This window comes from Notolepis coatsorum (assembly GCF_963971535.1).
Source record: "Notolepis coatsorum genome assembly, chromosome: 1".
Taxonomy (NCBI): domain Eukaryota; kingdom Metazoa; phylum Chordata; class Actinopteri; order Aulopiformes; family Paralepididae; genus Notolepis; species Notolepis coatsorum.
Window position 1 is genome coordinate 13497710 of NC_140165.1, and position 144179 is coordinate 13641888.

A 144179-nucleotide genomic window follows, 5' to 3' on the forward strand; every position below is an offset into this window, starting at 1 on the left:
TATGGTGAACACCCACACAATAATACGGCTTAACAAAGAAAGTCATATTTAGAAGTATTTATTAGCAGAGCAGCAATAGTAGATTACAATATTGAGAATTATGAATTGCGCTTATATGGCGAAGAACACTTAAGTAGGTCAAGAGCGTAAGTCCATGAGCATATTATGATGGGTATAATTAATACCACCTGTAGCATAAGAATTATATAAGGCACACTCGTAGTCAGCTGGAGATACTAAGGGGGTTCCCTCCGGTTGTAAGCCAGCAGGGGAGAGGAATTGTCGGGAGCAAAAGTCTGGATCAACGAGGAATAAAGAGACTCCAGATACAGGAGACGGTGCAATAATCCTTTGGTCTGTAGACAAAGCAACAGCTATACTCCGGTATGTATGGCAGCATGGATGAAAGCTAGCCAGCATCTGTGGGTCCTAGAGGCGGGCTCGGCGGTGCTCCTCACAGGGTAGATCCCACACAGCAGTGGGGTAGACGGTTCTCTGCTCCAGCAGCCACAGTACCAAAGCAATATAATCCAGCCGGAAAAGGCTCTGCATTCGTCGGTGTAGGTTCTCCGGTGTACATATCCACACGGTTCTCGTCTAGGACTCCTCGGATGGCGGCACAAGGTTAGGCCGCCCAGCCTGGATAAGTGCACTAGCTCGGTACGACGAACCGGTGGTAATGCTGGTCACTGTAGAACGGTAGCCGCACGATACACTATACATAATAGACTATTACTTTACAATAGAATAAGTCGAACTCGACGATACAGCGTTAAACTCTGACACTTTAGCTATCAATTCGCACGCGGTTCTCAAGGCTCTATTTAGGGGCAAAAAGGGCCCACTTCACAGCACGTTGTATCGTGGTGAAGGCTTCAACGTTTTGGGTAACTCACTTTTAGGCTAAGTGCTGCTGTATCCACCTGCGACGTATTTATACGTAAAGTGAATAATCTAGTGCCAACCTCAGTTGACAGGACCACGGACAGACGGCGGTGAATAACTAACCCATGTGTTTTTCTTTTCCTTTAGGGATTTATGTGTTTTTCCCGTTGTTATTCTGTAAGATGCTGTAGGAGCCAAAGCTATATATTTAGGTTATTGTATTATATGAATGTTTAATATTGATTGGATTTAGATAAAGTCATTGAACCGTCGTATTTGTCATAATAGTACATTCTAGAACATAGAACATTCTAGAACATTTGTGGTGATGTCATAGCCGAACATTCTAGAGCATTATAGAAAATTTCTGGTGATGTCATAGCCAAACATTTTAGAACATAGAACATTCTAGAACATTGGTGATGTCACAGTATGACGTCATGATAGAACGTCACCGTATGGTATGATGTCATAACCGAACATTCTGTGTGTGTAGCCAAGGACTGAACAGGACTGAACGGATGGACTCAACAACCAAAACTGAAGCCTGCATTTCTCAACCAAGGTGCCAAGCCTTCCGGTTTGCTGTGGAAAGAGCCAGCAAGTGGATTTACGGCTTTCCAGTGTGGAGGAATTTTCATGTGTCCAGTCGGCGGTGATTTTGGAGACTGGGAAAATACAGTTTTCTTACCTTGTAGTAGTGACGTCAATATTTAGGAAAATAGATTTAGGACCACTTCTGTAAAGAAAGACTTCGCTGTGGAAGAGAAATAAACCATTTGGATATCTTTGTTTTACACTGGAGCGGCTGTGGACATTATTGTTCTTTATCAACGAACGTACAACTCACAAGTCAGCAATTTTAACCAGTAGAGTGGAACGTCAACCCTCATAGATGCCTTGCATGTCCAGTACACTTATAAGTCCAACCTTGGGCTAGTCATATCACATATCACAACCTACAGTAGACTATAAACCGTTCTGGAATTCTTTATTTCTATGTTATGAAATATGGGTGACTGAGATATATTTGATCAAATGAAGGTCCACAGTCTAATTTGAATGAACTGTAGGTGCTTGACATGACAAAGGTTGAGAACCAAAGTCAGGAACTGAAGTCTTTCCAAAATGAAATGTTCATGTGAAAGCAATTAGCCTCTGACTGTTTACATTCTACAACAGTTTTACCCATGACTTTCTTTCCTCAAATTGCAAAACACAGATCTAATTTAATTATGTAAAACTATAGGGGCAAATTAGGGGGGTATAGGCGTACTTATTTTATTGTAAGTATGTTCTGGTTCCACATTAAATTAGGTGTCATGTATCATGTTCACTTGAATATTGAAGTCATATTCAGTTTGCCTTTTCTCTGATCTATTAGTTGCATCAATTACACTGCTGACAAATATTGAACCTATGTTAAAAAAATAATACAATCCGAACTATCCCATTAGGTTCTCCCCAGAGTCCAGGACATGAGTAAACAGATGGATATAGCAAGCTAGCATAAGGACACATAGTATAACTGTAGATTGTATAGTATAGCATTGTATAGTAGTGTACATAAGACCCAGTGCCTCATCCGTAGCTAACAGTGTATTGCACTATCGCAGGACCTTAGCATGTCTTACCATGCTTTTTGTAAACTTTATGGACATATACCTGTTATGTCTTATTCTTATTACTTGTATTATTGCACAAATGTCTTATTCTCATCCTATTCTTATTACTGTATTATTGCACAATCGCTGCAGTCATGACTCCCCCGCATTTCACTGTATGCTTGTATGCCGTGACAAATAAAACTCTTGACTTGACTTGAGTCTGCAGTGCACCTCCAACACCATCACCCTGAGCATCCGGTCCCCCCAGGGCTGTGTTCTGAGCCCCCTGCTGTACTCACTATACACACATGACTGTGTGGCCAAGTTCAGCTCCAACTCCATAGTGAAGTTTGCGGACGACACAGTGGTGGTGGGGCTGATCTCGGACAACGATGAGAAGGCCTACCGGGAGGAGGTTGAGGTACTGGAACGCTGGTGCCAGGACAACAGCCTGCTCCTGAACATTGGTAAAACCAAGGCGCTGATCGTGGATTTTAGGAGAAGACAGCAGGAGACACACACACCACTGAGGATAAACGGGGCTACCGTGGACAGGGTGAGCAGCTTCAAGTACTTGGGGGTCCACATCTCAGAGGATCTGACATGGACAACACACATAGACTCAGTCGTAAAAAAGGCGAAGCAGCGCCTCTACCACCTGAGACAGTTAAGGAAGTTCAGAGTATCTGGGAAGATACTCCAGTCCTTCTACTCCGGAGCTGTAGAAAGCATCTTGACTGGAAACATCACTGCCTGGTATGGAAACAGCACGGCACAGGACAAGAAGGCCCTACAGAGAGTGCTCAGCCGAGCGTACCACGGGTATTGCACTACCACCCCTGCAGGTCCTATACAACAAGAGGTGCAAATACAGAGCCTGCAGAATAATGAAAGACCCTCACCACCCCAACAACAGCCTGTTCAAGCTGCTGCGGTCAGGCAAACGCCTGCGAACACCAGCAACTATGACAGAGAGACTTCGGCTCAGCTTCTTCCCCCAGGCCATCAGAGCCTTGGACACTGAACTCTCCACACACAAGAGCACACAGACAACACACACACTGTACACGCTCACACACTAGCAGCCACTTTAACATGAGCACACACACACTCATGCTGCACACGCTCACACTTATGGTCACTTTACAAAAGGAAAGGTCACTTTAAGAATAGTATAGTATAACTTGAGATTGTATAATATAGCATTGTATAGCAGTGTACATAAAGACCCAGTGCCTCATCCGTAGCTAACAGTGTATTGCACTACCACAGGACCTAGCATGTCCTACCATGCTCTGTAAATAACTCATGTACATATACCGATATACCCTACTTTCATTACTTGTATTATTGCACAATGTCGTTCTATTGTATTCTTATTATATTATTATTGTATTATGCACAATCGTTGCGGGCAAGACCCCCCGCATTTCATTGTATACTTGTATGCCGTGACAAGTAAAACTCTTGACATGACTTTCCCGGTTTCCAAAATAATCCTTTTTTACATGTATTTGGCATTTTTTGTAATTTAATTAATTTGCTGTAATTTGTATGTGTTACTACCCATAGTTTGTCAGTTAAAATTAATCATCACTTGACCGCATTTATAATTTTATATTATATCGTTAAACCTGTCACTGCTGTCACTGCTTTGACTTACAATAAATATATATATATATATACACAGACATTCATATACACGTATACACGTGTGTACATACCTGCATATAATCCTTTTTTACATGTATTTGGCATAATTTTTTGTAATTTAATTAATTTGCTGTAATTTGTATGTCTTACTACCCATATTGTTTTTTTTCAGTTAAAATTAATCATCACTTGACCGCATTTATAATTTTATATTATATCGTTAAGCCTTCAAAACAGGCACAAAAACACTGCAGACAGACAACACATTAAACATTACTTCTAAACAGCACTGTACAGTACAAGTGTACCCATAAGTGAACACGGGCAAATGTTATGCATTACGTGTCTATCGTCTTACACTTATGTCCGAGGTAGCGAGACGACAACGTACGTTTAGACAAACGGAAATATTGCATTTTCAAGAAGAGGTGGGTGGCTCTGAAAAGAGCCTTTGTGGGGTTTGTCGAAGAGGCTAAATAATTTACTTCTTGGCAGCCTTCTCGGTCTTCTTGGGCAAAAGGACAGCCTGGATGTTGGGCAGCACACCACCCTGGGCGATGGTCACTCCTCCCAACAGTTTGTTGAGCTCCTCGTCGTTACGCACGGCCAGTTGCAGATGACGGGGGATGATACGACTCTTCTTGTTGTCACGGGCAGCGTTTCCAGCCAACTCCAAGATCTCAGCTGTCAGATATTCCAGCACAGCGGCCAGATAAACCGGAGCACCGGCTCCAACACGATGAGCATAGTTGCCTTTACGCAGCAGTCTGTGGACACGACCCACGGGGAACTGAAGCCCGGCGCGAGAGGAGCGAGTCTTGGCCTTAGCTCTGGCCTTTCCTCCAGTCTTGCCTCTTCCAGACATGTTTATTATTCTCTTACGTTAAACGAGTTAGAAAATGAATGCAGTGAGTTGGAGTAATGTGGAAACAGAAGCGCACTGCTGCCTCTTTATAGGCCAGATTATGCAAATACCGCTGCCTGGCTTCTTGTATACGATTGGTTGAGAGGCTTTGTCGCACATTTCCCGCGCACAGGAAACTATTTGCGCGCAAAGCCATAATATCCCAATTATTATTTTAGCAAAACTCCATAGCCACACTTGATATTAAGCCAACCAATAATCGACATGAAACTGCATTTTTCCAAGACAATGATTTTGTGCACCTTAAATTTAGCTCTCTGGGTGACATCTGTCACTGCTGTCACTGCTTTGACTTACAATAAATATATATATACACATATGGTTAAAAATAAATACAATCCGAACTATCATGTTTGCTCCTTGTCTGGAGTCCATTTGGGTTAAGCCTGCATGCTTTCCCCATTTCCAAAATGGTTTCGTCAGTGTGGTCCGGTACTGTCCATGGTGCTGAAATAGGTTAGCGTCATTTAGATTTCCAGTGCCTACAAGTAGCGAATCCACGCTTCCAAACAAAAAAAAATTATTGGCGGTCAGTCTTTCTCCTGTATACATAGCATATTACTATTGCATTTAACTGTTATATTTGCACTATAGTTTGATGCCTTCTTTACATTGTATGATGTAAATAGGTTTGAATCTAATATATTACTTAAAAAGTGTTGTACGAATAATCTTGAGGCATATCAATTTAATTGTAGTTGTTCACATGTTCAGGAAGCCCCGCCGTGAGATGAGACTAGTGTACTTGTCACTGAAACGTCTTTCACGTTTTCACTATTAAAATCACCATCAGTTATTAAGTTTTACATATATGTACACACTGTAGTTACATGGCAATTCCAATGCAGGAATTACCTAGCAACGTCAGGAACCGTAGGCATTGCATCAGTGACTGGATTACATTAAATGCTAAAACAACAAATTCGGTGCTATGCCTGGCTGAGACAACTCAGTTTAATACTTTTCACAAATATACGTATGTAGACAGTGTACTCATTCAGTGATAAGGTGGGTGGCTCTGAAAAGAGCCTTTGGGTTTTAGTTAGTTATGGTTGAATAGAAGTCTAGCCGCCGAAGCCGTACAGAGTGCGTCCCTGTCTCTTCAGAGCATAGACCACATCCATGGCGGTCACGGTCTTTCTCTTGGCGTGTTCGGTGTAGGTGACGGCATCACGGATCACATTCTCCAGGAAGACCTTGAGAACACCACGAGTCTCCTCGTAGATTAGACCGGAGATACGCTTCACTCCGCCACGACGAGCCAGACGACGGATAGCGGGTTTGGTGATTCCCTGGATGTTATCACGAAGCACTTTGCGGTGACGCTTAGCGCCTCCTTTACCAAGTCCCTTACCTCCCTTTCCTCTTCCACTCATTGTAACGTGTGTAAGAAAACAAACGAATGTAGCAACTGGCCAACCGCCTGCTTCTTTGAACCCTGTCTGAGGACGTGGTTGAGACCAAGAAGCGCGCAGGGACAAATGTGGAGGGAGGGTTTGATTGATTGATTGAAAAGTTTATTAACGGATTGCAGAATGGGTACAGTACAGTACAGCTCAATACATACAATTGTTAAGGGCATGCAGACCAGAGAAAGACTTTCGTCTTGTTTACATCAGGGTCCCCCATTTTCAATTCATCATAACATATGACATACACGACATACAGATAGACAGTACTGCTACATCTATACATTTATGACATACCAGATTTGCAAATACAGTACTGTTTGTGATACAAAAAGAGTCCAGAAAAGAGAGTATATACATTTGACATAGAAACTGTACATTGGAGGAGGTTGGGTAGATGGGGTTGGGTGGGTGGGGGACACTGTACAACTGTACAAGCAAAACTGTACATTGGAATATTGACAACCATACTTGGTCATTTATTGCACATTGGAGGGGGTTGGGTTAGGACATTTACAGGGGCCAGTTTCGAATTGCAGTCTCCCGTAGGTGTTCTTTGAGAGTGGTTTTGAAAGTGGGTAGTGATTCACATTCCTTTACAGCTTTGGGTAGGGCGTTCCACATTGATGTGACATAATTGCGAAACGTGTTTAGTCCCTTGTTTGAGCCGAATCTGGGTTTAACATGATTTGTGGAGCTCCCTCTGGTGTTGTGATCGTGGTATTCACTGACCTTTGGGAAGTATTTTGACATGTACATGGGTACCTTGGTCGTGTAGTGTATCTTGTAGGTTTACATCTGAAAATGTTTTGAGGAAGTGTTGTTTTCCCAATACAATACATCATGAGACCCAGGGGATAAAGTGTTGTCACTTGTATTATTTTTTTAAAACATTTAACATATACAATATATTTATATATATACATTTTTTTTTTTACTTAACTCTATTCATATTTTACTAAATGTGCACTGTAGTGCACAACCGGACTTCATTGGTCGTAAAACAATAAGAATCATAGGAATATTTTGGAATTATGAAAATTGCATCCACATTCACATTGTCTTTTCACTGGCCAAAAGTGCGTGTGACAACGAAGAAAAGAAAACTTCTAATTTGATTATTCTGAATTGTTCCTGTAGCAGGCAGGCCCCTTTTCTGAAGTAGACCAGTGTTCCTCTGGGAACCGTGTCAGTCAAGTACATGACTGAATTACCACCTATTCCCATCTGTTCATCTGTGTCATTCTTCCATGTTTGCTCTGATTAAAAACCTCAGATCCCTACATTTGGTTTTGGCCCATGAAGCCGTCTTTATCAACTTCATGTGGCTCAGTGCATTGCTATACTGAGATATATTGTTTGTATATATGATATAAAATAAATGCATGCTTGTGCGTTGCTACACTGAGATAGTCTCATGTATCTGCCATGACCGACTACCTTGTTGTTGTTGTCCTTACAGTATGCTATGCTGTAATTTGTCCAGAACAAAGCTTCTTTGTGGGTAGTGTACTAATATTTCATAACTGTCCTTTCAGAAAGCACTGAGCACACTACAGGTAATAGTTCAGACCTCCTTCTTGAGTGTTATAGGGAGAAAAATGTCTAAATAAGATGAAGAGGGTGGGGTATGCTATTGACCTAAATAATACATCTGTATTTTAGATTTGTCACTGGAAGAAGACATATCATCCCCTGTCATCTGCAGCTGGCTGTGCGTAATGAAGAGGAACTAAACTAACTCCGGCGTGTTGCCCAAGAAGACTAATGACTATGCGCAACATTGACAAGACAAATGAACCAAACCGGTCTGAATACATGCAATTGTGCTTATGTACCTTTCCATAAATGGGAAGAATGAATACTTAAGTATTTATGTTGACGAGGAAATGTGTTGTTTTGTAATCCATTGTAACTAATGCATCGTTCTGCCGTGGTTTGATTTGATAAGTCAGCTAGACTGAAAGTTTAGCAATATATTGTAACTATAACTATTATAATTATATACAATAATTGTGATTCAAATCATCCCACCCTCCGGCTCATTGAAACAGTACCATAGCAGTCATTACGCGGTAACAAATGCACCATGATGGCAGCAATTTATGCATTTCCACATGTATGGATGTGATATGCATTATGCAGTGTGATCTATATTTTAATTAATCATTAATTAGCTTATGCTTATATACAAATTGGCTTGGAAGGAGTGAGACTCGTTCCCCGTCTGGTTCAAATAACTACAGATTGAAACAATTAAATACATGTTTTGTATAATTAGAATGTAGATTACATTAGAATGCATTGTTCCTTCATGGGAAATGGTGGTTGGCTCTTAAAAGAGCCTTTTGATGTGAAATGATGTTCTGCTTGGACGCTTACTTCTTCTTGGGAGCTGCTTTCTTCGCTGCTTTGGGCTTGGCAGCCTTCTTCGCTGGAGCCTTCTTGGGAGCAACGGGCTTTTTCGCCTTCTTTGGGCTCTTGGCTACTACCTTCTTGGGGCTCTTGGCTACTACCTTCTTGGGGCTCTTGGCTACTACCTTCTTGGGGCTCTTGGCTGCGACCTTCTTGGGGCTCTTGGCTGCGACCTTCTTGGGGCTCTTGGCTGCGACCTTCTTGGGGCTCTTGGCTGCGACCTTCTTGGGGCTCTTGGCTGCGACTTTCTTGGGAGACTTCTTGGCTGCAACAGCCTTCTTAGCTGCAACAGGCTTCTTAGGCTTTTTAGCGGTGACTGGTTTCTTGGCCGCTGGCTTCTTGGCTTTAACCTCAGCCTTCTTGTTGAGCTTGAAAGAGCCGGAGGCTCCGGTACCCTTGACCTGGACCAGGGTTCCCTTCGTCACCAGACTCTTGATGGCAGTCTTCACACGAGCCTTGTTCTTATCCACGTCGTAGCCACCGGCAGCCAGAGCCTTCTTTACGGCAGCAAGAGATACGCCGCTCCTCTCTTTAGAAGCGGACACTGCCTCGACGACCAAGTCACTGACGCTGGGACCTGCTTTCTTGGGTCTGGGAGCTGCCTTCTTCTTGGCAGCCTTAGCCGGAGCGGCCGGAGCTGGAGCTGGGGCGACTTCTGCCATTATTCTCTCGTTCTCTGCTGCGAAACAAAAGCTGAAGTAACTAGGAGTGTCAACAGACTGATAGTGTAGCCGAGGCAGGGGGCTGGTCTTAAACACTGCATGAGAGCCATGTAGACTCAACCAGCCCGGTCCTCCTCTGTACTGTCAAAATGCTCTGTCGCTTGTGTTTTCTCTTCGCATAAAATTGTTAAAATACACAACTATGAATATTGCAGAAATCTAACGCCAAGTGGCCCAGCTAGTAGACACATGTCCCGTCAGAATCAAACTATTTGTAGAAACGTGGTTAATTTGTGGACGCTCCAAAACAATAATGTGTGCCGTCACCACTGTTGTGCAGCTACTTTTTTCTTGTATTTATCTCTTACAATTCTTTAGAGTAAATTAGAATCCGACAAAATCTCGTTTTCCAGCGAGCCGAGCTACCTGACAAGGGACTGAAAGAAAGATGAGTCCTCTGGGGTGACGCGTTTAGTTTTAAATGGGTGACTTTTCAGTGTTGGTAAACACAGTCTTTTGTTGGTGGTGGCCTGTAGTGTGGGTGACCTCGACTTCGTTTGAGTAAGTGGAAGATTTAATGTGGCCTATATATGGATTAAAAAAACTGAAATTAGTCCTACCTTTATGAGTATGTACCGTATACAAGAAACATAGCTACATTTAGCTTTTTGTTTACAATACAGGCTTTAAAAGACAACTGAAACAACATCTAACAGCCCTACGCCTGCACATTATGTACATGTAGACACACACACATACCCATAGTTACTTTTATTTTACTTTATTGTATTTTTAGTGACAGGAATATTAGTAGCCTATACAAATAGGTGGTACGAGTATATGGTTTCTCACTGCTTGTGAATTGAGTGCATATTTAATATATAGTGTTATGTAATGTATATTGTACTATGTATGATTCCATTATGTTTAGGAATGCGGTATCATGTAATATGTTTGATAGAAAGTATATTGTCACTTTCTGATTTTTAATTCCACTTGGTTGCTTGTCTGAACATGTCTTATCTGTAACATGTTTATATGTTATGTGTGGACCCCAGGAAGAGTAGCTGATGGGTCAAACGAACTATCAAAACGTACACGGACCCTGATGTTTTGCATCAGCTAATGGGGATCATAATAAAATCATACTGTAAGAAAGAAGTACACAAACAGTCCATGCAAGGCCTCTATTGTTAGTGTCTATTGGTGTAGTACATGTTGATACATTCTGAAGAAATGGTTCAAGGAATGAAACATACTATGTTTCTACTACCTGTACCATAGTGGGGCATTGGTTTACTTTATACACATGGCCCATGGTGAGACCCAGTCCTGTGTAAATGTTGGTGTCTGTTTAGTAACCCAAACAAGAGGAAACCATCGGCTCAACTCAGCATCATCAGAAAACATCTCTTACAAAAATGTATCCTGGCATTCCTATGATAAAAAATTATGCCATGTACCATTGATATCATGTTTTTTTAAGGGCACCCCGTGAAACACAAAAGAAACAATTGAGCTGCTGATCAGTTTGATCAAAAGTGTCCTTATTGGTAAATACTGCTCAGAAATCTGTGATTTTATGTTGTATGACAGAAACACATCTAGAGAAATTGTGACTAGATTTGAAGCATTAACATTACGAGTGGAAAGAGTGGAGAGAGCATGGTGTGCATTTGTTGAAGTCCAAACCATAGGGGATGCCTGATGTAACATTTCAGCCAGATGTGGACGCTGCGTATCCTGCTAAACATGGAGGGAGAGGGGACCGGAGGTGATCAGTATTGCTGAAGTCATATTTTAGACTTCCGATTGCTGGAGTTTGATGTCAACAATGTTATAAAAGCTTATTGTTGTTGTAATAATGTATTGTATGCATTTAAGAGGTTTTGTTCTTCATCAACCATAAAGTTCTCTCCACGTTTGATACATTGGCCATTCAGACTGTAATTGTGATGGGGAATATGCTTATATTTTTTTTTATCTTAACCGATTAAGCCAACGATGACCTGTGTTAATTAAGCAATATCACAGCTATGGGGAGTATTTCGGCCCTGCGTCTTACTGACAGCCCTGTGATATAATAACAGCATGTCACGAAGTGAGCTATTGCTTTTATAAAACGGTTACCAAGTAGCCTAATTTTTACACTTACATTTAATTTGTTTTTATTAATACATAATAATGTTCAAAATATAATTTACTTTGATTTACATTCATCTGTATGCTGCCATTTATTGTGCACCAACTGGCACAGGCAGAGATGGTATAAACAGCAGACTTATTTCTTGAAGAGGTGGCAAGATGGTACAAGGCAGAGCAGATTGCTTTGAGCTACCCCGTTTTATAATTATTGGCCATGGCCACCAGTAGAGGGCAGAAGAGTTTCAGCCATGAGTTTGTTCTGCTTTACACAGGGCTTTCATCGAATTACGTTTCAAAACTCTGTTGTACTCCAAGATGTTAAACTATTTTATATTTTAGAAGTCGAGGGATGATAATTATCAAAACACTGCAGACAGACAACACATTAAACATTACTTACCCATAAGTGAACACGGGCATGTTATGCATTACGTGTATCGCCTTACGTTGTTGTCTCGCTACCTCGGACATAAGTGTAAGTTACACAACCAAATTGTATTTTGACAAACGGAAAGATTGCATTTTCAAGAAGAGGTGGGTGGCTCTGAAAAGAGCCTTTGTGGGGTTTGTCGAAGAGGCTAAATAATTTACTTCTTGGCAGGCTTGGCAGCCTTCTCGGTCTTCTTGGGCAGAAGGACAGCCTGGATGTTGGGCAGCACACCACCCTGAGCGATGGTCACTCCTCCCAGCAGTCTGTTGAGCTCCTCGTCGTTACGCACGGCCAGCTGCAGATGACGGGGGATGATACGACTCTTCTTGTTGTCACGGGCAGCGTTTCCAGCCAACTCCAGGATCTCAGCGGTCAGATATTCCAGCACAGCGGCCAGATAAACCGGAGCACCGGCTCCAACACGATGAGCATAGTTGCCTTTACGCAGCAGTCTGTGGACACGACCCACGGGGAACTGAAGCCCGGCGCGAGAGGAGCGAGTCTTGGACTTAACTCTGGCCTTTCCTCCGGTCTTTCCTCTTCCAGACATGTTTATAATTCTCTTTAGCTAAACGAATTAGAAAATGAATGCAGAGAGTTGGAGAGTCGCCTTTTATCTTTGGGCTTGTGTTTTCTCACCCAATCAGGAAAGACGTTTTCTTGGCGGTTTTTCGAAAAGACGAGTCCTCCAATCCTCGTGTGAGATGTAGGCGGAATAACGAGATCCCAGAGTGGAGACCAATCAGAAACGACTGCCCCTCCACGTTAGTAATATAAGGCCAGAGTTTCAGCACAGCAGCGTAGTATTCTTGTTCGATTGAAGAAGAAAAGATTGTTTCTCATAATGGCAAGAACTAAGCAGACCGCTCGTAAGTCCACCGGTGGAAAAGCTCCAAGGAAGCAGCTCGCCACCAAGGCTGCCCGTAAGAGCGCACCGGCTACCGGCGGCGTGAAGAAGCCACATCGTTACAGGCCCGGTACCGTGGCGCTGAGAGAGATCCGTCGTTACCAGAAGTCCACCGAGTTGCTGATCCGCAAGTTGCCTTTCCAGCGCCTCGTCAGAGAAATCGCCCAGGACTTCAAGACCGATCTGCGCTTCCAGAGCTCGGCTGTCATGGCTCTGCAGGAGGCCAGTGAGGCTTATCTGGTCGGTCTGTTTGAGGACACCAACCTGTGCGCGATCCACGCCAAGAGGGTGACCATCATGCCCAAAGACATCCAGCTGGCCCGCCGCATCCGTGGAGAGCGCGCTTAGATCGGCTTTTGTTTTCCTACATTCATTAACCCAAAGGCTCTTTTAAGAGCCACCACCGTAATCATGAAAAGTACATTCCATTAACTCATTTTATACTAAAATCATCACTTTATTCTGATATTTAGACTAGCATATCTTGTTGGCTACAGTAGGGCTAAAGCAGAACAGACTGCAAATAGCTATATAATATTTATTGATCACCTTGGGGACATTCGTTATCATAGCAGGAGGGGAGGTACAGGTAGTATAACATGTTACAGACTTATATTAGAGTGGAGAAGTAAACATTTAATAAAAAGGCAGTGTAAACAATATACAATATAATTAACTCTGGATATGGATAACAAGGTTGTCCTCGTAGGTTCGTCTGGGAACATGGGGCCTCATTTTGAGAAGCATCTTCGTAATGTGTGAACATAGGCCCTAAATTTTGTGTGAAAAGAAAATCTGGGGCTGTGCGACCATAGGGCTGACCCCCATGATTCAACACATTACATTGACCTCGATAGGGAAATTCAAAGTTTTACAGTCGAGACTCGAGTAAAGTAGTTTGAATATGGTCATCTTGTGTTAATTACAGCTCAATGAAATAAGGTAGCAGTCCATAAGGTGACATATTGCTATATTTTCATTTATATTTCATGGTGCTGTAATTAACACGGATTTTCTCTCAAGGGCAGATATACTGGGAGGAATTAGCTCGGGAGTCAATACATTTCCATCTGTATGAGGTGCTTAATTTATGTCATATCAACTTTGCTATTTTGCCCTTATTTTATTTTAGGAGCAACAATGTAACCGCACAGGTTCATACACTGAGACAATAGGACATTCTTTATTGGTAGTTTAAAATTCAAGATGACAAACTGATTTTCAACTCAATGTTGCAGCAATCAACAACAGCTAAAAAGTAACCCATGACCATACACCCATAATTATACATGTTCCAATCATACATATAACTCAGAGTTAAGGGCCAATAGCCTTTTTCTGCCCCTTCTCTCATTGAGGGCAGGTAGTGAGAGGAATCAGCTCAGCGACCACAGATTTCCATCTGGTTTCATGCTGAACTAGTTTGAGGGGCTTCATTCATAATGTCATTAAAATTAACAGACTCAAACGTTGACACATCACTCGGGAGAAAAGATCAATCATGCCGTCCTTGTACATTTATTTCCAAGTATTTAACATTCATTCAGTTGCTATTTTACAGATATTTGTTGTTTTTGGAGCATCAATGTAGTTCCAGTTGGTTGTGTAGAGGCTGTGGCAGGTTTCCGTGCTAGTATAATACTCTGAAGTGGAGCCAGGCAAGGAAAATACATTATTCAGAGCACAATTTTACAATGATTCCTCTGCATCACGACTTTAAACAACTTTATTGATTAGTCATTTAAAAATGTATTATAGAAAGGAAAAAGGGAGATTGGGAGGGTTGAATAAATAAATCATGAAGTTCTTGTTTCGTTCTTGTATGACATAAACGTCCTGATGTAACAGTACTGTATATCTGTATGTTGTGTATGTCATGAATGTTATGATGAATTGACCCTGATGTAAACAAGAAGAAAGTCTTTCTCTGGTCTGCATCCCCTTAACAATTGTGTGTATTGAGCCATTCTGTATTGTACCCATTCTGCAATCTGTATCTAAATCTAAAGTATTCAATCAATCGTTTCCATATTTGTTAAACAGAGATTGGTGTGTTGCATCAGTGAGGATTATCATCTGATTTGAATGCAAATCTACTTCCCAGGACAACCATTCTCTGACTGGTGAACATTATTGTATATTTATATAGCCTATACCTGTCTTTTTTTATAGCTAGATTCTGTATTATTTGGAGTTTTTTTTAGGTGTGAATTTGCCACATTGCTCCAGGTGGGGGTAGAATAATCAGAGTGGTTTTAAGTAGCTTTCATATTCTAATCACTGTTCCTCCTTCTGCAGAACACTTTCAGTTGGTTTAGCCTCCTTATTGCCTTGTTCCAGACAGGTTATGTGGGCTAGACATGTTGTGTAGATGTTGGGGGCCAAGAAGACAAACTTGCAGAGGAACCCTATTTCCCTATTGGCCAAACCTCAAACCCTCCCCCCACACTTTGTCTTGGCGCTCGTTGGCCTCAACAACGTCCTCAGAGAGGCTTGAAATACGCAAGGGTTTGGCCAACTGAGACGTTCGATCATCATCTATTATTCGTGAAAATGAGTGGCAGAGGTAAAGGAGGAAAGGGACTGGGAAAAGGAGGCGCTAAGCGTCACCGCAAAGTGCTCCGTGATAACATCCAGGGAATCACCAAACCCGCCATCCGCCGTCTGGCTCGCCGTGGTGGAGTGAAGCGCATCTCCGGTCTGATCTACGAGGAGACCCGCGGTGTGTTGAAGGTCTTCCTGGAGAACGTGATCCGTGATGCCGTCACCTACACCGAGCACGCCAAGAGGAAGACTGTGACTGCCATGGATGTGGTCTATGCTCTGAAGAGACAGGGACGCACTCTGTACGGCTTCGGCGGCTAAACTTCTATTCAACCAACTATCCAAAACCCAAAGGCTCTTTTCAGAGCCGCCCACTTAGTCACCGAATGAGTAAATTATACGTTGTTGAAGTTAACTTACATTAATTTATTGTAATATGTAACTAATTCCAAAATTAAGTCAATTGTGTCCCAACGCTTCGTAAAAGTCAACACAGTCTTAATACGCATTTGGAACAGACTGAAATAACATGCCTTACAGTCTTAAATTACTACACGACACAAAGTAGGCACATTGATTGTTTAGCCAAATTGGGATTTTCTTTCAATGGCACAAAGTTAAGTAGTTCTAATCCAAGTGGTACTTGTAAACAAAGCTTCCATTCCACTAAAATTAAGACTGGTTATTATTATCTAGTTCCTTCCGTAATCTAATGGCTTTAGCTAAAATATCATTTGAGTTATTAGCTCTTAGTCTTGGTGTGCTCCATAATATTAACATAATTTTGGTGTAAGTGACTCGACATACATGCCAACATGCGTTTTTAAATAGTTTGGGTGCATTTAAATAAAATTGACAATATAATGTTCATTTTATTAAACTAATCTTTAATCCACATAGTTTACCCAAAGATGCCAGCCTATGAATCTAAGGACAACTGCTGGTTCTCAGTTTCTAGACATTTGGTACTAATGCATGCATTTCTGATGATACTTATTTTGTGCTCCTACTACTTCAATATAGATACTGATGATGTATTACTTTAGTGTATTTGTACCTGTATCACTACATATTAATACTATAACTCTTTACATCTGATTAGCACTATTATTCAGTAGTAGTACTTATTTATATTATACCCAGTTTAATCACTTGTATATTACTATTGCACTTTACTGTTACATTTGCACTCTGGCTGTATGCCTAACTTATTTGTATTGTACTGTACTTGTTGTATGACAATACATTTGAATCTAATCTATTACATCAAGTATTAAAAACCCATGGCATTGAAGAGTATTGTACTGTATGACCCGATATAAAAAATAATGAATTCTCCACGGGAATCAGTCCAGAAGATACTACTATGCATATATTCCCAGGCCATATTAATTATGGAGACACTTCAACACAATGTACTGATTTATTGTGCACATCATTTTCACACAAATACACAAACTGCCGTTTTTCACACATTAATTTAGTTATTGATCGGAAATGTGTTTTAATTTGGCCACCAGTGATGTCATCCTTGTGAATCCTTGTGTTAATTATAGCACAATTAATGCAATTAAGTAACCTGTCATTTCACTGAGCTGTAATTAACACAACACAAGCATTACATGTTCCCGATGACATCACTAGTGGCCATATTCAAACTAATTTACTCTAACTGTCAAACTAAATTAATGTGTGATCAACTGTTTAGGGTTTTTCGAAGTGTGAGATAATGTGCAAAATAAATAAATCAGCATTGTAAAGCTCCCCTTTAAGGTTATTTCCTTGTTTCTACAAAAACTACAGCTAGTTTCAATATAAATCCTCTATCTAGAAAAGCAGATTTTAACAGGAAGCATCACTGCATTATTTTGAATGACTGATTTAGTCCATAACTCCATTGCTGTCTTGTCGTTCTGTTAGAATTCCATAGCATAGTTTGGGGCAATAACAATGGAGACAGTGAGTCATTCTTATACATGAGGTAATTCATATTGGGCTAACTTCTAGTCAGTTAAATTAATAGTTAAAATAGTGCTATATACCTGATTGCCTATATCCTCTATCTATGATATGTTATCCATATACTGTTCAAACTATGTAGCCTACTGCACTGTAATCACTACCTAGTTCAAACTATATTCTACCCATACCTCTGTATGATAGCATGTGCAATAATGCTGCATATACTGTGTGTGTGTATATATATATACAGATATATATATATCTGTACTATATACCTTACTAGTTGTAACTGAGGGGTACAATTCCCTGACTGTATTGTTAGATATGATATTTAATACCACTACCTCTTGTACTTTAACTTCTGGCCATCCAGTACATGATATAAGTATGATGAACACTTTCCCACCTGATGAAACGAATCCACACAAATGTACCAAATCGAATATTTTATATAGCAAAAGGTATATACAACGTTCACTTAATTACATTTATGATTTGAAATATGAAACATGCACTTTTATGGCAAATGAGTATTCGTAGGTAAATCAACATTGAATGTCCAATCTCTGGTTACGCAGGGAGTAAGTATACAACCTGGAATATTTAGGAAACGATAGCGATGGTACTTAAATGATTATAGCTGGATACACTAAGGGGGGGGGGGTGTCCCGCTGGTTGTAAGACAGTAGGAGGGGGGGGTTAGAGAAGCCGCTGGCGGTATCCCATCTGGCCGACGGTGTCTTGGGAGAATCCAAAGTCTTGGACACGGTGCCCACAGAACCTCAGTCCGCAGACGAATACAGCTGGACCCTCTGTGGACGGTGGCTGCCGGTCCACGACGGAGAGACGTGAGGCGACCTCACTGGTGTAGAGCGCCGTCTCACCTGGAGTCCTCTCCGGGGGGTAGTTCCAACACGCCGCAGTGTTGGCCTTTATCCATGGAATAATCAAAGCACCCAAAGCATAATCCAAGCCGTGGAAGGCTCGCCGTCGTCCGGGTAGAGTAATCCAATATACAGGTCCAGTCGCTCTTGGCCCGGAGCTCCTCGGATGCAAGCACCACTAGGGGTCTGCTCAGCCTGGTTAAGCGTCCAGATAACGTCAGGAACGATGGGGGTACTGATAACTTTAGAACTCTAACCGAACGATGCACCATACATAACTAGACTATTATTAGCTTAATAGAATACGTCCAACTCGACGGTATAGTGCCAAACTATGACTATTCAACTATTAATCTACACGATATCTCAATGCCTATTCTGGGCCAAGTAGGCCTTACTACACCACACGTGCGTCGTGGGGAGGCTTTGCGTCTGTCACTCTGTTGGAGGGTAAAGAACTGGACTAAAAGAAAGTTCTACTTTACTTGCGCCATATATATATGCGCTATGAACAAATAGTACCATTTGTATTTCGCCCGACATATTCCTGCGCGGAACCGGGGCTTGCCACGACATGTTAGGCGGCACGATTGAACTTGGACCTAGGGGTATGGCAACCTGGCGCCAGGTTCTTGTCCAATGGTAGAATGAAACTATTATGGGCTGTTTAGTAGACTAAAGGGATATTCAATGCATATTGTACAAGGAATATACAGGGGATATCAAACGATATACAAATACAATTAAATATATATATATAAATAAATATATATATTCGGTTTAATCTGATCCTTCACAACACTAGTTATACCACTAGCCAGTATGACTTAAATAGTGTCTCTTTATACCTGTAACACTACATACATCTGATCAGCATTATTACTCACTAGTACTCATTTGTACTCCAGTTTAATCACTTTGTACATTCCTATTGCACTTTACTGTTACATTTGTACTCTGGTTAGATGCCAATTTATTTTCTTTGTACTGTACATCTGCTGTATAACAACAATGAATGAACAATAATTTAATCTAATCTGATGTAAAGTATAAATTAAAACCCTAATTTGGCTGGCGGACCAGGGCAACACTCTCAATGACTAATGTCAACAGGGTCTAAGGAGTCAAACAAGGTCGTTATTTTGAAGCTAAACTTTTCTCCATATAATTATTATTTATGGGACAATAACATAACTTCAGAATGAGACTATTCAGTAGTAGGAGGTGATTTGACAGTCATACTATTACTTAAGTCAGTTGCTCCCAGGTCGAAACTAAAACAGAATATTATAGTTGTGGAGAGGGCAGTACATTTAACTCGTCATTATATATAGGGATGGTTATATTTTTCCTCAATAGGTTGACTCCTAGTCAAGAGTGAGCCCCAACATTTTCGTGTAAAATAAGATTAGATAAAATATTCCCTTATTGATCCCCTTGGGGAAATTCAGGCATCATAGCAGCATGGGGAGGGTATAGGTGCAGTTAGCAGAATACATGTACAGGTCACAGAATTATAGTACAGTGGAGAAGTAAAAATTAATAATTTGATTGATTGAAAATGTTATTAACAGATTGCAGAATGGGCACAATACAGTACGGCTCAATACACACAATTGTTAAAGGATAACTCCACTATTTTGGGAAATTAGCTTATTTAACATCTTCCCTGGAGTTAGGCAAGAAGATGCATACCTTTTTTGTCTCTGTGCGTGCATTTTAGCTTTGGGAATAGATGCTCTGTTAGCATAGCTTAGCTTCATCACTGGAAGTGAGGCAGGACAGTAGCCTTACAGTGCCTTACAGTGTATTGCAAGGTCTGACATTGACCAAACTTGATATGCATGACCTTGGTGGGCTCTAGGTCAACTCCTGAAAAGGGGGTCAATGTCAGACCTTGCAATCAAAAGTTAGGGGCGCACTGAAATTATGGCAAGGGTTATTAGCCCCCTAACTTTTGATTGCAAAGTCTGACATTGACCCCCTTTTCAGGAGTTGACCTAGAGCCCACCAAGGTCATGCATATCAAGTTTGGTCAAATGTCAGACCTTGCAATACACTGTAAGGCACTGTAAGGCTACTGTCCTGCCTCACTTCCAGTGATGAAGCTAAGCTATGCTAACGGAGCATCTATTCCCAAAGCTAAAATGCACGCACAGAGACAAAAAAGGTATGCATCTTTTTGTCTAACTCCAGGGAAGATGTTAAATAAGCTAATTTCCCAAAATAGTGGAGTTATCCTTTAAGGGGATGCAGAGCAGAGAAAGACTTTTGTCTTGTTTACAACAGGGTCCCCCATTTTCAATTCATGATAAGAGATACGCGAATAAAAAGGCAGTTTAAACAATATAATTAACTCTGGACAGGCATGAGCGTATCGGCAACAAGGTGCAAAATGGGGTAATATTTGCCCTACAATAAATATAGTTACAATATATAATCTAATAATCCAATATAATATCTATGTTCTGAAGGTCCAGATTAACACTGAAAGTCTGCGTTTATTATTTTGTATAACTTATATATTGTTTATATATATAAGATATATATTTTCACGTCATCTGTTTGCCTAACAGGATTCATCATTCGCTTATTTGTATATGTCCCATTCTTAACGCCGTAGGCGCCAGTGCGCGCGCCCCTCTAGACATGTTTCAGAACATGTTCAGACATGCCCGGACAAGTGAGAGAGCGTATTGATCTATATGGGTGAACAGGGCCCTATTCCCCGTACCTGGTTCAACTAAGTCGATCAAGAGTCCCATTATCCAGATTCAGTTAACCCGATGTTTGAAGCCGGGATTTTCCTGTTCCTCGAAGGTGGATTCAGTCTCGTTAACTCGAACCAGACTTGAGACCCAGGATAAGTGCGCGCGGCCGCTTCAGTTGAAAAGCCAGCACTTATCGATAGCAGAGATCCTGATTTTCTAACGGCATTGATTGATTAATTGATTTAAAACTTTATTATCAGATTGCAGTACGGCTCAATCGCCTCGCCGACAAGTTAAATGCGTTATCTATAGGCTAATTTTAAGTCCCTCATTACCTCAATCAATCAGATTATATTTCTTTAAACTTGCCTGCTGGCAGTAGGTTTATGGATTGAATAATCAAATGAGATCTTGCTAGCGAAAATAATTAGTTAAACTGTTATACAGAATAACGATACGGCTCTCTTACCCATTGATTGATGTATGGTGGATCTTTTACTTATCTGCACTGTGGTGTAACGGTTTCTTCTTTTGACTTTCACGCAGACGACCGGGGTTCGAATCCTAGTCTTTTCCTTCTTTTTGCAATGTAGGAATAATTCAATTTGGTGCACGTTGAGAGCTATATAAAGAATGACATCCTCAATGCATGTAGATTTATAATATTTTAACTTAAAACTAGGCTACTTTTGCATATAATCATTAATATTATATTCCAAAAAATTATATTGGAAACGCGGGGTCTCGAACTCGGGTCACCCGGTTGCCAGGATTGAGCACTACCGCTGCGCCACTGTGCCAGATGGGATAGATTCATTGTTTATACATTAATGAACGAGAGACCCGTGTTTAGAATATTTTTTCTTTTGAATGAAGTTTTATCTCTTTATTCTCAAATGCATTAATGTGACGTCAACGGCTAATTCAATTTCTCAAATCCGTCAAACAGCGCATCTCATCAGACATTTTAATCCCAGTTACAATATCACACAAAATCCACAATCCATGCATAGACACTTCAATTTTATGCTTGAATGAAACAAAATCCAGGCGCTCCTCTCCTTCCTCGCTCCTCATCCACAGCGGAGAATATGAAAGGAATCAGAGCCAAACGAGCGATAGGTTTCAATCATTAAGGATATCCCCGCGGGATTCACATTTGCAATGCTGCGCGTTGTTAAAATAACCACATAATGTGTACATCGCACCTAGCGAGCGCCACGGTATATATAACGTGCATTATTTAGGACAAAGTGAATTTAGTATCAGCATTTTGGGTCTATTTTACATTTCAAAAGCCCCCTCTGGAAGAATGGAGCACAAAAACGTAATTCAGAATGGTATAATGCAGATCCTGGACTGTGAGAATCATTTCAGGAAACAAGCTGTCACTTCTTTGCGGGGGCGTGGCCATGGTTCATCCGGCTAACTGAACTTAACCCTGCTCCCGACCAGGCTCAAACTTTTTGATCTGTTGTCATGGTGATTTAGACAATCGAGCGTCGGGGAATGGGAAGGTCCGGCTTAAGTCAGGCTTGACCGAAAATTATCCGGCTAACTCAGTTATCCAGGTACGGGGAACGGGGCCCTGGCTCAGTCCACAGTTAACCAGCTACAGAGTGAGAGAGAAGTAACGTTTGGCGCAGTTGTAAACAGGACGGCCAGGCAACGTATCGTTATTAGAGAGCCGCACGGCTAATTAGATACAACCATAATATTGTCGAGCCCTTATTGGCACAGTATAGTGACTTGTGTAAGCGAAGTAACGTGGAGAGACTTATAGTTGAACCCAGCAACGTTCTGGACATAACTACTCATTGAAGACCTCCTGCGGGTTAGCTTTAAGTACAAACGGAGCTAACTAGCTATCATCCATGCCAACGGGCTTTTGGACTAATAGCTATTAATCCTGCCATCGGGCGCTAGGAATACAAGGACCGGTCCGTACGAGACCCTTTCCTCCCCAGCGACGACCGGATTATCCTAAGTGTGTCTGCAGCCCTCTGGAAGTAGGAACTCCAGAGGACCACCGTCTCCAGCCACCATCTTGCTTTTCCTTGTGCCGCTTCGCTCCGTCTCACTTCATTCAGAGCTCCACCGGTCGGGTACCCGTAGTATAGGAACTATCGTTACCTCTGACGTTGTTGCACTGACATTCTATTATTAAAAGAGAGCTGTGTTATATAATATGTATGTTTACGATTAACATTAAAATGCTTGCTCAACTTGTATCCCTGTCCCCGCGCCGTTAATAGAGTGTCCGCCATTTTGTGTACTTATACTGTCTGGCCATTAACATTCTTTAGCAGTGGTTTAATCTAAACATCTAAATACAGTCAGGGTTGTGTAGCCCCTTAGCTACAATCTAAAAATTCTAAATATATGATCTGATTAAGTATACAGTATAAACATAAGGTATGCATAAGGTAAGTATATATTGTCATTTTAGGTGGGAGTCAGCTACTATAGGTTCCTATGTATATGTAGGAGTAGACATTACAGTAGGATGCAGCCAAGAGTTATTGCCTTCTCGGTAATAGTGGTGGCTCTGAAAAGAGCCTTTGTGAGATGTAGGCGGAGTAACCAACCCAGAGTGGAGACCAATCAGTAACGCGTCGGTAATATAAGGCCAGAGTTTCGGCACAGCAGCGTATTAGTCTTGTTGGGGTGAAGAAGAAAAGATAGTTCATCATAATGGCTAGAACTAAGCATACCGCTCGTAAATACCGGTGGCAAAGCCCCAAGGAAGCAGCTCGCCACGAAGGCTGCCCGTAAGAGCGCACCGGCTACCGGCGGTGTGAAGAAGCCACATCGTTACAGGCCCGGTACCGTATCGCTGAGAGAGATCCGTCGTTACCAGAAGTCCACCGAGTTGCTCATCCGCAAGTTGCCTTTCCAGCACCTGGTCAGAGAAATCGCCCAGGACTTCATGACCGACCTGCGCTTCCAGAGCTCTGCTGTCATGGCTCTTCAGGAGGCCAGTGAGGCTTACCTGGTCGGTCTGTTTGAGGACACCAACATGTGCGCCATCCACGCCAAGAGGGTGACCATCATGCCCAAAGACATCCAGCTGGCCTGCCGCATCCGTGGAGAGCGCGCTTAGATCAACCTGTTGACTAGTTGTTCCCCTAAAGCAGGGGTGCCCAACCTTTTTTGAACCAAGATCTACTTTTTAATTTGCCACCTAGCCGAGAGCTACCAGCCCAAATTTGTCCTACTCTCGGCTAAGATAAGATAAGATATTCCTTTATTGATCCCCTTGGGGAAATTCAGGCATAATAGCAGCATGGGGGAAGGGGGTACAGGTAGTAAAAACAACACAAGCAGTGTAAACAAATAGGTCAATATAATTGACTATCTAACTAACTGAAAAATATATTCACAGTGTCATAAGGTGCATAAGGCTAGTATTAGTAGTAATAGTATTACCCATTCAATATGCACATGACAGAAAATATTATATGGCATATAATATTTTCTGTCATGTGCATATTGAATGGGTAATACTATTACTACTAATACTAGCCTTATGCACCTTATGACACTGTGAATACTGTGAATATATTTTTCAGTTAGTTAGATTCTAACTAACTGAAAAATATATTCACAGTGTCATAAGGTGCATAAGGCTAGTATTAGTAGTAATAGTATTACCCATTCAATATGCACATGACAGAAAATATTATATGGCATATAATATTTTCTGTCATGTGCATATTGAATGGGTATATAATATAATATGCTATTTTATATATCATTGTAACAGTGTAGTGTAGGAATTACAAGAATGACAAGACTGTAACTGTAACTTCTCACGTTTATTTCACACTCTGCATACACACTGACAAACAACACACACACTCAGTTCAATGGGCATGAGAAAACATGTGTTTACATTGCCAAAGCAAAAGTGGAACAATACAATCAAAAAAATATATATGTACAATTAAAAGGGAATAGGAATGATGTGTAAACAGAGCTGTCACATTGCAAAATGGAATACAATCAAAAAACAATTCCACAAAAAGGTCTGTCATCAGTCACTGATAGTTCTCCTTTATCCCTTTTTTTTTTTTTTATGTCTCTACCTTAGTGAGAACGCTGGCACTGGGAAGAGGTAGCTAGTTTTTCAAAGTCTGGGTTGTAGGAGCTGGTTGCAAGCCTCAGGCAGTCCACAAGATGGTCATCTGTCAATGTGGTTCTGTACTTGGACTTGATGATCTCTTTATGTGAGAGAAAGCAGACTCACACAGGTAGGTTGATCCAAAAAATGCTGTTAAGTTCATGGCACATCTCCTGAGGTTGGGGTACTTCTCGTACTTCTCTGCCTTCATCCCTTGTGTTGCCCTGGCTTTAATCTCAATGTCAGTTTGAAGTGTGAGGATCTCGTTCTCCACAGCATGGCTGTTCAGATTAAACAGTGTGGCCACTTTGGATGTGATGTCATCCACATCTACAGTTCCAAATGGAAAACACATGTAGCTTGCAACAGGTTCAAGTATTGAAAAGTCTGTGAAGCGCTTATCAAACTCTGACAAGATGCTTTGAACTTGCTCCTCATAATGTGTGCAATCAAACTGTGCGGTGTCCTCATCCTGACGTTGAAGTTCTGCTTGCATGTGAGGAAAGTTGCGCGCAGTGTTTCTTGTGCATCGTTGTATAATGCCGCTCCAAATTACCCTTTTTCGGCACAGCCACGGTTTGTTTGCAAATCAGACAGACTGATTTTGCGTTGAAATAAACAAAAAAGTAAGCCTCTTCCCACTCTTCATGGAAATTATATGTTTTTGGTCTTTTGGCTGCTCCGGTTCTGCTTGCGGCGCTGACGCTGGTGCTATCCGGCAGCTCGTCGGAGGCGGCGTTGGAGCAGGTGCTTGAGGAGGATAGCATACTTGTACGTTTCATCGGGGACATCGGACATCATAGTCTCTAAGCACATTTGTAGTTCTGTGTACTGTGCTCTGTCCTCGTGTGTGAAATCCGGGAACGTCGGTGTGCCAAGGTACGATGCCATGGATGGCTGGCACATTGGTGAGCGTTGGGGGAGAGGCCTCCTAGGCGAGTCTCCCATTACGTGTCATTGTGGGCTGGTACCTGGTGGGTACCAAGGCCCGGGTACCCAGGTGCTGTTCCTCGGGGCTGGTCGTGCGTCAAACTCACCCTTGAGTTGAGTCGGGGGTCTGTAACGCAGGGCCTCGGGGGTAAAGTCTGGGCTGTACTGGACCTCCTGGTCCTGTGGAGTACGATGCTGCTGGTGGGCTTGACTTTCCTCCTCTTCCTCTTCTTCTTCCTCTGCTAGGTCTTCTAGATCTTGCAATCGTCTATTCAGTCTCTCGGCGGCGTAGGCCGGTTCTTCCCTGTTGCTGGGTCTCGCATGGACCGGTTGGGGAGGGGGTTCGGAGACGTGTATAGGCTCTTTCTGTTGGCCGGGCTCCGGGTCGCTTGATCGGGTAGGGGACGGTGCCCTAGACCCTTGTCTTGACGAGGCCCTGGAGCTCCGTGCGGAGGGAGGGGGAGTCGCCCTGGCAATCAGTTGCTCCATTATCTGCGCTTGTAATCGGTCGCGCTCGGCTTCGCGCTTGATGTGAGCGAGGTCGCGCTCTGCTTCGCGCTGGGCTTGGGCTGCGTCGCGCTGTGCATTGGCGGCTTCGCGCTGTGCATCGGCGGCGGCGCGCTGGGCATCGGCGCGGTCTCTTTCAATATTCTCTTCCGTCTGGAGGCGTCTGGTCTCCAGGCGTATGCGGTCGTCTTCACTCCTTTGCTGCGCCTGGAAGCGCTCTCGCTGGGTCGCAGAGTGTTCGCGTTCACTAAGGGCTTGCGCTTGGAGTTGCGCGTGGAAGCGTTCTCTTTGGTCTGCAGATTGTTCGCGCTCACTCAGTTGTTGAGCCTGCAGGCGGTCTCTTTCCATGGTAGAGTGTTCGCGCTCACTCAGTTGTTGAGCCTGCAGGCGGTCTCTTTCCATGGTAGAGTGTTCGCGCTCACTTTGGTGTTGCGCTCGGAGGCGCTCTTGTTCCATGGAAGAATGTTCGCGCTCGCTAAGCGTCTGTGCTTGGAGTCGATCGCGTTCAGTGGAGGCTGCCAGGGTGGCGATAAATGCCTGCGCCAGCATCTTGTCCGCCTCGCTGGGGGAAGACACTGATGGAGGTGATCGGCTTCTGGCAGTGCTCGTTGGAGATCCGTTCTCCTGTCACGCTCCGAGGAGGTCCATCTCCTGGGTGCGCGTCTCTTCTGGTAGTGGGTTGGGTTCCGTCCCGGGAGTGCTTTCTTTATCCTGGAGCTCTCCGGGGGCTGTCCCATTGACGTTGTCGGGGGGTAAAGTCATGTCATGTCCCTCCTGGTCCCCCCCGTGAGCTTGGTCAGTTACGTTAGAACCCACTAGGGTCTCTACTGGCAGGGTCGCCTGGTCGGTAGGGTTTGACATACTTTTACTATCCGCTTTTTCCACGTTTAACGTCTGTATAAAGCTAGGTAGTAGACTGGCAGCGTAGTCCTCTAGGTAAGGAGGTGGCTGCCGTCTGCGCTGCGGGCGTTCTAGCTTAGGAGAACCGTTTGTGGAGTGTTCATCGCTGGCCATGTCAATATTAATATTATATTAATATTACGCTAATTACCCTCCGGCTCGAAGGACCAATTGTAACTGAGGGGTACAATTCCCTGACTGTATTGAATAAGTATGGTATCATTAAACCACTACTGAGTTATGTACATTACTACTGGCCATACAGTACACATGTATATGTGATGAACACCCACACAATAACACGGCTTAACAAAGAAAGTCCTGTTTGGAATATTTATTAGAAGAGCATCAATATTATCTTACAGTATTGAGAATTAGAGTCGCGCTTGTAAGGCGAAGAATGTGCATGAATAGGTCAAGAGCGTAAGTCCATGAGCATATTACGAAGGGGATAATTAATACCACCTGTAGCATAAGAATTATATAAGGTACACTCGTAGGTCAGCTGGAGATACTACGGGGGTTCCCTCCGGTTGTAAGCCAGCAGGGGAGAGGATTTGTCGGTAGCAAAAGTCTGGATCAACGAGGAATAAAGAGACTCCAGGTACAGGAGACGGTGCAATAATCCCTTGGTCCGTAGACAAAGCAACAGCTATTCTCCGGTATGCACTGCAGCATGGATGAAAGCTAGCCAGCCTCTGAGTCCTAGAGGCGGGCTCGACGGGGCTCCTCACAGGGTAAATCCCACACGGTAGTGGGGGTAGACGATTCTCTGCTCCAGCAGCCACAGGACCAAAGCAATATAATCCAGCCGAAAAGGGCTCTGCATTCGTCGGTGTAGGTTATCCAGTGTACATATCCACACGGTTCTCGTCTAGGGCTCCTCGGATGGCGGCACAAGGTTAGGCCGCCCAGCCTGGATAAGCACACTAGCTCGGTACGATGAAGCGTTGGTAATGCTGGTCACTGTAGAACGGTAGCCGCACGATACACTATACATAATAGACTATTACTTAATAATAGAATAGGTCGAACTCGACGATACAGCGTTAAACTCTGACACTTCAGCTATCAATTCGCACGCGGTCTCAAGGCTCTATTTCGGGGCAAAACGGGCCCACTTCACAGCACGTTGTATCGTGGTGAAGGCTTCCGCTTTTAGTTACTAAGTGCATCTGTATCCACCTGCAATGTATTTATACGTAAGGTGAATAATCTAGTACCAGCCTTATTTCTGTCTCGTATTACTGCGCAAACCTGGGCATGTTGAGACATGTCTTAGCGGTGACTTTGAACTAGACATTGGGGGTATGGCCGTGGCGCCTAGGGGGTCGCTGTCCAATAGGAGAACGAATATTATGGTCTGGCCTGTACTAGGTAAAGGGATATTCCGTGTATATGTACAAAGAATATACAAGGGATATCAGACGATATACAAATACTATACAATATATCTCAAGTAATAAATATATATATTCGGTTTAATCTGACCCTTTGTAACAAATACTGTCCATGGTGCTGGAATAATGCCCTTTAGATTTCCAGTGTCTACAAGTAGCGAATCCATGTGTTTTTCTTTTCCTTTAGGGATTTATGTTTTTTTCCCGTTGTTATTCTGTAAGATGCTGTAGGAGCTAAAGCTATATATTTAGGTTATTGTATTATATGAATGTTTATGTGAGGTTTTTGTCCGTTGCTCACCTACTCGCTCTGTTCCTTTAAGCCTACTCACTCTGTTCCTTTAGTTTTCTGTTAATCAATTGCATTCCCCTATTCACACGCTTCTTCCCGTAGACGCCGTTTGATTGGTGCTTCCCCAACCACACGCTTGTCAATCTCATCCCGCAGCTGTCACAGCTTGTCAATTAAGCATTCCTTTGATTATATATACCCCGTTTCCCCATTCAAGTTTTGTTGGATCGTTTTGATATTTCATCAGCATTCGCCGTTCCTTCCTTGCCTGCTGTTTTTCCCTGTGCTTTGCCTCCCAGGATATTCAAGAAGTATTCCGCTTGGACAACCCGTTCCCCGTGGCGACGCGCTCGCCCTGTTTGATCCTGCTCTCTTTACGCACAGCGCCTGGGTGAGTTTTGCAAGACTGTCTTTGACCCTATTCGTTTTTCGTGTGTTTTAGACACTGAAGAGATCCAGCTTTTTGTCAGACTGTCACTCACCCAGTGTCAGCTTTTTGGATTGTTCATTGGGATAATATTTGCTTGAACATCGCTCACTGTGTGTATTCACACCGAAGATATTATCACTTGGATTATTATTGGGACTTCGCTCACTGTGTGTATTCACACCGAAGATACTGTCACTTGGATTATTATTGGGACTTCACTCACAGTGTTTATTTGCACCGAAGATTCTTTCACGTGGATTTGTGTTGGGACATTACTCACAGTGTGTATTTACACCGAAGATTCAGTCACTTGGATTACTCTGTTTTGGGACAAGTCACTTCTCCTGTCACCTGCTCTGTTCCCAACTGTACTCTGAGCTAACCCGCTTGTAGCGGCAACATGCCAGAATGCCGCTTCTTGGTGTAGACGGGGAGTGAATCCATACGCGCTCAACGTCCAAAGAAATAGTTTTCCACACATTAAGCTCCGTTATCAGACACCGATGTGGTGACCCGATTTAATTAGAATAAGTAGGTTACATGGGAGGGTTGATCACAGTGATCCTAAAACGTCATATAACCTGGTCTAATTGCTTAAAGTGTAATCTAAACAGTTTCCGAAAGCGTCCTGAAGCGGTAAGAAAATCATATGGTTTCCCCATCGGCTACCGCCCAACAGCTGATTCCTATCACCTATCTAATGATCTCCGCTGCGCTGTGCCCGATCACCCGACAGGTGCAGGTGATCCACTCACAGCGCCACAGAGTCCACCCAACAGGCTACACAGAATCATAACCTTCCCCTCAATCCTTACATTCCCATAAATTGTAACCTTCTATTGATAAAAATAATGATAATGATAATAATAATACTAATAATAATAATAATAATAATAAATAACAAAAAACACTCATTCGGCCTTTACACCGGCCCCTAATTGTGCCTACACAATTACAAAATATGGTCGGGCGAGTGTTCATTACAGCTGGCAATCCTCCTTTGACTCCAGTAGTAGGCAAAGCTTCGTGATTGGCCTCTGTAGCACATTGGTCTTGGTCTTCACCCTGACACTTCGTCGCAGGCCGCGTGAATATTAAAGGCAACCAACTTGTGTTCAGCTTTTCGTTCAGCGTTTCTCTGATTGGCCACACGGCCAATCAATCAATCCACTAGAACGCGGCCTTGCGGCAAGAGAGACAAGAGAGACAAGAGAGTCGCGGCAGAGAGCCGCGCATGCGCATGAGGCTCCCCCAGGTCCTTGTGTTTGAGACAGCCATATTAGACACATAGCCATAATTTAAGATAATAGTTTCCACAGCTCCAGTTAACCTAATTTATACCGTAATGCATCATTAAAAAATATACCGTTAACTGGAATATGTTGTTTCTTTACACATATGTTGGATTATGTAATTGGGTTGTCATGACAAAACAATAAAAATCGCTACTTTACATCAGGGTGAACGCTGAACCGAGTCAAGCCGCGGGCGGCGCACTGAAGCCGGTGAATGAACAACCGCATTGCCCCGCTGGCTCTAGTTAACCTAATTTATACCGTAATGAATCATTAAAAAATATTCCGTTAACTGGAATATGTTGTTTCTTTACACATATGTTGGATTATGTAATTGGGTTGTCATGACAAAACAATAAAAATCGCTACTTTACATCAGGGTGAACGCTGAACCGAGTCAAGCCGCGGGCGGCGCACTGAAGCCGGTGAATGAACAACCGCATTGCCCCGCTGGCTCTAGTTAACCTAATTTATACCGTAATGAATCATTAAAAAATATTCCGTTAACTGGAATATGTTGTTTCTTTACACATATGTTGGATTATGTAATTGGGTTGTCATGACAAAACAATAAAAATCGCTACTTTACATCAGGGTGAACGCTGAACCGAGTCAAGCCGCGGGCGGCGCACTGAAGCCGGTGAATGAACAACCGCATTGCCCCGCTGGCTCTAGTTAACCTAATTTATACCGTAATGAATCATTAAAAAATATTCCGTTAACTGGAATATGTTGTTTCTTTACACATATGTTGGATTATGTAATTGGGTTGTCATGACAAAACAATAAAAATCGCTACTTTACATCAGGGTGAACGCTGAACCGAGTCAAGCCGCGGGCGGCGCACTGAAGCCGGTGAATGAACAACCGCATTGCCCCGCTGGCTCTAGTTAACCTAATTTATACCGTAATGAATCATTAAAAAATATTCCGTTAACTGGAATATGTTGTTTCTTTACACATATGTTGGATTATGTAATTGGGTTGTCATGACAAAACAATAAAAATCGCTACTTTACATCAGGGTGAACGCTGAACCGAGTCAAGCCGCGGGCGGCGCACTGAAGCCGGTGAATGAACAACCGCATTGCCCCGCTGGCTCTAGTTAACCTAATTTATACCGTAATGAATCATTAAAAAATATTCCGTTAACTGGAATATGTTGTTTCTTTACACATATGTTGGATTATGTAATTGGGTTGTCATGACAAAACAATAAAAATCGCTACTTTACATCAGGGTGAACGTTGTTACACTGCCACCACCCACTTCAATGACAGAGCTCTCATATTTGCGAATACATAAACTATATCTTAAATTATGGCTATGTGTCTAGTCTAGTCTAGTATATATATAGTCGTAACAGTGTTTATTATTGCGAGTCCTAACAGTGTTTATTATTTCATAACTGTATGGGCTTTGTTTATACATGTACAGTGACGAGTGAATCTACCGTTGGTTGTTAAAAACGCGAAACATAATAATCAGTCAGCAGCGCTCCACGCTCCACTGCTACCACAGCCCAACACAAGTGCGTTGGAACAGCAGCCCAACACTACAGAAGTTGGTTGCCCGCGCTGCCGCGCTGCCGCGCTTGCTCTTTGGATTTCATTTGGGACGTGGGACGGCTGCGCTTGCCTGCGCGTGGGGGCGGGGGGGCGCGGCCAATCAGAGAAAAGCCGAACACAAGTTGGTTGCCTTTAATATTCACGCTACCAGGCCCTTGTTATCCGGAAAGGTTTCCAGGATCCGTCCAAGCGGCCAGGAATTCCTGGGCGCCGTGTCGTCCACTATGACCACCAAGTCACCAGGGGCGAAGTTCTCTTTCTGGGTCTGCCACTTACATCTTTCCTGCATCATGGGCAAGCACTCCCTCACCCAGCGTTTCCAGAAGATGTCGGCCAGGTATTGTGCCTGTTTCCACCTTCTGCGGGAGTACATATCCTCCTTCTCAAATACACCTGGAGGCATAACAGGTTGTCCCTTCAAGAGGAGTAGGTGGTTTGGTGTAAGGGGTTCTAAATATTTGGGGTCGTTGGACACCGTGGTAAGTGGGCGATCGTTCATAATGGCTTCCACCTCACACAGTGCTGTGAGGAGAGTCTCATCATCCACCTTTTGTTCCTTCAGGACCGACTGGAGGATCCTTTTTGTCGACTTGATCAACCTCTCCCATACCCCACCGAAGTGGGCCGCAGAGGGGGGATTGAAAATCCACTTTACTCCAGAGTCCGCCATTATGGTGCTAATTTTAGTTTGGTCCAGCTGCTTGAGGGCCTGGTTTAGCTCTCTCTGGGCACCAACGAAATTGGTCCCTTGATCCGTCCTTATGGAGCGTACTGGACCCCGTCTGCAAATTAATCTTCTGATGGCGTTTATACAGGATGCAGTGTCGAGGAAGTGTGCTACGTCAAGATGAACGGCCCGTGTCACTAGGCAAGTAAAAATGACACCCCATCTCTTGACGGTACTCCGTGCTCTCTTTACCTCTATGGGGCCGAAATAATCAATACCCACATGAGTAAAAGGTGGGAGGTCCGGCGTTATCCGATCCACGGGTAGGTCTGACATTTTCTGTACACCAGGCTTGGCTAGTACACGTCTACAGACTACACACTCCCTAATGACCTTCCTGGTCATGGAATTAGCGCAGGGTAGCCAGTATCGCTCCCTTAGCCTGGAAAGGGTGTGTCCTCTCCCAGAGTGTTGCAGTTGTTCATGGATCTGCCTCACAATCAAGCCTGATATGCGAGTGTGTTTGGGCAGGATCAGTGGGTGTTTCTCTTCCACTGGCATGGCCATTTTGTTCAGCCTACCTCCCACTCTCAGCAATCCATCATCCAGGAGAGGATCCAGTCTTAAAATGGAGCTGGATAGCTTCACAGATTTTCCCTTCCTGAGGGATGTTATCTCGTCCTTGAAGTGCTGCTCTTGAGAGTAGCGTATGAGCGCATGCCTGGCCTTAGTCAGTTCCTCTACTGACAGGCTAGTTTGCACTATGGAGTCGGTGGAGGCTTGATCCATGCTAGGGCCTGGCTCCTTCTTTTGGAGCCTGGCTCGAAGTAGTCGTTTTAGTCTTAGGAACCACGCAGCTGCTCTTGTCAACCTATTCCAGGTTGAGTAGTGCCCAATCAGCTGACTTGTCGGGTTCGCCTCTTCTACCGTAACACTACTTACAAAGACCTCTTTCTTGACTTCTGGGTCATCTTGGTGCACCGAACCATATAATTCCTCTGGTCTATTCGGCCAGTGCTCCTCTCCCTTCTGTAGGAATTCTGGGCCACTGAACCATTGCTTTGACCTGAGCATCCTGTCAGCATCCAAACCTCTTGATGCCTCATCTGCAGGGTTCTCCTTCGAGCTCACGTACCTCCATTGAGATGCCGTGGTGAGGTCCTGAATAATGGCGAGGCGATTGGCCACAAATGTCCGAAATCGTCTTTTCTCATTGTAGACATATTTTAGGACTGTCTGGCTGTCTGTCCATAGTACCGACTCTTTCAGTGTCAGGTGTAGCTCTTTTCTGAGCATTCTGTCCATACGGGAAGCCAGAGTAGCTGCGGCAAGTTCCATCCGAGGGATTGTTACTTGTTTCAGAGGGGCTACCCTTGCTTTTCCCATCACAAATGCCGTGTGTATCTTGCCCTGGTCATTTGTGTACCTTGCGTAACTCACTGTGCCGTATCCTGATTCGCTCGCATCGCAGAAGTGGTGGAGTTGAACAGCTTCCAGTTTCCCAAAACCGGCGGGTTTCATGCACCTGTTTATCCTGAGCTCTGACAGCTTGTCCAGGTCTGAAAACCACTCTTTCCATCGTTTTGCCAGTGGCTCCGGGATATCTGTATCCCATCCGCACTTGTTCCTGCAGAGCTCTTGAAGAATCATTTTTGCCGTGAGCACATAAGGAGCTAGGAAACCAAGTGGGTCATACATGGAACATACAATGGAAAGAATGCCTCTCCTGGTTAGGGGTCGATTCCTGATAGTAACTCGGAAATTGAATGTGTCACTTTCAAGGTTCCATTGGATGCCTAGAGCCCGTTCAGTGAGTGGTTTCTCCCAATCAAGATCCAACTCAACGTTCTGCTTGGCCTTGTCCTCTTCAGGGAGGCTAGCCAGCACCTCTTTACTGTTGCTCACCCATTTGGTGAGTCTGAATCCACCTCTTGCACATGCTTCTCTGAGTCCTTCTGTCAACTTGACGGCTTGGCTCACTGTCTCCACCGACTTCAGGCAGTCATCAACGTAAAAGTTAGACCTGATGGTATCGGTGACTTCTTGGCCGTAATGATCACTGTTATCCTCCGCTGTCTGTCTCAGAGCAAAGTTGGAACAACTAGGTGAAGATACGGCACCGAACAGGTGTACCTTCATCCTGTACTCTTCCAGCGGCCGGGTGATATCGCCATCTGGCCACCATAAGAATCGGAGAAAGTCAATGTGATCTGGATGGACTCTGACCTGATGGAACATTCCTTGTATGTCTGCCATGAAGGCTACTTGGTCTTGACGGAATCTTAACAACACTCCTATTAGTGTGTTTGTCAGGTCTGGACCCTGAAGCAGTTCATCATTGAGTGATGTGCCTTGGAATGATGATGTGCAATCAAACACCACTCGTAATTTCTTCTTTCTTTTGTGATACACCCCGTGATGGGGTATGTACCAGACATGGCCATCTTTTTTGCTTAGCTCTTGAAGAGGTACCTTCTCTGCGTAGTCCTGGCTGATTACCTCTTCCATGAAGCTTTTGTACTCTGCATGGTACTCCTCATTCTTCCTGAGCTTCTTTTGCAGGCCTATGGCTCGTTGTGTCGCCACCTGTCTGTTGTTGGGCATCATCACATCTCCCTTTCGAAAGGGGAGTGGCAAGTGATAATGACCATCTTTTAAGGTTATTGAACTGGTGGCGATTTTTATGAACTTTTTGTCCTCTACCGATGGCTCATTCTGCTCATCATGGTGCTTTTCAGAAAAGTCCTGATTGTATTGTTCCACAAGCAGGTCCTCCAGTTTCGCGATTGATATTCTATTTGCTGTGGCTTTGGGTCTTCCCATCTCATCCACCGCGTTGATGTTAAGTGGACCACAAACCGCCCATCCCAAGAGTGTCCTCACCGCATATGGCCCGTCGTCCTGACTGTTTATGACCTGCCAAGGTTCCATGGCTCTTGGGGTATTGACTCCAATCAGAAGTTCCACCTCTGCATCAATCTGAGTGGTGTGAACATCTTTCAGGTAGGGCCATCTTTTCAATTCCTCTTGAGTAAGGATGTTTTCCTTTGACACAGGGATGGCTGGTTGCGTGTAAATTGTAGGCAGTGCAAGAAATGTGTCGTCATCGATGTTGCCTACCTCCAGGCCTGATATCTCATATGCCGGGACTGGTTTCTCTTGTGCCATGGTTGTAAGGAGAATTGAGGTTTTCCGGCCCTTAGCATTCAGCTTCCTCATGAGGCTCTCTGTGCAAAAGGATGCCGAGCTGCCATGGTCCAGGAAGGCATATGTAGTTATATACCTACTTCCGTCAGCTTGTTTCACCTTAACTGGCACGATGGCTAAGGCACAGTCCTTACCGGCCCCATTATCTTCACCCAGCCTCACCAGAGCACTACCCACAGTTTTCTTGGTCACGGTTGGTGTCCTCACCTGTTGAGGTGTTTTCACCTTCCATGTCGTAGACCTGACTGTTCCCTTTTGATGGCCTGGTCCTTCTTGGTCATTTGTCTCTATGTGTAGCAGAGTCAGGTGTTCTTTCTGGCAATGCTGACACCTCATCCGCTGGCCACAGTGCCTACTGAGATGTCCCTTGGTGAGACAACCAAAACAAAGTCCTTTCACCTTTAAGAACTCTATTTTGTCTAGATGTTTCTGAGCTCTTATCCTCCTGCAGGCTTCAAGTGAGTGATCGCCTGCACAGTACAAGCAAGGAGTTCTAAAAGCCACAGAGCCATCTGCCTTGCATCCTACATTACCGACGGTTGACGGTATGTTTGTGGCCGGTGTCACTGTCGTGGCAAAGCTGCTTCTCTCCTTTCTCTCTTTAACCGGTGCGGCTGATGCTCCTGCTCGTGCTTGCCATCCAGAGGCTGCCGTCTTGAGGTACCTTGGGGCAGCTCTGTCAGTACCATAGTCTTGAATATCACCGAACAATGGGTCGGAGGCCATTTTGGCTTGTTTTTCCAGGTAAGCCACAAGGTCCTTGAATTTGGCTCTTTGCCCAGTGCGCTCCTGGATGTCGTAGGCTGTTGACCTCCACCTTTCTCTGATCCTAAAGGGTATCTTGGATAAGATCAGTCGTAGGTTAGATGGATTGTCCAGCTCATCCATATAGTGGAGCTCCTGCATTGCATTACTGCATCCTCTCAGGTAGAGGGCGTAGGCGCGCAAAGCCTGACTATCCTCCGGTTTGATGCTGGACCAGTCCAAGGCCTTCTTTATATAAGCATTAGTTATCCTTATTTCATCACCGAAATTCTCTTTAAGTAGTCTTTTGGCTTCCACATATCCATCCTGTGGATGCATGTGTAGGCAGCTCCTCACAAGATCTTTAGGTTGCCCTGTGGTGTATTGTTCTAAAAAGTAGAGTCTATCTTGCTCGCTGGTGGTTCTATTTTCTATGCCATACTCGAAGGCTCGCATGAATGACCTAAAGTTCATAGGATCTCCGTTAAACATGGGAATCTCCCTGGTTGGGAGTAGCGCCAGATTCTGCTGTGAGACAAGTATATCTGCAATGTCGTTCTGCCTTGCCATGACATTTGATAGAACCTGGTCTGTTTGGGTTTGACCCTGTTGTCCTGCAGTAGCTCCAGATGGTTGTAGCTGAAGCTGCACAGGGTTCTGATGCTGATATGGAGCATGTGGTTGTTGCCAAGGTTGTGGCTGAGGTAGCACATATGGTGGTGGTCGATACTGTACAGGTGGTAGTGGCTGTATATATGGCTGTTTGGGTCTCACTACTTGTGGAGGCCTCTGTTGTTGTTGTTGTTGTTGTTGTTGTTGTTGTTGTTGTTGTTGCTGTTGATGCTGTTGATGCTGTTGTGGTTGTTGCTGTTGTTGATGCTGTTGTGGTTGTTGCTGTTGTTGTTGTTGTTGTTGTTGTTGTTGCTGTTGTTGTTGTTGCTGTTGTTGTTGTTGTGGTTGCTGCTGTTGTTGTTGCTGTTGTTGTTGCTGATGTTGTTGTTGTTGTTGTTGTTGTTGCTGCTGTTGCTGCTGTTGTTGTTGTTGTTGCTGATGTTGTTGTTGTTGTTGTGGTTGCTGTTGTTGCTGCTGCTGTTGTTGATGCTGTTGTTGTTGCTGATGTTGTTGTTGTTGTTGTGGTTGCTGTTGTTGCTGCTGCTGTTGTTGATGCTGTTGTGGTTGTTGTTGTTGTTGTTTTTGTTGTTGTGGTTGCTGTTGTTGCTGCTGCTGTTGTTGATGCTGTTGTGGTTGTTGTTGTTGTTGTTGTTGTTGTTGCTGCTGTCGTTGTTGTTGCTGATGTTGTTGTTGTTGTTGTTGTTGTGGTGTGTGCGCCCATGCATACTGGTCCAAGAGCTGTCTTTGCACAGGGGTTTTTGGAACAGCATTTATGGATGCATATTCTACCGTGGATTGCAATATCGGTAGTCCTTCTGAGGTGTCTAGAGCATGTGCTTGGTCAACATAATCATTCATACCATCTCTAGGTTGCATCTTGTACACATATCCGTCCTCTTGAGAGGGTGGCTGGTTAATTTGTGATGGATACCTTGTGGTTCTAGATGAGTTGGTTTGTGATAATGTCTCATACTCATCCAGTATCTTGAGTTTGGCCGCTGATACAGCCATGTCTGTGTCAAAGTCGAGTTTATCCTTCTCAGCCTTTAATTTAGCCTTGGCTTTAGCCTCCTGCAGACTTAATTCAGCTATGGCTTTAGCTTTATTTAGATTTGTTTCAACCTCTAATTCAGCCTCCTTTAGGCTAGCCTGCAGACTTAATTCAGCTATGGCTTTAGCTTTATTTAGATTTGTTTCAACCTCTAATTCAGCCTCCTTTAGGCTTATGGCTTGTCTGGCTGAAAGTGCAGCGGCCTTTGCCAGAATGGTGGCCCTCTCGTTTTCAGCCCTTCGACGGGCGGCAGATAACCTGGATGATTGGCTTTTACTTGATGATTTTGATGATTTGGATGATCTTGATGGGGCCCTGGAAACGCTATCCTCTGGGCCTATTGTAGCCTGAAGGTCCCTTTCCAGCTCATCTTGAGTCTCTACTGGAGACTCTTGGATCCCAGACCCAGTTGGACTTTGGGCTGGAGTTTGCCTTTCCTTATTCCCTTCCATCAACCATTTTTCCATCACATTAATAAATGCATTGAATTCATCTATTCTTGGTTTATACCGTTGTGTTTCATCCTCATCGCTTTCCTGTAAATACGGCTGTACAGACTCAATTGCTGACTTAAAAGCACTGAGTGTCTTATTGAACAGTGCCATGTCCGTTCTTACTCCTTGTTCATCATTTGATTTCATCATCAGAATAATCTCATTTTTCTTGCGGGTGCATGCTGCAAGCCTGGCTTTACGTGATGCCATTAGTTGTTTCAGCTCAATATCCGCTTGTGTCAAATCCATATTCTCTGTTTCAATATCCGACATCTTGTCTATATTTATCCACCAGTTCTTAAGACAGTTTTATAATTTGGCTTATATTCCACAGCGCCGTTTGCGCGCGCCACGTACATGGTAGTGTCTATTCCATTCATACATTCTACTCACGCACGTTCCCTTTGATGTCCTCGAGCCGGGAGGGAAGATCCTCCCCTCTTGGTGGTGATGCTTTCGTTGATCGATCCTGTAGCTGATCACAGGCAGCGATGTCCTCGGGCTGTGATCATTCACTGTGCTGATGTGGATCGATTCCTTCCTGCTGATCGCTGATCTTTGATTGTCTCTCACAACAATGCTGGCCCCTTGTTGTCAGTCCTCTTGCGAGTCCTCCTCTGGTGTTGTGCTTATTGACGCGCGCCTCTGCCTTGGGTCGCGTCAATATCTGCGCGAGTCCTCTTTCACTTTATTGAAGCTGGTTGGGGTTCAATAAACGCGATTTTCTTACTTAATGTAGCGGCAACATGCCAGAATGCCGCTTCTTGGTGTAGACGGGGAGTGAATCCATACGCGCTCAACGTCCAAAGAAATAGTTTTCCACACATTAAGCTCCGTTATCAGACACCGATGTGGTGACCCGATTTAATTAGAATAAGTAGGTTACATGGGAGGGTTGATCACAGTGATCCTAAAACGTCATATAACCTGGTCTAATTGCTTAAAGTGTAATCTAAACAGTTTCCGAAAGCGTCCTGAAGCGGTAAGAAAATCATATGGTTTCCCCATCGGCTACCGCCCAACAGCTGATTCCTATCACCTATCTAATGATCTCCGCTGCGCTGTGCCCGATCACCCGACAGGTGCAGGTGATCCACTCACAGCGCCACAGAGTCCACCCAACAGGCTACACAGAATCATAACCTTCCCCTCAATCCTTACATTCCCATAAATTGTAACCTTCTATTGATAAAAATAATGATAATGATAATAATAATACTAATAATAATAATAATAATAATAATAATAAATAACAAAAAACACTCATTCGGCCTTTACACCGCTCCCTCTCTCCCTCTCGGTCCCGTTTACCACCTCGGAGAGCTGCCGAGAGAAATCTGCAGAGCGGCTCTGACGTCACCGTCTGCTTCCCCAGACGAACCATCCCGGGAGAAGCTGCAGAGCAGCAACATTCATCTATGCTTGTATCCCAGTCTTTGTTTGTTCTCTACCAAGTTTATGCTGCTAGTTTAGTTTCAGTTTAGTTTCTTTAATAGTTGTCATACAGAAGTACAGACTACTTTTGTACAAAATGCTTCTTACTGTTGCGCTCCAGAGACTGTGCAAGACAAGACAAGTATGAAACAAAAACATAGTAAAATTAGAAGTAAAAAAAAAGAGGTCACAGTGTTCAGTTTAGACATATGTACAATGTTCGATGCAGAATAGACGTAGTTACCATACAATATACAATACTGTGCAGTGTACTAATATACAATACTATATAGTGCAAGGCAGAAATGGAGAAATGGGACGAGGTGCAATTTAGGTACAATTCACAGTAGGTGTACGAGTTGTAGTGCAAATCCTTTATCAATAAATATAAAGTGTAAGTGTGTTTGTGTGATCTAAAGTGTGGAGAGTGGGTGCTGGCTGCAGTGTGTTGCTTGTTTGAGTGAGTGTGTGCGTGTGGGTGTGTGTGCTGTGTGCATTTGATGGTTGTTGCATAGTGACCACCGTTCGTCCAGCGATTATTGTTCGTTTAGCAGCCTGATGGCCTGGGGATAGAAGCCTCTTCTGAGTCTTTCTGTGCTCGCCTTAAGACTCCGGTATCGCTTGCCTGACGGCAGCAGTTCAAAGAGGCAGTTGTTCGGGTGGCTCAAGTCCCTAATAATTCCCTTAGCCTTCCCCCTGCACCGCCTGTTGTAAATGTTCTGGAGGGTGGGAAGCCCCCCTCCAATTGTGCGTTCGGCTGAACGTGTCACCCTTTGTAGTCTGCTACGGTCTTGTGCAGTGCTATTCCCAAACCAGGAGGTGATGTTGCCGGTCAGGATGCTCTCTATTGTACATGAGTAGAAGTTCCTAAGGATCTTCTGACTGACTTGGAACTTCCTTAGGCGCCTGAGGAAGTAGAGGCGTTGTCGTGCCTTCTTCACAACACTGTCAATGTGTGTGGTCCATGTCAAGTCCTCGGATATGTGGGCTCCGAGGTACTTGAAACTGTTCACTCTCTCAACCGGTGCCCCGTCGATGCTGAGGGGCCTGTAGTCCTTGACCCCCGACCTCCTGAAGTCCACAATCATCTCTTTTGTTTTGCTGACGTTCAGGGAGAGGCAGTTCTCCTGACACCACTGTGACAGGTTCTCTACCTCTTCCAGGTAGGCCCTTTCGTCGTTGGCAGAGATCAGGCCCACCACTACTGTGTCATCAGCCAATTTGATGATGGTGTTGTTGTTCCGCTGTGCTACGCAGTCATGTGTGTACAGGGAGTAGAGGAGGGGGCTCAGAACACAGCCCTGGGAGGCCCCTATGTTGAGCGTGATGGATGAGGAGGTGCAGTTGCCGGCTCTTACCACCTGGGGTCTGCCCGTCAGGAAGTCCAAGACCCACTGGCACCCACTGCTATTTAGTGAAATAAAACAAGCCCTTGTTTTTGGCAACTCTGAAACAACTCTCTTTGTGTCGTAGCGTTTGGGGTCGGTGTCAAACCATAACAGTTTAATATTGATTGGATTTAGATAAAGTCATTGAACCGTCGTATTTGTCATAATAGAACATTCTAGAACATTTGTGGTGATGTCATAGCCGAACATTCTAGAGCATTATAGAACATTTCTGGTGATGTCATAGCCAAACATTCTAGAACATAGAACATTCTAGAACATTGGTGATGTCACAGTATGACGTCATGATAGAACGTCACCGTATGGTATGATGTCATAACCGAACATTCTGTGTGTGTAGCCAAGGACTGAACAGGACTGAACGGATGGACTCAACAACCAAAACTGAAGCCTGCATTTCTCAACCAAGGTGCCAAGCCTTCCGGTTTGCTGTGGAAAGAGCCAGCAAGTGGATTTACGGCTTTCCAGTGTGGAGGAATTTTCATGTGTCCAGTCGGCGGTGATTTTGGAGACTGGGAAAAACAGTTTTCTTACCTTGTAGTAGTGACGTCAATATTTAGGAAAATAGATTTAGGACCACTTCTGTAAAGAAAGACTTCACTGTGGAAGAGAAATAAACCATTTTGATATCTTTGTTTTACACTGGAGCGGCTGTGGACATTATTGTTCTTTATCAACGAACGTACAACTCACGAGTCAGCAATTTTAACCAGTAGAGTGGAACGTCTGCCCTCATAGATGCCTTGCATGTCCAGTACACTTATAAGTCCAACCTTGGGCTAGTCATATCACATATCACAACCTACAGTAGACTATAAACCGTTCTGGAATTCTTTATTTCTATGTTATGAAATATGCAGGGTGACTGAGATATATTTGATCAAATGAAGGTCCATAGTCTAATTTGAATGAACTGTAGGTGCTTGACATGACAAAGGTTGAGAACCAAAGTCAGGAACTGAAGTCTTTCCAAAATGAAATGTTCATGTGAAAGCAATTAGCCTCTGACTGTTTACATTCTACAACAGTTTTACCCATGACTTTATTTCCTCAAATAGCAAAACACAGATCTAATTTAATTATGTAAAACTATAGGGGCAAATTAGGGGGGTATAGGCGTACTTATTTTATTGTAAGTATGTTCTGGTTCCACATTAAATTAGGTGTCATGTATCATGTTCACTTGAATATTGAAGTCATATTCAGTTTGCCTTTTCTCTGATCTATTAGTTGCATCAATTACACTGCTGACAAATATTGAACCTATGTTAAAAAAAAAAATACAATCCGAACTATCCCATTAGGTTCTCCCCAGAGTCCAGGACATGAGTAAACAGATGGATATAGCAAGCTAGCATAAGGCCACATAGTATAACTGTAGATTGTATAGTATAGCATTGTATAGTAGTGTACATAAGACCCAGTGCCTCATCCGTAGCTAACAGTGTATTGCACTATCGCAGGACCTTAGCATGTCTTACCATGCTTTTTGTAAACTTTATGGACATATACCTGTTATGTCTTATTCTTATTACTTGTAGTATTGCACAAATGTCTTATTCTCATCCTATTCTTATTACTGTATTATTGCACAATCGCTGCAGTCATGACCCAGGCCGTTATTGAAAATAAGAACTTGTTCTTAATTAACCTGCCTATTAAAATAAAGGTTTGATGACCCCCCCCCCCCCCCCCCCCCCCCAGCTTGTATGCCGTGACAAATAAAACTCTTGACTTGACTTGAGTCTGCACCTCCAACACCATCACCCTGAGCATCCGGTCCCCCCAGGGCTGTGTTCTGAGCCCCCTGCTGTACTCACTATACACACATGACTGTGTGGCCAAGTTCAGCTCCAACTCCATAGTGAAGTTTGCGGACGACACAGTGGTGGTGGGGCTGATCTCGGACAACGATGAGAAGGCCTACCGGGAGGAGGTTGAGGTACTGGAACGCTGGTGCCAGGACAACAGCCTGCTCCTGAACATTGGTAAAACCAAGGAGCTGATCGTGGATTTTAGGAGAAGACAGCAGGGGACACACACACCACTGAGGATAAACGGGGCTACCGTGGACAGGGTGAGCAGCTTCAAGTACCTGGGGGTCCACATCTCAGAGGATCTGACATGGACAACACACATAGACTCAGTCGTAAAAAAGGCGAAGCAGCGCCTCTACCACCTGAGACAGTTAAGGAAGTTCAGAGTATCTGGGAAGATACTCCAGTCCTTCTACTCCGGAGCTGTAGAAAGCATCTTGACTGGAAACATCACTGCCTGGTATGGAAACAGCACAGCACAGGACAAGAAGGCCCTACAGAGAGTGGTGCGCTCAGCCGAGCGTACCACGGGTATTGCACTACCACCCCTGCAGGTCCTATACAACAAGAGGTGCAAATACAGAGCCTGCAGAATAATGAAAGACCCTCACCACCCCAACAACAGCCTGTTCAAGCTGCTGCGGTCAGGCAAACGCCTGCGAACACCAGCAACTATGACAGAGAGACTTCGGCTCAGCTTCTTCCCCCAGGCCATCAGAGCCTTGAACACTGAACTCTCCACACACAAGAGCACACACACTGTACACGCTCACACACTAGCAGCCACTTTAACATGAGCACACACACACTCATGCTGCACACGCTCACACTTATGGTCACTTTAAAAAAGGAAAGGTCACTTTAAGAATAGTATAGTATAACTTGAGATTGTATAATATAGCATTGTATAGCAGTGTACATAAAGACCCAGTGCCTCATCCGTAGCTAACAGTGTATTGCACTACCACAGGACCTAGCATGTCCTACCATGCTCTGTAAATAACTCATGTACATATACCGATATGCCCTACTTTGATTACTTGTATTATTGCACAATGTTGTTCTATTGGATTCTTATTATATTATTATTGTATTATGCACAATCGTTGCGGGCAAGACCCCCCGCATTTCATTGTATACTTGTATGCCGTGACAAATAAAACTCTTGACTTGACTTTCCCGGTTTCCAAAATTATTTGTCAGTGTGGTCCGGTACTGTCTATGGTGCTGAGCGCTAGTGTGCGGTGCCTACAAGTAGTTCAAGTTTCAAGTTTGCTTTTATTTGTCTTGTATAAAGTACATGTACATTACAGTAAAATGCTTGGTTCTGTATGAGCCCATGGGAATGTGCTCCATACAGTAAAATAAAAAATCTACTATATCTATTATCTACCATCAACAAGATTAGATGCACTTTTTAGAAAATAAAAGGTTTACAGAAAATATTGGTTTGTGGTCCCAAATTAAACATGCAATAACTATTCATTTTAAATGTGCCAGAGTCTGACTGACATCATATATCAGGTTCGACATAATTATGTATTTATTGTGTACGATGGACACTTTTTGATTGATTGTATGGTTGTTACTGTTAACTCTCCAAGAGTGTGTGTAGCCAGAAGTTATAGATGCTATTAAATAGTGCAGTTAAAGGCCCATAGCAAACAGCTGCTGGAGCCAACTAGAGGCTCTCAACCCTAAACCCAGAGCCGTATAATTAAGAGTTCCGCCACTCCGACCCACCTTCGTTGTTATTGTGGAATGCGGAAGTAAAGCACCTCAGGGGTGGTCCGTAGTTCAAGTCTCAGCTCAACGTCATGCATTTTCATTGTTGCCGAGCGGCACTCGCTGGTAAGTTTACTTTACTTTTACTACTTTGTACATTTTAACGCATTAGCAGACCACTCATGGATTTAGTCAATATTGGTATTTTATGTAGCAAGCTTTAGTTAATGTTGATCGTAAGTTAATAGCTTGTTAGATTCTAAATGCAGTTAAGAACGTTACCATACTGACGTGACGTTGGCCTAACGTTATATTTACCAAATTATTTGCAGTTATTATATTGGTGTTCATTAGTTTATCATTGTTTATTAGATTTATTGTTAAAGTGAGCAACACGAGATAGACTGGTCTTCATATAAGGTACAGTAAGGTTATAATATAGACAATAACACATGACACTAGATAGACTGGTCTTCATATAAGGTACAGTAAGGTTATACTATATAGACAATAACACATGACACTAGATAGACTGGTCTTCATATAAGGTACAGTAAGGTTATAATATATAGACAATAACACATGACACTAGATAGACTGGTCTTCATATAAGGTACAGTAAGGTTATAATATATAGACAATAACACATGACACTAGATAGACTGGTCTTCATATAAGGTACAGTAAGGTTACATAATATAATATATAGACAATAACACAGTGGATACAGACCTGTCTGGCTCTCCTCTCGTGGTCTTGACTCTAATGAGAGACGTGTCCCAGTCATTTGGAGTTGTGAGGTTGATTATTATTAGTAGTAATGTAGTTTGTATATTATTAGTAGATATGTAGGTTGTATATTATTAGTAGAAATGTACAGTCTCCTCCCCACCGTATGTATATTTCTCTCCCACCCACCCCCTCCTAATGTACAGTCCCCTCCCCATCATATGTATATACTCTGTCAGGATCTATGGGTAACAGTACTGTATATTTGAATACCGTTTATGTCACAAATGTATCAGTACTAAATACCTGTATGTCCCTATGCCATAAATGTCATGTATGTTGTGTATGTCATAAATGTCAATATGAATTGAAAATGGGGGACCCTGATGTAAGGTACATTTTATTTATATAGTGCTTTTCCAGATTAAAATCACAAAGTGCTTTACAGGCAGTAAAAGGTTAATCAGAATAGAATAACCACACATGTTACATCACATACAAGATTGTAGAATACTTCAAAAAATAAATGAAGTAAAATACAATCACACATACACACGTTATACCACATACATGATCAATTAAAAGCCTCACTGTATAAAAAGGTTTTTAGACCTTGTTTAAAAGACTGCACACTAACAGTAGACCTGATTTCATAAGGTAGCTGATTCCATAGCTTGGGTGCTACGAAGCCCGGCGACGAGCTCTCCTTGGTCGGAGGAGCGGAGAGCCCTATTAGGGCAGTAAGGGGTTATAAGCTCAGCAATGTAGCTTGGGGCTTCACCCTTTAAAGCCTTGTAGGTGGTGAGCTCAATTTTAAAAATAAAAATGTAAACAAGACAAACGTCTTTCTCTGGTCTGCATCCCCTTAACAATTGTGTGTATTGAGCCGTACTGTATTGTACCCATTCTGCAACCTGTTAAATAAAGTTTTCATTAATTCCAGGAGCCATGCTGTTGTCTGGTAAGATGGAGGTCGTTGTTCCTGCTCCACCATGAATTTCAGGCCAGCACTTGTTGCAAAGAACCCGGACACATTGAACCTGTTGTGGAATATTTTAAATTAGTCAAACAGTGAAACTGTAGAAATTCAGATGAGTCAAATTGTATCAAAAATAGAATAGTTTATTATCTGTTTTTATGGCCATAGAAAGATTATGCACAAGATGTGTGTTGTTGTAGAGTGCATGAGCAACTCCATAACTCTATCTCCCTGTTTTGTTTTCTAGGATAAATTACCACTATAATGACGTGCATGTGTCCAGTCTGAGGTGAGCAGCAGTCGTGACAGAAAGGCCCTAGCACTACAAACAACAGGATTGGAAGACTGGACCTCTACATGGACATATTATAGGCCTATAATAATAAAAAATGTGTGGAATGCAATTGCTTGCCTTGTATTTTTTCTACTGTTGACCAAACTTCTTTCTTGGCTTAATTGAGTAGTATCAATGGTTACAGTATGAAATGTAAATGCTAAGAAATGCAGAGTAAACAGCTTGATATGATATTCACTGCATTTTCACATGTGCATGTATGAATGTCTTATATAGCATTAGGATGTGTAGAAGCACAAGTCTCTCTGCCACTCCCCTGAAATGCTATTATATATATTGAATATAAATAGCCCACATATAATGTGGGCTGATTAATACAATGATGCTTGATTGTGTAACAACTGGTGATATGGCTAATGTAAAATAAGTCAGCTAGCACAGCTAGCATTTAACGTTCGAAATTGCCATCATCGCCTAGTGATATAATGTAAATATTAAAGTAGCAGATATGTAAATGATATATCGCAACAGTGATCAATGCACATTGTATTAATAAGTACCAAAAATTGCTGTAACAGTAGTAGCAGAGCCATATAATTAGTTCTGCACCGTTGAAATCAAGTTGACAGGAAGTCAAATTGGAACTACCGGTAGCTACGTGATATCCTGTCGGCGAGATCAAAGCGTGTCGTAACTCTTATTAAAGGGCTCTGCCTAAACCCTATAACCATGTTCCGTTTCCTGTGTCTGTGCACCAGGATCTAACCCTAACACTCAACCCTTGGACCTTTAACCTAACCAAAAACCTCAATTTCACTTCCAAAATCAGTTAAGCCTAACTTCAAACTTCTCCAATTTGAAAATATATTGGAGGCTCTTGTTCCACCTACTAGAGCACTTACTCCATCTGGTGGCGAAACCCAATATGCAGCAAAACAGAATACATAAGGAATGCGTTTATTTATTTGTCACCTGAACTGGGATAGAGTGGGTTGCTCTGATGATTATATGCCGATTGCTGACACTTAGAATTTAGAATTACACCCCCACCCCATTCGTGAATGACAGGAACCAGGAAAAACAAATGCATAAAGGGATATGAGTTTAGTCATTAGTGACCAGAGCATGGTTGATCATTGGGATAACTCTCTCAAAACAAAGTGGGTGGCTCTGAAAAGAGCCTTTGGGTGAATACGGGTTAGATGGACAGGGAAGTTTACTTGGAGCTGGTGTACTTGGTCACAGCCTTGGTTCCCTCGGACACTGCGTGCTTGGCCAGCTCACCGGGGAGCAGCAGGCGGACGGCGGTCTGGATCTCCCTGGAAGTGATGGTCCTACGCTTGTTGTAGAGAGCCAGTTTAGAGGCTTCACCGGCGATGCGCTCAAAGATGTCGTTAACGAAGGAGTTCATGATCCCCATGGCCTTGGAAGAAACGCCGGTGTCAGGATGGACCTGCTTCAGGACCTTGTAAATATAAATGGCATAACTCTCCTTCCTGGACTTTCTGCGCTTCTTGCCCCCCTTGGCGGTTGTCTTGGTGACGGCTTTCTTGGAGCCCTTCTTGGGCGCTGGCTTGGCTGGCTCAGGCATGATCAATCGGGACTAAACAGCAATGAATGTGGAAACAGAAGCGCACTGCTGCCTCTTTATAGGCCACAATTATGCAAATACAGCTGCCTGGCTTCTTGTATACGATTGGTTGAGAGGCTTTGTCGCAAATTTCCCGCTCACAGGAAACTATTTGCGCGCAAAGCCATGATAACCCAATTATTATTTTAGCAAAACTCCATAGCCACACTTGATATTAAGCCAAACAATAATAGACATGAAACTGCATTTTTCCAAGACAATGATTTTGTGCACATTAAATTTAGCTCTCTGGGTGACATCTGTCACTGCTGTCACTGCTTTGACTTACAATATATATATATATATATATATATATATATATATATATATATATATACAGACACACACATTCATACATATACACGTCTGTACATACCTGCATATACTCCTTTTTACATGTATTTGGCATACATTTTTGTAATTTGATTAATTTGATGTAATCTATATATAACCCTTACTATTTATATCGCTGTCCAGTATGACTTACTACCCATATCGTTTTTTTTCAGTCAAAATTAATCATCACTTGACCGCATTTATAATTTTATATTATATAGTTAAGCCTTCAAAAACAGGCACAAAAACACTGCAGACAAACACATTAAACATTACTTCTAAACAGCACTGTACAAGTGTAACCATTAGTGGACACGGTCAAATGTTATGCATTACGTGTTTATAGTCTTACATTTATGTCCGAGGTAGCGAGACAACAACGTAAGTTACACAACCAAATTGTATTTGGACAAACGGAAATATTGCATCTTCAAGAAGAGGTGGGTGGCTCTGAAAAGAGCCTTTGTGGAGTTTGTCGAAGAGGCTAAATAATTTACTTCTTGGCAGCCTTCTCGGTCTTCTTGGGCAGAAGGACAGCCTGGATGTTGGGAAACCAAAGTATTCATGAATTCAAGGCATCACAGTATTGTTGATTATGCAAGTTATACTTTTCTCATTTAGCCAGTAGAGGGCAGAAGAGTTTCAGCCATGAGTTTGTTCTGCTTTACACAGGGCTTTCATCGAATTACGTTCCAAAACTGTTGTACTCCAAGATGTTAAACTATTTTATATTTTAGAAGTCGAGGGATGATAATTATCAAAACACTGCAGACAGACAACACATTAAACATTACTTACCCATAAGTGAACACGGGCATGTTATGCATTACGTGTATCGCCTTACGTTGTTGTCTCGCTACCTCGGACATAAGTGTAAGTTACACAACCAAATTGTATTTTGACAAACGGAAAGATTGCATTTTCAAGAAGAGGTGGGTGGCTCTGAAAAGAGCCTTTGTGGGGTTTGTCGAAGAGGCTAAATAATTTACTTCTTGGCAGGCTTGGCAGCCTTCTCGGTCTTCTTGGGCAGAAGGACAGCCTGGATGTTGGGCAGCACACCACCCTGAGCGATGGTCACTCCTCCCAGCAGTCTGTTGAGCTCCTCGTCGTTACGCACGGCCAGCTGCAGATGACGGGGGATGATACGACTCTTCTTGTTGTCACGGGCAGCGTTTCCAGCCAACTCCAGGATCTCAGCGGTCAGATATTCCAGCACAGCCGCCAGATAAACCGGGGCACCGGCTCCAACACGATGCGCATAGTTGCCTTTACGCAGCAGTCTGTGGACACGACCCACGGGGAACTGAAGCCCGGCGCGAGAGGAGCGCGTCTTGGACTTAGCCTTCACCTTTCCTCCTGTCTTACCTCTTGCAGACATGATTCAGTTTATTCTAGAGATGAACACAGAATAATGTGGTAAACACACCGAAGAGCCGTCTTTATATCCTCACTAAGGTTCGTGCTTATTGGTCAAATATGGCTCCGTGCATCATCACCCAATCAGAGAAGGACTGACAGAGATAATAGGGTTTGGTTTACATAGTTGGCGAACTTTTCATACGATCTCTCCACCAATCATACACGCAAATGTAGGCGGTGAAGGAAATTATAATAACAACGTGGATATTGTTATATCAGCGTATAAGGCGCGCCCCACAGAGCCGACAATATAGAACCATGTCACTATACTATACTATGAATAATAACCTCATAGACAAGCTTATTGGAATGTCTTATAACATCTAACATAATACCAGGCCTGTTATGATGCCTTTATAGCAGGAGGAGAGATGTTTTTCGACCTATTCTCATTATTGGATCAGCACTCTGCCTGTTGGACAAACCGTCATAATTGTGGGCTGACATAACATGTTGTATTAAACAAATAAAAAGTGACGAAATGCAGATACTTTCTATATACCAAATTTCAAAATCACATTATATTGTCAATTTTATTTGCTATAAATGCACCCAAACTATTTAAAAATGCATGTATGTCGAGTCAAGGGGGCACTTAGTGTCACGATAAAAGAGTATGCAGATTACATGTCTCGCATTAAACACAACACCAGAATTATGTTAATATTATGGAGCACACCAAGAGCTAATAACTCAAAATGATTTTTAGCAAAAGCAATTAGATTACGGAAGGAACTAGATAATAACCCAACGCCAAGTCGTCATTTGAGTGGAATGGATGCTTTGTTTAAAAGTACCACTTGCATTAGAACTAGTCTTACTTTGTGCCATTGAAAGAAAATCCCAATTTGGCTAAACAAATCAACGTTCCTAGTTTGTGTAGTAATTTAAGACGGTAAGGCATGTTATTTCAGTCTGTTCAAAATGTTATCAAGACTGGATTGACGTTTACATATTACAATAAATGTAATGTAATTAACTTTAACAACGTATAATTGACTCATTCGGTGACTAAGTGGGCGGCTCTGAAAAGAGCCTTTGGGTGTTAGGATAGTTAGTTGAATAGAAGTCTAGCCGCCGAAGCCGTACAGAGTGCGTCCCTGTCTCTTCAGAGCATAGACCACATCCATTGCGGTCAGTCTTCCTCTTGGCGTGCTCGGTGTAGGTGACGGCATCACGGATCACGTTCTCCAGGAAGACCTTCAACACACCGCGGGTCTCCTCGTAGATCAGACCAGAGATACGCTTCACTCCACCACGGCGAGCCAGACGGCGGATGGCGGGTTTGGTGATTCCCTGGATGTTATCACGGAGCACTTTGCGGTGACGCTTAGCGCCTCCTTTTCCCAGTCCCTTTCCTCCATTTCCGCGACCAGACATGTTCACGAATAGATGATGGTCCAATGTCTCAGTTGGAGTAGGGGGTATCTGCAGAGCCGCAGAGCCAGGCTGGACGGGTATAAGTGGTCTGGACAAGTATAAGTGGTCTGGACAAGTAGTTGCGAATGGGGGGGGGGGGGGGGCGGGGTTCGTCTCGTTTACATAGGACATTATACATAGACAGTAATGTTACATCTAGACATGTAATAATAGAGTAAACTTGTACCCATACAGTGTTACATCTAGACATACCAGATCTAGTAATAATAGAGTAAACTTAACTTTCGTCTCAGTAACAATGTTCATAAAGTGTTGAGTGCTACAGTGTAGGTTAGTTTATTAGGACAATTCCACCATTGTGGGGCAAGGACTAAGAATAGGCGACTTCTCTTTGATGACCCTTCCGGAGCTTGGATAGGAGTAGGAATAAACTGTACATATACAGCACTGTTTGAACCTGGCACACATACTTCACATGTCATTTTTCTTTTTGTTATTCCACCATTGTGGGGCAAGGACTAAGAATAGGCGACTTCTCTTTGATGACCCGACTTCTCTTTGATGACCCTCCCGGAGCTTGGATAGGAGTAGGAATAAACTGTACATATACAGCACTGTTTGAACCTGGCACACAACATACTTCACATGTAATTTTTCTTTTTGTGGAGACGAAGATGATGAGTACCGGTCTTCTCCTCAGACATATAAAATCAGTTTTTCAATACAAGTACGACTCAAGACACAGAACATTGTCCTAATAAACTAACCTACACTGTAGCACTCAACACTTTATGAACATTGTTACTGAGACGAAAGTTAAGTTTACTCTATTATTACTAGATCTGGTATGTCTAGATGTAACACTGTATGGGTACAAGTTTACTCTATTATTACATGTCTAGATGTAACATTACTGTCTATGTATAATGTCCTATGTAAACGAGACGAACCCCGCCCCCCATTCGCAACTACTTGTCCAGACCACTTATACTTGTCCAGACCACTTATACCCGTCCAGCCTGGCTCTGCGGCTCTGCAGATACCCCCTATTGCTCAGTTGGCCAAATCCATGCGTATTTCAAGCGTCTCTGAGGACGTTGTTGAGGCCAACGAGCGCCGAGACAAAGTGTGGGGGGAGGGTTTGAGGTTTGGCCAATAGGGTTCCTCTGCAAGTTTGTCTTCATGGCCCCAACATTTACACAACATGTCTAGCCCGCGTCTATATTAATCCCAGCCGAACCTGTCTGGAACAAGGCAATAAGGCGGCTAAACCACCTGAAAGTGTTCTGCAGAAGGAGGCACAGTGATTCGAATATGAAAGCTGTTTTTTTTTTATATTTTTTTATTTATTAATGTATTTATTTGTACGCCCCTTCCCCAAGCATAGCTGTCTCTTAATGACACGGTACATATAGGATGTTAATTGAGAACTAGTTGTAAAATATATCTGCATATCTGTACTGTCTTGATTTTGTGCTGAATAGAAAAAATATATGAACGGGAAAAAGGATGCAATCCTAACTGCATGCATTTACATGCTTTTAACTTCTTTCATGCAACAGTTGAGTGTCCTTTTGTATGGCAGTGAATGCTGGACCTTGAAGCCCACCCTGCAGAAGTCCTTGGATGGGTGCTACACCAGAATGATGCGTGTGGTGCTCAACATCAACAGGGATGAGCATGTCACTAATGCAAACTTGTATGGGGGGGTGCTAAGGGTGAGCGAGAAAGTGGCAGTCAGGAGAATGAGGCTGGCAGGTCACTGCCAGAGACATCATGAGATGCCAACCAGCAAACTTGTGCTGTGGGAACCAACACACGGGCATCGATCACTAGGACGTCCCACATTAACCTACATGGACATACTCAGGAGAGATGTGGGAACAGAAAGCACCGGCGAGCTAGCCAGATGCATGGAAGATCGGGATGACTGGAAGCACCGATGGAGGGCCCGTCCGAGGACGACCTAGATAGATAAGAAGGGTCAGTGATGGAAAATGAAAAGTTAGATTTATAATGCAATGATGGTGATACAACCAAAGCTCTGGTATAAGAAAATGTTGACATGTAGTATATTCTGGTTTACCTGTTTGTTTATTTATTTATTTTATTATTGATTTTTGTGTGTCCCCCACGGCCCTTCCCCAAGCATAGCTGTCTCTTAATGATACGGTACAGACATGATGTTAATTGAGAATGTGATGTAAAGTATATCTGCATATCTGTACTGTTTTGATTTTGTGCTGAATAAAAAAAAATATGATAACAGAATATGAAAGCTACTTAAAACCACTGACTATTCTACCCCCACCTGGAGCAATGTGGCAAATTCACACGTAAAAAGAAATCCAAATAATACAGAATCTAGCTATAAAAAAAGACAGGCTATATAAATATACAATAATGTTCACCAGTCAACTGGGCTGAGAACAGTCAAAGAAAGAATGGTTGTCCTGGGAAGGAGATTTGCATTAAAAATCAGTTGATAATCCTCACTGATGCAACACACCAATCTCTGTTTAACAAATATGGAAACGATTACTTTAGATTTAGATACAGATTGCAGAATGGGTACAATACAGTATGGCTCAAAACACACAATTGTTAAGGGGATGCAGACCAGAGAAAGACTTTCTTCTTGTTTACATCAGGGTCCCCCATTTTCAATTCATAGTGACATTTATGACATACACGACATACAGATATACAGTACTGTTACATCCAGACATTTATGACATACAAGAACAAGAACAAAACAAGAACTTCATGATTTATTTATTCAACTCTCCCAATCTCCCTTTTTCCTTTATATCTTTAATTTTAAAATGACTAATCAATAAAGTTGTTTAAAGTCGTGATGAAGAGGAATCATCATCACAGAGTTACACAGCTCATTGTAAAATTGTGCTCTGAATAATGTATTTCCCTTGCCTGGCTCCACTTCAGAGTATTATACTAACACGGAAACCTGCCACAGCCTCTACACAACCAACTGGAACTACATTGATGCTCCAAAAATAATAAATATCTGTAAAATAGCAACTGAATGAATGTTAAATACTTGGAAATAAATGTACAAGGCCGGCATGATTGATATTTTCTCCTGAGTGATGTGTCAACGTTTGAGTCTGTTAATGACATTATGAATGAAGCCACTCAAACTAGTTCAGCATGAAACCAGATGGAAATCTGTGGTCACTGAGCTGATTCCTCTCACTACCTGCCCTCAATGAGAGAAGGGGCAGAAAAAGGCTTAACTCTGAGTTATATGTATGATTGGAACATGTATAATTATGGGTGTATGGTCATGGGTTACTTTTGAGCTGTTGTTGATTGTTGCAACATTGAGTTGAAAACCAGTTTGTCATCTTGAATTTTAAACTACCAATAAATGATGTCCTATTGTCTCAGTGTATGAACCTGTGCGGTTACATTGTTGCTCCTAAAATAAAATAAGGGCAAAATAGCAAAGTTGATATGACATAAATTAAGCACCTCATACAGATGGAAATGTATTGACTCCCGAGCTAATTCCTCCCAGTATATCTGCCCTTGAGAGAAAATCCGTGTTAATTACAGCACCATGAAATATAAATGAAAATATAGCAATATGTCACCTTATGGACTGCTACCTTATTTCATTGAGCTGTAATTAACACAAGATGACCATATTCAAACTACTTTACTCGAGTCTCGACTGTAAAACTTTGAATTTCCCTATCGAGGTCAATGTAATGTGTTGAATCATGGGGGTCAGCCCTATGGTCGCACAGCCCCAGATTTTCTTTTCACACAAAATTTAGGGCCTATGTTCACACATTACGAAGATGCTTCTCAAAATGAGGCCCCATGTTCCCAGACGAACCTACGAGGACAACCTTGTTATCCATATCCAGAGTTAATTATATTGTATATTGTTTACACTGCCTTTTTATTAAATGTTTACTTCTGCACTCTAATATAATTCTGTAACATGTATATATTATACTACCTGTACCTCCCCTCCTGCTATGATAACGAATGTCCCCAAGGTGATCAATAAATATTATATAGCTATTTGCAGTCTGTTCTGCTTTAGCCCTACTGTAGCCAACAAGATATGCTAGTCTAAATATCAGAATAAAGTGATGATTTTAGTATAAAATGAGTTAATGGAATGTACTTTTCATGATTACGGTGGTGGCTCTTAAAAGAGCCTTTGGGTTATGAATGTAGGAAAACAAAGCAGATTTAAGCGCGCTCTCCACGGATGCGGCGGGCCAGCTGGATGTCTTTGGGCATGATGGTCACCCTCTTGGCGTGGATGGCGCACAGGTTGGTGTCCTCAAACAGACCGACCAGATAATCCTCACTGGCCTCCTGAAGAGCCATGACGGCAGAGCTCTGGAAGCGTAGGTCGGTCTTGAAGTCCTGGGCGATTTCTCTGACCAGGCGCTGGAAAGGCAACTTGCGGATGAGCAACTCGGTGGACTTCTGGTAACGACGGATCTCTCTCAGCGCCACGGTACCGGGCCTGTAACGATGGACGTCATCTGCAGCTGGCCGTGCGTAACGACGAGGAGCTCAACAGACTGCTGGGAGGAGTGACCATCGCTCAGGGTGGTGTGCTGCCCAACATCCAGGCTGTGCTTCTGCCCAAGAAGACTGAGAAGGCTGCTAAGCCTGCCAAGAAGTAAATTATTTAGCCTCTTCGACAAACCCCACAAAGGCTCTTTTCAGAGCCACCCACCTCTTCTTGAAAATGCAATATTTCCGTTTGTCAAAATAAAATTTGCTTGTGTAACTTACTTTTATAACGGGTGCATAAGTGTAAATAATAATAATAATAAGGCGATAAACACGTAATGCATAACATTTGACAGTGTCCACTAATGGGTACACTTGTACAGTGCTGTTTAGAAGTAATGTGTTGTCTGTCTGCAGTGTTTTTGTCCCTGTTTTGTAGGCTTAACGATATAATATAAAATTATAAATGGTTTGATTGATTGAAAACTTTAACAGATTGCAGATTGGGTACAGTACAGCTCAATACATACAATTGTTAATAAGGGGTTGCAGACCAGAGAGACTTTCGTCTTGTTTACATCAGGGTCCCCCATTTTCTATTCATCATAGACATACATGACATACAGATAGACAGTACTGCTACATCTATACATTTATGACACATTCTCAGTCCTTGCCCCACAATGGTGGAATGAACTACCCACCCCAGTTAGGACAGCCGAAACACGCCCAATCTTTCGCCGTCGACTAAAGACACACTTCTTCAACCATTATCTGAATTTAAAAAATAAAAATAAAAATGTCCTAATAAACTATAACCTACACTGTAGCAATCAACACTTTGATGAACATTGTTGCTCAGCTAATAGAGTTGTGCCCTTCCTGATGACTTGTCGTACAGAACTTGTAAGTCGCTTTGGATAAAAGCGTCTGCTAAATGACTAAATGTAACTATATGTGTCAAGTGAAAATCATAGGTACAGGCGGAAGAAGTAATAATAGCAATAGTAATGAACATATAACATAGTAATAATAGTGATAATAGTAGTGGAATGGCAGCATTCAATCAGTGTATATGTATATAAGTACACACATGAGAAAGAGGGGGGCGCACCTGCACACGTCAGCTAAATGACTAAATGTAAATGTAAATATATATGTCAAGTGAAAGTCATAGGTACAGGCGGAAGAAGTAATAATAGCAATAGTAATGAACATATAACATAGTAATAATAGTGATAATAGTAGTGGAATGGCAGCATTCAATCAGTGTATATGTATATAAGTACACACATGAGAAAGAGGGGGGCGCACCTGCACACGTCAGCTAAATGACTAAATGTAAATGTAAATACCAGATTTGCAAATACAGTACTGTTTTTGATACGAAAAGAGTCCAGAAAAGAGAGTATATACATTTGACGTAGAAACCGTACATTGGAGTTGGGTGGGAGGGGGGAGGTTGGGTAGCAGGGGTGGGTGGGGGACACTGTACGGCTGTGCTCCAATTAGCAAAACTGTACATTGGAATATTGACAAAACCATACATGGTCATTTACTGTACATTGGAGGAGGTTGTGTTAGGACATTTACAGGGGCCAGTTTTGAATTTCAGTCTCCCATAGGTGTTCTTTGAGTGTTTTTGAAAGTGGGTAGTGATTCACATTCCTTTACAGCTTTGGGTAGGGCATGTCATAGCGGTCAAGTGATGATTAATTTGAACTGAAAAAAACATAAATAGTAAGGGTTATATATTACAGCATGCACAAACATAAATTGACCATAATGACACCAATTTGTGTATTTCCACAATTGTTGGGGCTCAACTCGTAAACTATCTGAAGCGGTGCGACTCATTGAGACCATTTTCTTTACCTGCCAATGTTGCTGGTCTGGATCACTAATCACATAAATAAATGGGTAGAACTACAAGTAGTGTTTTGTAGCCGTGCCTGTTTCATATAAATAGTGGGGGTCCATAAAAGAGCCTTTTGTGAGACAATGTTCCACTTGTTCTGTATAATATAATGGTTGCTTGTGTAGATATTTAATGTGAGGTAGTGGGGAACATAATTATGTGCCAACATATGATCTAAACTGGTCTGAATAAATAAAATTACATTAATCTGCTGTGTCCACTAAAAGGGCCATCACCCGTAGTCATTCCAATAGTGTCATAGCGGTCATTTACGCACGGACATAAATGCACCATGATAGCAATTTATGTATTTCCACAATAAAGGGCTCAACTCGTTGCGGTAAAGTATCTGAGTTAGTAGGACCCACTAATCAAACAGGACTTAATAACAATCAACATTGTCCAATTAAGAACCTATATCTGATCTATATTTTATATTCGTTTTTTTGTGGTATTCTCCATATTTATATAATATATAAAGTTGCGTTTGCTTTGTTGCCGTGCTGGAAGTAACTTGTGGAAATCAACCATCCCATAAGTAATACTAAGTTATATACTTCGATAAGCCCCCTTTACTTCCACACACACTAGAGTACAATATTGCTTTTCATGGAAGAGGTGGGTGGCTCTTAAAAGAGCCTTTTGTTGAATTAAAGACAACATTCTGTTCAAACGCTTATCTCTTCTTGGGAGCTGCTCTCTTAGCTGCTATGGGCTTGGCAGCCTTCTTAGCTGGGGCCTTCTTGGGTGCAGCGGGCTTTTTCACCTTCTTTGGGCTCTTGGCTGCTACCTTCTTGAGACTCTTGGCCGCTACCTTCTTGGGACTCTTGGCCGCTACCTTCTTGGGACTCTTGGCCGCTACCTTCTTGACTTTCTTGGGAGACTTCTTGGCGGCAACAGGCTTCTTAGTTGCTGCCTTCGCGGGCTTTTTGGCCACGACAGGTTTCTTGGCTGCTGGCTTCTTGGCTTTCGGAGCGGCTTTCTTTGCTGGCCTTTTGGCTTTAACCTAAGCCTTGTTGATCTTGAAAGAGCCGGAGGCTCCGGTACCCTTGACCTGGACCAGGGTTCCCTTTGTCACCAGACTCTTGACAGCGGTCTTAACGCGGGCCTTGTTCTTGTCCACGTCATAGCCGCCGGCAGCCAGAGCCTTCTTTACGGCAGCCAGAGACACACCGCTCCTCTCTTTAGAAGCAGACACTGCCTCGACGACCAGGTCACTGACGCTGGGACCTGCCTTCTTGGGTTTGGGAGCTGCCTTCTTCTTAGCGGCCTTAGCCGGAGCGGCGGGAGCTGGTGCGATTTCTGCCATTTTCTCTCGTTCTGTCTCAGATTCAACACAAGTAGAATTATGATATTGAAGTTCAGTCAGACGGCTGGTCTTAAACACTACATGAGAGCCATGTAGACTCAACCCACCCTGTCCTCCTCTGTGCTGCCAAAATGCTCTGCCGCTTGTGTTTTCTCCTCGCCAAAAAAGAGCTAAAATACACAACTATGAATATTGCAGGAATTTAACGCCAAATGGGTCGCCTTTTGCTTTTTCCAAATCCAACAGTGCAAAAATGCTTCCGCATTCGTCATCGGAGGTACCGTAGTGCCGTGCGGTAATGCGCCTTTCATTTTCCTTCACGCAGCGCCCAGCGGCGGCGTGCTCGCTCAGGTGCGTGCGTGCGCCGGCGTGGCGGCGGCGTGCTCGCTCAGGTGCGTGCGTGCGCCGGCGTGCTCGCGAGGTGCTCGCGCATGCGCATGAGATCCCGCCTTAACAATATATATAAGTCACCGCACCAAATTCAGTATCCAGAAATAGCTCAATTGGCAAGATGCCATGGCTGTGGATCCGCCAGCTAGTTGCTGGTGAGTTCGAATCCCGTAAAATATTTTTTTTTTAACGTGATTTTTTTTTAACGTGTATTCTTTCGCCGGTTAAGGTTAGGCATGGTTAAGGTTAAGGTTAGGCATTGTTTCGGAGTTGGTTAAGGTTAGAACGGTTAAGTTTAGGCGCTGTTAAGGAGCTGGTTAAGGTTAGAGTTTGTCAAAGAGAATGGCAATATTCTTTCTATGGTTAAGGTTAGGCATGGTTAAGGTTAAGGTTAGGCATTGTTTCGGAGTTGGTTAAGGTTAGAACGGTTAAGTTTAGGCGCTGTTAAGGAGCTGGTTAAGGTTAGAGTTTGTCAAAGAGAATGGCAATAGACAGCCTATTTCCGCACGACAGCTCCCAAAGCGGGCCTGAAAAGAAAGGCGCTTTACCGTAGTGGCGTGCGGTGACGAATGCTTCCGCATTTTTGCACTGTTGGATTGGGAAAAAGCCACACGCAAATGGGTCAGCAAGCAGAAATATGTGCCATCAGAATTAAACCATTTGGAGACCCCTGGTGTGTTTGTGGACGCTTCAAACCACCAATTTGCGCCTTCACCATGGTGCGCAGCTATACCTTTCTCTGTTATTTATGTCTCACAATTCTTTAGATTGCATTATAATCCGACATAATCTCGTTTTCCAGCGAGCCGAGCTACCTGACTAGAGACTGGGAGCAAGATTAGTAATCTGGGGTGACGCGTTTTGTTTTAAATTGATGCTTTTCCGGTGTTGGTAAACACACTGTTGCTGGTGGCCTGTAGCGTGGGTCGCCTCGACTTCGTATGAGGGATGATCACCACCTTAGATCAGTGGAAGGTTTCACGTGGCCTATATTAATTATAACTAACATTTAATTAATGTTGCAAAACATTTCATAACTCACACAAGAAACGTAGCTACATTTTCCTTTTCGGGGGGGGGGGACTAGTTTGCTATGTACTTTAGACTGCTGCAATTGTGCTGCATGCTTGTTGACAATACATGCTTTTTGGGCATTGCTGATCTGCTGTGTTTTCTGATAAAATGCTGCTGCACTGAACACTTAGCACAATAAATAATAACTGCATTGGTCTATTTGAATTATATTTCAATAGTTTAAATAGACATAGTAGATTCATAATGAATCACCATATCACCAAACATAAACGCACCATATCAACATGTTCTGCATTTCCACAAAAGAAGCCTTGCACGGAATGTTTGTGTAGTAAAGGCAATGGAATGGTTGCTATGTATAAATTATATGTATAGATGATCATATCAACACATAGTGTTGTGTCTTATTACTGAATGTTATAAAGAAGTCACAACGGAACAGTAATATCATGCTTTTCAGAAGAGTTTTACCGACTACCACTGCACACAAATTAGGCATTTTCTTTTGAAAGTGGTTACCAACGGTTACAGGCAGCCATACTGGAAGAAACCGAACAACACAGACTTTACAGTTTGTGTTTAGCCTATAGGTCAGATATACAGGCCTCTATTGTTAGGGCTCAACTCATTGTGAAGTAAAGTATCTTAGAATGTGGTGCAGTAGGCTGCCAGCTACATTTGATACATTCAGAAGAAATAGCTCAAGGAATGAAACATACTATGTTGTTAGAGTCATACTTGTATTATTATCTTGTACCACAGTGAGGTACCGATACACGTAGCTCATGGTGAGACCATGCCGGTTTATATTTACAAGGTGCTGAAGCAGGTCCATCCTGACACCGGCGTTTCCTCCAAGGCCATGGGGATCATGAACTCCTTCGTTAACGACATCTTTGAGCGCATCGCCGGAGAAGCCTCTAAACTGGCTCTCTACAACAAGCGTAGGACCATCACCTCCAGGGAGATCCAGACCGCCGTCCGCCTGCTGCTCCCCGGTGAACTGGCCAAGCACGCAGTGTCCGAGGGAACCAAGGCTGTGACCAAGTACACCAGCTCCAAGTAAACTTCCCTGTCCATCTAACCCGTATTCACCCAAAGGCTCTTTTCAGAGCCACCCACTTTGTTTTGAGAGAGTTATCCCAATGATCAGTAAAGTCAGGTCAGGTGACTAATGAATAAACATATCCATGTATTGTTGTTCTGTTTTTCCTGGGCCATGTCTAGGAAGCTGCCCGTCATATTGGGTTTCACCACCAGATGGAGGAAGTGCTCTACTAGGTGGAACATGAGCCTCTAATAGATTTTCAGATTGGAGAAGTTTGAATTTAGGATTTAACTGATTTTGGAAGGGTAATTGAGTTTGTTAGGTTAGAGGTCAGGGTTGGGTTGAGGCCATCTAGTTGGCTCCACATGCAGCTGTTTGCTATGGGCCTTTAATAGCATCTATAACTTCTGGTTACACACACTCTTGGGAGAGTTAACAGTAACAACCAAAAGTTACAAAATAAATACATATGTCAAACCTGATGTATGATAAACTGGTATGTCAGTCAGACTGGTACATTTAGAATTAATAGTTAAATGCATGTTTAATTTGTTAAATTCATATTGAAATGCATTTTTACTTAACTTTACAGCATTATTAAAAACGTGATAGGATGTTAGGAGTCATCAGCAGCCCTCATAATTATGTATATATTATCTGTTAGGATCTCTGTTTAACAGTGCTGTATATTTGCATATCTTGTATGTCATAAATGTAACTACTGTGTATCTATGTCATGATACATATCTGTATGTTGTGTATGTCATAAATGTCATGAATTGAAAATGGGGGACCCTGATGTAAACAAGACGAAAGTCTTTCTCTGGTCGCATTCCCTTAACAATTGTGTGTATTGAGCCGTACTGTATTGTACCCATTCTGCAATCTTAATACAATTTTCAATCAATCAATCAACCCTCCCTCTTGAAACCAGCCATTCAGAATAGACCTGTCGCTAAACCACGCCTCAAATAGAATTTGTCCATTCATATCACAGTGAAAATCCTTGCTGGCAGAAAACTCGGACATCAACAGAAAAGCCATTTGTGGGGCGCATCAAACCAAACGTCTGTGATCGAACCACTGTGAAGAGTTTAGTTTCTATGTTTATTATCTAGCTAATATCTGATGGTGAAACGCTGTGCGTGGGGTACCTGTAATTCGGACACCAGGTACCCTGAACGACTGGATGGAGGAGTATATTTTGTACCTTTTCCGAAGCCCAAAAGAAAACTTGACAAATGCAAGTGGTGGATTATGCTGTGTCGTCGACCACATACACAACTGAATGTGAAGACTATTTCCAAGGACACTTATGTTTGCTCAAAGGTAAGGTAAATTCATAAAGACATAATATTTGACGGCATGTATTAGAAACGTAGACCAAACTATTAGTTAGCTAACGTTAGCTGCTAGCTAGCTAGCTGGTGTTATCCTAGCTAGCTAGCTATGGTGTTATCCTAGCTAACTAGCTACAGTGTTATCAACATCAACTTTGCGGTCATTAATTTGCTGTCTGACTTTTCTTCCTCGTTAGTTAGCTGGTGTTTTTAGCTAACTTAACGTTTGCTAACTGTCTTTTCCCCTCAAAGCACTTCTGCCGGCCTGTGGAGCAGCCTCCACCAAATGGAAGAAGGTGGACAAGAGGAGCGAGATGAACGATTGAGAAATCAATGTAGCACAAATCGAATCACTGACGAGTGATTGTTTGACAGTTTTAAGTACCTCAGAGTCCACATATCCGAGGACTTGACATGGACCTCAGACATTGACAGTGTTGTGAAAAAGGCACGACAACACCTCTACTTCCTCAGACGCCTAAGGAAGTTCCAAGTCAGTCAGAAGATCCTTAAGAACTTCTACTCATGTACAATAGAGAGCATCCTGACTGGCAATATCACCTCCTGGTTTGGGAATTGCACCGCACAAGACCGTAGCAGACTACAGAGAGTGGCCCGTTCAGCCAAACGCACAATTGGAGGGGGGCTTCCCACTCTCCAGAACATTTACAACAAGCGGTGCATGGGTAAGGCTAAAATAATTATCAAAGACTCCAGCCACCCAAACAACTGCCTCTTTGAACTGCTGCGGTCAGGAAAGCGATACCGGAGTCTCATGGCAAGCACAGAAAGACTCAGAAGAAGCTTCTATCCCCAGGCCATCAGGATGCTCAACGAACAATAACACTATGTAACAACCATCAAATGCACTCACAGCACACACATCCACATGCACACACTCACTTTAAACAAACAACTCACTGCAGCACCCACTTACACAATTTATATTTATTGGTAAAGAATTTGCACTACAACCCATACCTCATTACACCTTACTGTAAATTGTACCTAAATTGTACCTCATCCCATTTCTGCTTTGCGCTATATAGTATATTAGTATATTGTATAGTATATTGTATGGTAACTCAGTTACTTCTACTCTGCATTGAACATTGTACATATGTACATACTGAACACTTGTGCCTACGTACGTGAATTCTATTTTATACTTGCTATACTTATTTTATTTTATACTTACTAGGGATGTCCGATATTATCGGCCGACCGATATTATCGGCCGATATCGGCAGTAAAATGTGATATCGGAAAATATCGGTATCGGTTTAAAAAAAAAAAAAAACAATAACAATATTTGTTATATATATATCCAGTGAAATTATTAGTTACCTGAAATTATTCAGTTTTTTGGGGGGGGAAACCCTGCATATATCGGTATCGGTTGATATCAGTTGATATCGGTATCTGAAATTAAGAGTTGGACAATATCGGAATATCGGTATCGGTAAAAAAGCCAATATCGAGCATCCCTAATACTTACCTATTTTTGTCTAGCACAGTCTCTGGAGCGTAACAGAAAGAAGCATTTTGTATAAAAGTATTCTGTACTTCTATATGACAACTAATAAAGAAACTTGAAACTTGAAAAGAAAATTGAAACTTATCTTTAAAAAACAGGTCTATTACCTGCTGTGGTAAATCTCCCTTGGCCTAGCCGCTTTCGTGACTGTGAAGCAAGGCTTGCATCACAGTCAGGAAAGGGGCTACCTGCGGCCATCGTCAACAGTCATTCACGGTCAACTTTGTTTGTCCGAGTTTTCAAAGGGGGTGTGGCTTGGCGATAGGTCTATTCCAGCCACGATCGTTGTTGTTAATAATGTGTGTGTGATGATATCTTGATAAAATGCTTATGTACAAGATACATAAATCTTCTATTTTCATTTAACCTAAAATATGTTTCTGACAACATTTGTAATGACAAGATTGCTATGCTATAAGCGACCTTGGGTTCTATGAAAGGCGCTATATACATTTTATCTATTATTATTATTATTATTATTATTATTATTATTATTATTATTATTATTATTATTATTATTATTATTATTATTATTATTATTATTATTATTATTATTATGCTATTGCTGCATCTGGAGTCATATTTGACCTATTCCCCGTACCTGGCTAACTGAGTTAGCCGGATAATCTTCAGCATAGCTTGAGTTAAGCCAGACATTTCCGTTCCCCAATGTCGGATTTTCTAAATCGCCATGGTAACAGATCAGAAAGTTTGAACCTGCTCCGGAGCAGGGTTAAGATCAGTTAGCTGGATGAACCATGGCCACACCCTCGCAAAGAAATGCCAGCTTGCTTCCTGAAATAATTACCAGTGTAGATCTGCATTATACCATTCTAAATTATGTTTTTGTGCTTCGTTTTCCTAGAGGGTGCTTTTGAAATAATAGACCTAAATGCTGATAATAAATCATATTCAGCCTATAGATTTACTTTGTCCTAAATAATGCATGTCATATTTATACGGATACGGCGCTCGGAGTCACGATACACACTGCATGTGGTTATTTTAATAACGGATCATTGCAAATGTGAATCCCGCAGGGATATTTTTAATGAATGAAACCTGTCGGGTGTTTGGCTCTGATTAGTTTCATATTCTCTGCTGTGGATGTATTTGCTTAACGGAGCGCCCGGATTGTGGTTCATTCAAGCATAAATTGAAGTGTCTATGCATGGATTGTGGATTATGAATTACGAGGAATCTGAATCTGTGGATTGTTGAATTGTATCACTGTCACTCACACGTTATTGTGATATTGTAAATGGGATTAAAATGTCTGATGAGATGCGCTGTTTGACGGATTTGAGAAATTGAATGAGCCGTTGACATTAATGCATTTGAGAAAATGCATTTATCTGTTCAAGCACTGTTATCTGATGATGAACATGTGTCACTGGTATAAACCAAAGGTTAATCAATTCAATGCATATGGATTATGTCCGAAACAGATTAAAACCTGATTAATAGTGAAACTGTATAGCTGGCTCCAAGCCTCTCTGACACGTTATTTCGGGGGTCGCGCCTTGAAAACTGTATTTATATATAAAGTACATGTTACATGCCGAGCGCATACAGTACAGATATCCTCATAAGCATCTATTAATTTGTATCAAATAGATACTCTTTGGGCTTGTTTGTATCTACTTATTCTGAAAGAGTTTAAATAATTATTTTCGCTAGCAATAGATCTCATTCGATTATTCATTCCATTAAGCCTACTGCCATCAGGCACATTTAAAGAAATATAATCTGATTGATTGGGGTAATGAGGGACTTAACATTAGCCTATAGATTATGCATTTAACTTGTCGGCGAGGCTATTGAGCCGCACTGTATTTTACCCATTCTGCAAACTTGAACTTGAACTTGAATATGTTAATAAAGTTTTAAATCAATCAATCAATGCCGTTAGAAAGTCAGGATTTCTGCGATCGACACCTGCTGTCTTTTCAGCTGAGGCGGCCGCGCGCACTGATCCTGAGCATCAAGTCTGGTTCGAATTAACGAGACTGAATCCACCTTCGAGGAACAGGGAAAGCATGGATTCAAACATCAGGTTAATTGAATCTGGATAATGGGACTTTTGATCGACTTAGTTGAACCAGGTACGGGGAATAGGGCCAGTCCCCCATTTTCAATTAATCAACATATATGACATACATGACATACAGATAGACAGTACTGCTACATCTATACATTTATGACATACCAGATTTACAAATACAGTACTGTTTGTGATACAAAAATAGTTTAAAAAAATAAAAAAAATAAGAGAGTATATACATTTGACGAAGAAACTGTACATTGGAGGAGGTGGGTTGGGTAGGTGGGTGGGGGGGGTAACTGTACATTGGAGGTGGTTGGGTGGGTGGGGTGGGGATGGGTAGGCAGGGGGGGGGGGGTAACTGTACATTGGATTATCGACAAAACCTTACTTGGTCCAAGAAGAGGGTCTCATATATTACTGGGTTAGGAAATGTATTGTACATTGGAGGGGGTTGTGTTAGGATATTTACAGGGCCAGTTTAATTGCAGTCTCCCGTAGGTGTCCCTTGAGAGTGGTTTTAAAAGTGGGTAGTGATTCACGTTAATTTACAGCTGTGGGTAGGGCGTTCCACATTGATGTTGCATAATTGCGAAACGTGTTTAGTCCCTTGTTTGAGCCGAATCTGGGTTTAACATGATTTGTGGAGCTCCCTCTGGTGTTGTGGTTGTGGTATTCACTGACCTTTGGGAAGTATTTTGACATGTACATGGGTACCTTAGTCGTGTAGTGTATCTTGTAGACCAGGCCCATTGCAAGTTGCTGTACTCTGTCGTCTACTCTAAGCCATCCTAGGTTGTCAAAGTGGGCAGGGGTGAGGTGGGTTCTAGAAGTAAGGTCAAGCAGTAGTCTGACCAGTTTGTTTTGTGATGTTTGTAATTTTGTTTTTAGCACATTTGAGGTGCTTTGGTACCATGAGGTGCAAGCATAGTCATAGTACCCTTGAATGAGTGCTCCTGCCAGAGTCTTCAGGGTATTCTTGTTTACCAGAGAGCAGATCCGGTACAAGAATCTAGTTTGTTGGTTGACCTTTTTTTGGATTGGTGCCATTTTGTCACAGGAGAGATTTGCCTCTAGGATGGAACCTAGGTATGTAATTTCATCTTTCCTTGTGACAATATTGTCACCCACTGTAACTGAGAAGCCGTCGGCCTTGCTGAGTTTGTTATTTGAACAGAAGAGAATGGACTGTTTTACCGAGGTGTAATGATAGTTTGTTGTCAGCTAGCCATGTGCAGATGTTGCCTAGTTCCGAGCTGAGTTTTTAATTTTTTTTTTACAACATACATGACTTTATGACATAGGGACATACAGGTATATATTGATGTTACATTTGTGACAAATACAATATGCAAATATACAGTAATGTTACCCAGAGACTTATTAGAGGCTTATTATACATGTATCCAAAAACGTACCGGACTATGACATAACATTAGACGTTTTTATTGCACGCTGCTGTGTTTCACTGCCGCTTTCCCACTTCAACGCCAGAGCAATATTGTCACGCCATCTTCTGAGTGCAGACGCGCTGCTGTTTAATCACTTTTCCCACTTCAATGACAGAGCTGCTGTTTAATGCTCACTTTTCCCACTTCAATGACAGAGCTGCTGTTTAATAATATTGTCACGTTGTGGAAAGCAGGATGAGAGAGCGTAGATTTCAGTGTGTATCATTTAATCATTTATCATTTAACATTTGAAATGCATACATTGTTGTCATACAGAAGTACAGAATACTTTTATCCAAAATGCTTCTTACTGTATGGTCGCGGCCAATCAGGCCAACCCGGAAACCGAAATCCGACTAAATCCGTTGCGGAAGTGATACACGCGTGCAGCACACACCAACCCAACTGACGTTACCACAACACTTGACGGTATTTCACACCCCTTTCATAAGAAGACCAAAGGTTAAAGGTTGTTTAAGAGTCCAAGCATGCGGTCGACGTCTATACTTTCCGTAGCCGCATTTCTGCAGGACACTCTCTGATTGGCCACTGACATGTTTGCCCAATCACGTGACGAGCTGCGTCTTTGCCCATTTCCGCGCAATAGGGGGTATCTGCAGAGCCGCAGAGCCAGGCTGGACGGGTTGGAGGCGGTCTGGACAAGTATTAGTGGTCTGGACAAGTATTTGCACTACTGCGCACCATTTTCAACTTCACTTTCGTCTCGTTTACATAGGTACATAGACAGTAATGTTACATCTAGACATTTATGACATGTAATAATAGAGTAAACTTGTAAATAGACAGTAATGTTACATCTAGACATACCAGATCTAGTAATAATAGAGTAAACTTAACTTTCGTCTCAGTAACAATGTTCATAAAGTGTACATCTAGACATGATGTGTACATAGACAGTAATGTTACATCTCTAGACATACCAGATCTAGTAATAATAGAGTAAACTTAACTTTCGTCTCAGTAACAATGTTCATAAAGTGTACATCTAGACATTTATGACATACCACATCTAGTAATAATAGAGTAAACTTAACTTTCGTCTCAGTAACAATGTTCATAAAGTGTTGAGTGCTACAGTGTAGGTTAGTTTATTAGGGTTAGATTTTTTTTATTTAGATAATGGTTGAAGTAGATGACCCGACTTCTCTTTGATGACCCTCCCGGAGCTTGGATAGGAGTAGGAATAAACTGTACATATACAGCACTGTTTGAACCTGGCACACAACATACTTCACATGTCATTTTTCTTTTTGTGGATACGAAGATGATGAGTACCGGTCTTCTCCTCAGACATATAAAATCAGTTTTTCAATACAAGTACGACTCAAGACACAGAACATTAGTATGCAAAATAAAAAATGAACACAGATTTTGAGTGTGAATGAAAACTTTATTTCAACAAGATTGCAGAATGGGTACAATACAGTACGGCTCAATACACACAATTGTTAAGGGGATGCAGACCAGAGAAAGAAGTTTTGTCTTGTCTTCTCGTACTAAAAACGTGACTGTTAGCACAGAGACGGCTGCAGTTACACAGAGGGCCATTTTCGTTTCGTTTTCAGGGTCAGTTTCGCTTTTCAGAACGCAACGTAATGGCAGGCAAGTTAGGCCCAGTCCACACGAGCGCTGGATTTAATATAACCATGATTGTATGTGAGCAGTTGCACTGTTCGGCCACACACAACCGGGGATTTGCTACACTGCAACCCAGGTCTTTGAAAACCGGAGTCCAGGGTGAAGTTTTGCGGTTTTGTGTGGGCATAGCAACCAAGGTTGGAGGGAGGGAGCAGAATAAATTATTTGTAGAAATTTGCCTACCAGTTGTTGTTGGATAGGGTTTCGGGACTTCGCCCAGGGTTGGTCTGGTGAGTAGTCATTGTCCACTGGAATCTCAAGTTCTACAGGGATGGACATACACAAAAATATAAGAGAAATAGTAACAATGTTTAATAAAACTAATAGTGTAGAGGTAAGAATTACTGTAGGTAGGCATAGGTTTTTATAGGCCAGCTTCTGCTGCAGAAGCCAGGTTCTATGGTGTAATAGTTAGCACTCTTGACTTGGAGCAATTAAGAGTTCACTATTTAAGGTGGTGGGTGGCAGTTTAATATGATTATTGGACAAATCATGCATGGTTTCAGTCAAGGCGGCTAAACTTGAATTTAAGACATTTTAAGACTTTCTAATGACCCATGCATGCAATTCCACTTGTCATTGCTGGGGGCAGACCTGAACCAGCTTCAGGGAGCACACCTTGAGCTGCTTCCAGTGATAGATCAAGGACTGCTTCCTGTGACACTGTAAGCAGATGACAAACACAGCTTAGTAAGGAACAGTGAACTTGATGAATGAAGACATTTATACATTATTTCCTAGATCAATTAAAAACAGGATTAATGCATTAAATATCTTTAATGCAAGTGCAAGTAGAAAATGTACCCAATACAGCCTGGTGGTATAGCTGTTTATTGCCACCGCTGTCGTCCCAAATAACTTTTTGATGTTGTCCATTCGCTTCTTGTTTTTGTTGTTGTTGAAGTGTTCTAGGATGTTTCTCATTAGGAACAGATGGGTCGATGGTAGTTGCTGCGTTAAAAAGTAATTGTTCTTTCTCATTTGTGCAAACAGTTGTTCTGCAACTTGACTGTTTACATGTCCTGCAGTTTGAGGGTCTATTATTATTATTATTACTAGATCTGGGATGTCTAGATGTAACATTACTGTCTATTTACAAGTTTACTCTATTATTACATGTCATAAATGTCTAGATGTAACATTACTGTCTATGTACCTATGTAAACGAGACGAAAGTGAAGTTGAAAATGGTGCGCAGTAGTGCAAATACTTGTCCAGACCATTAATACTTGTCCAGACCGCCTCCAACCCGTCCAGCCTGGCTCTGCGGCTCTGCAGATACCCCCTACTCTTTCCGCGTGGAACAGCCTGCAAACTACCTGGCGTTCTATCGCCATGCTCTAGTCTAGTCTAAGACAAACTCTAACCTTAACCAACTTCGAAAGAGTGTGCTACGGAAAGTATAGACGCGTCTGGCCGGAGGTGTTGTGTTCCTGTTTGCAATAATCCACATCATGCATTGCACGTGTATTGTAAATGCAGCTGTCGCCTCTAGAGGGCGCATGTTTATTTTTATATTTCTTTTTATCTCATGTGACGTACACGTCCTGTCTCACGCTCTGACCCAGCGTAGTTTTGGGCAGATCTGAGGGAACGTGTCTAGACTTGTAGGAAGAAGACAGTGCAGCAGATTTATGCACTTTATTTGTCAAAGATAAAAGATTAAAGTACTAGAGTTTGAAGATAACCCCCTCCCATTGAGCTGCAAGCAGGCCAAAGTGTTCTACGGTGGTGATGAACGGAATATGCATCAATAAACAGCCATCTGTAATTAAAGAACTCGGAGTCCTCGTCGTGCATCAATGGGCGGCACATGTATAATACATTAAATATAAATGTAACTTAATTTTCAACATTGCATGTTGACACAGCTTGTCAGATTGAGGTTAAGCTGTCTCCGAACGAGCGACAAAATGAAATTTAGTTCTATAGCAAGTTCCTACGAAAGAGGCGCTGGAGACTTTCCCGCGCAGTCCACACCGCCATCAGCGGTATTTTCACGAAGGGGGTGAGCGCGGGGTGTAATTCTAATAACCAAATACATGAACAAAATACATACAAAGCATCAGCATATAATCATACCAGTCAACAATGATGCCCTGTGTTAATCAGGCTTTATACACAACATTAAAACCATTTGCGCATCTAAAAGAATGATGCATCAAATCTGATCCAAATATATCTTTATAATCTCACCCTTTCCAAATTGGCAATCTTTCCTAGTGGGTGGTTTTAGTAGTTTTTATCTTTATACGCCTCACTCGCGCAAAATATTGATTAAATAAAGTACAAAATAATATAAAGGTATGAGGAAACAGAATCTGCTCATTCTATGGATCATGTGGGTGGCTCTTAAAAGAGCCTTTAGGTTTTGGATACAACGCAGCGAGCAGTTTAGCCGCCGAAGCCGTACAGAGTGCGTCCCTGTCTCTTCAGAGCATAGACCACATCCATGGCGGTCACGGTCTTCCTCTTGGCGTGCTCGGTGTAGGTGACGGCATCACGGATCACGTTCTCCAGGAAGACCTTCAACACCCCGCGGGTCTCCTCGTAGATGAGACCGGAGATACGCTTCACTCCACCACGGCGAGCCAGACGGCGGATGGCGGGTTTGGTGATTCCCTGGATGTTATCACGGAGCACTTTGCGGTGACGCTTAGCGCCTCCTTTTCCCAGTCCCTTTCCTCCTTTACCTCGGCCACTCATTTTCACGAATAGATGATGATCCAATGTCTCAGTTGGCCAAACCCATGCGTATTTCAAGCCTCTCTGAGGACGTTGTTGAGGCCAACGAGCGCCGAGACAAAGTGTGGGGGGAGGGTTTGAGGTTTGGCCAATAGGGTTCCTCTGCATGTTTGTCTTCTTGGCCCCAACATCTACACAACACGTGTAGCCCACATAACCTGTCTGGAACAAGGCAATAAGGAGGATAAACCACCTGAAAGTGTTCTGCAGAAGGAGGCACAGTGATTAGAATATGAAAGCTACTTAAAACCACTCTGACTATTCTACCCCCACCTGGAGCAATGTGGCAAATTCACACATAAAAAAACTCCAAATAATACAGAATCTAGCTATAAAAAAAGACAGGTATAGGCTATATAAATATACAATAATGTTCACCAGTCAGCTGGGCTGAGAACAGTCAAAGAAGGAATGGTTGTCCTGGGAAGTAGATTTGCATTCAAATCAGTTGATAATCCTCACTGATGCAACACACCAATCTCTGTTTAACAAATATGGAAACGATTGATTGAATACTTTAGATTTAGATACAGATTGCAGAATGGGTACAATACAGTATGGCTCAATACACAAAATTGTTAAGGGGTTGCAGACCAGATAAATACTTTCTTCTTGTTTACATCAGAGTCCCCCATTTTCAATTCATCATAACATTTATGACATACACAACATACAGATATACATCCAGACATGTATGACATACAAGAACGAAACAAGAACTTCATGATTTATTTATTCAAACTCCCAATCTCCCTTTTTCCTTTCTATAATTATTTTTTAAATGACTAATCAATAAAGTTGTTTAAAGTCGTGATGAAGAGGAATCATTGTAAAATTGTGCTCTGAATAATGTATTTCCCTTGCCTGGCTCCACTTCAGAGTATTATACTAGCACGGAAACCTGCCACAGCCTCTACACAACCAACTGGCACTACATTGCTCTAAAAACAATAAATATCTGTAAAATAGCAACTGAATGGATGTTAAATACTTGGAAAGAAATGTACAAGGACGGCATGATTGATCTTTTCTCCTGAGTGATGTGTCAACGTTTGAGTCTGTTAATGACATTATGAATGAAGCCCCTCAAACTAGTTCAGCATGAAACCAGATGGAAATCTGTGGTCGCTGAGCTGATTCCTCTCACTACCTGCCCTCAATGAGAGAAGGGGCATAAAAAGGCTATTAACCCTTAACTCTGAGTTATATGTATGATTGGAACATGTATAAATATGGGTGTATGGTCATGGGTTACTTTGTCATCTTGAATTTTAAACTACCAATAAAGAATGTCCTATTGTCTCAGTGTATGAACCTGTACGGTTACATTGTTGCTCCTAAAATAAAATATGGGCAAAATAGCAAAGTTGATATGACATAAATTAAGCACCTCGTACAGGTGGAAATGTATTGACTCCCGAGCTAATTCCTCCCACTATACCTGCCCTCGAGAGAAAAATCCTTGTTAATTACAGCACCATGAAATATAAATGAAAATATAGCAATACATCGCCTTATGGACTGGTACCTTATTTCATTGAGCTGTAATTAACACACAAGACACAGATTACCATATTCAAACTACTTTACTCAACTGTAAAACTTTGAATTTCCCTATCGAGGTCAATGTAATGTGTTGCATCATGGGGGTCAGCCCTATGGTCCCACAGCCCCATATTTTCACTCAAAATTTAGGGCCTATGTTCCCACATTTCTAAGATGCTTCTCAAAATGAGGCCCCATGTTCCCGGACGAACCTACAAGTCAAGTCAAGTCAAGTCAAGAGTTTTAATTGTCACGGCATACAGGTATACAATGAAATGCGGCTGGTCTTGCCCGCGACGATGTGCAATACAGTGGTACAACATACTACTACGTCACTACGAGGACAACCTTGTTGCCCATATGCGCATGTCAAGAGTTAATTACAGTATAATTGTATATTGTTTACACTGCCTTTTTATTAAATGTTTACTTCTCCACTGAAATATAATTCTGAGATGCATGTATTATACTACCTGTACCTCCCCTCCTGCTATGATAACGAATATCCCCAAGGGGATCAATAAATATGTGATATAGAATTTGCAGTCTGTTCTGCTTTAGCCCTACTGTAGCCAACAAGATGCTAGTCTAAATATCAGAATTAAAGTGATGATTTTAGTATAACTGGCACGGCGAAATAATAAGATATGCCAGTCTAAATATTTTAAATATCAGAATTGTGATGATTTTAGTAATATATTGAAATGTTGAGTTAATGGAATGTACTTTTCATGATTACGGTGTTGGCTCTTAAAAGAGCCTTTGGGTTATGAATGTAGGAAAACAAAAGCCGATCTAAGCGCGCTCTCCACGGATGCGGCGGGCCAGCTGGATGTCTTTGGGCATGATGGTCACCCTCTTGGCGTGGATGGCGCACAGGTTGGTGTCCTCAAACAGACCGACCAGGTAAGCCTCACTGGCCTCCTGAAGAGCCATGACAGCAGAGCTCTGGAAGCGCAGGTCGGTCTTGAAGTCCTGGGCGATTTCTCTGACCAGGCGCTGGAAAGGCAACTTGCGGATCAGCAACTCGGTGGACTTCTGGTAACGACGGATCTCTCTCAGCGCCACTGTACCGGGCCTGTAACGATGTGGCTTCTTCACGCCGCCGGTAGCCGGTGCGCTCTTACGGGCAGCCTTGGTGGCGAGCTGCTTCCTTGGGGCTTTGCCACCGGTGGACTTACGAGCGGTCTGCTTAGTTCTTGCCATTATGAGAAACTATATTATCTTCTTGAATCGAACAAGAATAATACGGTGCTGTGCCGAAAATCTGGCCTTATATTACTAACGCGGAGGCGCAGTCGTTTCTGATTGGTCTCCACTCTGGGAGCTCGTTATTCCGCCTACATCTCACACGAGGATTGGAGGACTCGTCTTTTGGAAAAGCCGCCAAGAAAACGTCTTTCCTGATTGGGTGAGAAAACACAAGTCCGAAAATAAAACGCGACTCTCCAACTCGCTGCATTTATTTTCTAACTCGTTTAGCGAAAGAGAATAAAAAATATGTCTGGAAGAGGCAAGACCGGAGGAAAGGTGAAGGCTAAGTCCAAGACTCGCTCCTCTCGTGCCAATGTTGCTGGTCTGGATCACTAATCACATTATAAATAAATGGTAGAACTACAAGTCGTGTTTTGTAGCCGTGACTGTTTCATATAAATAGTGGGGGTCCATAAAATAGCCTTTTGTGAGACAATGTTCCACTTGTCTGTATAATATAATGGTTGCTTGTGTAGATATTTAATGTGAGGTAGTGGGGAACATAATTATGTGCCAACATAATATATGATCCAAACCGATCTGAATAAATAAAAGTACATTAATCTGCTGTGTCCACTAATGGGCCATCACCCGTAGTCATTCCAATAGTGTCATAGCGGTCATTTACGCACGGACATAAATGCATCATAATGATAGCAATTTATGTATTTCCACAATAAAAGGCTCAACTCGTTGCGGTAAAGTATCTACGTTAGTAGGACCCACTAATCAAACCGGTCTTAATAACAATCAACATTCTCCAATTAAGAACCTATATCTGATCTATATTTTATAGTTTTTTTGTGGTATATTCTCCATATTTATATAATATTATAGAGTTGAGTTTGCTTTGTTGCCGTGCTGGAAGTAATTTATATACTTAAATTTAAGTTATATACTTCGATAAGCCGCCTTCACACACACACACTAGAGTACAATAATTGCTTTTCATTAAAGTGGTGGGTGGCTCTTAAAAGAGCCTTTTGTTGAATTAAAGACAACGTTCTGTTCAAACGCTTATCTCTTCTTGAGAGCTGCCCTCTTAGCTGCTAGTGGCTTGGCAGCCTTCTTAGCTGGGGACTTCTTGGGCGCAGCGGGCTTTTTCACCTTCTTTGGGCTCTTGGCTGCTACCTTCTTGGGGCTCTTGGCTGCTACCTTCTTGGGACTCTTGGCCGCTACCTTCTTGACTTTCTTGGGAGACTTCTTGGCGGCAGCAGGCTTCTTAGTTGCGGCCTTCGCTGGCTTTTTGGCCACGACAGGTTTCTTGGCTGCTGGCTTCTTGGCTTTCGGAGCGACTTTCTTTGCGGGCTTTTTGGCTTTAACCTCAGCCTTGTTGATCTTGAAAGAGCCGGAGGCTCCGGTGCCCTTGACCTGGACCAGGGTTCCCTTTGTCACCAGACTCTTGACAGCGGTCTTAACGCGGGCCTTGTTCTTGTCCACGTCATAGCCGCCGGCAGCCAGAGCCTTCTTTACGGCAGCCAGAGACACACCGCTCCTCTCTTTAGAAGCAGACACTGCCTCGACGACCAGGTCACTGACGCTGGGACCTGCCTTCTTGGGTTTGGGAGCTGCCTTCTTCTTAGCGGCCTTAGCCGGAGCGGTGGGAGCGGGAGCTGGAGCGACTTCTGCCATCTTGACTCGTTCTGTCTCAGGTTCAACACAAGTAGAATTATGATATTGAAGCTCAGTCAGAGGGCTGGTCTTAAACACTACATGAGAGCCATGTAGACTCAACCCACCCTGTCCTCCTCTGTGCTGCCAAAATGATCTGCCGCTTGTGTTTTCTCCTCGCCAAAAAAGAGCTCAAATACACAACTATGAATATTGCAGGAATTTAACGCCAAATGGGTCAGCAAGCAGAAATATGTGCCATCAGAATTAAACCATTTGGAGACCCCTGGTGCGTTTGTGGACGCTTCAAACCACCAATTTGCGCCTTCACCATGGTGCGCAGCTATACCTTTCTCTGTTATTTATGTCTCACAATTCTTTAGATTGCATTATAATCCGACATAATCTCGTTTCCCAGCGAGCCGAACTACCTGACTAGAGACTGGGAGCAAGATTAGTAATCTGGGGTGACGCGTTTTGTTTTAAATGGATGCTTTTCCGGTGTTGGTAAACACACTGTTGCTGGTGGCCTGTAGCGTGGGTCACCTCGACTTCGTATGAGGGATGATCACCACCTTAGATCAGTGGAAGGTTTCACGTGGCCTATATTAATTACAGCTAACATTTAATTAATTAATGTTGCAAAACATTTCATAACTCACACAAGAAACGTAGCTACATTTTCCTTTTGGGTGGGGGGGCTAGTTTGTTGTGTACTTTAGACTGCTGCATGCTTGTTGACAATACATGCTTTTTGGGCATTGCTGATCTGCTGTGTTTTCTGATTAAAGTCTGCTGCACTGAACACTTAGCACTATAAATAATAACTGCATTGGTCTATTTTAATTATATTTCAATAGTTTAAATAGACATAGTAGATTCATAATGAATCATCATATCACCAAACATAAACGCACCATGTCAACATGTTCTGCATTTCCACAAAAGAGGCCTTGCACGGAATGTTTGTGTAGTAAAGGCAATGGAATGGTTGCTATGTATAAATTATATGTATAGATTATCATATCAACACATAGTGCTGTGTCTTATTACTGAATGTTATAAAGAAGTCACAACGGAACAGTAATATCATGCTTTTCAGCAGTGTTTTACCAACTACCACTGCACACAAATTAGGCATTTTCTTTTGAAAGTGGTTACCAACGGTTACAGGCAGCCATACTGGAAGAAACAGAACAACACAGACTTTACAGTTTGTGTTTAGCCTATAGGTCAGATATACAGGCCTCTATTGTTAGGGCTCAACTCATTGTGAAGTAAAGTATCTTAGAGTGTGGTGCAGTAGGCTGCCAGCTACATTTTTGATACATTCAGAAGAAATAGCTCAAGGAATGAAACATACTATGTTTTCAGAGTCATACTTGTATTATTATCTTGTACCACAGTGAGGTACCGATACATGTAGCTCATGGTGAGACCATGCCGGTCTGTGTCATCTGTTTATGATCAGTAATAAATAACCCAAACAAGAGGAAACCTGCTCATGGAGACGACTCAGCACCATCAGAAAGCACCTCTCACCGTATAATTGTATACTGGCATTACCATGATTAAAAGTTATGCCAAATACATGTAAAAAGGATTATATGCAGGTATGTACAGACAGATGTGTATGAATGTGTGGGTGTGTATATATATATATATATATATATATATATATATATATATATATATATATATATATATATATATATATATATATATATATATATATATATATATAATATAAACATATATTGTAAGTCAAAGCAGTGACAGATGTCACGAAGAGAGCTAAATTTAAGGTGCACAAAATCATTGTCTTGGAAAAATGCAGTTTCATGTCGATTATTGCTTGGCTGATCATCTCAAGTGTGGATATGGAGTTTTGCTAAAATAATATACAATTGCGTTATTATGGCTTTGCGCGCAAATAGCTTCATGTGCGCGGGAAATGTGCGACAAAGCATCTCAACCAATCGTATACAAGAAGCCACGCAGCTGTATTTGCACAATTTGACCTATAAAAGGGCAGCAGTGCGCTTATGTTTCCACATTCGTTGCTGTTTAGTTCCTATTGATCATCATGCCTGAGCCAGCCAAGCCAGCGCCCAAGAAGGGCTCCAAGAAAGCCGTCACCAAGACAACCGCCAAGGGAGGCAAGAAGCGCAGAAAGTCCAGGAAGGAGAGTTATGCCATTTATATTTACAAAGTCCTGAAGCAGGTTCATCCCGACACCGGCGTTTCCTCCAAAGCCATGGGGATCATGAACTCCTTTGTTAACGACATCTTTGAACGCATCGCTGGAGAAGCCTCTAAACTGGCTCTCTACAACAAGCGTAGGACCATCACTTCCAGGGAGATCCAGACCGCCGTTCGTCTGCTGCTCCCCGGTGAGCTCGCCAAGCACGCAGTGTCCGAGGGAACCAAGGCTGTGACCAAGTACACCAGCTCCAAGTAGACTTCCCTGTCCATCTAACCCGTATTCACCCAAAGGCTCTTTTCAGAGCCACCCACTTTGTTTTGAGAGAGTTATCCCATTGATCAGTCAAGGTCAGGTGGCGAATGAATAAACATATCCCTATTTGTTCTGTTTTTCCTGGACCATGTCTAGGATGCTGCCTGTCATATTTGGTTTCACCACCAGATGGAGTAAGTGCTCTACTAGGTGGAACAAGAGCCTCCAATAGATTTTCAGATTGGAGAAGTTTGAATTTAGGATTTAACTGATTTTGGAAGGGAAATTGAGTTTGTTAGATTAAAGGTCACGGTTGAGTTGAGGCGTAGGGTTAAAGCAGGTTTGAGGGCACCTAGTTGGCTCCACATGCAGCTGTTTGCTATGGGCCTTTAATACCATCTATAACTTCTGGTTACACACTCTTGGAGAGTTGACAGTAAAAACCAAAAGTTACAAAGAGTGACCATCGCACACAAAATAAATACATATATGTCAAACCTGATGTATGATAAACTGGTATGTCAGTCAGACTGGTACATTTAGAATTAATAATTGCATGTTTAATTTGTTAAATTCATATTGAAATGCATTTTTACTTAACTTTACAGCATTATTAAAAACGTGATAGGATGTTAGGAGTCATCAGCAGCCCTCATAATTATGTATATATTATCTGTTAGGATATCTGTTTAACAGTACTGTATATTTGCATATCTTGTATGTCATAAATGTAACTACTGTGTATCTATGTTATGATACATATCTGTATGTTGTGTATGTCATAAATGTCATTATAAATTGAAAATGGGGGACCCTGATGTAAACAAGATGAAAGTCTTTCTCTGGTCTGCATCCCCTTAACAATTGTGTGTATTGAGCCGTACTGTATTGTACCCATTCTGCAATCTGTTAATACAATTTTCAATCAATCAATCAACCCTCCCTCTTGAAACCAGCCATTCAGAATAGACCTGTTGTTAAACCACGCCCCAAATAGAATTTGTCCAATCATATTACAGTGAAAATAATCACTGGCAGAAAACTCGGACATCAACAGAAAAGCCATTTGTGGGGCGCATCAAACCAAACGTCTGTGATCGAAACCACTGTGAAGAGTTCAGTTTCTATGTTTATTATCTAGCTAATATCTGATGGTGAAATGCTGTGCGTGGGGTACCTGTAATTCGGACACCAGGTACCCTGAACGACTGGATGGAGGAGTATATTTTGTACCTTTTCCGAAGCCCAAAAGAAAACTCGACAAATGCAAGTGGTGGATTATGCTGTGTCGTTGACCACATACACAACTGAATGTGAAGACCATTTCCAAGGACACTTATGTTTGCTCAAAGGTAAGGTAAATTCATAAAGACATAATATTTGACGGCATGTATTAGAAACGTAGACCAAACTATTAGTTAGCTAACGTTAGCTGCAAGCTAGTTAGCTAGCTGGTGTTATCCTAGCTAGCTAGCTACAGTGTTATCAACATCAACTTTGCTGTCATTAATTAGCTGTCTGACTTTTCTTCCTCGCTAGTTAGCTGGTGTTTTTAGCTAACTAAACGTTTGCTAACTGTCTTTTCCCCTCAAAGCACTTCTGCCGACCTGTGGAGCAGCCTCCCCCAAATGGAAGAAGGTGGACAAGAGGAGCGAGATGAACGATTGAGAAATCAACGTAGCACAAATCGAATCACTGACGAGTGACAGTTTTAAGTACCTCAGAGTCCACATATCCGAGGACTTGACATGGACCACACACATTGACAGTGTTGTGAAGAAGGCACGACAACGCCTCTACTTCCTCAGACGCCTAAGGAAGTTCCAAGTCAGTCAGAAGATCCTTAAGAACTTCTACTCATGTACAATAGAGAGCATCCTGACTGGCAATATCACCTCCTGGTTTGGGAATAGCACGCACAAGACCGTATCAGACTACAGAGAGTGGCCTGTTCAGCCGAACGCACAATTGGAGGGGGGCTTCCCACTCTCCAGAACATTTACAACAAACGGTCCATGGGTAAGGCTAAGATAAGTATCAAAGACTCCAGCCACCCAAACAACTGCCTCTTTGAACTGATGCGGTCAGGCAAGCGATACCGGAGTCTCATGGCAAGCACAGAAAGACTCAGAAGAAGCTTCTATCCCCAGGCCATCAGGATGCTCAACGAACAATAACACTATGTAACAACCATCAAATGCACTCACAGCACACACATCCACATGCACACACCCACTTTAAACAAACAACTCACTGCAGCATCCACTTACACACTTTAGAACACCTAAACACACTTTATATTTATTGGTAAAGAATTTGCACTACAACCCATACCTCATTACACCTTACTGTAAATTGTACCTAAATTGTACCTCATCCCATTTCTGCTTTGCGCTATATAGTATATTGTATAGTATATTGTATGGTAACTCAGTTACTTCTACTCTGCATTGAACATTGTACATAATGTACATACTGAACACATGTGCCTACGTACGTGAATTCTATTTTATACTTGCTATACTTATTTTATTTTATACTTACCTATTTTTGTCTAGTAGTCTCTGGAGCGTAACAGAAAGAAGCATTTTGTATAAAAGTATTCTGTACTTCTGTATGACAACTAATAAAGAAACTTGAAAAGAAACTTGAAACTTATGTTTAAAAAACAGGTCTATTACCTGCTGTGGTAAATCTCCCACGGCCTAGCCGCTTTCGTGACTGTGAAGCAAGGCTTGCATCACAGTCAGGAAAGGGGCTACCTGCGGCCATCGTCAACAGTCATTCATGGTCGACTTTGTTTGTCCGAGTTTTCAACGGGGGCGTGGCTTAGCGATAGGTCTATTCCAGCCACAATCGCTGTGGTTAATAATGTGTGTGTGATGATATCTTGATAAAATGTTTATGTACAAGATAAATCTTCTATTTTCATTTAACCTAAAATATGTTTCTTGACAACATTTGTAATGACAGGATTGCTATGCTATAAGCGACCTTGGTTTCTATGAAAGGCGCTATATAAATTTGATCTATTATTATTATTATTATTATTATTATTATTATTATTATTATTATTATTATGCTATTGCTGCATCTGGAGTCATTTGACCTATTCCCCGTACCTGGCTAACTGAGTTAGCTGGATAATTTTCAGCATAGCTTGACTTAAGCAAGACATTTCCGTTCCCCGACGGCGGATTTTCTAAATCGCCATGTTAACAGATCAGAAAGTTTGAACCTGCTCCTGAGCAGGGTTAAGTTCAGTTAACTGGATGAACCATGGCCACACCCTCGCAAAGAAATGCCAGGTCGCTTCCTGAAATAATTACCACAGTGTAGATCTGCATTATACCATTCTAAATTATGTTTCTGTGCTTCGTTTTCCTAGAGGGGGCTTTTGAAATGTAAAATAATAGACCTAAATGCTGATAATAAATCATATTCAGCCTATAGATTTACTTTGTCCTAAATAATGCATGTCATATTTATACGGATACGGCGCTCGGAGTCGCGATACGCACTGCATGTGGTTATTTTAATAATGGATCATTGCAAATGTGAATCCCGCGGGAATATTTTTAATTAATTAAACCTATCGGGCTTTTGGCTCTGATTAGTTTCATATTCTCTGCTGTGGATGTATTTGCTTAACGGATCGCCCAGATTGTGTTTCATTCAAGCATAAATTGAAGTGTCTATGCGTGGATTGTGGATTATGAATTACGAGGAATCTGAATCTGTGGATTGTTGAATTGTATCATTGTCACTCACACGTTATTGTGATATTGTAACTGGGATTAAAATGTCTGATGAGATGCGCTGTTTGACGGATTTGAGAAATTGAATGAGCCGTTGACATGAATGCATTAGAAAAAATGCATTTATCTGTTCAAGCACTGTTATCTGATGATGAACATGTGTCACTGGTATAAACCAAAGGTTAATCAATTCAATACATATGGATTATGTCCGAAACAGATTAAAACCTGATTAATAGTGAAACTGTATAGCCGGCTCCAAGCCTCTCTGACACGTTATTTCGGGGGTCGCGCCTTGAAAACTGTATTTATATATAAAGTACATGTTACCTAAGCCGAGCGCATACAGTACAGATATCCTCATAAGCATCTATTAATTCGTATCAATTAGATACTATTTGGGCTTGTTTGTATCTACTTATTCTGAAAGAGTTTAACTAATTATTTTCGCTAGCAATAGATCTCATTCGATTATTCATTCCATTAAGCCTACTGCCATCAGGCACATTTAAAGAAATATAATCTGATTGATTGGGGTAATGAGGGACTTAACATTAGCCTATAGATTATGCATTTAACTTGTCGGCGAGGCTATTGAGCCGTACTGTATTGTATCCATTCTGCAATATGTTAGTAAAGTTTTAAATCAATCAATCAATGCCGTTAGAAAGTCAGGATTTCTGCGATCGACACCTGCTGTCTTTTCAGCTGAGGCGGCCGCGCGCACTGATCCTGAGCATCAAGTCTGGTTCGAATTAACGAGACTGAATCCACCTTCGAGGAACAGGGAAAGCATGGATTCAAACATCAGGTTAATTGAATCTGGATAATGGGACTTTTGATCGACTTAGTTGAACCAGATACGGGGAATAGGGCCACTCCCCATTTTCAATTAATCAACATATGACATACATGGCATACAGATAGACAGTACTGCTACATCTATACATTTATGACATACCAGATTTACAAATACAGTACTGTTTGTGATACAAAAATAGTTTAAAAAAAGAAGAGAGAGTATATACATTTGATGAAGAAACTGTACATTGGAGGAGGTGGGTTGGGTAGGTGGGTGGGGGGGGGGGGGGGTAACTGTACATTGGAGGCGGTTGGGTGGGTGGGGTGGGGATGGGTAGGCAGGGGGGGTAACTGTACATTGGATTATAGACAACACCTTACTTGGTCCAAGAAGAGGGTCTCATATATTACTGGGTTAGGAAATGTACTGTACATTGGATGGGGTTGTGTTAGGATATTTACAGGGCCATTTTCGAATTGCAGTCTCCCGTAGGTGCTCCTTGAGAGTGGTTTTAAACGTGGGTAGTGATTTACATTAATTTACAGCTGTGGGTAGGGCGTTCCACATTGATGTCGCATAATTGCGAAACGTGTTTAGTCCCTTGTTTGAGCCGAATCTGGGTTTAACATGATTTGTGGAGCTCCCTCTGGTGTTGTGGTCGTGGTATTCACTGACCTTTGGGAAGTATTTTGACATGTACATGGGTACCTTAGTCGTGTAGTGTATCTTGTAGACCAGGCCCATTGCAAGTTGCTGTACTCTGTCGTCTACTCTAAGCCATCCTAGGTTGTCAAAGTGGGCAGGGGTGAGGTGGGTTCTAGAAGTAAGGTCAAGCAGTAGTTTGTTTTGTGATGTTTGTAATTTAGTTTTAGCACCTTTGAGGTGCTTTGGTACCATGAGGTGCAAGCATAGTCGTAGTACCCTTGAATGAGTGCTCCTGCCAGAGTCTTCAGGGTATTCTTGTTTACCAGAGAGCAGATCCGGTACAAGAATCTAGTTCGTTGGTTGACTTTTTTTATTACATTGGATGCCATTTTGTTACAGGAGAGATTTGCCTCTAGGTATGCTAGGTATGTAATTTCATCTTTCCTTGTGACAATATTGTCACCCACTGTAACTGAGAAGCCGTCGGCCTTGCTGAGTTTGTTATTTGAACAGAAGAGAATGGACTGTTTTACCCAGGTGTAATGATAGTTTGTTGTCAGCGAGCCATGTGCAGATTTTGCCTAGTTCCGAGTTTTTTTTTTTTTTTTTTTTACAACATACATGACTTTATGACATAGGGACACACAGGTATATATTGCTGTTACATTTGTGACATATACGATATGCAAATATACAGTACTGTAACCCAGAGACTTATTAGAGGCTTATTATACATGTCTCCAAAAACGTACCGGACATAACGTTAGATATTTTTTATTGCATGCTCAACCAGTGCACAACACACCAACTCAACTGACGTTACCACAACACTTGACGGTATTTCACAGCCCTGTCATAAGACTAAAGAAGGTTAAAGGTTGTTTAAGAATCCAAGCGTCTGGTCGGAGGTGTTCCTGTTTGCAATAATCCACATCATGCATTGCACGTGTATAATACATTAAATATAATTGTAACTTTATTTTCAACATTGCATGTTGACACAGTTTGTCAGATTGAGGTTAAACGGTCTCCGAACGAGCGACAAAATGAAACAAGTGTCCTTTCTATCTCTTTAAGTTCTATAGCAGTGACTTCCTACGAAAGAGGCGCTGAAGACTTTCCCCGCGCACACAGTCCACACCGCCATCAGCCCCCTCCTATTTTCACGAAGGGGGGGGGGGGGTAATTCTAATAACCAAATACATGAAAAAAATACATACAAACCATTAGCATATAATCATACCGGTCAACAATGATGCCCTGTTAATCAGGCTTTATACACATTAAAACCATTTGCACATCTAAAAGAATGATTCATCAAATCTGATCCAAATATATCTTTATAATCTCACCCTTTCCAAATTGGTAATCTTTCCTAGTGTGTGGTTTTAGTATTGTGTATTTATACATGTTTTTATACGCCTCACTTGCGCAATATATTGATTAAATAAAGTACAAAATAATATAAAGGTATGAGGAAATAATCTGCTTGTTCTATGGATCATGTGGGTGGCTCTTAAAAGAGCCTTTAGGTTTTTGATACAACACAGTAAGCAGTTTAGCCGCCGAAGCCGTACAGAGTGCGTCCCTGTCTCTTCAGAGCATAGACCACATCCATGGCGGTCACGGTCTTCCTCTTGGCGTGCTCGGTATAAGTGACGGCATCACGGATCACGTTCTCCAGAAAGACCTTCAACACACCGCGGGTCTCCTCGTAGATCAGACCGGAGATACGCTTCACTCCACCACGGCGAGCAAGGCGGCGGATGGCGGGTTTGGTGATACCCTGGATGTTATCACGGAGGACTTTGCGGTGACGCTTAGCGCCTCCTTTTCCGAGTCCCTTTCCTCCTTTACCTCTGCCACTCATTTTCACGAATAGATAAAGGTCGAATGTCTAAGTTGGCCAAACCCATGCGTATTTCAAGCCTCTCTGAGGACGTTGTTGAGGCCAACGAGCGCCGAGACAAAGTGTGGGGGGAGGGTTTAAGGTTTGGCCAATAGAGTTCCTCTGCAAGTTTGTCTTCTTGGCCCCAACATCTACACAACGTGTCTAGCCCACATAACCTGTCTGGAACAAGGCAATAAGTTTCAAGTTTCTTTAATAGTTGTCATACAGAAGTACAGAATACTTTCATACAAAATGCTTCTTACTGTTACGCTCCAGAGACTGTGCTAGACAAGATAGTATCAAATAACATAGTATAGCATGTAATTTAGAAGAAGAAAATGAGCATAAGGAGGATAAACCACCCGAAAGTGCTCTGCAGAAGGAGGCACAGTGATTAGAATAAGAAAGTTACTTAAAACCACTCTGATTATTCTACCCCCACCTGGAGCAATGTGGCAAATTCACACCTAAAAAAAACTCCAAATAATACAGAATCTAGCTATAAAAAAAGACAGGTATAGGCTATATAAATATACAATAATGTTCACCAGTCAGCTGGGCTGAGAACAGTCAAAGAAAGAATGGTTGTCCTGTGAAGTAGATTTGCATCCAAATCAGTTGATAATCCTCATTGATGCAACACACCAATCTCTGTTTAACAAATATGGAAACGATTGATTGAATACTTTAGATTTAAATACAGATTGCAGAATGGGTACAAATACAATACAGTATGGCTCAATACACACAATTCCCCACTCCGACCCTGGCCTCCTGAACCTGTCCAAACCAGGTCTGTGATGAGGGATTGAGGAGGGCTGGTAGCACTGACCTGACCCAACAGGTGACACATTTGGAGCAATTTATGGCTCTTATCACAGAGTTACAGCTCATTGTGTGTGTAGTTTGTAAAATTGTGCTCTGAATAATGTATTTTCCTTGCCTGGCTCCACTTCAGAGTATTATACTAACACGGAAACCTGCCACAGCCTCTACACAACCAACTGGAACTACATTGATGCTCCAAAAACAACAAATATCTGTAAAATAGCAACTGAATGAATGTTAAATACTTGGAAATAAATGTACAAGGACGGCATGATTGATCTTTTCTCCCGAGTCATGTGTCAACGTTTGAGTCTGTTAATTTTAATGACATTATGAATGAAGCCCCTCAAACTAGTTCAGCATGAAACCAGATGGACATCTGTGGTCGCTGAGCTGATTCCTCTCACTACCTGCCCTCAATGAGAGAAGGGGCAGAAAAAGGCTATTGCCCCCTAACTCTGAGTTATATGTATGATTGGAACATGTATAATTATGGGTGTATGGTCATGGGTTACTTTTTAGCTGTTGTTGATTGTTGCAACATTGAGTTGAAAACCAGTTTGTCATCTTGAATTTTAAACTACCAATAAAGAATGTCCTATTGTCTCAGTGTATGAACCTGTGCAGTTACATTGTTGCTCCTAAAATAAAATATGGGCAAAATAGCAAAGTTGATTATGACATAAATTAAGCACCTCGTACAGATGGAAATGTATTGACTCCTGAGCTAATTCCTCTCACTACACCTGCCCTTGAGAGAAAATCCTTGTTAATTACAGCACCATGAAATATAAATGAAAATATAGCAATACGTCACCTTATGGACTGCTACCTTATTTCATTGAGCTGTAATTAACACACAAGACACAGATGACCATATTCAAACTACTTTACTCGACTGTAAAAATTTGAATTTCCCTATCGAGGTCAATGTAATGTGTTGCATCATGGGGGTCAGCCCTATGGTCCCACAGCCCCAGATTTTCTTTCTCAAAATGTAGGGCCTATGTTCCCACATTTCTAAGATGCTTCTCAAAATGAGGCCCCATGTTCCCGGACGACCCTACTACAATGTCCAGTTAATTATATTGTATATTGTTTACACTGCATTTTTATTAATGTTTACTTGTCAACTGTAATATAATGCTGTGACATGTATGTATTATACTACATGTACCTCCCCTCCTGCTATAACAAATGTCCCGAAGGGGATCAATAAATGTTATATGGCAATTTGCAGTCTGTTCAGCCTTAGCCAACAAGATATGCTAGTCTAAATATTTGTAATATCAGAATTGTGATGATTTTAGTAAAACTGGCAATAATGAGTTAATGGAATGTACTTTCAGGAACTCAACAGACTGCTGGGAGGAGTGACCATCGCTCAGGGTGGTGTGCTGCCCAACATCCAGGCTGTCCTTCTGCCCAAGAAGACCGAGAAGGCTGCCAAGAAGTAAATTATTTAGCCTCTTCGACAAACCCCACAAAGGCTCTTTTTAGAGCCACCCACCTCTTCTTGAAAATGCAATATTTCCGTTTGTCAAAATGCAATTTGGTTGTGTAACCTACGTTGTTGTCTCGCTACCTCGGACATGAGTGTAACTGTAAGACGATAAACACATTACGTGTTTATCGTCTTACAGTTACAACATTTGACCATGTCCACTAATGGGTACACTTGTAGTGCTGTTTAGAAGTAATGTGTTGTCTGTCTGCAGTGTTGTGCGTGTTTTGAAGGCTTAACGATATAATATAAAATTATAAATGGCATGTCATAGCGGTCAAGTGATGATTAATTTGAAATGAAAAAACGATGGGTAGTAAGTCATACTGGACAGCGATATAAATAGTAAGGGTTAATATATAGAGATGGATAGAGATTTACCTGCCAATGTTGCTTGTCTGGATCACTAATCACATAAATAAATGGGTAGAACTACAAGTCGTGTTTTGTAGCCGTGACTGTTTCATATAAATAGTGGGGGTCCATAAAAGAGCCTTTTGTGAGACAATGTTCCACTTGTCTGTATAATATAATGGTTGCTTGTGTAGATATTTAATGTGAGGTAGTGTGGAACATAATTATGTGCCAACATATGATCCAAACCGATCTGAATAAATAAAATTACATTCATCTGCTGTGTCCACTAATGGGCCATCACCCGTAGTCATTCCAATAGTGTCATAGCGGTCATTTACGCACGGACATAAATGCATCATAATGATAGCAATTTATGTATTTCCACAATAAAGGGCTCAACTCGTTGCGGTAAAGTATCTGCGTTAGTAGGACCCACTAATCAAACCGGTCTTAATAACAATCAACATTCTCCAATTAAGAACCTATATCTGATCTATATTTTATAGTTTTTTTGTGGTATATTCTCCATATTTATATAATATTATAGAGTTGAGTTTGCGTTGTTGCCATATAATATTATAGAGTTGAGTTTGCTTTGTTGCCGTGCTGGAAGTAATTTATATACGTTAAGTTATATACTTCGGTAAGCCGCCTTCACACACACTAAAGTACAATTGCTTTTCATTAAAGTGGTGGGTGGCTCTTAAAAGAGCCTTTTGTTGAATTAAAGACAACGTTATGTTCAAACGCTTATCTCTTCTTGGGAGCTGCCCTCTTAGCTGCTAGTGGCTTGGCAGCCTTCTTAGCTGGGGACTTCTTGGGCGCAGCGGGCTTTTTCACCTTCTTTGGGCTCTTGGCTACTACCTTCTTGGGGCTCTTGGCTGCTACCTTCTTGGGGCTCTTGGCCGCTACCTTCTTGGGGCTCTTGGCCGCTACCTTCTTGGGGCTCTTGGCCGCTACCTTCTTGACTTTCTTGGGAGACTTCTTGGCGGCAGCAGGCTTCTTAGTTGCGGCCTTCGCGGGCTTTTTGGCCATGACAGGTTTCTTGGCTGCTGGCTTCTTGGCTTTCGGAGCGACTTTCTTTGCGGGCTTTTTGGCTTTAACCTCAGCCTTGTTGATCTTGAAAGAGCCGGAGGCTCCGGTACCCTTGACCTGGACCAGGGTTCCCTTTGTCACCAGACTCTTGACAGCGGTCTTAACGCGGGCCTTGTTCTTGTCCACGTCATAGCCGCCGGCAGCCAGAACCTTCTTTACGGCAGCCAGAGACACACCGCTCCTCTCTTTAGAAGCAGACACTGCCTCGACGACCAGGTCACTGACGCTGGGACCTGCCTTCTTGGGTTTGGGAGCTGCCTTCTTCTTAGCGGCCTTGGCCGGAGTGGCGGGAGCTGGAGCTGGAGCTGGAGCGACTTCTGCCATCTTCTCTCGTTCTGTCTCACGTTCAACACAAGTAGAATTATGATATTGAAGCTCAGTCAGAGGGCTGGTCTTAAACACTACATGAGAGCCATGTAGACTCAACCCACCCTGTCCTCCTCTGTGCTGCCAAAATGATCTGCCGCTTGTGTTTTCTCCTCGCCAAAAAAGAGCTCAAATACACAACTATGAATATTGCAGGAATTTAACGCCAAATGGGTCAGCAAGCAGAAATATGTGCCATCAGAATTAAACCATTTGGAGACCCCTGGTGTGTTTGTGGACGCTTCAAACCACCAATTTGCGCCTTCACCATGGTGCGCAGCTATACCTTTCTCTGTTATTTATGTCTCACAATTCTTTAGATTGCATTATAATCCGACATAATCTCGTTTTCCAGCGAGCCGAGCTACCTGACTAGAGACTGGGAGCAAGATTAGTAATCTGGGGTGACGCGTTTTGTTTTAAATGGATGCTTTTCCGGTGTTGGTAAACACACTGTTGCTGGTGGCCTGTAGCGTGGGTCACCTCGACTTCGTATGAGGGATGATCACCACCTTAGATCAGTGGAAGGTTTCACGTGGCCTATATTAATTACAGCTAACATTTAATTAATTAATGTTGCAAAACATTTCATAACTCACACAAGAAACGTAGCTACATTTTCCTTTTGGAGGGGGGCTAGTTTGTTGTGTACTTTAGACTGCTGCATGCTTGTTGACAATACATGCTTTTTGGGCATTGCTGATCTGCTGTGTTTTCTGATTAAAGTCTGCTGCACTGAACACTTAGCACTATAAATAATAACTGCATTGATATATTTTAATTATATTTCAATAGTTTAAATAGACATAGTGAATCATCATATCACCAAACATAAACGCACCATGTCAACATGTTCTGCATTTCCACAAAAGAGGCCTTGCACGGAATGTTTGTGTAGTAAAGGCAATGGAATGGTTGCTATGTGTAAATTATATGTATAGATTATCATATCAACACATAGTGCTGTGTCTTATTACTGAATGTTATAAAGAAGTCACAACGGAACAGTAATATCATGCTTTTCAGCAGTGTTTTACCAACTACCACTGCACACAAATTAGGCATTTTCTTTTGAAAGTGGTTACCAACGGTTACAGGCAGCCATACTGGAAGAAACAGAACAACACAGACTTTACAGTTTGTGTTTAGCCTATAGGTCAGATATACAGGCCTCTATTGTTAGGGCTCAACTCATTGTGAAGTAAAGTATCTTAGAGTGTGGTGCAGTAGGCTGCCAGCTACATTTTTGATACATTCAGAAGAAATAGCTCAAGGAATGAAACATACTATGTTGTCTGAGTCATACTTGTATTATTATCTTGTACCACAGTGAGGTACCGATACATGTAGCTCATGTTGAGACCATGCCGGTCTGTGTCATCTGTTTATGATCAGTAATAAATAACCCAAACAAGAGGAAACCTGCTCATGGAGACGACCATCAGAAAACACCTCTCACCGTATAATTGTATACTGGCATTTCCATGATTAAAAGTTATGCCAAATACATGTAAAAAGGATTATATGCAGGTATGTACAGACAGATGTGTATGAATGTGTGGGTGTGTGTGTATATATATATATATATATATATATATATATATATATATATATATATATATATATATATATATATATATATATTGTAAGTCAAAGCAGTGACAGATGTCATGAAGAGAGCTAAATGTAAGGTGCACAAAATCATTGTCTTGGAAAAATGCAGTTTCATGTCGATTATTGATTGGCTGATAATCTCAAGTGTGGCTATGGAGTTTTGCTAAGAGAATATACAATTGCGTTATTATGGCTTTGCGCGCAAATAGCTTCATGTGCGCGGGAAATGTGCGACAAAGCATCTCAACCAATCGTATACAAGAAGCCACGCAGCTGTATTTGCATAATTTGGCCTATAAAGAGGCAGCCGTGCGCTTCTGTTTCCACATTCGTTGCTGTTTAGTTCCGATTGATCATCATGCCTGAGCCAGCCAAGCCAGCGCCCAAGAAGGGCTCCAAGAAAGCCGTCACCAAGACAACCGCCAAGGGAGGCAAGAAGCGCAGAAAGTCCAGGAAGGAGAGTTATGCCATTTATATTTACAAAGTCCTGAAGCAGGTTCATCCCGACACCGGCGTTTCCTCCAAAGCAATGGGGATCATGAACTCCTTTGTTAACGACATCTTTGAACGCATCGCTGGAGAAGCCTCTAAACTGGCTCTCTACAACAAGCGTAGGACCATCACTTCCAGGGAGATCCAGACCGCCGTCCGCCTCCTGCTCCCCGGTGAGCTCGCCAAGCACGCAGTGTCCGAGGGAACCAAGGCTGTGACAAAGTACACCAGCTCCAAGTAAACCCCTGTTGAACCCTTCATATCGAAACCTAAAGGCTCTTTTAAGAGCCACACACACTGTCATGAGAGAGCTGTTCCTATTCTATCCTTTCTACAAGATATAAGTTAATTTTCTCCAGGTTTTAAATTGCCATGTCAATAATTGACCTCACATTACCACTGCCACAGTTCTGCCCTTTCAATATAAAGTTCTACATTTGATTGTAACTAGCATTACATATTCCTACTATCTAGAAAAGCAGGTTTTAACAGGAAGCATCACTGCATTATTTTGAATTACTGATTTAGTCCATAACTTCATTGCTGTATTGTAGTTCTGTTAGAATTCCATAGCTGTAGTTTGGGGCAATAACAATGGAGAATATATTATATATTATATTAGATTCATATGATTGGATTATTAGATTATATATTGTAATTTGTAACTATAATTTATTGTAGGGCAAATATAACAGAGGGCTACATACCCTCAACTTGCACCTTGTTGCCCATTATGTGCATGTCCAGAGTTAATTATATAGCTGTACCATGTACCATGCCTTCTATTGTACCTCCCCTCCCCCATGCTGCCTGCATTTTCCCAAGGGGATTAATAAAGGAATATCTTATTTTATCAGAAAGTGGGCTAACTTCTAGTCAGTTAAATTAATAGTGAAAGTTAAAGTACTATACCTGATTGCCTAGAGTCTATGATTTGTTATCCATACTGTTCAAACTCTGAACTCTTGCCTATACTACTGCCTTACACTGTAATCACTACCTACATGATAAAACTATATTCTACATATAACTATGATAGCACGTGCAATAATGCTGCATATATATATATATATATATATATGTGTGTGTACTATATCCCTTATACTCTTAATAGTTATACCACTGGCCAGTATGACTTAATACCGGTGTCTTTATACCTGTAACACTGTGCATACATCTGATCAGCATTATTACTCAGTGGTACTCATTTATATACAGTTAAATCACATGTACATTCCTATTGCACTTTACCGTTTACTCTGGTTAGACGACAATTAATTTACTATTTAATCTTATCTGATGTAAAGTAGTAGTTAAAACACTCATTTGGCTGTGGGGGGCCAGGGCAACACTCAAATCGGATCTAAGGAGTCAAAGAAGGTAATTATTGTAGAAGCTAAACTTTTCTCCACATAATTATTCTTTATGGGACAATGACATACATTCAGAATACTATTCAGCAGGAGGTGATTTGACTGTCAAATACCATTAGTTAAGTCATGCTTCCAGGTAGAAAGTAAAATAAAAATGGCAATACATTTTACTAATCATTATAGGCATGTTTGATTTGCTCAATAGCTCAAATTCCTGGTCAAGAGTGAGCCCCAACACGTTAGTGTAGGAGTAGACTTTGCAGCATAGGATGCAGCCAAGAGTTATTGCCTTATCGGTACAGCACTACAAGTGTACCCATTAGTGGACACGGTCAAATGTGTTTATCGTCTTACAGTTACACTCATGTCCGAGGTAGCGAGACAACAACGTAGGTTACAAAAACTAAACACCACAACCAAATTGTATTTTGACAAACGGAAATATTGCATTTTCAAGAAGAGGTGGGTGGCTCTGAAAAGAGCCTTTGTGGAGTTTGTCGAAGAGGCTAAATAATTTACTTTTTGGCAGCCTTCTCAGTCTTCTTGGGCAGAAGGACAGCCTGGATGTTGGGCAGCACACCACCCTGAGCGATGGTCACTCCTCCCAGCAGTTTGTTGAGCTCCTCGTCGTTACGCACGGCCAGCTGCAGGTGACGGGGGATGATACGACTCTTCTTGTTGTCACGGGCAGCGTTTCCAGCCAACTCCAGGATCTCAGCGGTCAGATACTCGAGCACAGCCGCCAGATAGACCGGGGCACCGGCTCCAACACGATGCGCATAGTTGCCTTTACGCAGCAGCCTGTGGACACGACCCACGGGGAACTGAAGCCCGGCGCGAGATGAGCGAGTCTTGGCCTTAGCTCTGGCCTTTCCTCCGGTCTTTCCTCTTCCAGACATGTTTATTATTCTCTTACGTTTAGCGAGTTAGAAAATGAACAGGGATTGGAGAGCCGCCTTTTATCCTCAGGCTTGTGTTTTCTCACCCAATCAGGAAAGATCCAAAAGACCAGTCCTCCAATCATCGTGGGAGGTGTAGGCGGAGTAACGAACTCGTAAACATAATAGGATAAAGATATAGAGATATGTGATGAAGTCGAGGTCGACTATTCAGATCCTAATAATGAACCTGCATAATAACATCATCATTTGATTATTGTGATTATCCAGATGATAAAGCCTGCTGCTGAGTTGTATGCAGGTTCTATTCACCGTAATCCTGCGCCACTATGCTCGCTGACTCTGAGCTCAACCAGTCGCTTACAGGAAGCCACGCAGAAAAATTAGCATACTATAATAAAAGCAGCAACGCCCTCTGGTCTGAGTAGGGTAAATCTGCAGTGCCGCAGAGAATAGCATAAATCTGCAGTGCTGCAGCCCCTATACGTCTGGGCGGGGCTTCGGGGCTTGTACTGTGTGTTGCACTGCTGCGCATGCGGATGATTATGCAGTTAGACATTTACTTAATACACCTTTCTGCGCTGACGGGAAGTCCCGCCCCCCCGTGTTACTGTTGCTATGGTCTCCCAAGCTCTCCCAAATGTTCTCACAGGCACACTGAAACAACCACATGTCAATCGAACAACATGGATTCTCTCTTAAGGATTCGTGAAACTATTGCTATCAGTTATTTGCCCAATGCCGCTACTCTATCGAAGAGAGTTCTCCAGAAAGGCCTGAATTATTTTACTCAAGGATATATCCATGAAATTAGGATTTCGGACGGAGAAGGAGATGACAACGTCAAAGTTGATGCCAAGTGTTGGCGGTCTATGCGGAAGACACAAACGCCTCACAAACTCCACATTGTAATTCGTCAGGATACAATTGTGGAGTCCTACTGCACATGTAAAGCAGGGTGAGTATGTTAGTGGTCCCTTATTATAAAATTGTTAGAGTGAATGAAGATTTAAGCCTAGTATCTGCTAACTGCTAGCTACAATGGGCTAATCATCTAACGTTATGCTAATGACACATGTTGCGGTATGTAGGTGACAAATAAACCTTTGAATTTGAACTACTGTAATTAGCTAGCTTACCTTTTAGTGTTGGCGCAGCTGTATATTGATGTGTGGAGTAGCTATCAACCATTTGATTGTTGCATGTGTATTTTCAGGATAAATGGACACTGTTCCCATGTCGTTGGCATTGTCAAGTCTCTTCAAGGATTCAAATGGCACAACTTTACCCACATACCAGAACAACAAAGTTGCACCAGCATACCACAGCAATGGCATGTCCCCAGAGGTGATAAAATACAGCCAGTACCTATTAACCATGTCGTGGTTGCAAAACCCTCTGAGAAGAGAAAGAGACGGCCAGTGGTGTGCCATGTTGACACTTCTTACAGGTAAAGTGGTAGTAATACACCCAACAGATATAATAAAGTGAACAAAGTCCATGAGTTACAATATCAAAAATGAATTTTATTAGTAATACTCTTTATAAGTTGATGTACATATAAAATTAGCTCATGAGACATCAATGTCAATGAAGAGAACACAATCTTAGAAGAATTCAGGATTCATAAAATAGCATAGCACTGAAACTGCCCTCACCAAAATAATCAGTGACCTCAGACTAAACTCTGATGAGAATAAGGTCTCCATCCTTATAGTGGTATTCATAAAAAAAAGAATTGGAACGAAATATTACAAATTAAGTTTTTTATGACCTTGAACGTGATGCAATCTTTTCATGCACTGATGTGCCAACTCTGTCAGTTACCTAATAAGGCAGAAGGGTTAAAACATACATCAGAGGGAGGAAATTCTATGTTAAACTAGGAGGCCACATGTCTGAGATATATGACAACAACTATGGAGTTGCACAAGGGAGTTGCTTAGGTCCTTTACATGTTACTGCTGGGTGATATCATCAGAGGACATAATGTAGGTTTTCTATCTATAATTCTAATTATCGGCCCAAAAACAAAAAAATAAACGTTAATAAAGAACCTGGGAGGACTAACCCCTTGGATCAAATCTGAGGTCACAAGTATCTGGGTTATCATAGATTCAGAACTGAACTTCAATTTTCATATTAACAAAGTGACCAAAACATCGTTCTTCCATCTCAGAAATATAGCAAAAGTACGACCAAGTTATTATTAATATATGCAATACGTTTAATACAATATTTTAAATATTTACAGACTTCCAGCTGTAACAGAGGAAGATATTGCCCATCTACAACGGATGACTGGAACACCTTTGACAACTATCCTGTCTACCAGTGTGCCAAAGATCACAACCCCTTTTGGAGAAGTCCAGATTGGTTCTGTACTTTCTTATCATGTAATGCAGGTCTACAATTTCATTTATCAGTTACAAACACATCCTGTTGTAGGGTCATAAAACAACAAACTGACCATATCTGGTTTATCGTTTTGAAAAGGGTTGTTGGTATGCGATCTGAAAGGATTTTGTACGTCTTAACTTTACATATAAGACGCTCAATATGAACCCTGTGACGAGCAATTTTGTTAGTCAATGCCACATTTGACTGAGACATCTGAGAATGACCAGCAGCAAAAGGAGGGATATTCAAACGTAATCCAAGCTCTTTCAACTCGTCGTGTATTGTAAAACCCTTGTCAGCCATAACAGCATCACCATCCTTGATGTAACCATGAACTTTCAGTGTTTTAAGTAAATCATAAAAACCACTGCTTTCAGTAATCACCTTATCGGATACAGCACCTGTAAATAACTCTGACACAAAAATTACAGACCCACTTGGATCACATCCAATCAATGCTTTGAGGGTTGTGCTTGACTTATAGTCACTATAAAGCTGACTTTGTAAAGCCAGTGCAGATGGCACCTGGGTCTTAAATTCAGTACCATCAATAATGACTAAAGTAGAAGGAAATTCTTTTCTAAAGTTTTCAGGCATGTTTTCAATAATAATGTCTCTATGAGGCCATATGCTAATTTGTCCAAATTTTAAAATACATAAGTTCTATGCATGTATTAAAAACAAGTCCTGCAGACTGCATGGATACTCCAAATCTTTGAGACAAATCTTGAAGTCCAAAGTTGTGTCTTAACCTACACAATGTCAAAAATAGGCCATTGGATTTTCCTAGTGACGTCATGTCTTTACGGCCCTTTGCATAAGGTGCATCACAGCCAGCAGGCACAAGAAAATCTAACAATAACATGAATCTAACATATGTGATCCCAGTGTAGTACTTAAAAAGCCCTTTGATCTTTGTTTCTTTTTGGACAACACTTTGTACAGTACAGAATGTCTTTTTCTGAGCATCCTGTTCGAGAGACTGTATTATCTGTTCCTTTTCAAGAAGCTGCCCTCTCAACCAGGTTATCGTCCTCTCCTTCTTCTTCAGCTCTGACTTCAATCTTGCACCTTCCACAGCAGTGCCCAATACTTCTAAAGGGCAAACCCCTGGAAACAGAAATATTACAATTATTGTTAGGGAGTTTCCACATATACATGACATCACAATAATAACATTTTGCTTTTATTCTACAGACAAGAAATCTCAAGAAGAAAACAGACCCGGTTCCACACCAGAGGTGTGGAAATGTATCTGTGCACCAGCCATCTCCAGTGAAGCTTCCAGCGATCTACAAAGATCTGAATACTGCAGACACAAACCTGGTAGCACTGGAAGAACGCACTCGGGCCCAGGCTCTCTCAAATGACTGGTTTGAAGAGCGGAGGTCACGACTGACTGCTTCAAACTTTGCGAAAGCGGTAAACAGAAAATCTGCCCCAACAACAAAATTTCTGGAGAGTGTTTTCCGGTTGACATCCATTTGTGCCCCGGCTTTGGAGTATGGGAAAAGGAATGAGGCAAAGGCGAAGGCCAAATATCTGGAGGTTTATCCCGCCAGACATTTTCACGAGTGTGGTCTTGTTGTCAATTCAGAGTTTGATTTTTTAGGAGCCACACCTGACGGGAAGTTGTGCGACAATGGCGAGAGTGGGATAGTCGAAGTGAAATGTCCTTATAAGGCAAGAAACTGTTTGATATTGGAGGCTTGCGACAACTTCCCAGATTTCTGTTTACACAAAGATGAGGGGGGCAGTATTTCATTGAAGAAGACGCATGACTATTATGTGCAAATACAAGGACAACTTATGGTGACAGGCTGCCAATTCTGTGAATTCATAGTTTTTACGCAGAAAGATATCTTTGTGGAAAGAATATTCCCAGACATACAATTTATGGAAAGATTACTGCACAGACTTGCTGCATTTTTTAAAGATCATGCTTCTCAGTTCCTAAAAGAAAGGTAGACCCTTACATTCTCCTTCAGTCTGAGTAGCTGTGCACGTCTGTGTAGCTGTATAACTGAGCTCCGATTGGTGGTTGATGACATCCAGAGAGGGATTGATGTTCCTGTGAAGTATCAAAATCATAATCAAATAAATGCACTTTAATTAATAAATCCATGTTGTTCATTAATCATAACATTTGGTCTCAGTATTATTTATGTATTGTTTGATTGTAACAAGAACTTGCAGTATCTTTGGTTCACAAATTAATACTAGATATGAGCATTTATAATACATTATTAAATGACATCTGATTCACACATGCAAATGGTGTTTTTAGTTAGTGATTCACATCTTCACTAACGCATCACAATATTCAGACAATACCGCCTATAAGGACTTTGACAATACCCAGTCTTCAGGACTTACAAGTTAGTATTTTCCTGCAGTAGTTCTTTTTTAGATGGTGGGTTGTCAGGATCAAGCAGGCGTCTTTTCTTTGGCAATGGACGCACCGACTTACATGTGGTCCCATCAGCTTTTATAGGGTCTGGATATTGCACAGTAGGTCCATCCCCGCCAACAAAATGCTATAAGGTGAGATAGGCATGACAGAGAAGAGAAAGTGGATCACAGATATTGTAAGGCATTCAGGTTACTCATGCTAGCTGATTGAAAACTGTATTAACAGATTGCAGAATGGGTACAATACAGTACAGCTCAATACACACAATAGTTAAGGGGATGCAGACCAGAGAAAGACTTTAGTCTTGTTTACATCAGGGTCCCCCATTTTCAATTCATAATGACATTTATGTGTTATGACATACACAACAGATATATAGCATGACATTTATGACATACAGATACAGTACTGTTACATTTGTGACATACAAGATATGCAAATATACAGTACTGTTAAAAAGATATCCTAACAGGAAATATATACATACGAGGGGGAGGAAACTGTACATTAGGAGGGGGGGTTTGGACATTTACAGTACACTAACATTTAGCTAACGTTAGTTCGGTTGTTAGAATCAACTGGACAACTTCCAATTCATAATTTCCAAGGGTGTTGACTAAGTAGCTGTAGCTATATGTAGTTTTCCTTCAGCTCATGAACTGATCGGAATGTTTTCGGAGACTCTTTTTGGCGACGTTAGGTTAAACCATGCGTTAGCATTAGCTAGCTTAGCATTAGCAACATTGATTGAGGTCTGGAGAGGAGACATGATTAGCTGGCTACCTAACGATCGGCTAGCCATCTATCTATCTATATACAGTATATATAAGATAACAAGTGATGACTTCTGTTTAACTCAAATGTTGAAGCATATATTACTGAAGCATATTTTTCGGGCTTACCGTCGAGCATACAGCCTTGTTCTTGTTGATCTTGTCCACATTCAGCTGTGTATGGGGCCGTCCACAAGCCTTAATCCACTTTAAACATTTTTCCAACTGTGTTTTAGGCTTTGGGAAATTTATAAAACGCGCTCCCTTTAGTCTTTCTGGATATCTCTGGTCATTATTGCACGTTCCCCAAGCACATCTAAGAACCATTTTCTCGACAACAATGCAGGACTGGCTCGTCTGGCTGGCTATCTGTGAGACATCATGGCGGCTCTATTTCAAGGGGCGCGGCCTTAAGAAATCGGGCAATCTTATTGGTTATTATTCTCTGCGTGATTGACAGCGGGGAAAGGTCTATTGGAGAATGTTGATTGTTATAAATCCGGTTTGATTAGTGGGTCCTACTAACGCAGATACTTTACCACAACGAGTTGAGTCCTTTATTGTGGAAATACATAAATTGCTATCATTATGGTGCATTTATGTTCGTGCGTAAATGACCGCTATGACGCTATTGGAATGACTACGGCCCATTAGTGGACACAGCAGATTCATGTAATTGTATCTATTCAGACCGGTTTGGATCATATGTTGGCACATAATTATGTTCCCCACTACCTAACATTAAATATCTACAAAAGCAACCATTATACAGAACAAGTGGAACATTGTCTCACAAAAGGCTCTTTTATGGACCCCCACTATTTATATCAAACAGGCACGGCTACAAAACACGACTTCTAGTTTTACCCATTTATTTATAATGTGATTAGTGATCCAGACCAGCAACATTGGCAGGTAAGGAAAATAGTCTCAATGAGTCGCACCGCTTCAGATAGTTTCCAAACAATTGTGGAAATACACAAATTGCTGTCATTATGGCCAATTTATGTTTGTGCATGCAGTAATCTGTATATATATATATATAACCCTTACTATTTATGTTTTTTTCAGTTCAAATTAATCATCACTTGAACACTGACATTTATAATTTTACATTATATCGTTAAGCCTTCAAAACAGGGACAAAAAAACACTGCAGACAGACAACACATTAAACATTACTTACCCATAAGTGAACACGGGCATGTTATGCATTACGTGTATCGCCTTACGTTGTTGTCTAGCTACCTCGGACATAAGTGTAAGTTACACAACCAAATTGTATTTTGACAAACGGAAAGATTGCATTTTCAAGAAGAGGTGGGTGGCTCTGAAAAGAGCCTTTGTGGGGTTTGTCGAAGAGGCTAAATAATTTACTTCTTGGCAGGCTTGGCAGCCTTCTCGGTCTTCTTGGGCAGAAGGACAGCCTGGATGTTGGGCAGCACACCACCCTGAGCGATGGTCACTCCTCCCAGCAGTCTGTTGAGCTCCTCGTCGTTACGCATGGCCAGCTGCAGATGACGGGGGATGATACGACTCTTCTTGTTGTCACGGGCAGCGTTTCCAGCCAACTCCAAGATCTCAGCGGTCAGGTACTCGAGCACAGCCGCCAGATAAACCGGGGCACCGGCTCCAACACAATGAGCATAGTTGCCTTTACGCAGCAGTCTGTGGACACGACCCACGGGGAACTGAAGCCCGGCGCGAGAGGAGCGAGTCTTGGACTTAACTCTGGCCTTTCCTCCGGCCTTTCCTCTTCCAGACATGTTTATAATTCTCTTTAGCTAAACGAATTAGAAAATGAATGCAGAGAGTTGGAGAGTCGCCTTTTATCTTTGGGCTTGTGTTTTCTCACCCAATCAGGAAAGGCGTTTTCTTGGCGGTTTTTCCAAAAGACGAGTCCTCCAATCCTCGTGTGAGATGTAAGCGGAATAACGAGCTCACAGAGTGGAGACCAATCAGAAACGACCGCCCCTCCACGTTAGTAATATAAGGCCGGAGTTTCAGCACAGCAGCGTATTATTCTTATTCGATTGAAGAAGAAAAGATAGTTTCTCGTAATGGCAAGAACTAAGCAGACCGCTCGTAAGTCCACCGGTGGCAAAAAGCGCCAAGGAAGCAGCTCGCCACCAAGGCTGCCCGTAAGAGCGCACCGGCTACTGGCGGCGTGAAGAAGCCACATCGTTACAGGCCCGGTACCGTGGGGCTGAGAGAGATCCGTCGTTACCAGAAGTCCACCGAGTTGCTCATCCGCAAGTTGCCTTTCCAGCACCTGGTCAGAGAAATCGCCCAGGACTTCAAGACCGACCTGCGCTTCCAGAGCTCTGCTGTCATGGCTCTTCAGGAGGCCAGTGAGGCTTACCTGGTCGGTCTGTTTGAGGACACCAACATGTGCGCCATCCACGCCAAGAGGGTGACCATCATGCCCAAAGACATCCAGCTGGCCTGCCGCATCCGTGGAGAGCGCGCTTAGATCAACCTGTTGACTAGTTGTTCCCCTAAAGCAGGGGTGCCCAACCTTTTTTGAACCAAGATCTACTTTTTAATTTGCCACCTAGCCGAGAGCTACCAGCCCAAATGTGTCCTACTCTCGGCTAAGATAAGATAAGATATTCCTTTATTGATCCCCTTGGGGAAATTCAGGCATAATAGCAGCATGGGGGAAGGGGGTACAGGTAGTAAAAACAACACAAGCAGTGTAAACAAATAGGTCAATATAATTGACTATCTAACTAACTGAAAAATATATTCAGTGTCATAAGGTGCATAAGGCTAGTATTAGTAGTAATAGTATTACCCATTCAATATGCACATGACAGAAAATATTATATGGCATATAATATTTTCTGTCATGTGCATATTGAATGGGTAATACTATTACTACTAATACTAGCCTTATGCACCTTATGACACTGTGAATACTGTGAATATATTTTTCAGTTAGTTAGATTCTAACTAACTGAAAAATATATTCACAGTGTCATAAGGTGCATAAGGCTAGTATTAGTAGTAATAGTATTACCCATTCAATATGCACATGACAGAAAATATTATATGGCATATAATATTTTCTGTCATGTGCATATTGAATGGGTATATAATATAATATGCTATTTTATATATCATTGTAACAGTGTAGTGTAGGAATTACAAGAATGACAAGACTGTAACTGTAACTTCTCACGTTTATTTCACACTCTGCATACACACTGACAAACAACACACACACACTCAGTTCAATGGGCATGAGAAAACATGTGTTTACATTGCCAAAGCAAAAGTGGAACAATACAATCAAAAAAATATATATGTACAATTAAAAGGGAATAGGAATGATGTGTAAACAGAGCTGTCACATTGCAAAATGGAATACAATCAAAAAACAATTCCACAAAAAGGTCTGTCAACAGTCACTGATAGTTCTCCTTTATCCTTTTTTTTTTTTAAATGTCTCTACCTTAGTGAGAACGCTGGCACTGGGAAGAGGTAGCTAGTTTTTCAAAGTCTGGGTTGTAGGAGCTGGTTGCAAGCCTCAGGCAGTCCACAAGATGGTCATCTGTCAATGTGGTTCTGTACTTGGACTTGATGATCTCTTCATGTGAGAGAAAGCAGACTCACACAGGTAGGTTGATCCAAAAAATGCTGTTAAGTTCATGGCACATCTCCTGAGGTTGGGGTACTTCTCGTACTTCTCTGCATTCATCCCTTGTGTTGCCCTGGCTTTAATCTCAATGTCAGTTTGAAGTGTGAGGATCTCGTTCTCCACAGCATGGCTGTTCAGATTAAACAGTGTGGCCACTTTGGATGTGATGTCATCCACATCTACAGTTCCAAATGGAAAACACATGTAGCTTGCAACAGGTTCAAGTATTGAAAAGTCTGTGAAACGCTTATCAAACTCTGACAAGATGCTTTGAACTTGCTCCTCATAATGTGTGCAATCAAACTGTGCGGTGTCCTCACCCTGACGTTGAAGTTCTGCTTGCATGTGAGGAAAGTTGCGCGCAGTGTTTCTTGTGCATCGTTGTATAATGCCGCTCCAAATTACCCTTTTTCGGCACAGCCACGGTTTGTTTGCAAATCAGACAGACTGATTTTGCGTTGAAATAAACAAAAAAGTAAGCCTCTTCCCACTCTTCATGGAAATTATATGTTTTTGGTCTTTTGGCTGCTCCGGTTCTGCTTGCGGCGCTGACGCTGGTGCTATCCGGCAGCTCGTCGGAGGTGGCGTTGGAGCTGCTCCTGGCGGCGGCAGCTTGTCGGAGGCGGCGTTGGAGCTGCTCCCTGGCGGCGCCAGGTGTGGTGCCAAAATCTTACCCCTTGCCATAATTTGACTCCTGACGGTGGCAGCTCGTCGGAGGCGGCGTTGGAGCAGCTCCCTGGCGCCGGCGCCGGCAGCTCGTCGGAGGCGGTGTTGGAGCTGCTCCTGCCGCCGGCAGCTCGTCGGAGGGTCCTGGCTCTGGCGGCAGTGAAGTCTTGCTTGCGTTGTTGAAAAGTAGCATCCTCTGAATGAACCACTTTTTAGCTGGTGGTGTTTCATTCATCTTGCAGTTTCGAGTGACTCAAGGCTGGTCTCAGAGCCATGTTTATACTGTACCTGCCAGGTGATGGGCCCGACCCCCACTCATGCCACTCCATGAAAACAAAGGCATCAATTTGCATCCCTATGGGTGAAGCTCGCTGTCCGGAATGTAGACGGTATCGATTGGCTCAGGCTGCCTGTTATACACAGGACTGCTCGAACGTGTGTTGTCCTCCCCTCCAAATCAAATAAAATTAAATGATTTTCCAAAATAATCTCACGGTCTACTTGAAACCAGCGCGCGATCTACCGGTCGATCGCGATCGACTGGTTGGGCACGACTGCCCTAAAGGCTCTTTCAAGAGCCACCTCAAAGATCATGAACGAGTGCTGTTTCCTTATTTTAAGAGTTTTAATTCCACATGGAATTTGTAGGTGAAATGTTGACGACCATTTGACCACAGTTTATCACGAAGTAACTATAATCTAATCATCCATGACTGCACAACCTAATATTGTAGTCATAATATATTCAGATTGGTCTTTCCTCTGATCTAATAGTTGTATCGATTACACTGCTGACAAGAAGTGTACCCTATTTTTAAAAGTAAATACAATCCGAACTATCATTATTTTTGCTTCAGACTTCAGAGTCTTGTCTGGGGTCCATTTTGGTTGAGCCTGCATGCTTTCCCCATTTCCAAAATGGTTTCGTCAGTGGTCCGGTACTGCGGGGTCCCGCAGCTCCCGCAAGGGAGCTGCCTAGGACCACTCCTATACGCCATCTTCACAAACGACTTACCATCAGTTCTGTGTAAAGCAACTGTACAAATGTATGCTGATGATTCCACATTGTACTATGCTGCAAAAACTGTCAGTGAACTGGACAATGTTTTATCAGCTGAGTTAAATATGGTGTTTGATTGGATAAAACGGAATAAGTTGGTACTAAACATCTCAAAGACCAAATCAATTATCTTGGGTTCGAGTCATAAATTGTCATCAATACCAAAAATTAGTTTGAACGTGTCTGACGAACCCAGAGAACAGGTAAATAAAGTAAAATTACTGGGCATAATAATTGATAGCCAGCTGTCATGGGCAGAACACATTGATACCATAGTGAAGAAGATGCATGGTATCTCCATGGTGAGGAAATGTCTTTCTTATGTCCCTACATATATTGTGGGACAGGTGGCGAAATCTTTAATTTTATGTCACCTAGATTATTGTGCACCAGTATGGTCCTCTGCATCCAAAGGTCAACTAAAGAAATTGCAAACTGCCCAGAACAGAGCTGCAAGGTTAGTTTTACATTGTTCCATGAGAACAAATACCATCACTATGCACCGGCAACTCTCATGGTTGACGGTAGAGAATAGGCTGGTTTTCAACACAGTTAAATTTTTCAGGAACACTGTCTTTTCGTCTCAACCTGTTTTCTTATACAAACAAATTGTCAGATGCAGTCAGGTTCATTCTTATTTTACTATGTCAGCTGATGATGGACAGATTATGTTACCACGTCCAAAATCAAATGCTTTAAAGAGGACTGTTGTTTATCGTGCCATCAATCATTGGAATAACTGCCCACTGAACATAAGTAAATTGAATAGTAACGTGTCTTTCAAATACCACCTGAGAATGCACTACTTAAATATGTGAGCAAAATATTCTGATGTTGATAATGATGTCTACAATGTTTTACTGTTTTTAGATTATCATTGTTAATTGTGATTGTCATATGTATCTCATGTTGTTATGTTTTGTGTTTTCTGTTGTCTTTCTATGTGGACCCCAGGAAGACTAGCTCGCCACTTAGGTGACAGCTAATGGGGATCCTTTTAAACAATAAACAATAAACAATACTGTCCATGGTGCTGGAATAACGCCCTTTAGATTTCCAGTGCCTACAAGTAGCGAATCCATGTGTTTTTCTTTTCCTTTAGGGATTCATGTTTTTTTCCCGTTGTTATTCTGTAAGATGCTGTAGGAGCCAAAGCTATATATTTAGGTTATTGTATTATATGAATGTTTAATATTGATTGGATTTAGATAAAGTCATTGAACCGTCGTATTTGTCATAATAGTACATTATAGACATAGAACATTCTAGAACATTTGTGGTGATGTCATAGCCGAACATTCTAGAGCATTATAGAAAATTTCTGGTGATGTCATAGCCAAACATTCTAGAACATAGAACATTCTAGAACATTGGTGATGTCACAGTATGACGTCATGATAGAACGTCACCGTATGGTATGATGTCATAACCGAACATTCTGTGTGTGTAGCCAAGGACTGAACAGGACTGAACGGATGGACTCAACAACCAAAACTGAAGCCTGCATTTCTCAACCAAGGTGCCAATTCCCTTCCGGTTTGCTGTGGAAAGAGCCAGCAAGTGGATTTACGGCTTTCCAGTGTGGAGGAATTTTCATGTGTCCAGTCGGCGGTGATTTTGGAGACTGGGAAAATACAGTTTTCTTACCTTGTAGTAGTGACGTCAATATTTAGGAAAATAGATTTAGGACCACTTCTGTAAAGAAAGACTTCGCTGTGGAAGAGAAATAAACCATTTGGATATCTTTGTTTTACACTGGAGCGGCTGTGGACATTATTGTTCTTTATCAACGAACGTACAACTCACGAGTCAGCAATTTTAACCAGTAGAGTGGAACGTCGGCCCTCATAGATGCCTTGCATGTCCAGTACACTTATAAGTCCTACCTTGGGCTAGTCATATCACATATCACAACCTACAGTAGACTATAAACCGTTCTGGAATTCTTTATTTCTATGTTATGAAATATGGGTGACTGAGATATATTTGATCAAATGAAGGTCCACAGTCTAATTTGAATGAACTGTAGGTGCTTGACATGACAAAGGTTGAGAACCAAAGTCAGGAACTGAAGTCTTTCCAAAATGAAATGTTCATGTGAAAGCAATTAGCCTCTGACTGTTTACATTCTACAACAGTTTTACCCATGACTTTCTTTCCTCAAATTGCAAAACACAGATCTAATTTAATTATGTAAAACTATAGGGGCAAATTAGGGGGGTATAGGCATACTTATTTTATTGTAAGTATGTTCTGGTTCCACATTAAATTAGGTGTCATGTATCATGTTCACTTGAATATTGAAGTCATATTCAGTTTGCCTTTTCTCTGATCTATTAGTTGCATCAATTACACTGCTGACAAATATTGAACCTATGTTAAAAAAATAATACAATCCGAACTATCCCATTAGGTTCTCCCCAGAGTCCAGGACATGAGTAAACAGATGGATATAGCAAGCTAGCATAAGGACACATAGTATAACTGTAGATTGTATAGTATAGCATTGTATAGTAGTGTACATAAGACCCAGTGCCTCATCAGTAGCTAACAGTGTATTGCACTATCGCAGGACCTTAGCATGTCTTACCATGCTTTTTGTAAACTTTATGGACATATACCTGTTATGTCTTATTCTTATTACTTGTATTATTGCACAAATGTCTTATTCTCATCCTATTCTTATTACTGTATTATTGCACAATCGCTGCAGTCATGACTCCCCCCCGCATTTCACTGTATGCTTGTATGCCGTGACAAATAAAACTCTTGACTTGACTTGAGTCTGCACCTCCAACACCATCACCCTGAGCATCCGGTCCCCCCAGGGCTGTGTTCTGAGCCCCCTGCTGTACTCACTATACACACATGACTGTGTGGCCAAGTTCAGCTCCAACTCCATAGTGAAGTTTGCGGACGACACAGTGGTGGTGGGGCTGATCTCGGACAACGATGAGAAGGCCTACCGGGAGGAGGTTGAGGTACTGGAACGCTGGTGCCAGGACAACAGCCTGCTCCTGAACATTGGTAAAACCAAGGAGCTGATCGTGGATTTTAGGAGAAGACAGCAGGGGACACACACACCACTGAGGATAAACGGGGCTACCGTGGACAGGGTGAGCAGCTTCAAGTACCTGGGGGTCCACATCTCAGAGGATCTGACATGGACAACACACATAGACTCAGTCGTAAAAAAGGCGAAGCAGCGCCTCTACCACCTGAGACAGTTAAGGAAGTTCAGAGTATCTGGGAAGATACTCCAGTTCTTCTACTCCGGAGCTGTAGAAAGCATCTTGACTGGAAACATCACTGCCTGGTATGGAAACAGCACGGCACAGGACAAGAAGGCCCTACAGAGAGTGGTGCGCTCAGCCGAGCGTACCACGGGTATTGCACTACCACCCCTGCAGGTCCTATACAACAAGAGGTGCAAATACAGAGCCTGCAGAATAATGAAAGACCCTCACCACCCCAACAACAGCCTGTTCAAGCTGCTGCGGTCAGGCAAACGCCTGCGAACACCAGCAACTATGACAGAGAGACTTCGGCTCAGCTTCTTCCCCCAGGCCATCAGAGCCTTGAACACTGAACTCTCCACACACAAGAGCATACTAAGGCTGAGCCCGAACGTTCGAACGTTCGTTCGTTAAACTGACATTCGGACTTTAATTAATGGGTTCGAACGTTCGGTGAAAAAAAATAAAGCAGGCGCAACGACGGTGAGGCGATGTGAAGCGGCGCGTCCCCCGAGTCGCTCGGCTCAACCAGTATGGTCTCTGCCGGGCTGTTGCTGGATACTCAACCAGAGCTCTAGTCTCAACCAATGCAATAGAACAATTTTGATTGAATGACAGGCGATTCTGCCAATTACGTCACACCGCTTGCACCCGCCTCTGCTGTTACCACCAATCGGCAAGCGTTTATTATTTTTTTTTACTTCCGGCAATGCCGCCATTGATCTGCTTGAGAGAAGCATTAACGTAGCGTTAGCTCCTCGCCGAGGAAGTAAAAGTCGTAACAAGGTTTCCATAGGTGAACCTGCGGAAGGATCATTAATGAATACCAGCCTTTTTCGGCCACGGAGCACGAGCTTCATGGCGGGAGGTGGTTGCGTTGGAAACAACTCTGGCCGAGGCGGCAGGCGTGTTGGGAGCCCGGCGGGACCCCCGCGCCGGTGTCTCTCTGTCGTCCCCCGTTCCGAGGTAGACGGTGGAAGGAGCCGAGGCGCGCGCCTCTCTCCTTCCCGTCGACCAAGAGTGAATACCTGTTATTGAACGTGTAACACTAACTATATAACGTTAATGCCACAAAACGAATGCATTTGTTTATCTAGCCCCTTACGTGACTGCGGTGTGCAAGGGCTATTGTTTATCATAAGTAGGAACTTTATGCAGTACTCAGTAGCTTGTTTATTTTCTTCTGAGTGCTTTGTTTAATTACATGTTTACATGAACAGCCACCACTGTAAACAACATGTTTTTTCACCAATAGATTATGCAATGCCGCCCTCCGTAGGATCTATAATACAAAAAAAAAAAAATTTAATAATAAAAAAAAAAATTTAATAAAAAAAAATTTTATTAAAAAATTTACAAAAAACGAACGTTCGAACGTTCGTTCGATAAACCCTGGCGAACGTTCGAACCCTAAAAACAGGGTTCGGGCTCAGCCTTAGAGCACACACACAACACACACACTGTACACGCTCACACACTAGCAGCCACTTTAACATGAGCACACACACACTCATGCTGCACACGCTAACACTTATGGTCACTTTACAAAAGGAAAGGTCACTTTAAGAATAGTATAGTATAACTTGAGATTGTATAATATAGCATTGTATAGCAGTGTACATAAAGACCCAGTGCCTCATCCGTAGCTAACAGTGTATTGCACTACCACAGGACCTAGCATGTCCTACCATGCTCTGTAAATAACTCATGTACATATACCGATATGCCCTACTTTCATTACTTGTATTATTGCACAATGTCGTTCTATTGGATTCTTATTATATTATTATTGTATTATGCACAATCGTTGCGGGCAAGACCCCCCGCATTTCATTGTATACTTGTATGCCGTGACAAATAAAAACTCTTGACTTGACTTTCCCGGTTTCCAAAATGATTTTTGTCATATCTACTATATCTATTATCTAACATCAACAAGATTAGATGCACTTTTTAGAAAATAAAAGGTTTACAGAAAATATTGGTTTGTGGTCCCAAATTAAACATGCAATAACTATTCATTTTAAATGTGCCAGAGTCTGACTGACATCATATATCAGGTTTGACATAATTATGTATTTATTGTGTACGATGGTCACTTTTTGATTGATTGTATGGTTGTTACTGTTAACTCTCCAAGAGTGTGTGTAGCCAGAAGTTATAGATGCTATTAAACAGTGCAGTTAAAGGCCCATAGCAAACAGCTGCTGGAGCCAACTAGAGGCTCTCAACCCGAGTAGGGTCGAGCTGCAGACTCGGAGCCTCGAGGTCCAGATTGGTACTTCCGACCGCCACAGGACTTCCGACCGCCACAGGACTAATGCGGAAGTATCTCGAAGTACGTCTGACGTATCTCGAATTACGTCTGACGTTTCTCTTCATAAAATAATATAAAATCAGCAGCATGGGGAGGGCCGGGGGGAGGGGAGGTACAGGTAGTAGAAGACAGAGGTACAGGTCACATAATTATAGTACAGTGGAGAAGTAAAAATGGAATAAAAAGGCAGTGTAAACAATATACAATATTATTAACTCTAATAATAACACGCCTCGCGGGCTCATTATAATACGAGAGCCGTGGGTCTGCATTGTATAGAGCGGATCCCCCGGCCGTATTCAAGCGCTGGAGCGCTTTGCGATGGATCAAACTGTATTAATATAGTAGTAATAATAGTAGTTGGCTAGTTGCGCGCTTCTGGCCACCTCCCGCAGTGCGCGCATACACACATACTGTCTGTAGCTATACAGTACGTGCAAAATTAATTGTCAAGAGCCTCATCTCATCTGGCTCTGCAAATAGATCTAGAGTCTGAATATCATATAATAGCCTGCTGATGATCTCTCTCTCGAGTCAAATCCATTCTGAGAACGGAATGCAGTGCCCGCGACGAGGGTCTTGATTGATTGATTGATTGATTGATTGATTGATTGATTGATTGAAAATTGTATTAACAGATCATGCTGGACCTACAAAAGGCCTTTGACACTGTCAATCACTCCATTCTTGATTGAACATTTTATTAACAGATTGCAGAATGGGTACAGTATACAGTACAGCTCAATACACACAATTGTTAAGGGGATGCAGACCAGAGAAAGACTTTCGCCTTGGGGGGGGGTCGGGTAGGAGGGGTGGGGGACACTGTACAACTGTACAAGCAAAACTGTACATTGGAATATTGACAAAACCATACTTGGTCATTTACTGTACATTGGAGGGGGTTGGGTTACAACACAGGAGCAGAGTATAAACAACAGTACAGGAATGAGAAACAGTACTGTACTGTTGTTTATACTCTGCTCCTGTGTTGTAACCCAACCCCCTCCAATGTACAGTAAATGACCAAGTATGGTTGTCAATATTCCAATGTACAGTTTTGCTTGTACAGTTGTACAGTGTGTCCCCCCACCCCTCCTACCCGACCCCCCCCCCCCCCCCCCCCAACCACCTCCAATGTACAGTCCCCCCCCCCCCCACCTACCCAACCTCCTCCAATGTACAGTTTCTACGTCAAATGTATATACTCTCTTTTCTGGACTCTTTTTGTATCACAAACAATACTGTATTTGCAAATCTGGTATGTCATATATGTCCTGATGAATTGAAAATGGGGGACCCTGATGTAAACAAGACGAAAGTCTTTCTCTGGTCTGCATCCCCTTAACAATTGTGTGTATTGAGCTGTACTGTACTGTACCCATTCTGCAATCTGTTAATAAAATGTTCAATCAAGAATGGAGTGATTGACAGTGTCAAAGGCCTTTTGTAGGTCCAGCATGATCTGTTAATACAATTTTCAATCAATCAATCAATCAATCAATCAATCAATCAAGACCCTCGTCGCGGGCACTGCATTCCGTTCTCAGAATGGATTTGACTCGAGAGAGAGATCATCAGCAGGCTATTATATGATATTCAGACTCTAGATCTATTTGCAGAGCCAGATGAGATGAGGCTCTTGACAATTAATTTTGCACGTACTGTATAGCTACAGACAGTATGTGTGTATGCGCGCACTGCGGGAGGTGGCCAGAAGCGCGCAACTAGCCAACTACTATTATTACTACTATATTAATACAGTTTGATCCATCGCAAAGCGCTCCAGCGCTTGAATACGGCCGGGGGATCCGCTCTATACAATGCAGACCCACGGCTCTCGTATTATAATGAGCCCGCGAGGCGTGTTATTATTAGAGTTAATAATATTGTATATTGTTTACACTGCCTTTTTATTCCATTTTTACTTCTCCACTGTACTATAATTATGTGACTCGTATTATAATGAGCCCGCGAGGCGTGTTATTATTAGAGTTAATAATATTGTATATTGTTTACACTGCCTTTTTATTCCATTTTTACTTCTCCACTGTACTATAATTATGTGACCTGTACCTCTGTCTTCTACTACCTGTACCTCCCCTCCCCCCGGCCCTCCCCATGCTGCTGATTTTATATTATTTTATGAAGAGAAACGTCAGACGTAATTCGAGATACGTCAGACGTACTTCGAGATACTTCCGCATTAGTCCTGTGGCGGTCGGAAGTCCTGTGGCGGTCGGAAGTACCAATCTGGACCTCGAGGCTCCGAGTCTGCAGCTGGACCCTATTGCTCAACCCTGCTCTTACACACTGCTTTAACCCCTAAACCCTATAACCATGTTCCGTTTCCTGTGTCTGTGCACCAGGATCTAACCCTAACACTCAACTCTTGACCTTTAACCTAACAAAAAACCTCAATTTCACTTCCAAAATCAGTTACGCCTAACTTCAAACTTCTCCGATTTGAAAATATATTAGAGGCCCTTGTTCCACCTACTAGAGCACTTACTCCATCTGGTGGCGAAACCCAATATGCAGCATGCTAGAAATGATCCAGGAAAAACAGAATACATAAGGAATGTGTTTATTTATTTGTCACCTGAACTTGGTTGATCATTGGGATAACTCTCTCAAAACAAAGTGGGTGGCTCTGATTATTATATGCCGATTGCTGACACTTGTATTTTTTTCATACATTTAGTTTTATAGAATTTAGAATTACACCCCCACCCCCTTCGTGAATATGACAGGCAGCATCCTAGACATAGTCCAGGAAAAACAAATGCATATAAGGATATGCGTTTAGTCATTAGTTACCCGACCATGGTTGATCATTGGGATAACCCTCTCAAAACAAAGTGGGTGGCTCTGAAAAGAGCCTTTGGGTGAATACGGGTTAGATGGACAGGGAAGTTTATTTGGAGCTGGTGTACTTGGTCACAGCCTTGGTTCCCTCGGACACTGCGTGCTTGGCCAGTTCACCGGGGAGCAGCAGGCGGACGGCGGTCTGGATCTCCCTGGAAGTGATTGTCCTACGCTTGTTGTAGAGAGCCAGGCGAGAGGCTTCACCGGCAATGCGTTCAAAGATGTCGTTAACGAAGGAGTTCATGATCCCCATGGCCTTGGAAGAAACGCCGGTGTCAGGATGGACCTGCTTCAGGACCTTGTAAATATAAATGGCATAACTCTCCTTCCTGGACTTTCTGCGCTTCTTGCCCCCCTTGGCGGTTGTCTTGGTAACGGCTTTCTTGGAGCCCTTCTTGGGCGCTGGCTTGGCTGGCTCAGGCATGATGATCAATCGGAACTAAACAGCAACGAATGTGGAAACAGAAGCGCACGGCTGCCTCTTTATAGGCCAAATTATGCAAATACAGCTGCCTGGCTTCTTGTATACGATTGGTTGAGAGGCTTTGTCGCATATTTCCCGCGCACAGGAAACTATTTGCGCGCAAAGCCATAATAACCCAATTATTATTTTAGCAAAACTCCATAGCCACACTTGATATTAAGCCAACCAATAATCGACATGAAACTGCATTTTTCCAAGACAATGATTTTGTGCACCTTAAATGTAGCTCTCTGGGTGACATCTGTCACTGCTGTCACTGCTTTGACTTACAATAAATATATATATATATATATATACACATATGGTTAAAAATAAATACAATCCGAACTATCATGTTTGCTCCTTGTCTGGAGTCCATTTGGGTTAAGCCTGCATGCTTTCCCCATTTCCAAAATGGTTTCGTCAGTGTGGTCCGGTACTGTCCATGGTGCTGAAATAGGTTAGCGTCCTTTAGATTTCCAGTGCCTACAAGTAGCGAATCCACACTTCCAAACCAAAAAAATTATTGGCTGTCAGTCTTTCTCCTGTATACATAGCATATTACTATTGCATTTAACTGTTATATTTGCACTATAGTTTGATGCCTTCTTTACATTGTATGATGTAAATAGGTTTGAATCTAATATTACTTAAAAAGTGTTGTACGAATAATCTTGAGGCATATCAATTTAATTGTAATTGTTCACATGTTCAGGAAGCCCCGCCTGAGATGAGACTAGTGTACTTGTCACTGAAACGTCTTTCACGTTATCTTCTCACTATTAAAATCACCATCAGTTATTAAGTTTTACATATATGTACACACTGTAGTTACATGGCAATTCCAATGCAGGAATTACCTAGCAACGTCAGGAACCGTAGGCATTGCATCAGTGACTGGATTACATTAAATGCTAAAACAACAAATTCGGTGCTATGCCTGGCCAGGGGCGTCCATTTGGTATGGCAAGGTATGGCACTTTTTTTTACAATTTTTTATGTTGATTTAGAATTTGAATGTCAACATTATGAACGAAGCTTCGAACTATTCGGTACAGCCCTAGCATGTTTTGATATTGTCAATTATCTCACTTTTACTAGGTGACTTTTGCTGTGACTAACTGAAATATGCCCAAAAAAAGGAAATGGACATAGGGAAGTTTTTTTTATCAAAGGGCAGCAGAGACAAGTGATACAGGGACACGGGTAAGGTCTGGCTTAGTGATTATAATAGTGCAGTTCAGCATTCAGTAACCCATACTTTTTGTGAATGTGTTTTTGATACTACATTCTGTTGAACACACACCTCAAAACTGTACCCAAGGAAAATTGGCTCAATTGCAAGAAAAGTAATAGACAGTTATGATATTACATTCTGCATAATTCGTATGCAAAACATTGTGGTTCCCTGCTTTAGTCTGTTGACACATTTCTATACTAAAAATGCTTGTGTAGTCCTGTGTCATACCTACATGTCATATATAGAAACAACTCACCAAAAGTAACTATTGCACAACTGATTTGACAAAAAAAATCCACCAAGGGGGGGAACCCCCCCCCTTTAACCCCCCCACCCCATCCTTGCCATACCTTGCCTTTTACTCAAAGGACGCCACTGTGCCTGGCTGAGACAACTCAGTTTAATACTTTTCACAAATATACGTATGTAGAGAGTGTGCTCATTCAGTGATAAGGTGGGTGGCTCTGAAAAGAGCCTTTGGGTTTTAGTTAGTTATGGTTGAATAGAAGTCTAGCCGCCGAAGCCGTACAGAGTGCGTCCCTGTCTCTTCAGAGCATAGACCACATCCATGGCGGTCACGGTCTTTCTCTTGGCGTGTTCGGTGTAGGTGACGGCATCACGGATCACATTCTCCAGGAAGACCTTGAGAACACCACGAGTCTCCTCGTAGATTAGACCGGAGATACGCTTCACTCCGCCACGACGAGCCAGACGACGGATAGCGGGTTTGGTGATTCCCTGGATGTTATCACGAAGCACTTTGCGGTGACGCTTAGCGCCTCCTTTACCAAGTCCCTTACCTCCCTTTCCTCTTCCACTCATTGTAACGTGTGTAAGAAAACAAACGAATGTAGCAACTGGCCAACCGCCTGCTTCTTTGAACCCTGTCTGAGGACGTGGTTGAGACCAAGAAGCGCGCACGGACAAATGTGGAGGGAGGGTTTGATTGATTGATTGAAAAGTTTATTAACAGATTGCAGAATGGGTACAGTACAGTACAGCTCAATACATACAATTGTTAAGGGCATGCAGACCAGAGAAAGGCTTTCGTCTTGTTTACATCAGGGTCCCCCATTTTCAATTCATCATAACATATGACATACACTGTTATAATGTCAGCTTTATATATATATCTAGGGTTAATATTGATGCAGTATCTATATTAACCCACTAGAGGGAGCTATCGCCCAAGGCATATTATTTTGTGACTACAGATATATACGTGAGGTATTCTCCGTATCAGGGGCCGGCGTTCTTACCTGTATGTCTAACGTGCGCAGGGTGTAAGACGCACCTGTATTGTATTGCTCCCGTTACCCACTAAACTACTCAACCAAATGGATCACAAGCGTGTTGTGTGGCTTACTTATTATTAGAGGTTACCACATATTTTTGGCGACGAGGATAAACTGGATTGGCGACGTGTCATCCCGGTTGCTTTTGTTTGTTGTAGGCGTGAGGCGATAGGTAAACAGGAAACGTGAAAGTCTAGTGTTTAGAGAGTCTCCTGTCATCCTCTTTAACCCTTCTTTCACTGTCTGAACAGCCCGCCTCAGCCAGGATACGGCGTTGGGCTCTCACACTCTCAGCCTACCAGTACACTATAGTGTTCAAAGCGGGCAAGGATAACGCAAATGCTGACGCGCTGAGTCGACTGCCATTACCAGAGACACCCGCCACTACATATGTGCCTCCAGAGACTGTGTTTTCATTGGAGAGGCTAGCAGAGACACCTATCAAAGCGACACAGATTAAGCAGTGGACAGAGAGGGACCCGGTCCTGTCTCGGGTCAAGACCTTCCTTTTGCAAGGTTGGCCCAGTGTCGTGGAGGGAGAGGAACTGAGGCCGTATGCTAAACGCAAAACAGAACTGAGCCTGCAGGACGGCTGCATCTTCTGGGGGTCGAGGGTCATCGTACCGCCCCCAGGACGGTCACAAGTTGTGGAGGAGATACATGAGACTCATCCAGGAGTCTCCCGGATGAAAAGCCTAGCGAGATCATACGTCTGGTGGCCAAGAATGGACGATGATCTGGAGAGCAAGGTAAAATCATGCACACAGTGTCAGACTAATCAGAACAATCCACCGCCTGCTCCGTTGCACCCATGGGAGTGGCCAGACCGCCCCTGGTCTAGGCTGCATGTAGACTTTGCAGGACCCTTTATGGGACAGATGTTTCTGATCATGGTAGACGCACACTCAAAATGGATAGAAGCCCATATCATGAACAATATCACAGCCCCCACAACCATAGACCAACTCAGACAAGTCTTCGCAGTCCATGGGTTGCCAGACACCCTGGTCTCGGATAATGGCCCAACATTCACCAGTGAGCTGTTCAGTGAATTTATGCACCAGAACGGCATTAATCACATTAGGACGGCGCCGTTCCACCCAGCCTCAAATGGTTTGGCTGAGCGGGCTGTTCAGACAGTGAAAGAAGGGTTAAAGAGGATGACAGGAGACTCTCTAAACACTAGACTTTCACGTTTCCTGTTTACCTATCGCCTCACGCCTCAAACGACAACGGGGCGCACGCCAGCAGAGATGCTGATGGGGCGTAGGCCCAAGGCGAGATTGGACTTGCTGCGTCCAGACATGAAGGCGAAAGTACAGAGGAAGCAGGAGAAGCAGAAGGAGCGTCATGATCAGCACGCAAAAGAGAGACAATTAGGACCTGAGGACAAGGTCTATGTGAGGAATTTCAGTACTATCAACAAGCAACAGTGGCTGCCTGGCGTTATTCTGAAACAGAGTGTCCCAGTTTCCTATGTCATTCAACTGACTGATGGACGTGTTTTCCGTAGACACCAGGACCATGTACGCCTACGCCACGACACCAGTTCAGAGACGGATCGCACCACGGTGGATACCCGTGGGGAACAGACTATGGGAGAATGTTGTTTGCCAGTGACTACGGTACCAGTGACAGACTCCCCAGGAGAGGTGTCTGTGTCCCCAAGTAGAGTTGACACTCAGACCCCTCTCATGCTCTCAACACCAGAGCCACCCAAACCTCAGTCACCTGTGGTGTGTCCGAGGTCACCAGCGGTATTGCGCAGGTCACAGCGTGATCGCAGACCTCCCGACAGACTGAACATTTAACGAGACAGTTATGAGAGTAATGACTGTTGGTAATATGTTTTTCAAGTGCCTTATTTGGTAAGCTGTTGCTAAGTCATTTATTTGGTATATATATATTTTTTTGGAAAGTGTACAAGGATAAGACACTACTGTTATTATTTTTGTATTACATGGACATTTTGGTAATGTTGAAATTTAAAGGGGGAGGGGTGTTATAATGTCAGCTTTATATATATATCTAGGGTTAATATTGATGCAGTATCTATATTAACCCACTAGAGGGAGCTATCGCCCAAGGCATATTATTTTGTGACTACAGATATATACGTGAGGTATTCTCCGTATCAGGGGCCGGCGTTCTTACCGGTATGTCTAACGTGCGCAGGGTGTAAGACGCACCTGTATTGTATTGCTCCCGTTACCCACTAAACTACTCAACCAAATGGATCACAAGCGTGTTGTGTGGCTTACTTATTATTAGAGGTTACCACATACACGACATACAGATAGACAGTACTGCTACATCTATACATTTATGACATACCAGATTTGCAAATACAGTACTGTTTGTGATACAAAAAGAGTCCAGAAAAGAGAGTATATACATTTGACGTAGAAACTGTACATTGGAGGAGGTTGGGTAGATGGGGTTGGGTGGGTGGGGGACACTGTACAACTGTACAAGCAAAACTGTACATTGGAATATTGACAACCATACTTGGTCATTTATTGTACATTGGAGGGGGTTGGGTTAGGACATTTACAGGGGCCAGTTTCGAATTGCAGTCTCCCGTAGGTGTTCTTTGAGAGTGGTTTTGAAAGTGGGTAGTGATTCACATTCCTTTACAGCTTTGGGTAGGGCGTTCCGCATTGATGTGGCATAATTGCGAAACGTGTTTAGTCCCTTGTTTGAGCCGAATCTGGGTTTAACATGATTTGTGGAGCTCCCTCTGGTGTTGTGATCGTGGTATTCACTGACCTTTGGGAAGTATTTTGACATGTACATGGGTACCTTGGTCGTGTAGTGTATCTTGTAGGTTTACATCTGAAAATGTTTTGAGGAAGTGTTGTTTTCCCAATACAATACATCATGAGACCCAGGGGATAAAGTGTTGTCACTTGTATTATTTTTTTTAAACATTTAACATATATATATATATTTATATATATAATTTTTTTTTTTACTTAACTCTATTCATATTTTACAAAATGTGCACTGTAGTGCACAACCGGACTTCATTGGTCGTAAAACAATAAGAATCATAGGAATATTTTGGAATTATGAAAATTGCATCCACATTCACATTGTCTTTTCACTGGCCAAAAGTGCGTGTGACAACGAAGAAAAGAAAACTTCTAATTTGATTCTTCTGAATTGTTCCTGTAGCAGGCAGGCCCCTTTTCTGAAGTAGACCAGTGTTCCTCTGGGAACCGTGTCAGTCAAGTACATGACTGAATTACCACCTATTCCCATCTGTTCATCTGTGTCATTCTTCCATGTTTGCTCTGATTAAAAACCTCAGATCCCTACATTTGGTTTTGGCCCATGAAGCCGTCTTTATCAACTTCATGTGGCTCAGTGCATTGCTATACTGAGATATATTGTTTGTATATATGATATAAATGCATGCTTGTGCGTTGCTACACTGAGATAGTCTCATGTATCTGCCATGACCGACTACCTTGTTGTTGTTGTCCTTACAGTATGCTATGCTGTAATTTGTCCAGAACAAAGCTTCTTTGTGGGTAGTGTACTAATATTTCATAACTGTCCTTTCAGAAAGCACTGAGCACACTACAGGTAATAGTTCAGACCTCCTTCTTGAGTGTTATAGGGAGAAAAATATCTAAATAAGATGAAGAGGGTGGGGTATGCTATTGACCTAAATAATACATCTGTATTTTAGATTTTTCACTGGAAGAAGACATATCATCCCGTCATCTGCAGCTGGCTGTGCGTAATGAAGAGGAACTAAACTAACTCCGGCATGTTGCCCAAGAAGACTAATGACTATGCGCAACATTGACAAGACAAATTAACCAAACCGGTCTGAATACATGTAATTGTGCTTATGTACCGTTTCCATAAATGGGAAGAATGAATACTTAAGTATTTATGTTGACGAGGAAATGTGTTGTTTTGTAATCCATTGTAACTAATGCATCGTTCTGCCGTGGTTTGATTTGATAAGTCAGCTAGACTGAAAGTTTAGCAATATATTGTAACTATAACTATTATAATTATATACAATAATTGTGATTCAAATCATCCCACCCTCCGGCTCATTGAAACAGTACCATAGCAGTCATTACGCGGTAACAAATGCACCATGATGGCAGCAATTTATGCATTTCCACATGTATGGATGAGATATGCATTATGCAGTGTGATCTATATTTTAATTAATCATTAATTAGCTTATGCTTATATACAAATTGGCTTGGAAGGAGTGAGACTCGTTCCCCGTCTGGTTCAAATAACTACAGATCGAAACAATTAAATACATGTTTTGTATAATTAGAAGACCCCTTCCCCTCAATGTAGACTATTACATTAGAATGCATTGTTCCTTCATGGGAAATGGTGGTTGGCTCTTAAAAGAGCCTTTTGATGTGAAATTATGTTCTGCTTGGACGCTTACTTCTTCTTGAGAGCTGCTTTCTTCGCTGCTTTGGGCTTGGCAGCCTTCTTCGCTGGAGCCTTCTTGGGAGCAACAGGCTTTTTCGCCTTCTTTGGGCTCTTGGCTACTACCTTCTTGGGGCTCTTGGCTACTACCTTCTTGGGACTCTTGGCTGCGACCTTCTTGGGACTCTTGGCTGCGACCTTCTTGGGACTCTTGGCTGCGACCTTCTTGGGACTCTTGGCTGCGACCTTCTTGGGACTCTTGGCTGCGACCTTCTTGGGAGACTTCTTGGCTGCAACAGCCTTCTTAGCTGCAACAGGCTTCTTAGGCTTTTTAGCGGTGACTGGTTTCTTGGCCGCTGGCTTCTTGGCTTTAACCTCAGCCTTCTTGTTGAGCTTGAAAGAGCCGGAGGCTCCGGTACCCTTGACCTGGACCAGGGTTCCCTTCGTCACCAGACTCTTGATGGCAGTCTTCACACGAGCCTTGTTCTTATCCACGTCGTAGCCACCGGCAGCCAGAGCCTTCTTTACGGCAGCAAGAGACACGCCGCTCCTCTCTTTAGAAGCGGACACTGCCTCGACGACCAAGTCACTGACGCTGGGACCTGCTTTCTTGGGTCTGGGAGCTGCCTTCTTCTTGGCAGCCTTAGCCGGAGCGGCCGGAGCGGCGGGAGCTGGAGCTGGGGCGACTTCTGCCATTATTCTCTCGTTCTCTGCTGCGAAACAAAAGCTGAAGTAACTAGGAGTGTCAACAGACTGATAGTGTGGCCGAGGCAGGGGGCTGGTCTTAAACACTGCATGAGAGCCTTGTAGACTCAACCAGCCCGGTCCTCCTCTGTACTGTCAAAATGCTCTGTCGCTTGTGTTTTCTCTTCGCATAAAATTGTTAAAATACACAACTATGAATATTGCAGAAATCTAACGCCAAGTGGCCCAGCTAGTAGACACATGTCCCGTCAGAATCAAACTATTTGTAGAAACGTGGTTAATTTGTGGACGCTCCAAAACAATAATGTGTGCCGTCACCACTGTTGTGCAGCTACTTTTTTCTTGTATTTATCTCTTACAATTCTTTAGAGTAAATTAGAATCCGACAAAATCTCGTTTTCCAGCGAGCCGAGCTACCTGACAAGGAACTGAAAGAAAGATGAGTCCTCTGGGGTGACGCGTTTAGTTTTAAATGGGTGACTTTTCAGTGTTGGTAAACACAGTCTTTTGTTGGTGGTGGCCTGTAGTGTGGGTGACCTCGACTTCGTTTGAGTAAGTGGAAGATTTAATGTGGCCTATATATGGATTAAAAAAACTGAAATTAGTCCTACCTTTATGAGTATGTACCGTATACAAGAAACATAGCTACATTTAGCTTTTTGTTTACAATACAGGCTTTAAAAGACAACTGAAACAACATCTAACAGCCCTACGCCTGCACATTATGTACATGTAGACACACACACATACCCATAGTTACTTTTATTTTACTTTATTGTATTTTTTGTGACAGGAATATTAGTAGCCTATACAAATAGGTGGTAAGAGTATATGGTTTCTCACTGCTTGTGAATTGAGTGCATATTTAATATATAGTGTTATGTAATGTATATTGTACTATGTATGATTCCATTATGTTTAGGAATGCGGTATCATGTAATATGTTTGATAGAAAGTATATTGTCACTTTCTGATTTTTAATTCCACTTGGTTGCTTGTCTGAACATGTCTTATCTGTAACATGTTTATATGTTATGTGTGGACCCCAGGAAGAGTAGCTGATGGGTCAAACGAACTATCAAAACGTACACGGACCCTGATGTTTTGCATCAGCTAATGGGGATCATAATAAAATCATACTGTAAGAAAGAAGTACACAAACAGTCCATGCAAGGCCTCTATTGTTAGTGTCTATTGGTGTAGTACATGTTGATACATTCTGAAGAAATGGTTCAAGGAATGAAACATACTATGTTTCTACTACCTGTACCATAGTGGGGCATTGGTTTACTTTATACACATGGCCCATGGTGAGACCCAGTCCTGTGTAAATGTTGGTGTCTGTTTAGTAACCCAAACAAGAGGAAACCATCGGCTCAACTCAGCATCATCAGAAAACATCTCTTACAAAAATGTATCCTGGCATTCCTATGATAAAAAATTATGCCATGTACCATTGATATCATGTTTTTTTTAAGGGCACCCCGTGAAACACAAAAGAAACAATTGAGCTGCTGATCAGTTTGATCAAAAGTGTCCTTATTGGTAAATACTGCTCAGAAAAGTTAGGCCCAAATCTGTGATTTTATGTTGTATGACAGAAACACATCTAGAGAAATTGTGACTAGATTTGAAGCATTAACATTAAGAGTGGAGAGAGCATGGTGTGCATTTGTTTCACAATGCATTTGTTGAAGTCCAAACCATAGGGGATGCCTGATGTAACATTTCAGCCAGATGTGGACGCTGCGTATCCTGCTAAACATGGAGGGAGAGGGGACCGGAGGTGATCAGTATTGCTGAAGTCATATTTTAGACTTCCGATTGCTGGAGTTTGATGTCAACAATGTTATAAAAGCTTATTGTTGTTGTAATAATGTATTTAACATTTAACGTATGTATGGGGTGGTTAATCTTTTTCATTATAATTATATGAGCCTATTTTTCGAATAGCATTTCCACTTTGAAAATGCTAAAATAAACATTATCCATGTGTATTATAAAGACCAATACTGTATTATTGATCAGGGTTCTAATACTGCAGGTGATATTCATTTACTGTATAATTGTGACGTACAAGCTAGAATTCTATCCAATCTAGCTACTTGTCAACAACCTAAAAATCACAGGATTTTGACTAGTAAATATATAATTTGCAACTTAATAGCCATCCAAACTATGATTACAGTTGCTGTCATTTTTACTAATCAATAAGTAAGATATACAATTCCATCTCCCTACAGACCATGAGACAAACGAAATGTAGGACATTTTTTTAATAGAGAATTTTAAAAATGTAATACCGGGCACTCAACCACTTTGATGAACAGCGCGATCATGAGATTAATAGGAATAAGTCTCTCACGACAGAGTGGATGGCTCTTAAAAGAGCCTTTGGGTTAATAGTCAGTGAACAGCGTAGTTTACTTGGAGCTAGTGTACTTGGTGACAGCCTTGGTCCCCTCAGACACAGCGTGCTTCGCCAGCTCACCGGGGAGCAGCAGACGCACAGCGGTCTGGATCTCCCTGGAGGTGATAGTGCGGCGCTTGTTGTAGAGAGCCAGGCGCGAGGCTTCTCCAGCGATGCGCTCGAAGATGTCGTTAACGAAGGAGTTCATGATCCCCATGGCCTTGGAGGAAACGCCGGTGTCGGGATGAACCTGCTTCAGGACTTTGTAAATATAAATGGCATAACTCTCCTTCCTGGACTTTCTGCGCTTCTTGCCACCCTTTGCCGTTGTCTTAGTGACGGCTTTCTTGGAGCCCTTCTTGGGCGCTGGCTTGGCTGGTTCAGGCATATTCGACGGCTTATCAGAATCGAATGGTGATGGTTGCTTACGTTTCCTGCCTTATTTATAGGAGGTCGATGCAAATAGTACTGCGTGGCTTCTACGATACGATTGGTTGGGCGTGGCGCACGTGTGTAGAGCTAATAGAGCATGCATCTCTCTCATCATGGGTAAAAAGGGAACGATAAGAAAATGTACACATTGACAATATTTTGGTTTATTATTTGGCAGTGCTGGGAAAAGTATTGAGCAAAAGTACAAATACACTAATAGAATAGTACTGCAAAAAGTCCTCAATTTAAAGTACTTCTCATTTAAATAGTTTCTAATCAAGTAAAAGTATACATACAAGTATTAAAGTATCCTAGACCTACATTATATATATCATCAAAAGTAAAGATATTTGTTCAATAAAAGTGTGCTTAAGACTATATATTGATCCAGTCTCCTGGTTGTACCACAACATCCAGGTCAACTAACTGGAGACTAGTTTAAACTAGTCTCAACATTGTAACCACCATGTTATAAACAGATGATTATGACTATTGATGTTTGTGCTGTCAGGAACACAACTCCCCAATGTTAGCCTCCTCTCTCCATTGACTTCCATGGTGAAATTGAACACGGAAAAGTCACTGCAATTGCACTTAGTCAAGAAGGCAAATCAAAAACTATTTGTTTACACTAGCAAGATGAGACCATTTCTCACCATCACTGTTTCAAATACATATCTACATGCAATTTTTCTTTCAACAATAAAGATATTGTTGAAAGAAAAATTGCATGTAGATATGTCTCCGAATCTGGTCCCTCACAACAAAGGAAATTACAGAACCCATAGCAAGACTTTACAATAGCGCTTATACAATTCATGGTAAATGTCCACCCTGTACTCACCACTGAACTGCACTCTCACACTCCTCTGCTACAACTTTTCAGAACTACACAAAAAAATCTAGCCACTAAATTATATTATGCTCAGAAATAACTCTTCCCCAACACTCACAGCTTTACTCCCAAGACACAATACAAGTAAAGAACGCATCACAAGATCAATCTCACATGCACTCATTCCAGTACCGGCTTACAAAAATAACTATGAAGTAAGATCATTTTTCCACACAAACACTAACATTTGGAACGAGATCCCATTCCACATCAGAGCAATAACCTCCATCTCTCATTTCAAATAGGCCTACAAACAACATCTGATGCTAGAACACATCTGTAATCATTGATCTGACTCCTTCATATAGGTCTTAATCTGGTTGATACTGTCGATTTGTATACTGCTATGACTGTATGTTTGTCTTTGCTGTCCACAATGACTATAATGCAATGTCTTTGTCAGGATTATATGATTGTATGTAGTGCAACTGCCTATTTATTTTGTATTTAAATTATTGTTTCATGTGCTGCAGAACAGGAACCTGCTGAAAAACTGTTTGTAACTGAGTCAGGACAGTTTAAATGTACATTGTGAAATGTCTTATTTTTTTACCATTTCCTGTATAAATAAAGTAAAAGAAAAAAATAAATGAAAACATATTAAATTGTATGGGAATTTACCTCAAAACTATTTAAATACCTTTAATTGTCCACATAGGTAAATTGTCTTGCACTCAGTCCTGCAGTAAACATACTCTTATTCTAAATTTGGAATGTAAGAGATGGTCTTGTCACTATAGTCTTACATGTGAAGTGTTGATTAAAAATATATAATATATAAACTGTATGTTAGCAATGTACAATAACACTGTACACACCGTATACACTGTTTTTGGACTATATTACACGTAAAACGTATGTGTTAACAATACCGACCAGGTATTAGTGCCTCGCAAAGTGCAGATATGAAGTGTTCCCCTTTTTTTGTATGCATTTAAGAGGTTTTGTTCTTCATCAACCATAAAGTTCTCTCCACATTTGATACATTGGCCATTCAGACTGTAATTGTGATGGGGAATATGCTTATATTTTTGGTATCATAACCGATTAAGCCAACGATGACTTGTGTTAATTAAGCAATATCACAGCTATGGGGAGTATTTCGGCCCTGCGTCTTGCTGACAGCCCTGTGATATAATAACAGCATGTCACGAAGTGAGCTATTGATTTTATAAAACGGTTACCAAGTAGCCTAATATGAAAGTAAGATTTACACTTACATTTAATTTGTTTTTATTAATACATAATAATGTTCAAAATATAATTTACTTTGATTTACATTCATCTGTATGCTGCCATTTATTGTGCACCAACTGGCACAGGCAGAGATGGTATAAACAGCAGACTTATTTCTTGAAGAGGTGGCAAGATGGTACAAGGCAGAGCAGATTGCTTTGAGCTACCCCGTTTTATAATTATTGGCCATGGCCTTAGTGAATTATGTTATTTCTTAGCCAGCAGGTGTGCGTCAAAACTTTAATACACACGTAGTTTGGCTCAAGATGAATCACCATTCTAAATTATTCTGCTATCCAACACAACCCATATAGCTCGCTTGTTCGACAGACATCTCATGGACAACTGCATGAGACTTGGATTGCAAGTTGTAAAATAGTTTGTAAACAGATGTTTTGCTCCAAATCTCCATTAACTTCAATTCATCAAGTATTTTGACCATTTATGAGGATTACCACAGTGGAGATATGCGAGAAGAAACCAAAGTATTCATGAATTCAAGGCATCACCACTTGCACAAATTGAAAGTAGGCACTTCCGGCTGACTTCCGGTTGCCAATAGTACTTCCTGTCCCATCCAAATACATTGGTTTTAGCTACTTTTCTCCCCTTATTTAAACAACTTTGTCGGCACAGAGAGGCAATGAAACGTTTGTATTATTATAGTATAGAATGTATTTAATAAGCAAACGTTTGTCAGCAGGGTTTTTGGGCTGTATTTCATGTAAAAACGTTTACTGTTAGTTTCCTTGCTCAGCCAGCATTAGCCTTCATTAGCTAACAGAAGCTAGTGGTTAAACAGGCCGGATTAGCTTTGAGCTAACTATCTTTCCCGACCCATGTATTCATTCCATTCTAAACATAACGTTAGTTTACAAAACATGACCTGTCTATATAACGTTGAGGAACAAATTATAAGTGTGTGGGTGTGTGTTTTGGTGAACATTGGACTGCAAACAGAAAATGCATCACAGTTAGACAGTAGCTACTGTTAGCTGCCCTCCGGATTAGCTTTGAGCTAACTATCTTTCCCGACCCATGTATTCATTCCATTCTAAACATAACGTCAGTTTACAAAACATGACCTGTCTATATAACGTTGAGGAACAAATTATAAGTGTGTGGGTGTGTGTTTTGGTGAACATTGGACTGCAAACAGAAAATGCATCACAGTTAGACAGTAGCTACTGTTAGCTGCCCTCCGGATTAGCTTTGAGCTAACTATCTTTCCCGACCCATGTATTCATTCCATTCTAAACATAACGTCAGTTTACAAAACATGACCTGTCTATATAACGTTGAGGAACAAATTATAAGTGTGTGGGTGTGTGTTTTGGTGAACATTGGACTGCAAACAGAAAATGCATCACAGTTAGACAGTAGCTACTGTTAGCTGCCCTCCGGATTAGCTTTGAGCTAACTATCTTTCCCGACCCATGTATTCATTCCATTCTAAACATAACGTCAGTTTACAAAACATGACCTGTCTATATAACGTTGAAGCGGCTTTATCCAGGCCAATGCTAGCTAGACTATTCAAAAGCAAGTGATGGTCTACTGTATCAAACGCCTTTGAGAGGTCTACAAAGAGAACTGCACAATGCTTCCCATTGTCCAGGGCTGAAATAATGTCATTATTGTATCATCCCCCGTCATCTGCAGCTGGCCGTGCGTAACGACGAGGAGCTCAACAAACTGCTGGGCGGTGTGACCATCGCTCAGGGTGGTGTGCTGCCCAACATCCAGGCTGTCCTGCTCCCAAAGAAGGCCGAGAAGGCTGCCAAGAAGTAAATTATTTAGCCTCTTCGACAAACTCCACAAAGGCTCTTTTCAGAACCACCCAACTAATACCGAGAAAGCAATACTTCTTACAATGGAAAAACTGACTGCATCCTATACTGTGATGTCTACTCGTACAAAATATTGGGGCTCACTCTTGACTATTATGAGTTAACCTATTGAGGACGTGCCTAGTATGACAAGTTAAACGTACTGTCCTCTCCACCTACAATTTCCACCTGGGAGCAACTAATGACGAAAATCACCTCTTACTGAATCATCTTAATCGGAATTCCATATAGAATATTTATGTGGAGAAAAGTTTTGCTTTACCATATAATTGCCTTGTTTGACTCCATATCCTTTTGACATTTACATTAGTCGCTGAGAGCGTTCCAGCCAAATTAGTGTTTTAATTTCACTATATTAGATCAGAGTAGATTAAAATCAATTGTCATTGTACAGCACAAGTACAACGAAAATAAATGGGCATTTAACTAGAGTACACATGTAACAGTAAAGTGCAATAGGATAAAACAAGTATCTATAAATGAGTACTACTACTGAGTTATAATGCTGATCAGATGTATGTACAGTGTTACAGGTATAAAGACACTATGTAAGTTATACTGGCCAGAGGTAATGGGTATACACATAGTTACACAGTATATAAAAAATATGATATGCAGGTGTATTCAGACAAGTGGATAGATATATACTATGCATATATGCAGCATTATTGTACATGCTATCACACAAGAGTTACATAGAATATAGTTTGAGGTCATGTGGCAGTAGTATAGGCAACATAGTTCAGAGTTTGAACAGTATGAATATCCTAGAGTATAGGATTTAACTATTAATTTAACTGACTAGAAGTTAGCCAATATGAAGTACCTTATGTATAAGAATGACTCACTTTCTCCATTGTTATTGCCCCAAACTACAGCTAAGGAATTCTAACTCATCATGTATAAGGCAGTTATACTTGTTTTTAACCCTCCTGTTTACAACCTTCCCTTGTCAGGCTTTATGTAGCTCATGATGAATGAAATCTACAATTACTTTCATGAACATAAAAAAAAGATACACACGGAAGATACATTTAACTTCCCTTTTGGGAGAGACTCACCTAAAATGTCAAATGTCTGCGTACTGTGTATGAACTGCATGCTGTACAGCAAATACATTCTTTCCACCCCTGAAAATACGCTGTATCTTTTATTTATTAAGCTCCTATTACTGCATATTCTGCACAGCAGTGACAATTCCGAGATTATATTTGTGATACTTGCCTCATTGCCTCGTAACATCACCTACAGTCTCATCATGTATAAGGCAGTTATACTTGTTTATTAACCCTCCTGTTTACAACCTTCCTCTGTCAGACATGTGCTTTCTTTCATCATTAATTCCTCCACACAGGACATACAATTAATGGTCGCAATTGTCATTGAATTTGAAGTGTTTTATTCAAACGTTGTACATCTGTGGTGTTTCAAGTTAAATCTGATCAGATAGAAAAGCAATGGGTGAGACTACAATACAGTATATATTACTACAAGGTGGCAAATATATCCGCCTAGAACGCCCTCCAGTGGACACAGATATACATGCAGGTAGACAGACACTAGTGTGTAGTTACATATTATGCAGTTAGACATTTACTTAATTGGAGAATGTTGATTGTTATAAATCCGGTTTGATTAGTGGGTCCTACTAACGCAGATACTTTACCACAACGAGTTGAGTCCTTTATTGTGGAAATACATAAATTGCTATCATTATGGTGCATTTATGTTCGTGCGTAAATGACCGCTATGACGCTATTGGAATGACTACGGGTGATGGCCCATTAGTGGACACAGCAGATTCATGTAATTGTATCTATTCAGACCGGTTTGGATCATATGTTGGCACATAATTATGTTCCCCACTACCTAACATTAAATATCTACACAAGCAACCATTATACAGAACAAGTGGAACGTTGTCTCACAAAAGGCTTTTATGGACCCCCACTATTTATATCAAGTTACACAACCAAATTGTATTTTGACAAACGGAAAGATTGCATTTTCAAGAAGAGGTGGGTGGCTCTGAAAAGAGCCTTTGTGGAGTTTGTCGAAGAGGCTAAATAATTTACTTCTTGGCAGGCTTGGCAGCCTTCTCGGTCTTCTTGGGCAGAAGGACAGCCTGGATGTTGGGCAGCACACCACCCTGAGCGATGGTCACTCCTCCCAGCAGTCTGTTGAGCTCCTCGTCGTTACGCACGGCCAGCTGCAGATGACGGGGGATGATACGACTCTTCTTGTTGTCACGGGCAGCGTTTCCAGCCAACTCCAAGATCTCAGCGGTCAGGTACTCGAGCACAGCCGCCAGATAAACCGGGGCACCGGCTCCAACACGATGAGCATAGTTGCCTTTACGCAGCAGTCTGTGGACACGACCCACGGGGAACTGAAGCCCGGCGCGAGAGGAGCGAGTCTTGGACTTAACTCTGGCCTTTCCTCCGGTCTTTCCTCTTCCAGACATGTTTATAATTCTCTTTAGCTAAACGAATTAGAAAATGAATGCAGAGAGTTGGAGAGTCGCCTTTTATCTTTGGGCTTGTGTTTTCTCACCCAATCAGGAAAGACGTTTTCTTGGCGGTTTTTCCAAAAGACGAGTCCTCCAATCCTCGTGTGAGATGTAGGCGGAATAACGAGCTCACAGAGTGGAGACCAATCAGAAACGACCGCCCCTCCACGTTAGTAATATAAGGCCAGAGTTTCAGCACAGCAGCGTATTATTCTTGTTCGATTGAAGAAGAAAAGATAGTTTCTCGTAATGGCAAGAACTAAGCAGACCGCTCGTAAGTCCACCGGTGGCAAAGCGCCAAGGAAGCAGCTCGCCACCAAGGCTGCCCGTAAAAGCGCACCGGCTACAGGCGGCGTGAAGAAGCCACATCGTTACAGGCCCGGTACTGTGGCTCTGAGAGAGATCCGTCGTTACCAGAAGTCCACCGAGTTGCTGATCCGCAAGTTGCCTTTCCAGCGCCTGGTCAGAGAAATCGCCCAGGACTTCAAGACCGACCTGCGCTTCCAGAGCTCTGCTGTCATGGCTCTTCAGGAGGCCAGTGAGGCTTACCTGGTCGGTCTGTTTGAGGACACCAACCTGTGCGCCATCCACGCCAAGAGGGTGACCATCATGCCCAAAGACATCCAGCTGGCTCGCCGCATCCGTGGAGAGCGCGCTTAGATCGGCTTTTGTTTTCCTACAGTCATTAACCCAAAGGCTCTTTTAAGAGCCACCACCGTAATCCTGAAAAGTACATTCCTTTAACTCATTTTATACTAAAATCATCACTTTATTCTGATATTTAGACTAGCTACAGTAGGGCTAAAGCAGAACAGACTGCAAATGGCTATATAATATTTATTGATCACCTTGGGGACATTCGTTATCATAGGAGGGGAGGTACAGGTAGTATAATATATACATGTTACAGAATTATATTGGGGTGGAGAAGTAAACATTTAATAAAAAGGCAGTGTAAACAATATACAATATAATTAACTGGATATGGATAACAAGGTTGTCCTCGTAGTAGGTTCGTCTGGGAACATGGGGCCTCATTTTGAGAAGCATCTTAGTAATGTGCGACCATAGGGCTGACCCCCATGATTCAACACATTACATTGACCTCGATAGGGAAATTCAAAGTTTTACAGTCGAGACTCGAGTAAAGTAGTTTGAATATGGTCATCTGTGTCTTGTGTTAATTACAGCTCAATGAAATAAGGTAGCAGTCCATAAGGTGACATATTGCTATATTTTCATTTATATTTCATGGTGCTGTAATTAACAAGGATTTTCTCTCAAGGGCATATATACTGGGAGGAATTAGCTCGGGAGTCAATACATTTCCATCTGTACGAGGTGCTTAATTTATGTCATATCAACTTTGCTATTTTGCCCTTATTTTCTTTTAGGAGCAACAATGTAACCGCACAGGTTCATACACTGAGACAATAGGACATTCTTTATTGGTAGTTTAAAATTCAAGATGACAAACTGGTTTTCAACTCAATGTTGCAGCAATCAACAACAGCTAAAAAGTAACCCATGACCATACACCCATAATTATACATGTTCCAATCATACATATAACTCAGAGTTAAGGGCCAATAGCCTTTTTCTGCCCCTTCTCTCATTGAGGGCAGGTAGTGAGAGGAATCAGCTCAGCGACCAGATTTCCATCTGGTTTCATGCTGAACTAGTTTGAGGGGCTTCATTCATAATGTCATTAAAATTAACAGACTCAAACGTTGACACATGACTCGGGAGAAAAGATCAATCATGCCGTCCTTGTACATTTATTTCCAAGTATTTAACATTCATTCAGTTGCTATTTTACAGATTTGTTGTTTTTGGAGCATCAATGTAGTTCCCTCGTTTACATAGGTACATTATACATAGACAGTAATGTTACATCTAGACATGTAATAATAGAGTAAACTTGTACCCATACAGTGTTACATCTAGACATACCAGATCTAGTAATAATAGAGTAAACTTAACTTTCGTCTCAGTAACAATGTTCATAAAGTGTTGAGTGCTACAGTGTAGGTTAGTTTATTAGGACAATTCCACCATTGTGGGGCAAGGACTAAGAATAGGCGACTTCTCTTTGATGACCCTCCCGGAGCTTGGATAGGAGTAGGAATAAACTACATATACAGCACTGTTTGAACGTGGCACACAACATACTTCACATGTCATTTTTCTTTTTGTTATTCCACCATTGTGGGGCAAGGACTAAGAATAGGCGACTTCTCTTTGATGACCCTCCCGGAGCTTGGATAGGAGTAGGAATAAACTGTACATATACAGCACTGTTTGAACCTGGCACACAACATACTTCACATGTCATTTTTCTTTTTGTTATTCCACCATTGTGGGGCAAGGACTAAGAATAGGCGACTTCTCTTTGATGACCCTCCCGGAGCTTGGATAGGAGTAGGAATAAACTGTACATATACAGCACTGTTTGAACCTGGCACACAACATACTTCACATGTCATTTTTCTTTTTGTTATTCCACCATTGTGGGGCAAGGACTAAGAATAGGCGACTTCTCTTTGATGACCCTCCCGGAGCTTGGATAGGAGTAGGAATAAACTGTACATATACAGCACTGTTTGAACCTGGCACACAACATACTTCACATGTCATTTTTCTTTTTGTGGAGACGAAGATGATGAGTACCGGTCTTCTCCTCAGACATAAAATCAGTTTTTCAATACAAGTACAACTCAAGACACAGAACATTAGTATGCAAAATAAAAAATGAACACAGATTTTGAGTGTGAATGAAAACTTTATTGCAACAAGATTGCAGAATGGGTACAATACAGTACGGCTCAATACACACAATTGTTAAGGGGATGCAGACCAGAGAAAGAAGTTTTGTCTTGTCTTCTCGTACTGAAAACGTGACTGTTAGCACAGAGACGGCTGCAGTTACACACAGGGCCATTTTCGTTTAGTTTTCAGGGTCAGTTTCGCTTTTCAGAACGCAACGTAATGGCAGGCAAGTTGCCCAGTCCACACGAGCGCTGGATTTAATATAACCATGATTGTATGTGCGCAGTTGCACTGTTCGGCCACACACAACCGGGGATTTGCTACACTGCAACCCCGGTCTTTGAAAACCGGAGTCCAGGGTGAAGTTTTGCGGTTTTGTGTGGGCATAGCAACCAAGGTTCCCAGTGTACAGCAGAGCTGTCGCAATTATTTCCCATGTTCACGGCAGACTGTAAAAACCAATAGCAAGTTAGCAACCGAGCGCGGGGTAGAGAGATTAGTGTCTCGTTTACATCAGGGTCATATCGACCCTGTACCCGTTGCTCTTGAAGGGCTATTAGACAAGTACAGTACAATGAGAGAGGTAGTGCGACCTTCCACACGTTACTCTCCCAGTGAGAATCTGCGCTGCCAGGCTGGCCGCACATGCGTCGGAGGAAAGCATGAGACAGTCTCCGGCCTCTCGGACCAACAGTGGGGGGGGGGGGGGGGGGGGGCGCACAACAACCAGAAAGGGGGTTGGGAATTGGCATAACGACTAACAGTGGGATGGGAGAAAAATCGGAAAAAGGAGGGGGGGGAAAAGATAATAAAAAAAAACTTGAATGATTGCGGAGGAGGAGGCTCTTGTAGGGGATTCGGTAGTTGATGGGGAGCCAGTGGAGTTTTTGCAGGGTGGGGGTGATGTGCTGCCAGGGTTTGGTGTGCGTGAGGACCATTGCAGCCGAGTTCAGCGCTGCTTCTTCCTTTCACGGTCGATTCTGTCATCGAATGCCTCCCGCTCACTAATATAAAAAGCATAACATAGAAAATGTAAAAAAAGGTTGACAATGCAATATTCTGGTAATTCTACACTGTACCATTATACATAGTTAGGTCTAATAGCGATATGACCAGGACAACACATACTGTGACAATAAATTCAAAACAAGACATTTAAAAGAGAAAATGTTTCAGATAATAAAAACAAATCTGATGATTAGGATAATGTTGGCATGCCTTTTGTCGACATCTGGGGTCCAGAAGATTTCTTCAGCCCTCTTACTGGTGACCTCATTGACTGCTGCAATAGCGCTTATAGTGGCCTGTCATGGAGAGAGAAGATTACAGTTTACCCCATGAGACAGAAGTAAATGAGCCCCTGGATCATGCATTATTTTTCAATAACTGCACACATTAGAATTGAAATCTCTCAACAAAGGCTTGTTTCATACATAGTGAAAAGTAAAAATATCATACAAATTCACCTCAGGCAGCAAGACCTCAAGGATATAGGCTACATTATCCAGGATGGGTACAGATGAGACTGTGCTGGCCAGGATGTTTGACAAGAAGTCAAACACTGCGTTTTGATGCCTGTCGTCCTGAAAATAGACTGGGGCACACGTTGACCATGACCGCTTCTTGCTTGGTGACATCTGGATGTACTTCTGCAACCAGTTTGACGGTTCTCTGCCACTTACGACGGCCTGAGAGTACAGAAAAGCAAGGAGAGAGAATCGTCCAGGATCAAATCATTGTAGACAGTCAGATGGGCTTGGTAAACACAGATTTGGCAACAGGTGCCAACATACTGTACCTTTAGGTGTTCTTTAGTCCGATGTGCTGTGATGATTAAGTCCACCAGCTTTTTTTGTTCAGCACTGCGGTCCATGGCAACCTGGAGGTGTTGTGGGATACTGGTAGTAATCCTTGAAGTCCGAGGCACCCTGTAAACAGGTTGTAGCAGTCCTTGGAGCAGACACCTCGACTCCCTGGTCCTGTGGGCAAACCTCTTGCCGTGCCTTTCAAATTATGAAAAAATAAGTTATTATTGCTTCAACACATGTTGACTAATTATACTCTAAGATACTGTAACGTACCCCTCAGTTTGGAAGCGCTCCATTAGTAGAGTACACCACCACTCACGAATTGAGTTCATGTCCAACTAAAAATCACAGACATGACAAACAATAACATGGGATTATCATTAATGGCCAACGAGTTGTACAATTGAGCTATATTGGTAGGCAATGGCATGATGTCATGAGAATGATATGAAGTGGTATTTTTAAGTAATTGCAATCACAAGTATCTCTGCTTGCAAGTTGTGCCATATGTGTTACATAGGCCCTTTACTTGGTTGGAAATACAGACCTCTGTGAACTGGAACCGGGTGTTGGCGACAATGCAAAGGGTGTACTGAAAAAAGGGGAGGGGGAAGAGCGCTTTTAATTTCCTAACTCCACTAAAATGTGGTGCATCCAGCAGCAGTTATATGTAATGTTCTGCGTCTTCAATAGACTTAATATATATATATTCAAGGGTAAAACCAATGTATACCAATATGAAACAATCTTACCATAAGCATAAAAATCCCACAGTCAATTCCATTTGTTTGTCTCCAGGCTCCAAAACTCATCCCGTGTCAAACAAGTTTGTCCTTCCTTCACAATTATTTCTTCCGAAGGCCTCTTTCGGTCCAGGACATAACTGAGCTGAAGATAATAACCATTGTTGTGATACAGATACAGATGAGTAGTTTTACATAGAAAGTAATTATTTGTAGAAATTTGCCTACCAGTTGTTGTTGGATAGGGTTTCGAGACTTCGCCCAGGGTTGGTCTGGTGAGTAGTCATTGTCCACTGGAATCTCAAGTTCTACAGGGATGGACATACACAAAAATATAAGAGAAATAATAACAATGTTTAATAAAACTAATAGTGTAGAGGTAAGAATTACTGTAGGTAGGCATAGGTTTTTATAGGCCTGCTTCTGCTGCAGAAGCCAGGTTCTATGGTGTACTAGTTAGCACTCTTGACTTGGAGCAATTAAGAGTTCACTATTTAAGGTAGTGGGTGGCAGTTTAATATGATTATTGGACAAATCATGCGTGGTTTCAGTCAATAGGCGGCTAAACTTGAATTTAAGGACATTTTAAGACTTTCTAAGGACCCAGGCATGCAATTCCACTTACTTGTCATTGCTGGGGGCAGACCTGAACCCGCTTCAGGGAGCACACCTTGAGCTGCTTCCAGTGATGGATCAAGGACTGCTTCCTGTGACACTGTAAGCAGATGACAAACACAGCTTACCAAGGAACAGTGAACTTTAAGGCGGTGGGTGGCAGTTTAATAAGATTATTGGACAAATCATGCGTGGTTTCAGTCAATAGGCAGCTAAACTTGAATTTAAGGACATTTTAAGACTTTCTAAGGACCCAGGCATGCAATTCCACTTATCTTGTCATTGCTGGGGGCAGACCTGAACCCGCTTCAGGGAGCACACCTTGAGCTGCTTCCAGTGATGGATCAAGGACTGCTTCCTGTGACACTGTAAGCAGATGACAAACACAGCTTATTAAGGAACAGTGAACTTGATGAATGAAGACATTTATACATTATTTCCTAGATCAATTAAAAACAGGATTAATGCATTAAATATCTTTAATGCAAGTGCAAGTAGAAAATGTACCCAATACAGCCTGGTGGTAGCCGTTTATTGCCACCGCTGTCGTCCCAAATAACTTTTTGATGTTGTCCATTCGCTTCTTGTTTTTGTTGTTGTTGAAGTGTTCTAGGATGTTTCTCATTAGGAACAGATGGGTCGATGGTAGTTGCTGCGTTAAAAAGTAATTGTTCTTTCTCATTTGTGCAAACAGTTGTTCTGCAACTTGACTGTTTACATGTCCTGCAGTTTGAGGGACTAGACCAAGTTTGCGGAGAGCATCACGGTCATCCTTCGTGTTATCCTCATGAAATTTGTCGTACAGAACATAATGTTCTGCAGAGCCCGTGATAGGATGGCCATTGGTGTCTGGGACCGGTTTTCTTTCATCGAGCCATGGCAGGGACACATGGAGTTTTCCTCCTTTGGCCAAATTGATATTTTCCAGGGTGGGGTCTGCCAACCGACCTTCAAACGGGCTGAAAAGCATCCTGATTGGGTCCCTTAAATTGCAATGTACTGCCAGCCCACGTGCAAAATCGTAGATGCTGATATTTGGCACATGCTTCCATGATAGGAGCAGATCAGCATAGTCACGAGGGCTCTCCGCTCTCAAATTGCATTTGATGCTGTATACAATGCCACAGGGACACATTACTACAGCCCATCCACCTGAAATGAAAGAAAATCAAACACTTATGTGATCACATCAGTTAGTCTTAGACAAAGTTAAATTATGCCCTTCGCATATCTTTTCTGGATACACATTTTAAATAACCAGAGGCAACACTAAAGCAGCACTGTAATGTATCGTACCCGAGGCAGCCCAAATCTTCTCAAAGATTTTATCATAAGTGTGCCTCGACTTCATTTCGGTAGATAGTCTCAGAAGGAGGTCAGTGCGTGACCCAGAGGAATCCAATTTACATTCTTTACACAGCTTCCGTATCACAGAAACCTAAGACATGAAAAATGTATAAGAAATAGCCAGTGTTTTAAGTTGTAAAATGTTAATCAATGCACAGAAATAAATCTTCATTAGGCTAATACTATATAGTTTACACTTAAAAAGAATATCAACCTTCTGCTTGTAGAGCTCGTTTCTGAGCCTGTCTTCCGAGACTGTGATTTCCTGCCCCTCTGCTTGTTTTTGAGGACGGACTTTCTCAAATTCAGTGTTGATTACTTTGTTGGACCGGCGGGTATTTTTGCCTATCCATGGTGCCCAAAAGTGATAGCTGGGGGGAACTGCAAATGGGTTGTTTTTTTGACCTTTGCAATGAAAAGAAAATAATAATGTCACATCAGGAATAGAAGTTGCTTAACAAATTGATAAAAGGAGATGTCGACTAAGCGCTGCGAGTTACCCGTTACAAAACCACGACCAATCATATCCATAGACAGCGTCTTCCAGAAGTGTTCCACGTCCACCTCTCCACTGAAATCATCTGGAGGTCGTTTGAGGTCACTTACTAAGAAAAACAAGGAACATTTACATGCAAAAGCATATTCTCCAAGTCATACGATTAGGAACATCCAAGTAAGAGATAGTGCACAGCGGTTATCAGTGAAAATTATGTCTCTAAATGTCCATTACAAGGTCACAGGAGAGAAAATCGTGTTCATTGACCCGAGACTGAATTGAGTATTCAACCAAGTCAAGTAATATATGAATATTCTTACTGGATAAATGGAACACTCCTTTCTTGTGGAGGTCCATCACCACCACCGGAGGGTTATCACCACAGGTTACACAATAGTATGAATACTCATGTTCTGTAAGAGCCTCAAAGTGAAGGTAGGCATTGAGAACTGTTTTTGCAGGGGGGAATTGTACCCCAGTAGTGAGTTCCAGGGACTCTACTACTCTGCTGACTGCAGTGTGGACCTATGGGAGAAACAGTTATGGAAGCAAAATTAGTGCAATGATTAAGTTTTAATTTCCATGTACATTTAATAAGTTGTTGAGCCACAGTTTCTAACCTGTAACATATTCCTCAAGAAAAGGCACAATGGTAGATCAAGGAGAACACTGTCGTTGAAGTTGTGTCGACCATCTTTCCATTCCTGGTAACGGTAATGCATTCTACATTGTTTGCAATATTTGTAGTAGGTGGCAACATCTAGAGATGGAAATATGCAGCATTACACTTGATACAGTACTTTCTCACATGGTTGATTTAATTAACACTGTACATTTCAATATCATAATCAAAATACCTTGAATAATTTTGGTGCTAGTCAGGATTTTGGCCTTTGTAGTAATAAGGACAGGATCCGAGAGGGGCACATTGTCTGGGCATCGCTGGCACATCATCTCCTCAGGAACTAGGCATGGTGGATAAACAGTTTCCACTGAAGGAAGCCTCAAGTTTTCTGGGAGCACAGTGGGGATCATCTTTTTTTCCTGCATGTACTCAACCATGCTCTGCAGTTTGTCTTTCGGTGGATGGTACATGTCACAATCACCTTCATTCTGTGATGCATGTGGTACAGTGCTTGGATCCAACTCTGTGCTTCTGGCTGTCCTGAACAATTGACTGTCCGTTTGAAACAAGTGCCATTTTGCTATGTACTTGTGGATACATGACTTTTTGGGTTTGGCGCATGGACAGTGCCACGTATTGATCTCGGCATCGTAAACAACCATGACTCTTCCAAGGCGGCTGTACCATGAAGCTTTGGGCTCATATACGGAAATGTACTTCTTTGACGGAGGGATTGCAATTTTAGAAAAAACAGAAAGTGGTACATATTGGGCTACGGCTAGGCTTTGATGATTAAGGCAGTCTCTCTTCTTATCTTCACCAAACCATTTTTATTGCACCATCCTAGAGAGCGTTTCTTCGGCTAGCACTTCAATGGGAGCGTTGGATGTGCAATAGTCAAGTGACCTCAGATGTATACACTTGAAGGAGTTGAATCCACTCAGCCATGCCAACTTCATATTTTGTTGGCACTCCTGTGACTCACAACCAACATCAATGTTTTCCACCCCAAATTTTTGCACGACATGCAGTGGAGTACTCGCCCCCTGGAATGACTTGAATACTATGAACATTCTATTCTTTGAATCTATGCACTCACTGGTAAGGTGATGCCTTGCTGTTATGTCATGCGTTTGATCCGTGTGTTTCCTTTCGATGTGTTTCTTCATATTTCTGGCGTTCATGGTAATCTTACACATCGGACACTTCTTTTGAATGACTGGCCGCCTTCTGGCCCGACTTGGGGATGTTTCTGCAGCCAGAGGTGGTTGAGGAGATGGCAGAGTCGGTTGAGGAGATGGCAGAGTCGGTTGAGGAGATGGCAGAGTCGGTTGAGGAGATGGCAGAGTCGGTTGAGGGGAGGGCTGGCTCTTACATGATGATATATGGACCAAAGCCTGTATTTTGGTTACAAATGTTGCCTGGCAGTAGAGGCAGTGGTAATGATAGTCTGGGCTGCCTGGTCTGCAGTCCAATCCACATCTGAGCAGGGGCTTGCATGATAATATATGGTGCGAAGCATTTTTTTTTCTTACAATTGTTGCCTGGCAGTAGGGGCAGTGGTAGTGATAGCCTTGTCTGCAGTCCAATCCACATTTGTGTATAGTGTATTCTGTAACACAAACATGAAAAGTAATAAAAGCATAATGTGACCACTGACTATTATTATTATACATGACCACCGTATGCGTCGGCTCAGTTATGCTCATTGCCAGAGGCAATGGGAGAAATGTCTAACTTTACCTTGATGGATAACTACTGTTGAAAAATGGATTTGCAAATGGCTCTGCACTTTGCCGAGTCTGGTAGGCTTGAAAAGGGAAGGCGCACAAAACGGGCAGTGATAGTTGCTGCAACAGGATCTGCATTCCACTACTGGTGGAAGTGACTGGCCTCTTCGTATCGTTATGTGGTCCTGGAAAAAAGAGAATATAATTACTTTCAAAATATGAATAAAAGGTTGTGCCTCTAATCACCACATCACTTGCCCACTTGGAGATGGCTTACTACTACACCATGTACTTGCAAGTTTATATTTAGTAAAGATAGCAGAGAGAGAAAGAGAGAGCCAGTTAGCTAATTAAATTCAATTGCACAGGTGGTCTGTGGTGGCCTTGATAAGCAAACCTAATGTCCAAAATAGCGAAATAGGTACTTACATTTTTACATATTTAGTAAAGATAGCAGTCCTATACACACCATGCACTTGCAAGTTTATATTTAGTAAAGATAGCAGTCCTACTACACCATGTACTTGCACGTTTATATTTAGTAAAGATAGCAGAGAGAGCAGAGAGAGAAAGAGAGCCAGTTAGCTAATTAAATTCAATTGCACAGGTGGTCTGTGGTGGCCTTGATAAGCAAACCTAATGTCCAAAATAGCGAAATAGGTACTTACATTTTTACATATTTAGTAAAGATAGCAGTCCTATACACACCATGCACTTGCAAGTTTATATTTAGTAAAGATAGCAGTCCTACTACACCATGTACTTGCACGTTTATATTTAGTAAAGATAGCAGAGAGAGCAGAGAGAGAAAGAGAGAGCCAGTTAGCTAATTAAATTCAATTGCACAGGTGGTCTGTGGTGGCCTTGATAAGCAAACCTAATGTCCAAAATAGCGAAATAGGTACTTACATTTTTACATATTTAGTAAAGATAGCAGTCCTATACACACCATGCACTTGCAAGTTTATATTTAGTAAAGATAGCAGTCCTACTACACCATGTACTTGCACGTTTATATTTAGTAAAGATAGCAGAGAGAGCAGAGAGAGAAAGAGAGAGCCAGTTAGCTAATTAAATTCAATTGCACAGGTGGTCTGTGGTGGCCTTGATAAGCAAACCTAATGTCCAAAATAGCGAAATAGGTACTTACATTTTTACTGAAAGACATCTTGTTCTGCCTGCGCAGTGCGCGCACACCACACTGTGAAAGAGTTCGTCTTCTTCTTGTTGTGA

At 42.1% G+C, this 144179-nt stretch overlaps 21 protein-coding genes, 1 long non-coding RNA gene and 1 pseudogene across 23 annotated transcripts; 6 read left to right on the forward strand and 17 right to left on the reverse strand.

The window, feature by feature from the left end:
* Positions 1 to 4626: 4626 nt before the first annotated feature.
* LOC311238220 (histone H2A) lies at positions 4627 to 5010 on the reverse strand (the record flags this gene model as incomplete). The annotated part of the gene is made up of 1 exon (XM_084326244.1): positions 4627 to 5010. The coding sequence occupies one exon, from the start codon at positions 5008 to 5010 to the stop codon at positions 4627 to 4629; it is 384 nt and encodes a 127-aa protein (XP_084182370.1).
* A 1124-nt stretch (positions 5011 to 6134) lies between these two features.
* On the reverse strand, positions 6135 to 6446 carry LOC311238282 (histone H4; the record flags this gene model as incomplete). The annotated part of the gene is made up of 1 exon (XM_084326306.1): positions 6135 to 6446. The coding sequence occupies one exon, from the start codon at positions 6444 to 6446 to the stop codon at positions 6135 to 6137; it is 312 nt and encodes a 103-aa protein (XP_084182432.1).
* A 2411-nt stretch (positions 6447 to 8857) lies between these two features.
* LOC311238156 (uncharacterized protein) lies at positions 8858 to 9556 on the reverse strand (the record flags this gene model as incomplete). Its single annotated transcript, XM_084326168.1, has 1 exon — positions 8858 to 9556. One exon carries the CDS (start codon positions 9554 to 9556, stop codon positions 8858 to 8860), a length of 699 nt encoding a protein of 232 aa, XP_084182294.1.
* A 2732-nt stretch (positions 9557 to 12288) lies between these two features.
* Positions 12289 to 12681, reverse strand: LOC311245737 (histone H2A-like; the record flags this gene model as incomplete). Its single annotated transcript, XM_084335701.1, has 1 exon — positions 12289 to 12681. One exon carries the CDS (start codon positions 12679 to 12681, stop codon positions 12289 to 12291), a length of 393 nt encoding a protein of 130 aa, XP_084191827.1.
* A 294-nt stretch (positions 12682 to 12975) lies between these two features.
* Positions 12976 to 13386, forward strand: LOC311238193 (histone H3.2; the record flags this gene model as incomplete). Its single annotated transcript, XM_084326210.1, has 1 exon — positions 12976 to 13386. One exon carries the CDS (start codon positions 12976 to 12978, stop codon positions 13384 to 13386), a length of 411 nt encoding a protein of 136 aa, XP_084182336.1.
* Positions 13387 to 15591: 2205 nt separating this feature from the next.
* LOC311244830 (histone H4) lies at positions 15592 to 15903 on the forward strand (the record flags this gene model as incomplete). Its single annotated transcript, XM_084334513.1, has 1 exon — positions 15592 to 15903. The coding sequence occupies one exon, from the start codon at positions 15592 to 15594 to the stop codon at positions 15901 to 15903; it is 312 nt and encodes a 103-aa protein (XP_084190639.1).
* Positions 15904 to 21077: 5174 nt separating this feature from the next.
* On the forward strand, positions 21078 to 24242 carry LOC311246665 (histone H3.2-like; the record flags this gene model as incomplete). Its single annotated transcript, XM_084336840.1, has 2 exons — positions 21078 to 21111; positions 23878 to 24242. 2 exons carry the CDS (start codon positions 21078 to 21080, stop codon positions 24240 to 24242), a joined length of 399 nt encoding a protein of 132 aa, XP_084192966.1.
* A 24721-nt stretch (positions 24243 to 48963) lies between these two features.
* Positions 48964 to 49338, reverse strand: LOC311238251 (histone H2B-like; the record flags this gene model as incomplete). The annotated part of the gene is made up of 1 exon (XM_084326277.1): positions 48964 to 49338. One exon carries the CDS (start codon positions 49336 to 49338, stop codon positions 48964 to 48966), a length of 375 nt encoding a protein of 124 aa, XP_084182403.1.
* A 1360-nt stretch (positions 49339 to 50698) lies between these two features.
* Positions 50699 to 51091, reverse strand: LOC311247559 (histone H2A-like; the record flags this gene model as incomplete). Its single annotated transcript, XM_084337905.1, has 1 exon — positions 50699 to 51091. One exon carries the CDS (start codon positions 51089 to 51091, stop codon positions 50699 to 50701), a length of 393 nt encoding a protein of 130 aa, XP_084194031.1.
* A 5651-nt stretch (positions 51092 to 56742) lies between these two features.
* LOC311248620 (histone H3.2-like) lies at positions 56743 to 59182 on the reverse strand (the record flags this gene model as incomplete). Its single annotated transcript, XM_084338027.1, has 2 exons — positions 56743 to 57050; positions 59173 to 59182. The coding sequence occupies 2 exons, from the start codon at positions 59180 to 59182 to the stop codon at positions 56743 to 56745; spliced, it is 318 nt and encodes a 105-aa protein (XP_084194153.1).
* A 430-nt stretch (positions 59183 to 59612) lies between these two features.
* LOC311238184 (histone H1-like) lies at positions 59613 to 60245 on the reverse strand (annotated as a pseudogene). Its single transcript has one exon. The product of its transcript is annotated as a histone H1-like (transcript).
* A 12898-nt stretch (positions 60246 to 73143) lies between these two features.
* Positions 73144 to 73455, reverse strand: LOC311238273 (histone H4; the record flags this gene model as incomplete). Its single annotated transcript, XM_084326294.1, has 1 exon — positions 73144 to 73455. The coding sequence occupies one exon, from the start codon at positions 73453 to 73455 to the stop codon at positions 73144 to 73146; it is 312 nt and encodes a 103-aa protein (XP_084182420.1).
* Positions 73456 to 75834: 2379 nt separating this feature from the next.
* LOC311238209 (histone H3.2) lies at positions 75835 to 76245 on the reverse strand (the record flags this gene model as incomplete). Its single annotated transcript, XM_084326234.1, has 1 exon — positions 75835 to 76245. One exon carries the CDS (start codon positions 76243 to 76245, stop codon positions 75835 to 75837), a length of 411 nt encoding a protein of 136 aa, XP_084182360.1.
* Positions 76246 to 77310: 1065 nt separating this feature from the next.
* Positions 77311 to 77925, reverse strand: LOC311248909 (histone H1-like; the record flags this gene model as incomplete). The annotated part of the gene is made up of 1 exon (XM_084338138.1): positions 77311 to 77925. One exon carries the CDS (start codon positions 77923 to 77925, stop codon positions 77311 to 77313), a length of 615 nt encoding a protein of 204 aa, XP_084194264.1.
* Positions 77926 to 79990: 2065 nt separating this feature from the next.
* Positions 79991 to 80365, forward strand: LOC311222657 (histone H2B-like; the record flags this gene model as incomplete). The annotated part of the gene is made up of 1 exon (XM_084307246.1): positions 79991 to 80365. The coding sequence occupies one exon, from the start codon at positions 79991 to 79993 to the stop codon at positions 80363 to 80365; it is 375 nt and encodes a 124-aa protein (XP_084163372.1).
* Positions 80366 to 87125: 6760 nt separating this feature from the next.
* Positions 87126 to 87437, reverse strand: LOC311222745 (histone H4; the record flags this gene model as incomplete). The annotated part of the gene is made up of 1 exon (XM_084307364.1): positions 87126 to 87437. The coding sequence occupies one exon, from the start codon at positions 87435 to 87437 to the stop codon at positions 87126 to 87128; it is 312 nt and encodes a 103-aa protein (XP_084163490.1).
* Positions 87438 to 93580: 6143 nt separating this feature from the next.
* LOC311238243 (histone H2B-like) lies at positions 93581 to 93955 on the forward strand (the record flags this gene model as incomplete). Its single annotated transcript, XM_084326266.1, has 1 exon — positions 93581 to 93955. One exon carries the CDS (start codon positions 93581 to 93583, stop codon positions 93953 to 93955), a length of 375 nt encoding a protein of 124 aa, XP_084182392.1.
* Positions 93956 to 95602: 1647 nt separating this feature from the next.
* On the reverse strand, positions 95603 to 95986 carry LOC311238232 (histone H2A; the record flags this gene model as incomplete). Its single annotated transcript, XM_084326254.1, has 1 exon — positions 95603 to 95986. One exon carries the CDS (start codon positions 95984 to 95986, stop codon positions 95603 to 95605), a length of 384 nt encoding a protein of 127 aa, XP_084182380.1.
* A 19425-nt stretch (positions 95987 to 115411) lies between these two features.
* On the reverse strand, positions 115412 to 115786 carry LOC311238262 (histone H2B-like; the record flags this gene model as incomplete). Its single annotated transcript, XM_084326288.1, has 1 exon — positions 115412 to 115786. One exon carries the CDS (start codon positions 115784 to 115786, stop codon positions 115412 to 115414), a length of 375 nt encoding a protein of 124 aa, XP_084182414.1.
* A 10118-nt stretch (positions 115787 to 125904) lies between these two features.
* Positions 125905 to 126279, reverse strand: LOC311241369 (histone H2B-like; the record flags this gene model as incomplete). The annotated part of the gene is made up of 1 exon (XM_084330166.1): positions 125905 to 126279. One exon carries the CDS (start codon positions 126277 to 126279, stop codon positions 125905 to 125907), a length of 375 nt encoding a protein of 124 aa, XP_084186292.1.
* Positions 126280 to 132375: 6096 nt separating this feature from the next.
* On the reverse strand, positions 132376 to 132768 carry LOC311222840 (histone H2A-like; the record flags this gene model as incomplete). Its single annotated transcript, XM_084307475.1, has 1 exon — positions 132376 to 132768. The coding sequence occupies one exon, from the start codon at positions 132766 to 132768 to the stop codon at positions 132376 to 132378; it is 393 nt and encodes a 130-aa protein (XP_084163601.1).
* Positions 132769 to 133062: 294 nt separating this feature from the next.
* LOC311231470 (histone H3.2) lies at positions 133063 to 133473 on the forward strand (the record flags this gene model as incomplete). The annotated part of the gene is made up of 1 exon (XM_084318070.1): positions 133063 to 133473. One exon carries the CDS (start codon positions 133063 to 133065, stop codon positions 133471 to 133473), a length of 411 nt encoding a protein of 136 aa, XP_084174196.1.
* A 6364-nt stretch (positions 133474 to 139837) lies between these two features.
* LOC311233220 lies at positions 139838 to 140481 on the reverse strand. The gene is made up of 3 exons (XR_014620012.1): positions 140310 to 140481; positions 140045 to 140186; positions 139838 to 139900 (listed from the first exon to the last, which is right to left on the reverse strand). It is a non-coding gene; the product is annotated as an uncharacterized lncRNA (long non-coding RNA).
* Positions 140482 to 144179: the final 3698 nt, after the last annotated feature.